At 36.5% G+C, this 121,896-nt stretch overlaps 4 protein-coding genes across 6 annotated transcripts; 2 read left to right on the top strand and 2 right to left on the bottom strand.

The window, feature by feature from the left end:
• Positions 1–608: 608 nt before the first annotated feature.
• On the top strand, positions 609–77,821 carry nolo (ADAMTS-like no long nerve cord). Of its 3 annotated transcripts, XM_090163003.1 has the most exons (21): positions 609–777; positions 1,001–1,125; positions 58,121–58,234; positions 69,622–69,771; positions 71,647–71,907; positions 72,104–72,248; positions 72,313–72,442; positions 72,519–72,720; positions 72,777–72,933; positions 73,006–73,105; positions 73,198–73,328; positions 73,394–73,549; positions 73,616–73,745; positions 73,812–74,022; positions 74,086–74,408; positions 75,047–75,264; positions 75,326–76,020; positions 76,088–76,240; positions 76,303–76,485; positions 76,557–76,704; positions 76,792–77,821. In XM_090163003.1, exons 2-21 carry the CDS (start codon positions 1,078–1,080, stop codon positions 76,905–76,907), a joined length of 3,771 nt encoding a protein of 1,256 aa, XP_090019129.1. In that variant the 5' UTR covers positions 609–777; positions 1,001–1,077; the 3' UTR covers positions 76,908–77,821. The 3 variants fall into 3 exon arrangements, with proteins under 3 accessions (XP_090019129.1, XP_090019131.1, XP_090019130.1); XM_090163005.1 differs by having other exon boundaries at positions 609–1,125; positions 71,647–71,877; XM_090163004.1 differs by having other exon boundaries at positions 609–1,125; positions 76,795–77,821.
• Positions 77,822–87,587: 9,766 nt separating this feature from the next.
• SsRbeta (signal sequence receptor beta) lies at positions 87,588–89,309 on the bottom strand. The gene is made up of 6 exons (XM_090162803.1): positions 89,196–89,309; positions 88,843–89,013; positions 88,584–88,682; positions 88,232–88,343; positions 88,085–88,162; positions 87,588–87,752 (listed from the first exon to the last, which is right to left on the bottom strand). The coding sequence occupies exons 2-6, from the start codon at positions 89,004–89,006 to the stop codon at positions 87,636–87,638; spliced, it is 570 nt and encodes a 189-aa protein (XP_090018929.1). The 5' UTR covers positions 89,007–89,013; positions 89,196–89,309; the 3' UTR covers positions 87,588–87,635.
• A 26,405-nt stretch (positions 89,310–115,714) lies between these two features.
• ND-18 (NADH:ubiquinone oxidoreductase subunit 18) lies at positions 115,715–116,976 on the top strand. The gene is made up of 5 exons (XM_090162582.1): positions 115,715–116,071; positions 116,189–116,339; positions 116,401–116,576; positions 116,646–116,719; positions 116,795–116,976. The coding sequence occupies exons 1-5, from the start codon at positions 116,004–116,006 to the stop codon at positions 116,896–116,898; spliced, it is 573 nt and encodes a 190-aa protein (XP_090018708.1). The 5' UTR covers positions 115,715–116,003; the 3' UTR covers positions 116,899–116,976.
• On the bottom strand, positions 116,966–118,448 carry LOC149922169 (PRKR-interacting protein 1 homolog). Its single transcript, XM_090162581.1, has 6 exons — positions 118,215–118,448; positions 118,078–118,156; positions 117,479–117,579; positions 117,328–117,413; positions 117,206–117,261; positions 116,966–117,144 (listed from the first exon to the last, which is right to left on the bottom strand). Exons 1-6 carry the CDS (start codon positions 118,359–118,361, stop codon positions 116,999–117,001), a joined length of 615 nt encoding a protein of 204 aa, XP_090018707.1. The 5' UTR covers positions 118,362–118,448; the 3' UTR covers positions 116,966–116,998.
• Between the last annotated feature and the right edge of the window lie 3,448 nt (positions 118,449–121,896).

Here is a 121,896-nt window from a genome sequence, read left to right as displayed (position 1 = left end):
CTTATAACACCCAGAATAGGGTCGCTAGAACTGTAGCTATAACAGAAATTTATGAAACGGAAGTGATCGTAAACAATGGGAGAGGGCCCGTGGAAAGCGATACAATTGTCCCGGACACAATTCGCGAAAAAAAATGTTTTCTTTCTGTTCCCCTTTTCCGTATTTTTATCCCTTTATACGGAATCGCGGGCCAATAGCTCCTTCGAGACACTCCGGGCCTGGACACCCCAAGAATCGATAGGGGACATAAATGGCAATATCCCCCCCTCCATCAACTCTGTTCCTTAGTTCTCGCGGGGTCCTTTGGCTCTCTTACTAGCGCAATAACTCGGCGCGGGCCAACATTACGACGATACATATCTCGGCGGATGGAAGGCGGCGGTTCCGGAATCTCCTCGGACGGCTAGAGCGTAAGCGGGCAATTCTTACCAATTGACTTTCTTAATACGGTTTATAGTAACGGCCAAGTGACGTCGTACGGTATATACAGCGGTCGCCTTCTCAGTTCGTCGGGACGCGGCGCGCATGCGTCAGTCTTCCCCCGCGTGTAGTTTTTTCGGCGCCCGAAGCCGGTGGCATGGCAGTACCGATTTCGCTATCACCACGTGCGGACGCGGGACAATTTATCCCGATCCCGTTAGGCGCGGACCCTCGACTCGAGGAAACATATGATTAGCGTTTTATCTATCGGCGCGTCGTCGTTGAATGAAGTTACTTTTTGTTTAGCTCGTTCGACAAAGACAATAGTATCGTGTCCTTTGATTGGCGTCCTGACAGGTAGATTACTAATATTCCCACCTTTAATCACACCCCCAGTTCGCGTTTCGACTTAGTATTCATATTAGTCATTCGAACTTTGAAGAACAATTTTCTTTATAAATTCTTCGAACTGTTTGTAGCGCCTTTTTCCAGTTAAATATTTAATTTAATAGTCAGATTTAACACGGAACATTGGAACTTGTTCGAGAAAAAAAAACAATAAAAAGTATTTTTTGTCTAGAGGAACTTTCGCGTTGAAAGATGTTTTTCCTTCGTTGGATTCCAGGTCGCCCGTTCGTCGCCTCCAACCACTGAACTATGAACCGCAAAGTCGAGCTACAAGCGCTTTTTATCTTGACTTTATCGGTAGGTTCTTTTTATTGTTTATAACACAATCGGGCGGGAAGCGTCTCTTTGGAAGCAACGATTGTACAGCCTAACACGTACAGAGTCAATAACCACCAAAGAAATGCTTATTTACGCGTTTTGGGGTATTTTTTTTTTGTAATTTTATTTTGTGGAAAATCTTTACATCAATTTTTAACTAAATATCTAAATTATAAAATGTTTTAAAAGCTCCAGTAAAAATTACTCTGTAAGAAATATTTACAAAAAGAACAAAAAATTTCATTCTAAATCGGTTTAGAGTTTGAAATTGTGTTGTAAGTCGGAAAACGACCATGGTCTTTTATCCGGAAAATTTTCCGTATTTTTCCGAAAAAAATAAAAAAAGTTTTAATTAGATGATTGGTCTAATATTGTTTGCAAATTTAAACAAAGCGGCATTTTCGTAAAACCAAACCTCTAGACTAGTTTAAACTGATTAACAACTTAACACTATTAATGTGTTGTAGTATGTTTACTGATATTAGACATTTTATATCGATAAAAAGTTAAAAACATTAAAATCTCTTAAAAAGTAATTTATGTTTCAATTTTTTATTTTTCCGATTTGCGGAAAATTTTCTGGAAATTTTTCCACATTTTATTTTTCCGGAAAATTAACAACACTAGTTTGAAATAAGTCAAATTGTCCAAGCTGTTATTATAAATACCAAAACTTAAAATAGGAATTATCGTTCTTAATTTAATATTTTATATAATTTTCTACTTATAAATGAAACATTATTATATTGCTTAAAATAGTTTTTTGATTTTAAGTAAAAAGGAACCACCTATGGACTGTATAACATTTCGTATCTACTATTCCCCATCACTCTCCCACTATTCGGCTGGGTTTCTACAGTCGCGAGCCAGATTTCCCGCACGGTACTGATGAGTTCCAAATAGGACAAAACGGGTCTACCGTTTTGATTTCTGGCTATTTTATTTAATTTAAGTTAGTTTTTCACTCGAAGATCTATTTGGTCCGAGTTTCCCGTCTTTTTGTTTGCTCGAAGACCTATCGGTACGAGCTATTGTAAGTTTTTAAATTTCTTCCAATTTGCTTAGGGTGTAGCTTTTTTATCCCTTTTAATTATGGACTAATCTGCTTATTCGCGTATTTTATCCTCCTTTGTTGATTTTAAGTTAATTATCATATTATATTCTTTGCGCGAATTCATTTTTCTTCTGCTTCGGGGGTTTTCCGAAATACTAATTAAAAATTTCTTAACTATTTTAAGCATTAGAGCAAATTAATTGTACGAGTGTAAATACAAAAATTAGAGTTTTACCGCTACTGGCATACTTTAAATTAAGGTTTTTACTTGATACTCAGTGTCATTTAAAACAATAAAATTAAAAAGGATATATTTAAGATGAATGATGACTTTTACACTCAGATCAAGCTCACGATTTTTTAGTAGACTCAGATCAAGCTCACGATTTTTTAGTAGACTCAGATCAAGCTCACGATTTTTTAGTAGACTCAGATCAAGCTCACGATTTTTTAGTAGACTCAGATCAAGCTCACGATTTTTTAGTAGACTCAGATCAAGCTCATGATTTTTTAGTAGACTCAGATCAAGCTCACGATTTTTTAGTAGACTCAGATCAAGCTCATGATTTTTTAGTAGACTCAGATCAGGCTCACGATTTTTTAGTAGACTCAGATCAAGCTCATGATTTTTTAGTAGACTCAGATCAGGCTCACGATTTTTTAGTAGACTCAGATCAAGCTCATGATTTTTTAGTAGACTCAGATCAAGCTCATGATTTTTTAGTAGACTCAGATCAAGCTCACGATTTTTTAGTAGACTCAGATCCAGCTCACGATTTTTTAGTAGACTCAGATCCAGCTCACGATTTTTTAGTAGACTCAGATCAGGCTCACGATTTAAGAATATATTGCAGGTAATGATCTAAGTCTCACGCTTTTTCACATAAATCGTAACAACTCGGTCTCAAACTAGCTTTTGGTATGAAATTTGAGCCTACTAGTTCCCTATCCCCTTTAGTATAGTTGCGTTTGATTTGGACGATTTTTCGGGTTCGTAAATAAAAGGTAAATCCGATAGTGTCAGATAAAAATTATATTTCTTTTAATGAAATAAACTATAGCTTTTCCCAAAATAATTGGAAACCAAAGATCTGAAATATTTCCTTAAGAAATCTTTATCGTTTAAAACAAAACGGGAATAACGCGCTATAAACAGTGCGCAACTGTATTTATAAAATAAAGAACAACGATTTTAGACTTTATTCCTGTAGAAAATAAAGGTTTTTCTTAGTGTATATTGAAATAACGCGTTATTTGAACTTAACGTAATTATCCTCGAAATATCGATTTTGGCGGTACCGTTAAAGCATTTTTTGGGATTAATGGTGCGAAATTCTCCGCAATGCAAACGTTTTTCGCGAAGTGAGTTATATATTAACCGCTTCTGGCACTTTCTTAAGTTGTTTATCCTGCTAGGAGCGTGTTAATGGGGTAACACGGCGGCGTATTTAATTTGTGTGGGCCGCGGCTTCCGCTACGTTTGTTTTGTTTCTAGTTGACAAGAATCCCCCCCCGACGCGTTTGATGACAATTTGGGCGGGTCCGTAACGTCTCCCTCTCTCTAATTCTTCCCGGTTCGTCGCCACTTTTTAACCTCTTTGACGAGCCTATAAACGCTTCATTATTTATTACCTTTCGAAAGGCGGCCTCGATCACGTTCGGAAGTAGCGAGCGTCGGGTAGCCCGTTAATCGCGTCGCCAAATTTGCCTGATCACTCTCCGATTATCCCCCGCGTCTAATGAAAACTGGACCTTTTCCTCTTCATAACTCCAGTTATAGCGATTACCGTAAACCTCCGCGTGTAATACGCCAAAGAGATATCTTTGAAAAAGGTACTCGCGCGGCCGGGAGAGCTGGCACGAATGTATTACGTCGTCAATAATTCACTTTTGCAGTTTTATAGCAACCTTGAAAGCGCGGTTTTCTATACGGAGCGTTTGTATCGCGGAAATATGTACATAGTTGATGCGGATTTAATTTATTTATGGAAAGGGATGAAAAACGAATTGTTGGCCTTTAATTTCATCATTAGAGGAAGCAGCTGCTCTCGGAAGATTTAGGTCAACATTATCTCGATTGACATAGCCTTTCCCCCTGCCATGTTTCTTACGTAACGGTGTATGGCCTATAATGTTTTCCTATTGATTGATGCGCTTACAACGATCGTGCCCGTAATGGAAAAGTCGATTCCCTTTACAAAATGATACATTTCGATGGTTTACTTACCATTTCTGACATCGGTACTTTATCGTACGCTCCAAATTTACGCGATTTTAAATTTTTTGATTAATTTAATTTAGAACGTTTCGATAACTAACATCTATATTTTCTCATATTTTAATATTTTGGCGCATGTTTTTAGTTTTATACCTTTTAGAAAATATATTAAATTGCAAATTACTAATTTTGTTTCAGTGTGTATTACGCCAGGGGCAGAGTGGCCTATCTAAGATAATTTTGATTAGTTGGAAAAATAAAGATTTAGACAACTTTTTTTTTAAATGATTTGTCCACTTTTGCTACGCCTACGACCCTGGACTGCCTAGAGTGGGGTCCGGGGCGCTGTTACAACTGTAATTCCGGAGCAGAAGATACCAGAAACTTGTGAGAAGGGTTTCACGTTTGTTCTCACCGAGGGCCCCAGAATACATGGGCCCCAGACTGCATGGATCCCTTTCACGTTTGTTCTCACCGGGGGCCCCAGACTACATGGGCCCCAGACTACATGGATGATGGATCCCAGACTACATGGGCCCCAGACTACATGGGCCCCAGACTACATGGATGATGGATCCCAGACTACATGGGCCCCAGACTACATGGGCCCCAGACTACATGGGCCCCAGACTACATGGGCCCCAGACTACATGGGCCCCAGACTACATGGGTCCCAGACTACATGGGTCCCAGGCTACATGGGTCCCAGGCTACATGGGTCCCAGGCTACATGGGTCCCAGGCTACATGGGTCCCAGGCTACATGGGTCCCAGGCTACATGGGCCCCAGGCTACATCGGTCCCAGTATTTTGCCCTAGCTTCCCTCGTGGGGCCTGGCGTCACAGCTGTTTTTACTATGTAACAATTGTGAATTCGTTAATCTATTGGTCAGAGGAGTAAAATAATGCAGAGTACCCTGTGACCTTCGTTGTGCTCTTTTAACTGAATTTATTTTTAAACGTTGTCACCCACGTATTGGTTTATGTTTCAACGAGGCCCCTGGCGGTGTCTTTGCGCGAAATTCCTCCCTCCCACTTCGGTTTTTATTCCGATCTCCTTCGGAGATTTTCGAATAATTTAGAAAAGTGCTTTGTATCTAAATATAGCTGTCCAGTAAGGCATTAATATAATCATAATCAAATGACATGCAAATTTTTGTCGAATTTAAATAAAATTTCTCTTCATTGTACTACTGAAAATGCGTGTAATTTTTAAAAAGCCACTGATAAGTCTACCTTTTTGGAGGCCTAAAATGCTTCTTTGACGCTTCCACTGTAGTTATCCCGATTGTAAAGTTAAACTATTAAGATAAGTTACGCGCAATTTTTTAAAGTATTTTTAAGTGAACAACGTTTTTCATGAAAGATTTTATTATGAAGAACTATTTTTTTATTAACGAACATTTTTTTATGAAATAACATTAGGGATGCACCGATATTGGTAAAGCCGATATATCGGCTAATCGTGGCCGATAATAAAATATTATTATCATAACAGTAATGAATATGATAAAATCATTACCGGTATTAGAAAAATAGACCGATATAACGGTGCACCCATAGTTTTTTCTATTAAAGAACGTGGTTTTCTCTTAAAGAATATTGTTTATTTTATTAAAGAATATTGCTTATTTTATTAAAGAATATTGTTTATTTTATTAAAGAATAGTTTATTTTATTAAAGAATATTGTTTATTTTATTAAAGAATATTATTTATTTTATTAAGGAATATTGTTTATTTTATTAAAGAATATTGTTTATTTTATTAAAGAATATTGCTTATTTTATTAAAGAATATTGTTTATTTTATTAAAGAATAGTTTATTTTATTAAAGAATATTGTTTATTTTATTAAAGAATATTATTTATTTTATTAAGGAATATTGTTTATTTTATTAAAGAATATTGTTTATTTTATTAAAGAATATTGTTTATTTTATTAAAGAATATTGTTTATTTTATTAAAGAATATTGTTTATTTTATTACAGAATATTGTTTATTTTATAGAATAATATTATTTATTTTATTAAGGAATATTGTTTATTTTATTAAAGAATATTATTTATTTTATTAAAGAATATTATTTATTTTATTAAGGAATATTATTTATTTTATTAAAGAATATTGTTTATTTTATTAAAGAATAGTTTATTTTATTAAAGAATATTGCTTATTTTATTAAAGAATATTGTTTATTTTATTAAAGAATAGTTTATTTTATTAAAGAATATTGTTTATTTTATTAAAGAATATTATTTATTTTATTAAGGAATATTGTTTATTTTATTAAAGAATATTGTTTATTTTATTAAAGAATATTGCTTATTTTATTAAAGAATATTGTTTATTTTATTAAAGAATAGTTTATTTTATTAAAGAATATTGTTTATTTTATTAAAGAATATTATTTATTTTATTAAGGAATATTGTTTATTTTATTAAAGAATATTGTTTATTTTATTAAAGAATATTGTTTATTTTATTAAAGAATATTGTTTATTTTATTAAAGAATATTGTTTATTTTATTACAGAATATTGTTTATTTTATAGAATAATATTATTTATTTTATTAAGGAATATTGTTTATTTTATTAAAGAATATTATTTATTTTATTAAAGAATATTATTTATTTTATTAAGGAATATTGTTTATTTTATTAAAGAATATTGTTTATTTTATTAAAGAATATTGTTTATTTTATTAAAGAATATTGTTTATTTTATAGAAGAATATTGTTTATTTTATAGAAGAATATTGTTTATTTTATAGAAGAATATTGTTTATTTTATAGAAGAATATTGTTTATTTTATAGAAGAATATTGTTTATTTTATAGAAGAATATTGTTTATTTTATAGAAGAATATTGTTTATTTTATAGAAGAATATTGTGTATTTTATTAAGAAACATTTTTCTGTAGAAGAACACTCTTTTTTATTAAATAAAAAAACAAATATTTTATTACATTTTAGTTTATTGTGAATCTCTCCCCTCGAACCAAAAATCGAACTACGCCACTGAACTAAACCGTAGGTTAATCAAACCATAATTTCAAAGAATTGGTCGCGTTTGACTCGACGAAAAATATGACGAAATTGCAACGCTATTTTCTTAATGACGAATTAAACGTGTCTATTGGTTTCCCTAGCGTTAGCAAAGTAGAAGGAATCTCGTGAAAAACAACCTTAACGTTAAGTAACCGGGTTCAAGAATGTCTAGGGGTATGATATAGGTAAATATACAACGAGAGTATGGGTGTCCAAACGGTTTTATATATTATAAACCAAAATAATAATAACAATACAAATAACAATAAAATACTTAAACACTTAATAATAATAACAATAAGCATGCAAAAACACGAAATACGCGGGGGGGGGATACGCAGGCTCTCTCTCTTTATAACAATAGTTTGAAGCCTGTGGCTTTCGCTCACCGATTGATGAAACGGTCTGGTGCCGTTCAACGTCGCTCGTTTGGGTCTCCCTAACCCTTTGGCTCTGTCCGCTCTTTAACTCGGCCCACTCTCTGGCTCGATCCGAACTCTGGCTCGATCCGACCTCTGGCTCTGTCCGATCTCTGGCTCTGTCCGATCTCTGGCTCTGTCCGGTCTCTGGCTCTGTCCGGTCTCTGGCTCTGTCCGGTCTCTGGCTCGTCTGTCACTCAGGGCGCTGAGGACTGTCTCTAAATCTCTCCAACTCCCTGGTTTTGTTCATCCCCATTTCAGTAGGCGTGGTTTAATTACGGAAACGGACATTTGGTGGATTCTTATTGGAGAGGTTAAAAGGTTAAGGGTAGCTTGGAGTAGGTGGCTTGGCTTAAAGATTATTGGCTGTAGAAGGTTTGCGTATAACAGTAGAAAGATGAAATCATCTGGTGTCTTTCCCAGGAAGAAGGTCGCACGACGGTACCACATGTCGCCACGTGTCTTTCGGGAAGGGTACACGTGGTTGTAGTTTTTATTTTTAAAGGTGGCCGTTTGAAGTAACACTTCTTTCAATAGTTTACTATAGATGCCCGACAATAGAGAGCGCGCATCTCTAAGTCATTTACGATACGACGCCGAGTATTTAACAATAGAGAGAGAGAGAGAGAGAGAGAGAGAGAGAGGGGTTATAGCGCACAATGGATGAGTCAAGATGTGCGCGCTTTCCCAGCACCGAACGCTGGTTAGGGGAGAGCCACATGTAGAGGGGAGACGATGCAATACACGGACAACAATAATACATTTTACGAGAAAATACTAATGATACCTTTTTACGACTTGGACACCCGTAAGAAATTGAAAAATATAAAAGGGACTTAAAAACTAAAAGGCTCGGGGAAAACATGATTTCCTCCTACATATGGGAACGCATATGGTAGGACTTAATTAAGGAAGTGAATGTGAGAAAAGGTAAAATCTAAATAGGAAATATTTTAAATGCAATAATTTTTAAATAACACTAATCTTCAAATAACACCATTAAAAATGAGCGTTACAAAATAACGGCGGTAAATGTTTTCCACTAAATTTCCCGTTGACGGAATTTTTCCGTCAGGTGTGAATCTAACTTCTAATCTCGCGATTTCTCTGCTATTTTATACGTTAATAATAATTGCGACAAATCAATAAGCCCTTGATATAGCTATTGATACAAAGCGATTTTTTTTATTTCGAACTATCGCAAATTTGTATTACGACCACCCAAGACATGCCGATTTGGGTACATTTGTTCGAATTTCATTCGTCCGAACGGTGGTACAAATGTCCGCATGATCATTTGTCCTAATGCCGGAAAACAGGATCGTATGTCCGAAAACGTATTTCATTTGCCCGAAATATTTATCACAACTTTTGTTGGTGATTTAGTCGTTCAATTTATGTTAACTTAACTGGCGAATTTCATTTGTTCGAATAATCGTTTGTCCGTTTTTTCGAACATTAAGAATTGGTTGTTTTTTTTTTAAATATTGTTAATATAAGAAAATAGTAACATTAATGTGAACCTAACCTAACCTAACCTAAGCTAAAATATCCACAACATTCAACACAATTCCCACTTACTATAATGGACGTAATAGGATAAAATGATTAGACATTATAATGCTTATATCCGTTTATTATTGATATATTTTACATTTCATTTTATTTTGAATTTAACAAAAAAAACATAATAAGAAATACTAATTCGGACAAGTGATGCTACCGATTCGGACGAATGAAAGAAACAAGTTGTCCAATTCGAACAAAAGAAACATTTGTTATTTCGGGGGTTCGGACGAATGAAATTCGAACATTTGTTCCACCGTTCGGACGATTGAAATTCGAACAAATGTACCTACCCCGACATGCCACTATAATATACTTATTCAAAAACTAACTCGTACCCCTGGCCAATTAAGATAAAATAATCCTCCCTTCATATTTTCTGGAAGGAAAAAATGCCTCTTTGTACCTTTGTACGACTACGAATCTTGTAAAAGTAGTGTAGAAAAAATGACACAAAATAAACAGGAGAAAAGGGCATTAAAATACAAACCGTGTATGTATAGAAATAAAAAAGCTCATTTCTGCGGGAGCGACGATTAACGTTGCTAGCCGGAACATTTCCCCTTTCAAGTCCCGCGCCAACATCTAGCTATATAGCATTAAGAAAAGTTAGACCGCTTTGGTTCCGCCAGAGCACAATCGGGGGAACATCTTCAGCCCAAATAAAACCGTTCTATTACGGACGGGAGTAAAGAGTACCCTTTTTTTTCTTATTCGTAGGTTCGTCGAGGGATGCTATAGCGCGGGGGGGGGGGGTAAGAACAGAGGGGGGGATGGTGAATCGCACGCGTGACTATTATGATTAGATGTAAAGGGGGGTGGGCATTCTCCCCTCCGGTCCGAGCTTTCCGCTCTTATCAATCCGTCACTGCGCGGGTAATGACATGAGAGGCGACATTTTCTCTTCACCTTTTTTTCTTCCAATTTCTTCTCTTTTCTCGCCTAAGCGCGAGAAACGGCGAGATTTAGCCCCCCCCCCCGCCCCCACCCTTTCAGCGAGAAGAGAGAGAATGAGCACAATGGGATTTGCCGCCAAAATGCGTCAAACAACAACAGCCTAAAAAAACCGGGAATATCTTCCCAATAAATATTGTGACGAGGCGTGGATAAGGTCGGCCCGACGCGAGAAGACGGCCAAAAATAACAGCGTGGGGAAACGAAGAGGGGGACGGAGTGTTTTCTCCATTGATAGTTTCGTCGTTATCTTCTAACTGCTTGGCTTTCTAACGGGACGACCACCTATCTTAATGGATAAATTGCCTAAACGCCCACGCTGTCGGCCCGATCGTATTGATACCTCGGCGTTCCGGATATGTACCGTTATTTAACCGACCGTGTATGGCCGACCCGTTTATTTTTTTTTGGTGCCGAATTAATTTTATTCCTTACAATGGTTGTGTTTCGACGATTGATGACTTGATCTAATTGACCTAACACGAGAAATACAAAAAGATATACGCCCTTGTCAACTATTGTTTTCAAGTTTGGAAAACTTTTAAATGAAATAGAGTTGTTCACCTATTGACTTTTAGTTCACTATGTTAAATTTCAGTGGGGTGGAAATTTAGTATAGTCAAAACTACGCCCAAGGGAGGGCTAACACGGATCCTGCTTAGGATACAAGTTGGATGGCCAGCTAGGAGCAACAAACTCAAGGAGAACGCGGCTAGCCTTTAAACACGCTAACGCGGTGTTGTGTACAAATTTCATTGGACGAACCTTTACCCTGCACGTTTTACGAATTTTCCCCTTCCGATGGCAGCAGGCAGTAAAGCGTCTAACCAATTAAAACTGTACACCAGAAAATGCGTTCTCCTTGTGTAGGGTGCTGTGTTTGTTGCTCCTAGCTGGCCACGAAGGATTCTGCTTAGCAGAGGCGTAGGAACCAGGGGGGGGGGGGGAAGGGGGGCAATGCCCCTCCCTAGAATTTTACTGGGAGGGGCAACTAATGTTATTGCCCCCTCCAACTTTTTGGTCAGTTGAATTCTTCGCAAGGCTCAAATTATCATTTAAAAGCATATTAAGCTTATAGAACCTCAACTGTGTTTAAATTTCAGTCTTTTCCCGCCAATGTATATAGTAGAAAAATGTACAAATGCATTCGGAGAAGCTACACTCCATTAAAAATTCAAAACCAGTCTCCAGACCCTTTTGGTTTCACTTTGCCCCCTCCAACTTCTAGAACGTTCCTACGCCCCTGCTGCTTAGGATAAAAGTTGGAGAAAGTTTGTGATGGATAAAAAATGGCGTAAAATGTTAGTGTGCTTAACAATTTTCCAGAATATTTGGATTCAAGTAACCAAATGTGTACGTAATATATTTTGAAATTAGTGTTAAGATAGTGCTAAGATAAATTTAAATATAGAAAACATAGAGTCAACCTTCAAACTTTATTTGGAATTTATTCAATGGGCAACCGTTTTGCCATGGCAACGAAAAATGTTTTTGACAGCAAACAATTTAAATTGAAAATAACATGGGATTCTGACCGATTCCTAGGCCCCCCTGTGAAAAATTTTAACAAATTTCAAAATTTCGAAAATGCCAAAAATAGAAAAAATAGATAAAAATTGACAAAAAAGAACATCAAAACTGATCAACTTTTGATCAATTTGAGGTCAAAATCCCATGTTATTTTCAATGGGAAAATTTAATATTTTGTGTTGTCAAAAACATTTTCGTTGCCATGGCAAAACGGTTGCCCATTGAATAAATTCCCTTTAGGATTTTTCATGATACATGAAGGTCTACCAATCCCCGAGTTTGGACAAAATCGGTGGGTTACACTTTGGGATGTCTCCTTGTTATTCGTTTAAAAATAAGAATAGAAATTCCTTTAGTAAGCTAAACCCTGGTAGCTGGCTTCTCCTTGAACACCCGTATGGAACCCTTCTACAGGCATACCGTCAGGGTAACATAAGAGTACCAATAAAGCATATTGATATTAGGCAATCTTCGTTCCTAAAGATAGCTTTTTTTGAAGAGTTTAAATACAATTTGTTGGAATATTATTTTATAGATATATTAGCTATTTCGGTGACATTTGACCCATTTAGTCAGACTGCGAAATATTTTTATACTATGGTCATAAAAAGTGGTCTAAAGAAAGGGAATGACCATTTGCTATTTCCTCCCAGCGGTATGGACGTGGACGCTGTCCGGCCCCATTGTTATCCTCCAAATCGCGTCTAAAACATCTTAATAGCTTACGCGCCGCTCTCTCTCTCTCTCTCCGTCGTCCGCGGTCGCTAAATCGGGTCCTTTGAGTCGTTGTCATGGCGACGGGATAATACGCGATGAAGAAAAATGGCGGGAATTTCCAATGCCTCTCTCGCGCGGTCTCTTTTCTAAACAAAAACACAGTGGGGGGGGGGGGGGGGCAGACAGATCGGCTAGATGACGCCTTTATAGTACTACCGTCAGACGATAGATGGCAGTCTGAAGGGGACGTAGGGTGAAAACATTAAAGTTTCTTCTTACACGGGGATCAGGATTGAATGTCGGTGGACATTTTTGTTGGCCATCACCGATGCTTGAGCGATCAATGTCCGAACAGAAACGTCCGGGCACATCTCCCGTAGAACAATTCACTTTGACATTCGATATTAAAGTCTTTTTTTTTTGCTTTTTCGGCCATTTTTAAAAGCGTTTTCTGATGTGGACAGACTCGCGAAGCAATGACTGCCTGAGATTGTAAAAAATAAAGGCTTTATATATTTTATACTGGAAGCGAAGTGGTCGTTTTCTCGCCTTCGCGAACCCAATTGGAAATTACTTTCTTCCACGTCGAAGCGCGTTTCTAAGTCTTCTCGCTTGACCACCCTAGACTGACCGGAGTTCGCGCGTTCGCGGCCTTGACCATTAAATATTGCCGTTCTAAGCGCTATTAACTTAACTCAAAATATTTTATTGGCCGTTGAGTTTCTTATACAGGGTGTACGAATTGTTTCGACGAAAACTACGAATTTCTAAAACGTTACAATTTAAGCCTGAAGTGAGACTTCATTTTCGGATAGTTTAAAAAGTAAAAGTTACTCGAAAAAAGGGCTTTTGTTTAATGAGCGGTCGATTTTTTCACTCTATGAAAATATACATACATTAATCTTTAATATATTTTTCTTCCTTTATTGCGCAAACAAAAGAGGGCTATAAGTCGCACGATGACTTGGTCCTCAAACCCCAATGTATTGTCATGAAACAGTAAATTAATAATTAATAAAGAATTGAATTGAATTGATAAAAAAATATATATTTTCACTAAACACAGGAAAAATTGTAACAAGTGGCTAAATCTTCTATTTTATTTCATTCAAAATAGTTTATGTAAAATTTCAATTTTGCAAAATTCTGCTGTTTAAACACGTTTGTGCACCTTTTAACCTAGGAGGATGGAAATACTGGAGGGGAAATATGGGATTCATAGGCCTGGCAATGTGGGGAATTCGGACATAAGATACTAGAGACACCTAGCGGACACCGTAGTCAAAATTTCGTCCGCGTGTTCGTTGGGACTTGGTTAGAAATACGTGCCGGTTTTAAAATCATGTTAAAGATTTATTTATTTTGTCTTCAAATTAAATAAACATCTCCGAAATAAGTTTCGTAGAATCCAGGTATAATATTCGTGTTTCAACTTGTACAAAAAATCCTTGTGAATAGAATGAAAAGTAGGCAAAATTTATAGAGACAAAAAATTCCGCCTATTTTTACGATGGCGCTAGGCTCGTATGTCCAAAATTGTATAGCTCTCGCGTTACGGAAGCTAAAACAGTGAGTCCGTGATGGGGGAATACAAATTTATGTTCCAGGTACGCAGTATTATATTCCTAGTTTTAACTAGTTCAAACGTATTATTTTTAAATCGAGATTTTATCTTTCTCAAACCTTCTCAAATTGCCCCTTCCTCTCATTTTAATATAATTTTTTTTCCCCAAAGAGAAAATTATTTTCCGTAGACCAATTGGAAATACCAATAGCGTGTAAAATTCTTCGAAGGCGGTTGCCGAATTTGAGAAGGTGTACCGCCAATTTCGCACCTATTTGAGTATTTGCGTGTTCGGAACGGGTTTATTTACTATTTAATTTTGACGAAAATTATCGTATTTTATACGAAGAGTTGTTTGTAAGAAAGAGTGAAATTAGGCGTCGAGAGAATGACTATAGGCGGCAGTCTGTTGTTCCGCCCGAGATTAAAATTCGGCGGAGCGTGTCGTAACGCGCTCTTCCAGATAGAGTTCGGAGAGGCGTCTCGCTATACTGGCCTCTCTATTAATAGGTCGCGTACGGGAGGGGGCTCTCAATCAATTTGGCAACTTCGGAATAGCCCGATGTATTTGAGGAGGTCTTTACCGCACGATCGGTCGCGGATACAACAACACGATATATTTTCTCTTTCTTCGGCCACTCTGCCACTACGCGTAGCGTAATGAGCGAATACGCCGGAGTGGGCAGAGGCGTACTTATGCATATGAGAAGCTTCGGCACGCGAAGACGTTGTTTAGATCCCATTCATTGCTCCCTCTCTCTCTCTGTCAGCCCCCTCCCCGAGGTTGCGGTAGGCCTAGTATTAAAACGATATTCTCGAGTTTACTTCCCCAAAAATGCCTTTATTTATATTGGACTCCACACCGCGTCCGCTGCCTGTACCGCTCGCTGTTTCGCCTTGGTCGCTCTTCGCACGCGAATTGACGTGCTCACGCGCGACCCGTTCCCTAAAAACAAGCGGGGCAACATCAAAACGCCCTGTTACACTTTGCCCTTATTTAAGACCCTATCAAATTCGTTGACACCTCAAAAAAATTATCGACTTTATTAGAAAGTTCACACACACGTCGCGTGTGTAACTTTCAGGTAATTTTTCATTGGGACCAAGGTCTATTGATATTTAAAACGCTTTTATTATGAAATCTGACTTTTATTTCGGCGAAGGAAAGACTAATTATTAGATAGGAACGTAAAATTAACTTTTTTAAACGGTTTTTTTCTGGTATTTAGCGCCAGCAACGTTACCTGGTTGTCAACCATTCTACCAACCCAAAGAGATTGTTGTCAGTAGCTAAAGTATAGTGTTTCGTCTATGATTAAAATGATTACGTAGATAATCTTGGAAAATATTCGTTATTTAATATCATAAATTAATGAGTTAATTTTAAAAATTAATAGTTTTTCGCGGTTTAAATCGATATTGGTTCATTTTTAAATCGCGTATTCTGTAAAAGCGTTATATTCTTTTCAGACGAGGCAAAACCAACGATTATTCTTCGTACATATTTAAATAATAAAGTTAACTGAACGAAGTTTAAAACTTGGTTTTAAAAAGCACTTTGTACATTTTCTATTACTACTTATTTGAATTTTATTTACAACTAATATTTTACTCAAAACCAAATTTGAAATGAGGAATTAACCATCTTAAAAGGAGTAGTGTAGCTTCATTGCAAATATTATACTACATTTAAAATGTTTTAAGTTGTTCAATTCCTAGAATTGAAGCTCATATAATAATAATCAGCTAGGCACTATCTTAGGCCCAAGTCATCTAGCGACTTATAATGCCTTTAAACAGGTGGCCGGGTTACAATGCGTAGGAGGGTGGTGCAGTGGTGTAGCTAGGGGTCACATGCCCCCCCGAAACGTATGGTCGTACGTACAAATAGTTTTATTTTTTTACTTTTTTTCAATGGCATGCCCCCCGAAACAAAATCATGGCTACGCCACTGGGGTGGTGGCAAGCCCTTCATGCCACGCGAGCCAACAGCTCCCTAGCTATTACCGTTAACCTCTACAAGTTTTTATGGAAAGGGGAAACCGAAGGACCCGAGGGAAGCCCCTTTATCAAGTGGGGAAAGAACATGCAAACTCTACGCATTAATAGTTCCGAGTTTTGCACCCAATGCCACAAGCTGGGATAGAACCCGGCTCCTCTTGCTGCGAGGTGAAAGCGCTTACCACTCCGCCACCCCTCCTTATCCGTAGCTTTATCTATAAATTGCAAAAAAAAATTTAATACATTTTAAGCCGAACTTTTTCTAAGTCCTTAAAATGATCTTAGAAATTATTTTTATAATAAATCGGTCACATGCCGCTAAAAATTTCAAATTGGCGCCATCTAGTATAAAGAAAAGCATTAAAATCAAACCTCTAATGGCTTCGCTCTAAACGTTTGTTTCCCTGTAAGCATTTTCAGAATCGATCTACTTTAAAAATAACGAAATAAAATAAAAATAAAATGTTAGATTTGATATTACCATATTTGGTCCGGATAGAACGGACTTAACAGACACACGGGCGTCGAAAGGTGGTTGATTTCAATAAGTACGCCCTCTAAGATAAAAGCAAATAAAAATATTATGGATATTCTTTTGGCAAACAAGGCGAGTTTTTTTCTCCTTCTCCCGTTCCGACGCGCGTGTTTCTAAACAAGGGGACCCACGTAGCCTCTTATTACAGAAAAAAAATAAGTATTTTTTTCTCTACCATTTTTTTTGTTTCGTCGTAGGGCTGGCACGCTATACGCTCTTAATGCGGGAGCGGAGACCTGGAGCGCGCGCTAAAACAACAGGTGAACATGCTTTCATGCTTTATTAATTGACCCAACGCGGCTCGACCAAACCTCCTTTTTCGAATCCTAATGTTAACAGCCTGATACGTGCCTCCCTTGCCAAAGTTACGCAGTCCGCCTCCCACGAAAAAGGTGGAAGGCAAAAATGGCTGCCCTTCTAGCAGGATATGTCGGCGAGGGAAACGTTGTACCGAATTTAGTAAATGAAGACCTTTCCAGTAATGATTAGAAGTCTCGGTAACACCCTCGCTGCTAATGGAGAAGCTCGTTCATTTATGGACGACGGATAAAATCGGCTGAATTATTAAAATTAATATCTTTGCTAATGAACCGAAAGCGACGCTATCATATCTCCAAGTTTAAACATGCCGAATCGAATTTCGCAATATTGGAATGTTTCGTGAAAGGATATGACTGATTTATTCATTCATATTCCGACATACCGACGTCGTCTCCAAATTCCTACACGCAGTAGATTTCGTAGTTTAATTTAATTAATTAATTCCGAAATTGTCTTCCCCTTGCCTGTAAAACGTTCAGCGTAAAGGCTCGTCCAATGAAATTTGTACACAACACTATGTTAGCGTGTTCAAAGGCTAGCTGCGTTCTCCTTGTGTTTGTTGCTCCTAGTTAGAAATGTTCTTCGGCAATCCTGTAAAATCTTACCGCCCTCTTATATAATCCTACCACGATCCTTCATTCGGTTGGAACAATTAGGTTTATTTCTAGTATAAATATAAGGAAACCCAAGTATCTGTCGCTCAGATTTCAATGTTTAGATATTTAATCATGATACTTTATTTTTTGAGTGCCAAATTAAAAATTACAGTTTATTATGATTATCGAAATGATGTGATATAGTAATAATTGATAAAAATGACAACGTTTAAAAGTACGCGGTAGTAACTTTAATTAAACGCAAAAGAATATTAAAAATTAAGGAATTCCAAAATTTAATTATTTCTTGACTAAGATCAAAATTTCTGTTTAAAATGGTTTTCCTATGTTTTTTAATGTTAAATGACTTCGTAATATCCAGATATATTAATTTTAAATTTAAATATTAATGGAATTTCTTGCTTCGCAATATTGTGTGTTGGGTTTTATTTTAAATGTAACGTTTAAAATACAGCCCAATACGCAATATGGTAACAAGGAGCGAATTAAATATATTTCCTACGAAAACCACGATACAATGTTTCCCGTCGAATTTGTTTAAAATATCATCCTTTGAATGATATAGATGGTTCCTTAATTTCGTAAGCTAAATTATACGAGAATCTTTTGTAATTTGTTCCAGCGTAGACTACGTGAAATCTATCGAACGAGGTTACGTCAATTGCCAAATAGTTTACTCTCTAGAGTGGATATATTTTTGCACACCTGACAGGCTAAGACGAAGGGATTACGGGACTTAATCCACTATCGTCTATCGGAATTTCAGTTCGGCGGCCGTTCTGTTTATCCCAATTCTCCCACCCGTATCTCGGGCCAATGCTTGTTTAACCATCTCTCATCCTGTTAAACCATCTTCTAACTGATGGTTCCGAGACTGCCGCGATATCTAATTTAAATTTGGGAAGAGATTCGTGGCTCCATATTAGACCTATTCGTATATATTTCTCTCCTAGTGCCGCGAATTATACGCAGATTGTCTCGTATATTGAGCCACATATCAGACTGCCTGCCCGTTTTGTTTCGCTCAAGAATAAATATATCCAATATAAAAAACGTATTAAGTTAACACTTAAATACGACTATAAATTCCACTTACAGCTAATTTACTTACTAGACTTAAAAATGTGGGTTTAAATTTAACTTAAAGCTGATTTAGGTAGCGGACTTATTTACTTTAATCGAAATTCATAAGCTTTTAATAAATATACTTTTGGTAAAACTATTTTCACCATAAAATCGTTTCAAATTCAATGTAGTTAAAATATTAAATCTAATCACCTAATACGGGTGACCAGACATCCAATTTTTGCTAAGATTTTCCGTTAATTTCACATTTTCCCTGTTTTTTTTTTCAAAAATATATATAAATAAATAAATACATTATTGTTTATATAAAATTAAATTTCATAAAATCTTCGTCATATTTTCCAAATATTTCAAATAAAATCTTACTATATTTATATAACCTGAATATTTCTATATTTCTGATCCCAAACATGAGAATATACAAGGATATATTTGTCTAATAACTGGTTTTATTATACGCGTTTATGATGCAGGAAATTCGGTAGTTGTTTAACTGACGGTGTGCAGTCTGCGTATAATACCATTTGGCTGTCCGAACTTATGAAAAGCCCGTCGAATTAGGCACCGGGAGCCCAATGTGACGTGGTCACGCCATTCCCCCGGGGGACTAATTATGTTTTATTACGCCTGTTGAACATGCAACTTCATACCTGTACCCTCCGCCTCGTTGTTTTGATACGCTGTCCCCCTCTTGACCACCCCACTACGTAACAAAATTCCAACCACGTTTTTTTGACGAACATTTTTTGCCACTCTGCGCGAGAAGTCGAAACTAATCTGACAATTTCAGCCGAGCTAGGCAAAGGTTAAAATGCTCCCTTTCCTACGCTATTGAATGAACTGTTAGGTAACGGTCTCGTTAAATGCGAGTCCTCCAAACGCGTGTGGTATAATATAACCCAATGAAGGGTGCCTATCAAATTACACCCGATAATTAATATTTAAATAACCTTCGCCACTAATACGAATTTATCATTTCCTTTTCTCGTTTAATTAGCTTTAAGAAATTTTCGCTAAGGTTCAATATGGGATAAATAAATTATTAGGCACGAATAAAGATCTTTTAGAGCATCGCCGCTTTTAAGGACCTAGGAGCAACAAACACTGCACCCCGTCAAAAGTCGTGCATTTTCTTGTGTACATTTTTCATTGGCTAAATGCTTTAGCGCCTGCTGCCGCTGGAAGGGGAAAATGCGGAAATTGTCTCCCCCCCCCCTCCCGTAAAACGTTCAGCGTAAAGGCTCGTCCAATGAAATTTGTGCACAACACTGCATTAGCGTGTTTAAAGGCTTGCTGCGTTCTCCTTGTGTTTGTTGCTCCTAGTCAAGGACATAGTGTTCGATATTGGAAGGATTTCTACCCAACTATAATCTCTTTGGAGTGTGGTTACTTCTGGGAATGTAATTTATGCTTTTGGCAAAACTTTTCTTGAAAGTAATTTATGCTTTTGAGGAAAACATTTCTTGAAAGTAATTTATGCTTTTGAGGAAAACATTTCTTGAAAGTAATTTATGCTGTTTGCAAAACGTTTCTTGAAAGTAATTTATGCTTTTGGGGAAACGTTTCTTGAAAGTAATTTATGCTTTTGGGGAAACTTTTCTTTGAAAGTAATTTATGCTTTTTGGGAAACTTTTCTTGAAAGTAATTTATGCTTTTGGGGAAACTTTCTTGAAAGTAATTTATGCTTTTGGGAAAACGTTTCTTGAAAGTAATTGATGCTTTTTGGGAAACTTTTCTTGAAAGTAATTTATGCTTTTGGGGAAACCTTTCTTGAAAGTAATTTATGCTTTTGGGAAAACGTTTCTTGAAAGTAATTTATGCTTTTGGAAAAACGTTTCTTGAAAGTAATTTTGTAATTTCAGTAAGTTTTACAACAAATATTGTATTTTAAATTCTCATACTTCATACCAGGATTCTCTACCCACCTTTGAAACTCAACATGTAAAGGTTTTCTAATGTAACGTTTTTACGCAATTGCTATGTACTTGGGTGTAAAAATTTCACGATTCTCTCGCTAGGAGCGTTGGCGGACGGTGCAATTTAGTTCGGGTCCATTGTCTAAAGTTAAAATTTGGTTAGTTATTTTCTGAAATATGATTTTTGAAATGAAAGTATTTCAATTAAGCAACCGCCTTCCTCGCTGTATTTTCAAGTTTGATAATTTTTTTGAAATTTTAGAATTTAAAATACAATATGGAAACTTTTTAATATAAAGACGCAACAAGCGACACCCTGTACATATACCGTGTTAAAAGAAGTTTTACTCGTAAGCTAGAGTTCAAATTATCCGTTATTTACTATTTTCAAACGTATCTGATTACACAGACCCTGACCTTAAAGCGCCGCTTTTTGACGTAATTAAAAGTATCGGATTCTATGACACCTTTTTTTTTGGAAGCAGCAATGTTAAACTTGGCGTGCCGTCCAAAGGGTATTTTCGAACCTTTTTTCGCGTAAAAGGAAACCTTTAATGGCTTTAATTTTTATAACGTTCGTTTAAAACGGTTAATCTTTTTGGTCAAGCAATTAAATTTTAGAGCGAAATTTTCACCCCTCTTTTTCCCTTTGCAATTTTTTTATTATTAATAGCCGTACAGATTCGATTCCCTGTTTCGAGATAACTCGTCCTTTTTCTCGTACTGAAAACTAATAACATTTAACGACTGGACCGTCTTCCTTTTTTTCCCAAATTTTATTACTAAGAAACGAAACAGTCAGCGGTTGTGTTAAAATTTAAATCGCCTAAATAAATGGGTTAATAATATCAAAAGTATTAACTGTTTAATATATCACTTAAGAAATTAAGTATCCATCTATAGGACGGGGAAATTAACACGTCACTTTGCAGGTTCGAAGTCATCTTCAATTGACGTGAGTTTCCTGCCTAATCGAGGAATTCATTGCGTGTATTAATCCGCTGTCAAATTTAGTGAAATCTATTTATTTATAAACGAAATATTTGTCGTTGTTGTAATCGTTTTAGAAGTCACTGTAAGCAGTGACGGCGATCCTGGAAAAACAGACGAGGGCAGAGCCCCCACAGAAATTAAATCGGGGAATCAGGAAAAAATTTATAATCTCACTGCCTTTATTTGGGTCCGAATTCAGTCTTTTTACAGAAGTTATTTTGAGATCGCAGATGTGAGTACCATTAAGATGATATAACCGTAAAATTGATTTCGATAGATTCGTCCAAACAGAAAATCGACCCGCCGTGTACCTTAAATACCTTCGTAAAGTATGTGGCCAAGAAAGGCTTAATTATCTAGCCATGTACACGGATATTTTTCTAAAGATATCGACTTAACTTTTATTATCAATGTATTCATTGACGGATGAGATATAAGAAAGAACACTTTAAAAAAAATATTTAAAGTAATAATAATTTAGAGCTGTACATTTTCTTGCTTAAGTTTTAAGTATATGAATTTTTGGATAAAAAAAATAATGGCCCGTGCCCCCACAAAAATGTTTTCCGATCGCCGCCGCTGACTGTAAGACTATTATTTTTGTATAATCAGTCAGATTTTTACCGGCGGCGGTGATCTGGGGATTATCCATCGGCGATGGCAGTGCGATCGACTTGCGCCGACGTTTTTGTCGGCGAAGGCGTGGAACCATAATTTAACGGCGGCGGCAGTGGCGTGGGGCAGCGTTTATATGAATTTTCGTAGAAAGTAAACTTTATTTTATTTGCACTACCAAAGTAATAATTGAAATATGATAAAGAACTACATTTTTGTTAAAGCTGTAAAGACTAAAGAGACTGATATCAACGGAAAATCTGGTAGCCCTGTTAAACAATATTGTTAACCATCGGCGGCGGGCCGTTCATAATCGTTCGACGTAATATTTATTTACTTCTGATAATAATACAATATTATATTAATATAATACATTATTATATTAATATAATACATTATTATATTAATTTAATACAATATTATATTAATGTAATTCAATATTATATTAATATAATTCAATATTATATTAATATAATGCAATATTATATTAATATAATGCAATATTATATTAATATAATGCAATATTATATTAATATAATGCAATATATTAATATAATGCAATATATTAATATAATGCAATATATTAATATAATGCAATATTCTATTAATATATAATAATATATTCTATTAGTATATAATAATATATTATATTGGTATATAATAATATATTCTATTAGTATATAATAATATATTATATTGGTATATAATAATATATTCTATTAGTATATAATAATATATTATATTAGTATATAATAATATGTTATATTACTATGTATTATTATATTATATTAGTATGTATTAATATATTATATTAATATGTATTAATATATTCTATTAGTATGTATTAATATATTATATTAGTATGTATTAATATATTCTATTAGTCTGTATTAATAATAATAATATATAATATAATATATTTTGATAATATAAAATACTATATTTTGATAATATAAAATACTATATTTTGATAATATAAAATACTATATTTTGATAATATAAAATACTATATTTTGATAATATACAATACTATATTTTAATGATATACAATACTATATTTTGATGATATACAATACTATATTTTGATGATATACAATACTATATTTTGATGATATACAATACTATATTTTGATGATATACAGTACTATATTTTGATGATATACAATACTATATTTTGATGATATAAAATACTATATTTTGATAATATAAAATACTATATTTCGATAATATAAAATACTATATTTCGATGATATACAATATATTTCGATGATATACAATACTATATTTTCATGATATACAATACTCTATTTTGATAATATACCAAACTATATTTGGATAATATACCATACTATATTTTGATAATACACCATACTATATTCTGATAATAGATAATACTATATTTGACGTGGAACAAAAAAGCAATAATTTGATTTGTAAATTTAAACCGACCGAGTGGTAGGTATTCGAAAAATGTTATTTAATAAAAGTTTTCATCCTCGAACTGTACCGAACTAGAATTCCTGACTTTTTCATTTTATTGTTAAATTCAATCTATAAGAAATTTGGTTGCGTACGCCCGAGTGGTATTCCATCAGATTGCCGAATTCCAACGTTTGATAGATTATCAAGTTTTTTTAAGGACTTTGGAGCTTTTTTCCAAAATACTTTTATTTTGTTATTTGACTGGGCGCGATTTGGCGTTCTCCATCCCCTGCAAGTTCCGATAACATCTAAGCGTGGTTTGGTGTTATAAGCTAACCCTCGAAACTGCGTAGATACTGTAGCTGGCCCCAACGACAATGTTCTTTTTGATACGGTTCAAGTATAGTTGAAACTAGAGAATTTGCGAAAATGCTACGAAATGAACTAGATTTTCTTCACCTCTATGTTATAGCTGTCACGAGCAGACGTGCAGTGAAAATCTTCTAATTTAGTTGAAGGCAGGCGTAATTGAGAAAGTTTCCTCGATGGTACATTTGAAAAATGCGTTAACAATAATTATATCGTTAAAGTTCAAAACCACCTCGAAGTTAATTTAGATAACACGGTATGGGAGTCGATTTTTTTGGGACGAAATTGAAAGTAAAATAGTTTTTCTGTGTGAGTATACGTGTAAATTAACAAATCGAGACATTAGTGGGGGAGGGAGGTGCAAGGGAATAGATTCATTTAGGGCGAAACCACGTTAAAAAAAATAGACATGCCTAATTCATTTCCAACGCTCTCCCCCATTCAATCCCCCCCTTTACACCAACCCCCGAAATACTAATCTTCCATTGGGTTGACTCATCATAACGTTTCTTTAGGGCCAAAGTATACTAACTTCAAAATGTTTGCATTTGGAAGGTTCGGACGAAACCAAGATCTAATAAATAATTTTTCGATCTTCACCAACAGACTAATCGAGGTAGTGTTCCTATAAAGCCACCTTTTTGAAGAAAAGTCCTTTAAAATTTTAAATTTTATCAATTCAATTGACATTCAAAAAATATGCAACTATTTTCAGTTATAAAAATCTGGAATTTAATAAAAGGGTTAGAACCACCGAGAGGGCCCGGGCTCCGGTAAAATAAACGTTCCGGGCCCAAGAGAGCCGTTACTACTGTATAAACTTATCGGGATAAGTAAACCTCGTTCCAACACGGGCCCCTAGGCTGCACGGGCCCCGGTAATTTGTACCCGCTTCCCCTTCTCTTCTCGGGCCGGGCTAATAATATTTGTATTAATTTAGTTTGTCTGATATCATCTAATATTCAATATTTATCACAAGTTTCTTAAAACCTAGAGTTAGGGTATTTTTTCCCTCAGGTGGCGATAGGTGCGGGAGGGGGGGGGTGTAATAGTTTGACCGAGGAGGATACAGTTCCGTGTCTTCTAGGTTTTCCATCAAAGCATCGTCCCGACCCGAACCCGCCCTGGCCTCAGGATGTCACTAAGACACTGCCTTTGAACGCCCCCCCCTAAAAAAAATACACTGGGATGAGTACAATATTTTTTTTTTTACTTTTTTTGTTACCATTGAGTCCGCAGAGAGGGGCCTTATGGCTCTATTTTTTCTTTTCCTCGAAAAAAACTTCCTTCTAGACCCAGAACCATAAATTTCAAAGGTCAGTTAAGTGAAATTACGGTGTTCTCCAAGGTTGTAGTTTCTTTACAAAAACCGATATTTCCCTGTAGACACCCCCGAAACAAGAACTTGGAGAACGGGCACCCCACCCACTGATGATTTTATCTGTTTACACCTTATATCGTATGTTCGAACAAGATGTAGATTTTGAGACGGTATTTTAGAGGAATATTACTGTAAACATTTATTTTTTGTTCAAATATAACGTATTTCATTTAATAACTCGCAGCGAAAATCCTTATTTCCGCGTCTAGATCAAACATTCCTCTAGTGCTTAAAATAAATTCGGTGATTTTTCATTGATAACTCAAAACTCAAAACTTGGTCACAACTCGGAGATACTCCTTCCACATTGAGTTTGCAAGTTCTCTAACAAGAGAGGTTTTCCACCGAGTTCTTTGGTTTACCTTTCCATAAAACTTGTTGAGATTAAAGTGTTGGTTGCACGAAATTTTAGCTATGGCTAATTAATGATTCATTAGAAAGAGCAAACATTTTATAGCAAGTACAGAAAATGTCATCGAAATCGTTTAAGCGGTCTTTGAATTATTATAAAAAGAAGTCGAAATGGTGGAAATCGAGTTTTTCGGCGAATTTCCAGACTTCTCGGCCCCCATGACGTCAGAAAATGCGAAGCGTATCATTGGCTAATTGTCTGTAATACATTTCTTTACATCTGGGATTAAAAGCGGGTTGATTTAACACCCAGGAAAAAGTCCTACGCAGTAGTAATTGAAATAGGCATACACAAGCCTACGTAGTAGAAAAACGATATGAAACCGAAGGTTCCTTGTAAATTCTTAAAACGTCTAATCGCGCGCGCCGCGTAGCACGCGCGTAAAAAATATATTTTTATTTCGATAAAAAGCCTAATATTATGATTAAAAACCTCTGGTTTGAAAACTTCTGCAAGTAAACAGAATCCCTCCACTTCAGTTCCTTCTATTTTACTAATAAAACTACAGCTTTGATTTGCCCCAAATTGCTCGTGCTGCGGAGGAGAGAAATTTGCCGAAAATTTCAGGATTTTGTGGAGCGAAAAAGGTCAGTTTCGGACTCATCGTTAATACACTAAGGCTTGGAAATTTGTTTCGACAATGATATTTTTGGAAAGAGAACGTCCTGGGCTTCAAAACAAGCCCGCATTCATTCGTTTTTATTACTATCGATTTTTCGTGCAACCAACACTTTAACCGTAATAGTTAGTATAGGGAGCTGATTGCTGGCGGCGTATGAAGGGCTTGCCACCACCCTCTTACTCCTTGTAACCCGGCCACCTGAATTAATGGCATTAAAAGTCGCTCGATGACTATACTGGCCCTAAGGTGGTTCCTTGAGTATTAGCATAGCTGATTATTATTAAACTCAAGACAGAATCCACCTTTATGTTTTGAAGTTTGCTTTAATACGTTATCACTAATTAAATTTTAACTTATAAATAATCAAAACTACTTTAAGTACTACACGAGAGTGTACTCTCTCCGTGAAAATGAGCATTCCAAGTGTTACTTGAGCCAAAACTGTAAAGGACAATAGCTTCGGTGATCCGCCCCTTAAACAATAGACGATTTTGACAATTGTATTAAAACAATTTGCTCTTAACTCTCCGAAGTAATTTATCACGTTGAATATTTTTAAGCACGTTTTGTTCTCCGTACTTGAAATGTACGCGTCCAAATTTCGTATTGCAGCTTTTGGTGTTTTAATACTCGTATCGACGGACGAATGAAAAAGATTTTGCGGTTGGATTGATACATTTTTTTATATTAAGTCGACGATTTTTTTTCTGGATAGTATAAGTCCTTTAAAGTCCCGGCAAAATTCGACTAAGATCTTGAAAGTCATTGCCGCTCCGCGGTCTCGAATTTTATCTCGAACGAAAGATGAATCTGCCGATAGGAGGGACGCTATATCTTAACCGTACGTAGGCGGATTTTCATTCCCTTATTTATAAAATCTTCTCTTGGCGCTCTTTGAAAATAGCGCTGTACTTTGAGATCGGATCAAAAGAGAGACATCATCGCCTTCCAGACACTCTTCGTGCTTTTTCGTCTACAACTGTTTCCGTCGTTATACAGGTCAAAACATTTTTCTTATAGATACCACTGTAGTGCGGCGTTTGGATGTGGCCTTTTATAACGCTAAGAAATAGGATTTCGGCCTTGGTTAAAGCTACGAAATAGGATTCCGGCCTCGGTTAAAGCTACGAAATATAATTCTGGCCTTTTATAATGCCAAGAAATAGTATTTTGCCTTTTATAACGCCAAGAAATAGTATTTTCCCTTTTATAACGCTAAGAAATAGGATGTAGCCTTTTATAACGCTAAGAAATAGGATGTGGCCTTTTATAACGCTAAGAAATAGGATGTGGCCTTTTATAACGCTAAGAAATAGGATGTGGCCTTTTATAACGCTAAGAAATAGGATGTGACCTTTTATAATGCTAAGAAATAGGATGTGGCTTTTATAACGCTAAGAAATAGGATGTGGCTTTTATAACGCTAAGAAATAGGATGCGGTCTTTTATAACGCTAAGAAATAGGATGTGGCCTTTTATAACGATAAGAAATAGGATGTGGCCTTTTATAACGCCAAGAAATAGGATGTGGCCTTGTTTAACGCAAAAAAATTGGATTCCGGCCCTTCGATCCCTCACGCATACGTGATTTTTACAAAAACTAGTAAAATATCGATTACTCAATACGCCGAACGAATACGTCGAATTTTGAAATGTAAATTTCGAAGTAATTTTTGTGCATTTTCTGTGCTTTTGTTTTTTTTGTAAGCTGTTTTGCGTTAACTTCCGTTTCCATTTGTGATGCATCATTGATATTTTCTTTGTATCGCTATGAGTTAAATAAAGAGTTATCATATATAAAAAAATAACGCTTAGAAATTGGATTTAGGCGTTGTTTAAAGCTACGTAATTGGATTTGGCCTTGTTTAACGCTAAAAAATAGGATTTCGGCCTTGGTTAAAGCTACGAAATAGGATTCCGGCCTCGGTTAAAGCTACGAAATATAATTCTGGCCTTTTATAATGCCAAGAAATAGTATTTTGCCTTGTTTAACGCTATTAAATAGGATTCCGGCCCTTTATAACGCTAAGAAATTGGATTCTGGCCTTGTTCAAAGCTACGAAATAGGATTTGGCCTTGTTTAACGCAAAAAAATAGGATTCTGGCCTTGGATAAAGTTAATAATTAGGATTAAAAAGCTAGAGCAAAAACACGAGAACCACCAATGGCTTAGAGAGTTAGGAGTAAAAACGCAAACAAGTAAAGAGACCAAGAAGTGGGGGAGAAAACTAAGCTTTAGGATTCCGGCCTTGGTTAAAGCTACGAAATAATATCTGGCCTTGTTTAACACTAACAAATAGGAATCCTGCCTTCAATATCTCTACTAAATAGGATTCCGGCATTGGTTAACACTAAGAAACTAACCAAATTCGAGCGATGAGATCTCGAGCAGATGTCCAAATGAAGCGATCCTGAAATCTACAGTGGTTGAGATTAGGCTATAAACTATCCGGAAATGAGAGCATTTGAGACTGGCCAACTCGAGCGATTTCGAAATGGATAATATATTGGTTGGGTCTAACAATAAGTTTGGTAAGAAAAATACAATTCGTACAGTACGTGGTAAAAAGTGTCCGACCCGGGGCGGTCCCAAGCCGTTGTCTCTAACGGATTCTCTAACAGCTCATTCCTTCCTGGTGCCAAGAGGGGTACTCGCGAATTCCAACACCCGAGGGGAGGAGGGGTGCTAAAAGTCGTGGTTTTTAAAAAGATTTTTCAGCAAGAGAGAGACAACTTTATAAATGGTTTTCTTCTCATCCTCCGAGAAATGGCGCACGGGGACGTCTTCCCCGCAGTGTCTGTCTCCCTTGTTCTACGCGAGGACTCGATCGCTGGCGTCTCTCGAGTAGAACGATGACCGGAGAGCTCGCTCCAGAACGAACGAGAGCGGATTTCACCCGTCTCCTTGACTTTTGACTCTTCCGGCTGATCGGAGTAATAGTTAGCTCGGGGAGATTGGTTGAGAGGAAAGAGATTGATGAATAGTTTCCTACGAGAGCGACACTGACGCCGGGATATGAAGAGACGTTTCTCGTTAATGGATAGGCTTTAACCTTTTCATCTTTACAGAATGTGGAACGTTACTCCTACCGTCGCTCGACCTTACAGATAAATTAGGCGATCTTTCAATTTGAATGCTTTTCTTCCTCTCGTTTAAAACAAAACGTCTCTAGCTTTTAGTAACTATGGGGACCGCTATTGAAGAAGGAGAAGTTGGCCTTTTTGAATAGCTGATTATGGTCCGAAACTCTACGAATATTAATCACGTTTTCTGCCACCAGATGGGGTTAAGTACTCGTACTGTATTGTATACATATCTCGGCCGCCAAATATTCAAATTAAAAAAATGATAGTTTTTACGTGTTTAGAAGTGTACTACCTAACTGTATTAAATAATTTAAAATATTATTTATTGGTCCCTATAAATATTGAGGACGATGGCTAAAATATGACTTTAATCATCTATTTTAAATAATTAAGGGTCTAAATAATTGGAAATGTGCTCTCAACAGATTTTAAGTCATTACGTATTTAACCAAATAAATCCACCCTCGTCAGTTTGCTATACTCATAAAATATTTATAGACAAATTGTTAAAAAATTATTAAAACAAGAAAGTTATCCAAAATTTGCTCTGAGCAAATTCCAGAATACATATCATAGTTTTATTCCGCCACTAAAGAACTAATCCGTCACTAAAGAACTATTCTATCCGATAAGGAACTATTCTATCCGATAAGGAACTATTCTATCCGATAAGGAACTATTCTATCCGATAAGGAACTATTCTATCCGATAAGGAACTATTCTATCCGATAAGGAACTATTCTATCCGATAAGGAACTATTCTATCCGTTAAGGAACTATTCTATCCGATAAAGAATTATTCTATCCGATAAAGAATTATTCTATCCGATAAAGAATTATTCTATCCGATAAAGAATTATTCTATCCGATAAAGAATTATTCTATCCGATAAAGAATTATTCTATCCGATAAGGAACTATTCTATCCGATAAGGAACTATTCTATCCGATAAGGAACTATTCTATCCGATAAGGAACTATTCTATCCGATAAGGAACAATTCTATCCGATAAGGAACTATTCTATCCGATAAGGAACTATTCTATCCGATAAGGAACTATTCTATCCGATAAGGAACTATTCTATCCGATAAGGAACTATTCTATCCGATAAGGAACTATTCTATCCGATAAGGAACTATTCTATCCGATAAGGAACTATTCTATCCGATAAGGAACTATTCTATCCGATAAGGAACTATTCTATCCGATAAGGAACTATTCTATCCGATAAGGAATTATTCTATCCGATAAGGAACTATTCTATCCGAAAAAGAACTATTCTATCCGATAAAGAACTATTCTATCCGATAAAGAACTATTCTATCCGATAAAGAACTATTCTATCCGATAAAGAACTATTCTATCCGATAAAGAACTATTCTATCCGATAAAGAACTATTCTATCCGATAAAGAATTATTCTATCCGATAAAGAACTATTCTATCCGATAAGGAACTATTCTATCCGATAAGGAACTATTCTATCCGATAAGGAACTATTCTATCCGATAAGGAACTATTCTATCCGATAAGGAACTATTCTATCCGATAAGGAACTATTCTATCCGATAAGGAACTATTCTATCCGATAAGGAACTATTCTATCCGATAAGGAACTATTCTATCCGATAAGGAACTATTCTATCCGATAAGGAATTATTCTATCCGATAAGGAACTATTCTATCCGAAAAAGAACTATTCTATCCGATAAAGAACTATTCTATCCGATAAAGAACTATTCTATCCGATAAAGAACTATTCTATCCGATAAAGAACTATTCTATCCGATAAAGAACTATTCTATCCGATAAAGAACTATTCTATCCGATAAAGAACTATTCTATCCGATAAAGAACTATTCTATCCGATAAAGAATTATTCTATCCGATAAAGAACTATTCTATCCGATAAGGAACTATTCTATCCGATAAGGAACTATTCTATCCGATAAGGAACTATTCTATCCGATAAGGAACTATTCTATCCGATAAGGAACTATTCTATCCGATAAGGAACTATTCTATCCGATAAGAAACTATTCTATCCGTTATGGAACTATTCTATCCGTTAAGGAACTATTCTGTCCGTTAAGGAACTATTCTGTCCGTTAAGGAACTATTCTGTCCGTTAAGGAACTATTCTGTCCGTTAAGGAACTATTCTATCCGTTAAGGAACTATTCTATCCGTTAAGGAACTATTCTATCCGTTAAGGAACTATTCTATCCGTTAAGGAACTATTCTATCCGATAAAGAATTATTCTATCCGATAAAGAATTATTCTATCCGATAAAGAATCATTCTATCCGATAAAGAATCATTCTATCCGATAAAGAATCATTCTATCCGATAAAGAATTATTCTATCCGATAAAGAATTATTCTATCCGATAAAGAATTATTCTATCCGATAAAGAATTATTCTATCCGATAAAGAATTATTCTATCCGATAAAGAATTATTCTATCCGATAAAGAATTATTCTATCCGATAAAGAACTATTCTATCCGATAAAGAATTATTCTATCCGATAAAGAACTATTCTATCCGATAAAGAACTATTCTATCCGATAAGGAACTATTCTATCCGTTATGGAACTATTCTATCCGTTATGGAACTATTCTGTCCGTTAAGGAACTATTCTGTCCGTTAAGGAACTATTCTGTCCGTTAAGGAACTATTCTGTCCGTTAAGGAACTATTCTGTCCGTTAAGGAACTATTCTATCCGTTAAGGAACTATTCTATCCGTTAAGGAACTATTCTATCCGATAAAGAATTATTCTATCCGATAAAGAATTATTCTATCCGATAAAGAATTATTCTATCCGATAAAGAATCATTCTATCCGATAAAGAATTATTCAATCCAATAAAGAATTATTCTATCCAATAAAGAATTATTCTATCCAATAAAGAAAACCGATCCTAAAATGGCATTAATCGTCACATTAAATAATGATGTCTGGACTATTTGCCCTTATTATGAAGTAGCTTTCGTCGAGTAGTGTTGTTTAGAAAGATACATTGTGTTACCGTCGGTTTTCAATTTCAAAGTGCAGCGGTTGCGTCAACATTTCGGGTTTCGGCATCATGTATACGGAGCTATTTACAGAGCGCGACCTATTTTATCTCTAAATTCAGAGTCGCTTTGGAGAAAGCGTTGTCCATATATGCGGGTATTTTTCATTGGTTCTCCTTGAAAATGTACTCAATCCAGCGCGATATTTGTCCTGTTTTCGAAGAAGGTAATATTTACCTATTACATGTACGTGTCTTTTAGGTTTAAATTTAATTAATAGCGTAAGTCAATAATGTTTTACTTAAGTGTGTTTCTTTTGGAATATTTTAAATCTTACCCTAGTCCTATTTTTTCGGGTAACAGTAGTAAATGTAAAGGGAAATATATAATTTTTCAGTATTATTCAGTCAGTTTAACAGACAGGTTAATCAACGTCTCGATAACGTGTAGAGGAAATTTGTAAGAGGAGACTACCCGAGGTGATAATCACCGATTTTGTTGAAACTAGGTGAGTACGTAGACCTTAGGGTAACAAGAAATTTCACCAAGGGAAAAGTTGCAATGGGCATTAGTTTTGCCATGGCAACCGAAAATGTTTTTGACAACACAGTATGTATATTTTCCCATTGAAAATGACATGGGAATCTGAGCACTTCTAAAAAATAATAATAAAAATTCTAATTAAAATTATTAATTTTGATCAAATTCAAACAACTAAGTTCTATTTTATTAATTTTGATAAAATTCATTTATTACCGTCGATTTGGCGATTAGTTGGTAAATACAACTTTTTATTTTTATATTTCGCTTTTCTCCATTTTTACCGATTCTGATCAATTTTGATCAAATTGACCAAAATTCATCAATATATCATAAAATTTCATTTGACAATTTTGATCTATTTTTTTGGTTTTGAAAATTTTCACAGGGGGGACCCTTAGAAGCGCTCAGATTCCCATGTTATTTTTAATGAGAAAATATACGTACTGTGTTGTCAAAAACATTTTCGGTTGCCATAGCAAAACTAATGCCCATTGCAACTTTTCCCTTGGTGAATATCATGTTACCATAAGGTTTACATACCCACCTAGTTTCAACAAAATCGGTGATAATCACCTCGGGTAGTCTCCTCGTTAGCTTAATAAATTAAAATTTATACTCCTACAATTTTTTAACGTTATTAAGTGTTTTGATATTATTCCTAGCATTTTTATTTCTTTTCAAATATTTTGGTGACGTCATTGTTAAAGAAAGCGAACATTAAAAAATATCTGAAAATTTAAAAAAAAAACCCCCAACCGTTATAGAACATTACGTCTATAAGTCCTAACGCGCCAGGACAATGCCGTTGCAACTTTATAACTAACGCGATAATGGGTACATCGCGATAGGCGTTCTCTCTTTCCAAAATCGCAACAAACGCGTATCGTTTTAACTTTCTCCGAAAACATCCGAGGGCGAAATTTGGGCCTCTGGTAGGTGGCGGTTAATAGAACTTCGCTCGTAAGGTATTTCAGCCGGGCATTCTCGAGCAGAGGAACACCTGTTTATCGGAATCGGTATGGCGTCGGACGCACTTTGACCTGACGAACTAAAAGTAGCGTTCCGGAGACGCCATGAAGAAATAAAAGTCTTTCACCGTCTGTTTTCATTCGGGACGTGATGTTACATAAATACCGTCTCTGGATTTCGCTTTCTCCGGACATGCACCGTTTCCAGCACCCACCCCCCTCTTCGTACAACACCGGAAATTGCGGGGGTGGGTTCTGACATTTTTTCGTGTTGTTCCTCTCCGGGTGTGGGTGCTCCGTGTAATAATAGGTCTACAGTCGCCCGGTTGTTTTTCTGATGTACTCTACTTACATTGAATTACGCATCCATTTTCTCGTTACGGGGAAAATAGAAAAGGAGATGAACTCGTACCCAAGACAGTCTCGTACCTGGGACCCTTAAGGGGCCGATGCCGGACCCTATGCGTAGGATGATATTTGAAATATTTGAGGGCTATGACGTTGATTTCTGGGTATAAGATGTCATAGCGTATAATATTTGTATCGTAATATTGTATTTTTATAACGGGTATGGGTAGATGGTGGTGACGCGCTGGGTTGACTCATTTCGTGAATAGCTACGGATGTCATTCAACTGACTCGAACAAATGATTAAGCGTTTAAATTCATCTTAGTCAAAAATCTTGCTCAGAATGTGTTCTGAAAGATTTTAAGTCTTTACGTATTTAACAAAATAAAACAAACCCCAAGTATTTAAAAATTGTCACAATGTATGGTTTGAGTCGGTTCGTCAAGTTAAAAATTTATTAAAACTAGAAAGTTCTTAATATATTAAGAACAGTTATTTTGGACCAGTAGCTTTGCTGATTCATGGACAGAATCCCGAAAAATTTAATTTCGACATGAAAATCCCTAAGTGAAAATTTTCGACGGGATAAAAATCCCGACTTGAAAAAATCACGACAAACAAAAATTTTATTTATAATTAAAATTGTTTACAATTAAACTTGGGGGTCAAAGTTTTGTACGATGTTTCGTAAATAGTCATCGGTTGATACATTTTCGTATGTGCAAACAACACTTTTGATACGTTGTGCTTTTGAGCGATATTTTTTCGGTCCTTGCTCAAGGCTGTGTGACACCCGCCCTAATCTGCTCCACTCTAAGTTCATTTCCGCTCTGCTCCATCTTCAGAAAATCAATGAAACGCCAAATTGTTGGATGACATGATTGCATAATTGGTTTGAGAGACATACTGTTTATTATTAACCGCTCACTACACTGCCGTTGAGATTTGACCGCTCGATTTGACCGCCGCGCCGTCGGAATTTATAGGCTATCCAGATTTTTTTATTCGGGATTGCAGTGTCGGGGTTTTTTTTCGCGATTTTTTTTATGTCGATATTCTGTCCAGTCATCGCTTTGCTTATAATTTTATAAATACTGACGTATCTGGTACTTTTATAATTACAGTTAATTTCACAGCCTGCTTTCAAAGAGTTTGGTAATAAAATGTGTTTTCAGTTCTTCAGATATTTTTCATTATGTGCCTTTAATTATGTCCGGGTGAAAGTAATGTTTCCAAAACTTGAAAACACACGGTCCCTTTCACCACGGCTTTAGTCTTTTTTGTAAAATCAATGTTTCGAGTGAATAACGTTATCACAATACTTCTTTAGAAAAATAAATATAATTTACTTCTGGTCACAATCTATAAGAAAATAAACACTAATTAATAAATATATCAGTTTTAATTATCGCTCAAAAGCAAACGAAAATAAAACAACCACTTTTAGAGCTCTTTTCGGTAGTTCTTTCATGTTAAACAACCGTGTAATTTGGAGATTTTTTTTACATTTATACTTTAAAGAAAAAAAGAATCTGGAGTGCGTTTTAACGTTTTTTTGGCCACCAGGTGTCAGGCGGCGACAGATCTCTGATGGATTAACCACTTTCAGAAAGTGTCCGATGTTTTTCCTACCAATTCCTCCTGTCCCGAAAATTTTAACCCCGCTAAGCTGATAATTCCGTGAAGTTCGGAGAAAAGGGTATAGTCTACGTCGTCTACCTTCGCCGAAAATAGTCGCTAACCCTTACTACGAGGCGTTTTAGTAGACTAAAAACCAAAATAAACCCTAGACATAACGGGAAAATTTTATACTCTAAAACCTTTAGGGTCTTCTCCGAGATGTAACGTTTATCTTATGACGTATTACCGTCTCTCGTGGTAACTCTTTCGCGGTAACAAAAGTTTTCATCTTTTCTATTTATTTTTCTATCAGCATCGTCTAATTTTTCATAAAAATTATTCAACTGCCCAACTTTGTACGTACTCCTTATAAATTGTTTTTGCAAAAAGTTATATTTTCGTTAATATATGGATACTTTGTCCCAAAACCAAGAATATGGTAATTCCGATTTTAAATAAAATTCATCGAAAATTAAGTTATTGCGTTTTGAAAATCATTCTAGGGATATTACGTATTTTTTTAAAAAACTTGGCAACTTCGAGTTGCTGTATTTTTACAATTAGGTAGCGACATATAAGGCATAAAGCTATAAATTCAAAATGTTAGATTAGTATATCTGTGTCAAATCGCGTTAAAGGAAAGGCTAAAAATACGCGATTTTCCAAATCGTTTTTCCCAGACAACGAATTATTCTTATGGAATTTACGGCGTATGTTATCTTATTTCTCGTCTGTCTTTGGAGAAATAAATTTAATAAACGCGTCTTTTTCTAAACTATTATTTACACACTTCCGTTTTAAAAAATGAGACGGCTTCTCAATTTTTATAACCATGATCGAAACATTAGACGGGTTAAACACTCCCTCGAAAACGTACCATCTACACTCCTACAAGTTCCCCCTACACGTTTTCGACGGATGGATTAACGTAGTTTCATTGTGTACCGTCTACACTCCTACAAGTTCCCCCTACACGTTTTCGAGGGATGGATTAACGTAGTTTCATTGTGTACCGTCTACACTCCTACAAGTTCCCCCTACACGTTTTCGAGGGATGGATTAACGTAGTTTCATTGTGTACCGTCTACACTCATACAAGTTCCCCCTACACATTTTCGAGGGATGGATTAACGTAGTTTCATTGTGTACCGTCTACACTCCTACAAGTTCCCCCTACACGTTTTCGACGGATGGATTAACGTAGTTTCATTGTGTACCGTCTACACTCCTACAAGTTCCCCCTACACATTTTCGAGGGATGGATTAACGTAGTTTCATTGTGTACCGTCTACACTCATACAAGTTCCCCCTACACGTTTTCGACGGATGGATTAACGTAGTTTCATTGTGTACCGTCTACACTCCTACAAGTTCCCCCTACACGTTTTCGAGGGATGGATTAACGTAGTTTCATTGTGTACCGTCTACACTCCTACAAGTTCCCCCTACACGTTTTCGAGGGATGGATTAACGTAGTTTCATTGTGTACCGTCTACACTCCTACAAGTTCCCCCTACACATTTTCGAGGGATGGATTAACGTAGTTTCATTGTGTACCGTCTACACTCCTACAAGTTCCCCCTACACGTTTTCGAGGGATGGATTAACGTAGTTTCATTGTGTACCGTCTACACTCATACAAGTTCCCCCTACACATTTTCGAGGGATGGATTAACGTAGTTTCATTGTGTACCGTCTACACTCCTACAAGTTCCCCCTACACATTTTCGAGGGATGGATTAACGTAGTTTCATTGTGTACCGTCTACACTCATACAAGTTCCCCCTACACGTTTTCGACGGATGGATTAACGTAGTTTCATTGTGTACCGTCTACACTCATACAAGTTCCCCCTACACATTTTCGAGGGATGGATTAACGTAGTTTCATTGTGTACCGTCTACACTCCTACAAGTTCCCCCTACACGTTTTCGACGGATGGATTAACGTAGTTTCATTGTGTACCGTCTACACTCCTACAAGTTCCCCCTACACGTTTTCGAGGGATGGATTAACGTAGTTTCATTGTGTACCGTCTACACTCATACAAGTTCCCCCTACACATTTTCGAGGGATGGATTAACGTAGTTTCATTGTGTACCGTCTACACTCCTACAAGTTCCCCCTACACGTTTTCGACGGATGGATTAACGTAGTTTCATTGTGTACCGTCTACACTCCTACAAGTTCCCCCTACACATTTTCGAGGGATGGATTAACGTAGTTTCATTGTGTACCGTCTACACTCATACAAGTTCCCCCTACACGTTTTCGACGGATGGATTAACGTAGTTTCATTGTGTACCGTCTACACTCATACAAGTTCCCCCTACACATTTTCGAGGGATGGATTAACGTAGTTTCATTGTGTACCGTCTACACTCCTACAAGTTCCCCCTACACGTTTTCGACGGATGGATTAACGTAGTTTCATTGTGTACCGTCTACACTCCTACAAGTTCCCCCTACACATTTTCGAGGGATGGATTAACGTAGTTTCATTGTGTACCGTCTACACTCATACAAGTTCCCCCTACACGTTTTCGACGGATGGATTAACGTAGTTTCATTGTGTACCGTCTACACTCATACAAGTTCCCCCTACACATTTTCGAGGGATGGATTAACGTAGTTTCATTGTGTACCGTCTACACTCCTACAAGTTCCCCCTACACGTTTTCGACGGATGGATTAACGTAGTTTCATTGTGTACCGTCTACACTCCTACAAGTTCCCCCTACACATTTTCGAGGGATGGATTAACGTAGTTTCATTGTGTACCGTCTACACTCATACAAGTTCCCCCTACACGTTTTCGACGGATGGATTAACGTAGTTTCATTGTGTACCGTCTACACTCATACAAGTTCCCCCTACACATTTTCGAGGGATGGATTAACGTAGTTTCATTGTGTACCGTCTACACTCCTACAAGTTCCCCCTACACGTTTTCGACGGATGGATTAACGTAGTTTCATTGTGTACCGTCTACACTCCTACAAGTTCCCCCTACACATTTTCGAGGGATGGATTAACGTAGTTTCATTGTGTACCGTCTACACTCATACAAGTTCCCCCTACATGTTTTCGACGGATGGATTAACGTAGTTTCATTGTGTACCGTCTACACTCATACAAGTTCCCCCTACACATTTTCGAGGGATGGATTAACGTAGTTTCATTGTGTACCGTCTACACTCCTACAAGTTCCCCCTACACGTTTTCGACGGATGGATTAACGTAGTTTCATTGTGTACCGTCTACACTCCTACAAGTTCCCCCTACACATTTTCGAGGGATGGATTAACGTAGTTTCATTGTGTACCGTCTACACTCATACAAGTTCCCCCTACACGTTTTCGACGGATGGATTAACGTAGTTTCATTGTGTACCGTCTACACTCATACAAGTTCCCCCTACACATTTTCGAGGGATGGATTAACGTAGTTTCATTGTGTACCGTCTACACTCCTACAAGTTCCCCCTACACGTTTTCGACGGATGGATTAACGTAGTTTCATTGTGTACCGTCTACACTCATACAAGTTCCCCCTACACATTTTCGAGGGATGGATTAACGTAGTTTCATTGTGTACCGTCTACACTCCTACAAGTTCCCCCTACACGTTTTCCAGGGATGGATTAACGTAGCTTTATTGTGTACCATCTACACTATTTAATCTGTCTATTAAATCCGCTATTGTAAAAAAACTGCAACGAAATCTTTCGAAACACTTTTTGCCAAGATTGCTCGTGCCAAATTATTATAAGAAAACTCTTTTGCTCAACCTTAAAATTTATACGATTTAATAGCCATCGAAACACTTTTAAAATCCAATTCGTAGAGTCTGTATCCAAAAGTTAAATTTGTAACGCCTAGACTGCTTCGAATTTGAGACGACACTCTCTTGTTCGTCCAGAAGAGTCGGCGCCACCGTAGAGACAATAGATTAATTGTACGAGCTCTCCCGCGCCCACCTCCTCCACCCCTCAACCCCTCCGCCACCCCCCCCCCTCCGCCCCATCGTCTGATTAAAACTCTTCTAACCGAACGCCTCTAGAACCACACCACTCCGCCGTCATCAAAATCGAGTCTTTTAATCGTTGAAAAGGCTTCCCTGATGGTGACGTCGTTGTCCACCCCCGGCCAACATTTACCCCTTTCAGCCACTACCCTTCCAATACCCTAGTCAATGAAGCTTTTTTATTTTTATTATTATATCTTCTTGAACGTTTAGGCATTTTCGCGTTTCTTATCCCTGTCTGATGATTTGAGAATTCGGCAGTTTTTGTCTCGCGGAAGTGGTCAGGCTGGCCCTATTAGCTTCAATTGACAGCGTGGCGGACACCATTTTTCATATTATTACGTGTTACCGTTCATGCCTATTCAGCTGAATATTACTTTTAATTAAATGCTTAACGCTATTCTAGTTATTATTTCTCGGCGCCTACCAGTCGCGATCGCTTCACTAAATACGGAAGAGGCTCAATTTCAAACCCTTTTTTTTTACTTGGCGACTAAACATTTACTGTGTTCCAAAGTGGTAAATTTCAGGTGTCAAATATTGTGGCAAAAAGTGGTAAATACCGACATGGCGAATAATACTTTAACTGGCTAATATGCCAAAGAGTGGAAAATAATAAATTCATAAAAAAATAAAAACATACCAAAAAATATATATTTGTGCTATTTTAGGTAAATATACTGGATTAGTTGCCAGGTTTTGGGCTAGAAACTCAATTATAGCCCAATCTTGTTATTTCTTTTGGCTATTTTTCAACGATTTTTCCTGAGTTTGAATTCGTCTGCTATATATCTTTAAGGTGTTTTTAATGCGAGTTTTAATGGTTCTTTTATGAAAAACTGTAACATTATCTCGCATGGTAAGTGATGTTACATATCTCAAAGATATTATTTACATCATTTAAATGCATTTACTGATTATTAGTCACTATTTGTCACTTTTGGCCATATTTACGACTTTTTGCCTCTGACATGGTCTTTATTATAAAAAAGTTCATTTAAGTAACACTGAACATTTACAAAAATTAGAGGAATGGTAAAAGGCTTGAAAAGGAAGTTGTAGGAATCAAAGTACCTCCGTATCTGGGCTACAAGCTAAACTAATTCGTGATTCTCAATCGACGACCCAGAACTACATTAATCGTTTCGTACTTGTAATTTATAAATAATAACTATTCTGGTTAGAAAATATACATCATTGAAACATATAGTACTGGTTTAAATCTAGGTATAATACTATCAGTTTTAGTTTTCTTAGACAGTATGACGTGTAGTTGCACAATCAATATATGTTTGGTCAATAATTGGAAAAATATAACAAAAGTTAAATAAAAGATAAACGAATGGAAATAACCAATAAAGATAACATTTAAATTTGTTATGATGAGAGTGTGTTCTGAGCGCTAACACTGAATCCCCCCAAATAACGCTACTGCCGCAACGGTTAATTTTTAACCTTGTGCAAATAATCATGTTTTAGATTCAATCAAATAATGGGTTTTTTAGGCCCGTCAAATACCAAATAGAATATTTAAATTGTCAAATAGTTTCGTCGAATATTTGTGGATGAGAAAACAGGGTAAGTTAACTGATCAAAGACCAAATACTATTTCGAATACAAAGTAATTTGACGTATTTGGTCCTGTTTTAGTTTACTGCTCTAGAAAATTCCAAAATAAACCATAACTAAATAATCTAGCTAATAAGAGACCTAACAGAGTCATTATATCGAAGTAGATTTTTTAAGAAAACATATTTCAAATTCCATGGCGTTCTTTTTTGATGGCCTGGAAATCAAGCGTTTATTGAAAATAATTTGAAATACCAAATATTTTCTAACCACCTTTTCGAATATTTGAATATAGCAAAATCGAGATCTATTCGATTTGCTATACGATCGAATTATTCGGTTAAATCCAATAAATTTAAAATAAAAAGATATTTAGGTTTAATGAAAAAATTAATAATTTGGTTTGTTTTTTAAAGAATGATTTTTTGTTTTCCGTGAACAGTTTAACGAAACAAAACCAAATGAATCTTGTAAACTGTCCATATCAATACGATTACTTAAACGCGATATAAGGCATTCTTCGGCGGATCGGCGGGCCGAGCACTCTAGTCGCAAATGTCCGAATAAATTTGGCGTAAAAGTGGGGCGCGGCCCGAGATAAAGAATTGTCGCGGACGGAAATGGCTATTTGGGAAATATCACTCCAAAGTCAAAAACTTTTCCCCAAAAGGAAACCCCAAAAATTAGTTGTTTCTGGGGCCCTCTTTCGTATATACATAATGGATTCTCTCGGAGTGATTCATCGTCTCAGGCCTAATAGGCTTAAGTGGCCTCGCCTCTTTGCCTAATGCAGTTTTCAAAACTTGAAAATAATCGTCTTTGCTAATTGCACGCGCTCTCTCTCGCTCCGAAATTTCGGATTCTGGGATAATTTTATCGCTTTTGAGTCTCGTTCTATCGCTTGGATTAACCGGAGTTACAGTCGCCAAATGACTCGTTGGAAAGATAATATATCGAGCTGTTGTAGATCTTCTGTTTTTGGATTATCTACCTTTTTGTCGCGTGATTTGTTCAATTAGGCCTACCGCGGACGAGCTACTATTTAATGTAAGATCTTTTCGGCCTCTATTTCAAGGTCATTCGAATGATGCTTAATTGACCTAACCACCGAGCAGTTTAAAACCAATTTCGGGACTAAATTAAAACGTTGGTGGCAGGCGCGTAGGAACGTTTTGGATTAAGGGGGGTACAGCTTGGATGCTAAATTTGGCGCACCCTCATCAGCATCCTTTTTGCGCCCCTTCTAAAACAATTTGGCGCCCTTTTCATACCACTTTTGCGCCCCTTTCCAATTTCAAGGGGGGGTACATTGTACCCCTGTACCCCCCGTTCCTACGCCACTGGTTGGTAGTGTTCAGGGTTGCCACACGTCAGGGAAATCAGGGAAAAGTCAGGGAATTTAAAAATGGGCCTAAAAGTCAGTTAATTATAAGAATTTGTAAAAGGTCAGGGAAATGTCAGGGAATTAGATTTTCTCTTGACACTTTTTGAAAGTAATTTTACTCTAGATCTTTGAAAAATTCTTTGATTATAATTTATTTCCTTGAAAGTTTGGCTAAATTTTCAACAATGCAATAACCTTTTTACTAAACTATAAGTCCATTTAATTTATTAACTTCTGATAAAAGTAAAATATAAAATAAATATTTTGACCTTAAAAAGTCCGGGAAAATACAGGGAATAGTCAGGGAATTCTAATCCGAAACTTTTGTGGGCTTGTGGCAACCCTGGTGTTGTAGCTTAATACGAGATTAATAGTTTTCGCTAAATATTTTCGTTCTACGAATTTTGATTCATAATCTTTGATTGAACCTGTTAGTCACTTAATTACGTTAATAAAATGGTCTAATGAATAGAGATGTTTAGCGTGTTAACTAGCTAATTTAAAGGAACGATTTGCGTCAAAGTTCTTATTTAAAACCAGCTAAAGGTTCTTTATTTCGTACTTCAGTGAACAGATATTCCCAAAGGGGAACAAATGAATGTACGGACCGTTTAATTTTAAGGAGAACGCGAAATTAAAGCTTTCTCGAGATTGAGTTAGGAATGAGCTCCGTATTACGAACCTAAGTTCCTTAAACGGGGATTTGTCCCAACTTTGAAGAGAGATAGGTTTTAAAGAGGCTCTCCTTGTATCATCAATTTCCGAACACGCCACTCAGGCGTTCCGTTCACCTCTCTCATTCCTGGTTGGGCACCTCTCTCTCGTTCGCTATGAGTTCACAATCCTCCGCGGGCCACCGATAATCGGCGCGGGCAGGTTTCGCGTCGCACGCAAATATGTCATCATCCAAGTTCACTCTCTTAAACTGAGCCGCGGGTGATGGTATACCATCACATTCGCCGCGTTAAAGAGTGCGCTACCGTTACGACTATAAAATACTCCTCGAACCTATCGCGCCCAGTTCGTTCAGCAAAAACAAGACAGCCCCGACGAAGTTCGTACTGCCCATTAAGAATGCCACGATGGGTTTAATAGTTCGCTCATTCTATTCGGGATGAAATATTTGGGCTATTTTTAGGGAATTGATTTTGCTTCGTTATACATGTAGCGCGTATGATCTACCAAGGTTAAAGTTTTAATTTTAATTTTAATTTTAATTGGTTTATATACCTTTATCCCGCGCAAAAACTTTGAATTTATCCGTGTCTCAAACACCGACAGATCCCGATTAGTATAATTAGTCTCGAAATTTTTAGTTACTTTAACATTTTAATTTAAAGAGTTTTGAACTTTATAATAATTATCAGCTAGGCTAATACCCAAGGCACCACCTTACAGGCCCAAGTCATCTAGCGACTTTTGAAGCCTTTAATTCAGGTGGCCGGGTTACAATGCGTAGGAAGGTGGTGGCAAGCCCTTCATGCCACGCGAGCCAACAGCACCATGCACTTACTATTACCGTTAACCTCTACAACTTTTTATGGAAAGGGGAAACCGAAGAACATTGGGAAACCCCCTTTAACTACTAGCAGGAATCCATACCTCTACTTGGAATGCTTATCCTACTGGCGTATCGCGTATGGATAGATCACTCTGACGGCTTTCGCCCCGCCTACGAGATAAAAAATCCCTTTGCGCGCACTCCCCTCTCACGTTGTTGTTTGTTAAGTCAACATAGTGACGTCACTAAAACCGTCAGCCACATGGAGATGAAAATCTGCCACGACAAGCATTCCAAGTAGAGGTATGGATTCCTGCTACTAGGGAGACAACTTGAAAACTCAACCCAGAAGTAGTTGTTCCGAGTTTTCACCCTGTACCACAAACTGGGATCTAAACCGGCTCCTCTTGCTGCTAACCACTCCGCCACCCAATCTCTGTAGAACCTCTTAACCTTAATTTATCAATCTTCTAATTGACATTTAGGCAATGCAAACAAACGACAACTACTACCACGGTTATCGCGATAGTAGAAACTACGTCGATCGTCCTTGCGCGGATATAAAAGTTCGAGCGCGTAAGAGCGAGGGCGCTTTCGGTCGGGATTCGAGCGATTCAATGACCTTTCAACCAAAACGTCTTCCCCCTTCAGTGTGTATTTTGTATAAATATACTTCCTCTCGCGACACCCCCGCTCTCCTTGTTTTATAGGTAAACACGCAAAATTCCTTGAGTAAACCGCGGCGTAAAAGCGCCTCTTGATTTCAATTTCTTTTCCATTGTGTCCGCGTGGATATAGAAAGATCTCTCGAGTTACTCGTACCTTAAAAGACGAACTCGCGGGCTCAAACGTCGACTTCCATCCCCTCGCGTTAATTGAAATTTCATTTGGCGAAGGTTTTCAAAAGAGACGTAGGTATTTCGAGTTTAAACGTTACTAGTTAAAACGGTGATGAGAGTGAGTTTGCGGCGAGAACATTATGAAAGTTTACGACTGGGAAAGAAAAACATTAAACTGGTGTTAACGACGAGAAAAAGCGATAAACATTGCAGTTGAGTGTGTGTAGGTGTGCAGTCGCAGTCGTGACTAACATTCATAACCTCCATTTGGTCCCCCCCCCCCCCTCTTCGCTTCTTTCTTCGAGTTTGTATTCGTTTTTTTGCCTCGGTACACGGTTGTTACTATCACGCGTTCATCATGGACACATGCTAGTGCCCGGGATGTTAACGACAGCGTACGTAGCGTAAACGTACCGGATCTCTCGAATATGTCCGCACTGTCCACTAATACGGTGGTTTTTGTTCTTAGATAGGACTTTAATATATAAGGACTCTGTTTTTTCGCACGCTTTGCTTTCGATCAAGTTTTTTTTGTTTCAATTCGCGGTGGTTTTTGTTGCCTAATCTGAAGGTTGTTCGAAATTTCGGGATTAATAGACGGATTTTACCTTAGTATCGTGGTTTCTTTTATTTCAAATGGCTCACCTACTTTTTAACAGATGGTGCTCTAACATTAATTTTAAAACAATGTCGGAGATAGTGTTCGGAATTGTTTATTCATTATCAACAAATTTTTCGATTTATTTAAAAAACGTTGGTAAAAAGAATATCATTTTAACTTATTTAATTATGTTTTTTACGCAACCAAGCATTTATTTGAATAAAAGTGGTATTTATTTAAAAAATTGTTTGTTTTATTTAAATAATAGGCTTATTCACTTTCGTATATTTAAACATTTTACAATTTTTATTCAACTATTGGTTATTTAAATAAATATTATTTAAATATAGCCGAGCTTATTTTATTCATGGATAAAAATTAATCGACTGCCGAGCACTAGTCGGAGATGTACTAGTAGCTTAAGACTGCTATGGCAGTAGGTGAGATTAGATCTTCCAATCGATTCTCAGATTGCGTTATCCGAAGCGATAACATAATCGTGATAATTCAGATATCAATTTCTCTGTATTTACTCTCGGATATTATCGGATCAGTTGAGAATGGTCGAAATGTAAACTGGATAGTTTAAACCTGAATCTGACTTCATCATAAACCAATCTTGTAGCTACATTCATTTGCTTCCAAAAGATACGATATTAACGAAGTCAGATAACTGAATCTGACGAGATTAATAATAGGGGATCAAGTCAGATCTGTTACTTGGGATAATGAATCGGTTACAATTTGAGATCAGATTGGTGGGCTTGGGGAGGGATATAAAAGATAAACCTGAACTGACTAACTGCTTATCTTCAGATATCTAAAAATTACGACTTGAATAACCTGAACAGTTGTCGGTTGGAAGCATTCGGTGAGATCGGCTTATTAGGATCATACGCTCTCCCATTACCAAACAAAACGTTTGGTTTTAAATCTCTCTTTGGATTTATTATTTTATTTCAAGAATATATCAATACTTTAGAAAAATTGCGTATAGATTTAATTGATTTTCAAGCGATACCCATTATACTAAAACATGTGGAAACAAATGGTTCGTAAGATGTCCTTGTCTTCGTCCTTCCTCTAGCCTCCTCTTACCAACGAAATTCTTTTTTACCATTCATAAAAAAATTGTACATTCTTTCAACCCTATTCGGAAAGGCAACCTTTACCCTTTCGAATATTCATCAGACGAAGACTTTACCCTCTTCCCGCATTTTGGCACGCGTCTCGAACAAAAAGGGGTTTAAAAAATATAAACTAAGAGAGCAAAAAAATAAATGTAAAGATTTTTGGGAGCCTGAGACGATTTACAACTGGACGGTGCCGCCAAGATTTGGCGTCAATCCAAAGTACTGTCCAAGGGTCAGTTTGCCTATACTTCTGCTATTATGAACTCTCCGTCTATATATATAAATGCTGTATAAAAAATACATATCAGGGCTCGCATCCCCAGTTTTCTAAAAGACAAAATCTAGGTCTGACCAAATAAAAAAAATCTATATTTTTCTTTTAAGAAGAGCGAAGACATCGTCTTGAAAATTTTAGCAAGAGTAAAGTTTTCTCCCGTTCCTTCTCTATATAAATAATATCTGAGATGGGGACAATTTAAGACTTTGGGTGATGAAGAATGGTGATGCGTCGACGATAAAAAACCGCGTTGTGGAAATGCCCCCGTCGGAACCCTTTCCCGCCCAGCTCCCTTCCTCTTAGAATCGAGAACTTGTATATAAATGTGGTCAATTGGTTCGATGGCCAAAAAACGAACGTACGTCCAACCTTATCTGCGCGGAAGGTCCCCGCTAGATGGTAGTAAAAACTCAAAAAAAAACCAAAAGTACTTTGTTTATTCTATAGCGCGGGGGGTATCTTTCTAACGTACATTGGATGACTCAAATTTTCCCCAAGTTTCTCTTCATTTTTTTATTATTTTTCCCAATCGCGTTAGTTTTTTTCAATATATTTCCTTTATTCCTATCTTTAAGGCCAGGCGAGCCTTGAATATCCTTTTTAAAGAAAAAAACAACTTCATTTTGGACTGTTTTTCACTCAGTTTTTCATTACTGTTTCCCCCATCCTATGGACTCTCTTTTTACGCGTTTTTATATCTATTTTTCGTCGAAGAGGTTTTGAACGACGAAAAATATTTTTCTAAAATAAATATCGTCTACAAGCTGATATACAGATATATGTCCAGGTCACGTAAGGATGAGTATTTTTTGTGGTTTTGGCGTTTGTTAGGGTTCCTATAAATCAAATCGCTTGTTGTTTCGATGAACCGGTATTTGTTTTTGGTCGAACTCTGTTGAAATACGGATGGGATTACTTTTACATATTATTAGAAGTTACTGCTTCCACAGACCTGTCGTCATTTCAAATATCTGAAGGTAATCCAATCAGGTTTATCATTTATAATCCCCCCCCCCCAACAATCTGATTATTCTGATTTCAAAACTTTATCTGATTCATTATCATAATTAACCAATCTGAACTATAATTAATGTCGTCAGATTCAGTTCTCAGCAATTAAAAAAAAACTTCCAACTGAATTTAAACTGTGGATAAATAAAATCGGTAACTGCGAGATATCTGAAATCCGCTCACTTTCGGTTTGTCGATTTAAAATGAAATCAGATTAGTTTCGGGTTTGCAATTAGACCTATATCAATTAATAATATCCGTTCATAAATACAGATAATTTGATATCTTAATTATCACGATTGCTTTCTCAGTTCAAATAACGCCACTGTAATAAGACACGATAGATTAAAAAAATAAACGATATTTTTAATTTTTAAAGGTACTTTTAAGGAAAAAACCATAAATTTCTAAGGTGAACAAGCTCTTACCTGCATTCAAGTAAAAAAGTTAATACCATTATGTAATACATAGTTTTGTCTACGGTTAGTTGTTGATTTCGTTACAAACAGTAAATTTTTATGTCGTAAATTATAATTCAGCATCCATTCTTCGTAAAACTTCATTCGCTACAAAGATATCGATAAAAATGGTTAGATCGGTTTCTCTTAGATCCTACATTTTCAATTCAACGCGTTCTTGGAGGTAAAAAAATGTATTTTTTCCGTTAGAAAAAATCCAGGACGCGTTGGGGTCAGAAGGCGAGGGGTTGCGAAATGTCCACCGACTCCATCCGTATGTGTACCGGAAAAGGGTCAGCGCTGTTTCCATTCTAAGTTCGGTTTGGAGGTCTCCTCTGATCCCTCCGAGCACCATCGTTCCCCTCGTGTAGTTCCATTCTCCGGGTAAGCAATTCTTCAAAGTAAAAGGCCTCCCCAGTGCCATCTATTTTAGCGGTTTTTCCCTATCTCCTCCCAGTCATTTCTTCCCCCGATTGCCCAAAAACTGCGAACGCGTGGTCAATGCGAGGAAGGGACGCTGATGTCTGACCGCTCACGGAAAAGAGGGAGAGAGAGAGAGAGAGAGAGAGAGAGAGAGAGGAGAGAGGAGAGAGAGAGAGAGAGAGAGAGAGAGGAGAGAGGAGAGAGAGAGAGAGAGAGAGAGAGAAGAAGGAATGATGAAAACGGTCCGGAGGAGGCTGTTTTTTAGCTTTCGTTTTGGAGGGCGACGGATGAGTCGCGTTCCCAAACCTGGCCGAGGAATCACTCTCCTTCGACAAGAAAGGGCCTCCTATAACTCAAACCATTCCTTAAAGGATAGCGACGCCCGCTGTTCCACGGAGGGTCCAGTCTGTACCGGCGAAACGAAAATGAGAGAGTTACTAGTCTCCGAGACTCCGAACGTGTTCCGCGCACTGACAAATGGCGTCCGCGAGAAGGTATACGAGGTTGGGTTAGACTAGGAGTAACCCGGGGCGGCTTAAACCACCCTTCGACAGCCCTTTTACATAGATGTCGCTGATGTTCGTCCCACTTTCGCGCCGGGTACCGATAAATCAGACCCCGGCGTCTCCCCACCGCCTCGCGAGATTCTTCCCTGTATAGCTTCAGCCTCGCGGAGGAGCGAGAACACCCATTTGATATCTTCAAAGCGTCTCTTCCCGGCCTTTCCCCCAGCCCTTCACCCCAGCCTCTCGCGTGTCTCCACTGTCTCTGCTACATCGTCCTCGCTGCTAGTCCACTCCCGGCGAAGCATTAGTCCTAGTCGCGATTCGTCACTGGCGAGATCCCCTTTAGTTCTCGTTCCCGGAGATAGAGCCTAGATCGAGCTCAAAAGTGTCTCAGGGCTCCGTTACTTACTTTTTACTGGTAATTTAATCGTCTTAATTAAACCGTGGACAGTGTCGTTGCCATTGACCGTTTCGAACGCGGGGTTAATGGTCGTTTGGTCTTGATGAAACCGAGATGGTCCCTATGACCCACTGGTTAAGATGGCGTCTATACGTTTCTAACAGACGGTTAACCTCGATTCGTACACGTTGGATCGAAAGCATTGCCTCTTTCCCTAACCTCTGATGTGACGGACAAACAAATACTAGGCAGTGGTGGATTATTTTCCTTTGAGCCAAGTATAAAGACTTTTATGTAAAACAATATTCCTAATAGGTGTTTCTATAAAATACGGGAGGTCATGTGACAATGTTTTGTCTACGTCACTTAGCTGTAGCTCTTGAAGGTAGAGAGCACGCGCTGCAGTCGCGAGACCCTTCGGAATCTGGAATCCGCGTGCAAAGCTCGCGTGCAAGTAAAGCGCTTAAATAACTTGAGCTCGTGACGCGGATAAAAACATTTTATACTTCTTATTTTTTATTGTCTTATTTTTTAGAAACACCTATTTTTTGTAATGCGATTTTCGAAGGCCCTAGGCGCCTAGTGGGTAACCCGCCACTGGTACAGGAGAGCTACGGAACCACTAAAGAGGAAAACCGGAACGCATCCCACTTGGACGAAATTGATCACGGAACATCGAATAAGATTTAAATTGTGCATTTGAGCGAGTTCCTTCTCAAGTCCGTAACGATGGTGGTTTTGGCGACGAACCCAATTTGTCTACTCGCGTAGTTCGAAGCGTTTATAATGAATTCTCGGACTGATATTGCGAATTAACGCGACTACTTATTCAGACGGAATAGAGGCAGAGCGAAACAAAAGCCAATCCCCCCTCTCTCTCGCCGTAATTAAATGAATCGGTGCCCTTGTTTAGGGCCCCCACCCCTCCCGTATTAGTTATTAGCGATGAGTGAGCGAGATTCGACTGTTGTCGATTTCAACCCCCCACTCTCTGTCTTCTCCTTTGGCTCGGGTGCTCTGCCTTCGACGTCGTGAAGTCTGCGGCCCGTAAAACCCTCGAGATTGTTCACCTCTCGCGACTTTTCAGTCTCGATTATTACATCCATTGGTTGCGCGTAGCCCCAGCCTCATTTCGACGCTCGCTTCTTGTTTGTTTTTTTTTAAGCCCGGCCAAGTTGCTTTCCCTTTGTGTTGTTTAGCCAAATGATTTCATTATGACTCTTTTTATATTTTTGTTACCCAACACAATGCCAAACTGAAGATTTAATAGAATCGCGATTATTGTTTAAAATAATCTAAGACCGTTGCTTGTAAATTAGTAAGCCTTTGCGTGTCGCGGACTTCGTAAGTTCCCAGAATTAGTAGGCTAAAGAGGTCCCCAGAATTCGTAGGCTAACGCGGTTGCCAGAATTCGTAGGCTAACGCGGTTGCCAGAATTCGTAGGCTAACGCGGTTCCCAGAATTCGTAGGCTAACGTGGTTCCCAGAATTCGTAGGCTAACGCGGTTCCCAGAATTAGTAGGCTAACGCGGTTCCCAGAATTAGTAGGCTAACGCGGTTCCCAGAATTAGTAGGTTAACACGGTTCCCAGAATTAGTAGGTTAACGCGGTTCCCAAAATTTGGAAGGTTAACGCGGTTCCCAGTATTAGTAGGTTAACGCGGTTCCCAGTATTAGTAGGCTAACGAGGTTCCCAGTATTAGTAGGCTAACGAGGTTCCCAGTATTAGTAGGCTAACGCGGTTCCCAGAATTAGTAGGCTAACGCGGTTCCCAGAATTAGTAGGCTAACGCGGTTCCCAGAATTCGTACGTTAACGAAGTTCCCACAATTTCGCGTGAAATCTCCCCGAGGGTACCGAGTTATCAAATCCTTCGACTTTCGCGGTCTAGTGTTTTTAAAATATAGAAAAGCGTATATAAATATTTCTAAAGGATTTCAATCACGGTTCTTTGAAAAGTTCGTAAGGACGTTTATTCCACATATTTTCCCAACGTAATCGAGCCTGTTGTCGACTAAAGTTTAGGATTTTTTGTTGTTTGTTTTTTCATAGATAGACGCGAAAGCTTTTGGGGGAACTATAGCCCGGGGCCAAACAAATCAATAATACGCGATTGTCCGCGTATAAGGATGTTATCGGGCAGGAAAATAAAAAAAGGTTTTGCGCTGACTCAACCAGATATAGATGGCAGTACCGTATGTAAGTCCCGAAATGGTACCTAATGAACAGCCCAAGGAGGTCTCTATTATGCCACGGAACGGAACCCACCGAAAAGATTGTAGGTGCCCCCAGCTACATTTTTTGTATTTATTGTTTTCACGTAAGCCCGGGTTCTGTCCTTGGAGAGGCTACTCTTTGCGAGGATCGCCACTTGAACCTTAAACGCCATAATTCGATAAATAGAAACTAAAAGAACGAACAACATCCGAGATAAACTTTTTGTCTCACGATTTTTCCTTCGTTATTTCGTTTACGTGGTGGTACTTCTAAATGTTGTTAAACGTTAACCAGCTCGTTAAGATTATTGTATATTGTTTAGCCCGAGGTTTACCCGTTAAGCGTATTTGAACTATATCCATAATAGCTACGTTTTTAATCGTTCTCATTAAGTACAATTTAACTTAAAAGAACCTAAATTGAAAGTTTGTTTCAATTGCAATTTACGTTAGCCAAAATTTAATAATTGAGCCAATTCTGTTATTTCGTTTGTCCTGTTAGTTATTACCTCTCCGAGGGGACTTTGTACCCTAGGAGGGGTTATACAACCACCGCGTCTGTCTGTATGTCTGTGGGTCTGTCTGTCAGGCCTGCGAACGCGTTCGCATTTTCTGGGCAAAGGGTAATCACTGCGTACACAGTTTCTTAGAATCGGGGAAAAGGTTTTTCCAAAAGCGCCCTCTTTTTGTCATTGGGTGTAGTATAATCTTTTAATCGGCCGGGATTCGAACCCGAAACCCTCTTGCACGGCAGGTGAGCGTTCTACCGCAGAACCACGGATACAGTTACGCTTCACTGAAAATTAAAAACTCTTCCGAGAAGAGGTATATTTTGGCTTGCCAACTTGTTGTTTTTAAATTTAACTTTCAATTTCAAAATTTCTATACTTAAGGGGGAAGAATACAATATGACAATTACATATTTGAATTATATTTTTATTATTAGGCTGAACCTTCCTCTAGTGCTTTAAATAATTTTGATAATTCTAATATTAATATTCAACGAGATATAAGGTCCTAACTAAAGGGTAGTTTGGGCGCTTGCCCAGCTTGTTTAGCTCTGGGGGTCCGAAATGAAACGTAATAACTTAATTACTTTTAAATTTAAAATTGTCAAAATTATTTTAGTCACTTAACAAGAGGCTGTTCTACACTTAAATATTAATTTTATAAGTTAAAATACAAAATTAAAAGCGTTCAGCTTGAAATAGCGCGAAAGTAGACAAATGCTACTGTAGTCTGTTTCGAAGTTGAATTACGAGTTAACGTAACTATTTAATCGTTTTCGAAGCATTTTAGAATATTTTTTAAGAAAATGATCGAAAGGAACATTATTATCATTCGCATTTTTAATTACACCTTGTTTATTTCCAAATCACGCAGTTTTAAAATTCAAAATTTTAACACCACTTCACATTAAAATTTTATAGAAAAAAAAACAGAAGATTATTTATTCTAATGGTGTAAAAACTCGCAATGAATTCTGTTCTCGAAAATTTAAAACACGCAAACGGGCCTGGAAAGCTATCCTTCCAAAATCTCAAATGACAAAAATCTCCATCCGTTAAAAATGGCAATGCGCATGTGGAGAAGGGGCGAATATCGAAATATCAAACTATCGATTGTGTAGGTTAAATTTTAAGTAGTGGCAGTATTTTATTATTTACCTATTTAGTCAAACCATAAATTAAATGCTTAAGCGGACGTAAAATACCTGTTTATTTTTGGTGCCCAAGTCTTAAATTGGCTCCATCGACCGCATGTCGAAGCATTTCATTAAAATCACTTACGTCTGCATTACAGACCGCTACGATTTTGAATGTGACCTTGTCTTTCATCGTCCCTGATGTGACCAATACTATCGATAGTTTGATATTTCGATACCAGCCTCTTCTGCACACGCGCATTGTCATTTTTGATGGTTCATGATTTTTTGTCATCTTTGATTTTTACAGAATAGCCTCCCTTACGTAAAGCGCTTCTATACAGAAGTCTGAAATAAACTTCTCCCTGAACACCGGAGTATTGCGTGTAGAACACTTTTACAGGGGCCCGTAGCTTACTTGGTCTAATAACATTTTTATATTTATTCGCGATAAATGAGTGAAAATACATTTTCGTATTAAATGAAATCAGCCAATCCACCATACTTTGTTAGTTCATCAACAACGATAAACCTTTTGAAAAAAATATATATATAGCCAAGAAGAAGCAAACGAGCCTATTATTCGAGACGTCTAAAAGCGAGCAGAAAGGTGACTAATGCTGGACAACGTCGATGGAGACTGAAGCAAAAATCATTTCTGAATGGCAATAATAATTGCAATAAACGACTGATATAAACGGGAATAACTACCAAAGAAAATAAAAAACCAGAAAAGATCGTCTTGTTTCATCCGCGATTCACTGTTACCAGAAGTCTATAACATATATCTTACGAGAGAAGTAACCATCTGGATCATTAAAATATCACTCCAATGTAAATCGTTAAACCCGGTCACTTGTTTAAAGGCATAATAAGTCGCTAGATGACTTGGGCCTAAAGTGGTGCCTTGTATATTAGCCTAGCTGATTATTATTGTTTAGTGTTGTTAATTTTCCGGAAAAATAAAATGCGGAAAAATTTCCAGACAATTTTCCAAATTTCGGAAAATAAACAATTGAAACATTACTTTTTAAGGGTTTTTAAGGTTTTTTAACTTTTTATTGATATAAAATGTCTAATATCAGTAAAAATACTCTAAAACATTAATAGTGTTACATTGTTAATCAGTTTAAACTAGTCTAGAAGTTTAGTTTTACTTTTAGATTCGAAAAAATTAGGTAAAAATGCCGCTTTATTTAAATTTGCAAACAATATATTAGGCTTTTATTATTAAAAGTTTTACTTGCGCAATAATTTCGTTGTTCTTATTTATTTTATTTTTAACAATATATTAGACTAATCATGGAATGAAAACGTTTTTTATTTTTTTCCGGAAAAATACGGAAATTTTCCGAAAAAAAGCTTTGCTCATTTTCCGGAAAATTTTCCGACTTACAACACTTATTATTATTATTATTATTATTATTATTATTATTATTATTATTATTATTATTATTATTATTATTATTATTATTATTAAACCATATTTTTTCAATGAAGTAGGTTTAGAAATTTATTTTTGAAAGTAGATAACATTCGCAGTAATGGACACTTCTCTGGAAAGTATTATATACTTTTGCAATTACGTCAAATTCGTCTATAACCTTTACAGGAGGTTGTTCCTCGATCGCTTTAATAAATAGTCGTAGACTGCCAGTCCGTATAAAAAAATGCAGCCGGAGGCGGAAAATAGCAAAACTTTTGTCCAGTGAGGGTCGGCCGTATCCTCTGGTTTTTGAAGAATCGTCCACAAAGGGGACGTTGGCTCGTGTGTGGGTGACTTTTGGGCCGGAGAAAAATCTCTTCACGGTCCATTTAAGCTGGAATATTAATAAAAAAAGAAGTCGAAAAGGAGATTTTTTGCGGCGGTGACTTTTCCCGTAATTTTGTTCGTTTTTCGGTGACCGTTGAGTCATGTCTATTTTGTTCTTCGTTATCTTTACCATTACACCCTTTCTCCCTGATGACAGTTCGCCATCCTAGGGGGCGCTCGCGAACTTTCGGAACTGTATATTATTAGAGATAGTAGTAATCTATTTGCCACTGTCGCATCGTTGTTTAGGGTAATTTCGTCAAGTTGGCGATTTTCGACAATTTTATTAGTTTAACGCGTGAGCTCCGAAAACAGGGCTGGACAAATCGCGAAGTATGATTGGTCGGATCTGCTATCACGAGGTATGCCAAAGCCAGTATGATCCATTGATGGTAAAATCTATCAAAATTCACTAAACCTCGCCTGAATATATCATTTTCTGGTGTAATATTTTAGTTTAATTTACGTTAGCAGTAAAATATCTGAGGAGGTTTTTCAATAAAGTTGTATTTTGGCAAAACAATTAATATTTCTTTGTATTTTGAAAATTAATAAGTTTATATTTAAATAATACCTCTGTTTTCTTTATTTATAAAGTTAATTTCATTTCATCTAAAACTATTATTTTTCAAGAAGATGGCTTTCAAATATCTGCCTCATTTTACTCCAATTACGTTATTGCGAATAAAGAATTCGATAAAGTCGATACAAAATACTTTTCGTCTGTACTAGTAGCGAACGTGTACTTTCTTTACACTGAAACTATTCGCCTGCTACACTAATAAAACTGCTCCAAACACAACTTTCAAACAGACGACCTTATCTCTTGCTTTTTGAGAAAGTGTGGCCAATAGTTTACGTTGTAAAGTAATTTTCATCACGAATTCTCAAGCGAATAATTTTTTTTAAAGCAAGTAGTGCCTCCAAAGAGACCCCTTAGATGCTTTTCCGTATTACAACAAAAATTTCTCGTAAATTATCGCCTCCGATCGTAGCAGGTGTTTGGGTTTGAATTTTCGCCGCCATCTTAGGGGCTGCCGCGATTTGCGAACTATCCTAACTTTTAAAATCGCGCAATTTAGGCTTAAGTCTCTTATAACTGGAACGCGCCGCGCGTGCCAAACAATTTTTTCGCGTCTTCAGCAGCGGGCGCTTTTACGTTGTTTTTCTGTGTCGCCGACTTCTCACCAGGTGTCGCGGCGGACGCGCGCTTTTCGATTTCCCGAAATTTCTTTATTTTATTAAAAATTAACCACTTAATATTTTTTGATGCGGTTTTCGCCATAAATTTGAGTTTTTAATGGGCTATAGGGCTATATAACTCGTTAAAGCTTGACCGTTCCCCTTTAATATACTGCAATCACTGTTGATAAACATTATGTACGTGTGTACCTTTTTAAGTTTAAATTTATTTTGGCTCAATCGAAAAGATGATTATAAATTACGATTTGACGCTAAGCCTTGGCTATAAGACGGTGAACGTGTTAAATTCGAGAGACTAGTACTTGAATAAACCCCGCTGCAAATTTGCGGGAGTTATTCAATCCCCGTTCGTAAGCTTCCGAAATCTTAACCAATCGGACCTAATACACTAGGTTGTAGGAGCGACATCTAACGTACCATCCGGGTACTACAATAGCGCCGCGACTCGCTTTAAGGTAAAAAGTGTATTGTTTTAATCTCAGTAGATTAGTATCCACCTACTGTCGGCTAAAATTCAAACGCAAAGCCTCTACTTATACGAGAATAATAAGTGGTTTTAAAACCAAACTTGTTCAGTGGGAGTTTTCAAATGGTGGGTGTTCAACTACTTTTCTACGCCTTTAAACACCTTTGATGAAGTTGTTCTAATAATGGCAAACTTCGAAGCGATATTTTAAAGTAAGGAAATATTTGGGCTTCGAAATTTATCCCGTGGCGGGGGCCGGGATTGCTTTTATTGGAAGGAAGGCCATTAAAATTCAATTACAGACGCTGAAGTCCCTTGTTCTATTACTAGTACGCAAATCTTTACGATCAAACGACCGGAGATTCCTCGCGGTCTCGTAAAAGCTTTCCCATTACCATCACAAAAATACTTGTTTTCTTACCGACGCCGAAAGAGAGTGTTTTTAAACGAATTTCGGTTTGCCAGAGGTGTTTTACGCGTTGGGGGTTTCGCCTTTACGACGGACGGAATGTGATAGGCGATAGTCGAAACTGATGTAATGGAATTGTTCTTTTTTACAGGCGTTTTGTACGTTAGCGGCGCAGGATGAGCCGTCCGCTCCCAACGCTACTTCATCTTTGCGAAGGCAGCAGTTAAGCGGGGACAATGATTTGGCGGCGATCAGGCCTCACAACGTAAGATACACTTTTTATTCCACCATTTTAGCTATTGGTTTATGCAAATTAGTTCTAACTAAGTCATATATTTTCACGTCCGATATTCAAATAATTAAGCGATTTTGGGGGACAAATTCTAATTTTATTCTGTAATTTCTCTGATCCTAGAATCACAGGGGCTTTTGGGGGGCCAAAGTCCTATCCGAAGAGGGGGTTACCAAAATTAAAAAGTCAAACTATTCCAACTATCAAAGCTCTCCGGAACTGCCGCGTTTCGTTAATTTCCCTCAAAATTTAATCCCGGATTTCATATAAAAAGCATTTTATATTGAAATTTTCATAAAATTTTAAAAATAAGGTTTTGAAAAAATCTTTTAACTGACCAGTAGGTGACGAAATTTTTTTATTCGTACGTTATAGTGCATAATCAAACACGCAATTAAGAATGGCCGGTAGGCCATTCTTATTTAAGGGGTCAGCGCGATTTCCTATGGCTAAAATTAATACAGCCAAGCGCAGGAGAATCAATAGTCGGGTCGCTAAATTTTTTTATTTTAAGCGATTTTCATGCCCAAGATTCAGTATTGTGGATGCCTAGCGGCATTATTCTTACTATCAACAATTATTGTCTGCCAGTACTACAATTAATATTAATGTAACAGCGTTGGTGTACAGTACAGAAATACTCATACGGATTTGTTGCTACTGTCAACTTCAGCGAGAAACGTATTAGAATCCCGTTATTTAACGAAAGTTAGTCGACTGTAGATAAGAACCTTCGTACTGTTATGAGTTAGTGTACCATTTTTGACATGGAAGGCCAACTGATCAGCTCGTAGCCAGTTTCCCGGAAAAATACAAAAATCAAATTTTGTCCGTCTTCGAGTTAACGTTGATTTTCGCTCTTTACTCAAGAAATAATTAACCATTTCGTATGGGAACTTTATTTAAATCTCATTATTTATACGTAATTAAGTATTTTTTAAGTAACAATTATCATTTTCGTTATTCATTTAATTGCAATTTAATAGTAGTTAACATTTAACCGTTAAGCCTTTGCTTCGTAGGGAAAATTAGCCTGTAGAAACTGATCATATATTCTAGGTTAAAACTAACGTATTTAGTAGTACCAGAAATAATTTTGTGGAAAGTGAAATTTAGTTTGAAGTTAATTTTGTTATATCTTTTAAATTTTTTTTACCCAGCTAATTTTTTCAGAGTTAAAAAAAATAATCATTGAATTTTGAATTGTGAAAATAATTTTGAGAATTTTAATTACAGTAATGAAGTATGGTAAATATTTGAATAATTTTTCATAACAATAATCGTTTTGGGCATTCAAACTTAATCCTCTATGTAAAGGCGTCTTAATTATTCAAAAGCTTAAAGATAAATTATTGTTATTTGAGGATCAGTAGTGTACGAGCCATACCGTTGTAAGGTAGTGCAGCCAGAACAGGACTGGAGCCCCCCATTCAAGTACTGTTGATAAATGTGCTTACTTACACTAAGCGCGTTAGAATTTTTTTTTAGATTTTTAATATAATATATATTCATATTAATTGCCTTTGTGGCTATTTTCATTTACAATGTCTGTGTACCCCATTCTATTATAATATAAATTACACATGGTTGGTTTTTTATTTGAAAGCTCGGCAGAGTTGGAAAACTCTTGATACATGATTGAGATAAAAGTAAACGATTAGAAGCTCTTCACAAATCATGCTATGCTACCCATAAACACTATCTCATCAAAGGTCTGTTTTTGATTGAAAGCTTTACTAAAGTTAGCATATTTCACTTGCTTACTAGAACCAGTTATACACCTATTATCTTGTTATCTAAGTCTTAATGGCAAATTAAACCTCAATTTGACATAACCAATTATCATCTTTATTTCCCAATGTTAAGTAAAATATTTAAAATAATATTCAATATATTAAATTACATTCAATAATATTAAAATGTCTGTACAAAATATTTTTAAAAATAAAACCTATTTATTTTCTAACTTATGGATTTTATTTTCAATTATAAATTTTAGTCAAAATTTGCCCTGTGATGCAGAGCAAAGGGACAGCTATTAAATAAAAAATGCTTTTATCAAAGCAGTTGGAAGGTTGATTTAAGGGGTAGTTCGGATCTATGAAGGCACAGATATTTGATATGTTTTAGATTAAAGAGTTATTTTTTGGAATTATTTTAAAAAGCAAAATTTATTTCTAAAATAATTTCCATAAATTTTCCCTCACCTTTTATATATTTTAAAACCATTTCCTTAAATTTGAGCCTTGAAACTGTAACAGTAAACTGAGAAAATTTTAAATTGTAAAGGATTACGTGTAAAATTACAGCATTTAAATTGCTGAAACTCATTATAGAAACTAAACGGTTTGGGTCCACTTGCGCAGTTTTCATTTGCGCAGTTTCCATTTGCGCACTTCCCACTTCCGCAGTTTTTGTTTGCGCACGTTCCCAATTGCGCGTTTCCCATTTGCGGAATTGCTATTTGCGCAGCTCCCCATTTGCGCAGTTTGTCATTTGCGCAATTTACCATTTGCGCGGTTTCCCCGTTTGAGCAGTTTCCCGTTTGCGCGATTTTCCTGTTGCGCAGATTTGTTATTTGAACGGTTTTCCCATTTGCGGGGGTTTTTATGACTTAAATATTCACTATTAATCCTTTTTCCTAGAAAAAGGGTTATTTCTGGCAGGTAAATTTTAACATTACCTTGTTTACCATCCAGCTGCGCTGCTAGTGTTTGTTTAATGTCCGGTTGGGCTGTAAATACCAAAAAAAAAATTAGGTTTTTCTTAGTTAAAATAGCATTCGTTGAATTAGTCTCTTGGGAAAATATATATAGTCCAACAGCGACTCGAAGCTTCTCGGCCTTTAGGCTAAGATCATAGTGTAGTAACTGTTTACTGACAGTTCCAGCTTTAAGGACGATTTTGATGATGGCCATACCTCTTAAACAATTGTAGGCGGCACAATAAAAACGATACAATAAAATATGATAAAAAATAAAACGATGTTTAAAATCTAAAATAAACAGGAATTAAAAAATGTTTCAATTTCAGATAAAAATGCTGCTAATACCTTAGCACCACTTTTAAAATGGCTTCTGTCGTAGGACAATATACGTCCTCTGTAGTAGAACACCTATATGAAAACGGTGCCTACGCGCCTGCGGCACACCCGGCTCGCCTAACCGTTGCGCGCTACCCTTGATATAACTACCTCTATATAAAAACTATTTCGTTGAAATGGCCTCCAATATAGGACAGTAAGCGTCCTGTATTTCGTAGGAATGGCCTCTGTCATAGGACAGTTACGTCCTATGTGAGAGGCCAATACCAAGATATGAAAACGGTGCCTACGCGCCTGCGGCGCGCCCGGCTAACCTAACCGTTAAAAAATATTCTTTCTGACCCCTAGGAAACATGAAGTGCAATTAAAAAGGTGCATTTTTGGTGGAAGGCACTAAATTTAAATAGCAACCAATATACTGTCTTCAGTGTTACAGATACTACATTTTCTTTTAGCTTAATGGCTGAGAAGCTACGGTTGGTTTGTCGACCGAAGATTTATTCCCAACAAAATAATTCAACAACCGATATGTCAACTTCAAACAACTTTAAATTATTGGTATGGACAGCGCGACCGGTAATTAAAAATACACCAGCAGCACAGTTGGATGGTAAACAAGGTTACGTTAAAAATAAACTACCTGAAAAAATCTTATTTCAAGGAAAATTGCTTAATATAGAATATTCAGGTCGTGAGAAGCCGCGGAATAGAAAAACCTGCGCAAGTGGAAAACAGCCCCATTGGGAAACCGCGCAAATGGAAAATCTGCGCAAGTGGAAAACCACGCAAATGACAAACCTGCGCAAATGAAAAACCGCGCAAATGGAAAATATCTGCGCAAGTGGAAAACTGCGCTTACGGAAAAAGCGCAAATGAAAAACGCGCTAATGGAAAACTGCGCAAATGGAAAACCGCGAAATTGCATTTGCGGAAATGGGAACTGCGCTAATGGGAACTGCGCAATTGGCCCATTACCAACTAAACTAGTAAAGAAGTCATCAATAAAAGAGATTTGCAATCAATTTAATCAAGAAAGTTATTAAAGTTAACATGCCGTACATTGTAAACCCAAAGTTACGACTGAATGACTTATTTCAATTTGACTAAGTCTTGCTTGAAAGTCCCTTTAACAATTCAAACAGGCTACTGCAGTGTAACTGCACACATTTCATCAGGCCTTTCTAGAAAGAAATGTGGTCATTTTAATGTAACTCTATTGTCAATTTTATTTACTACTACTTGACTTGGATCTTCAGTTTTTCATGATGTATGCCAAATTTAAATACTGTTGCATAGTTCTACTTTAAACCAGAAGTTTAAAATAATAAGGGCAGACTTGGATAGATAGAATTTAGTACATGTCTTTTTTATAAATTCATTATGAGAATTAGCTTACATAGAAAGTTGCAAACTCCTTTAACCGTTTAATTTCTTATGTATTTAAACCAAAATTTTATTTAACATATAAAACAGCATATTAATTAAGGTTATAATATTTTGTCGTTTAGTTGGAAACACAAAACTGCAGAATCCAATTACGACAGCATAACAGACGTCTATACAGGGCTTCCACATTTGATATCTAAAATTTTCCTCTTGCGATAATTTCATTTTCGCGTTTTCGACCTAGTAATTCCCATTTTTTATCCCTCGCTCTTAATACTAATTTATATAGATATTAAGATTAATTCTTAAAATTATTGAAAATTCAAGGTTTTATTTATTACAAAATTACTTAAATTTTAATAATTTTGCAAAAACATATCCTCAAAAGTTGCTTTGGATATTTAGATTGTGACTTGCATTACTTTTATAATGACTCTTTATTAAATTTCAATCGCTTTTACCGTTTTTCCTTTTAAATTGCATTATTCCCTTTCAGCGTTTTTAAAGGTTGAAAAATTCTGGAAAAAGGAAAAATTCCCCGAATATGGAAGCACTGCGTCTATAGCATTGAAAATCAATGCCAGAAATAAGCGTTTCAAAAATATGGTGCCTAATCAAGCAAAATAACTCAGCTCGTAGTATGTCTTCTCTTTCGAATTTTTTATCCCACAGCCTTATTTTATATCCATGGCGGCAGATTTTAAAATTCATTTTAAATATTTCCATTAGAATATACATAATTCTGAACTAAACACGCGTACTCCTTTACAATTAAAAATTTTCTCAGTTTACTGTTACAGTTTCAAGGCTCAAATTTAAGGAAATGGTTTTAAAATATATAAAAGGTGAGGGAAAATTTATGGAAATTATTTTAGAAATATATTTTGCTTTTTAAAATAATTCCAAAAAATAACTCTTTAATCTAAAACATTTCAAATATCTGTGCCTTCATAGATCCGAACTACCCCTTAAATCAACCTTCCAACTGCTTTGATAAAAGCATTTTTTATTTAATATACAATTGGTTCTATCAAAAAAGGCTGTTATTTAACAAAGATTACATTTGATAAGTATTTTCGCACATTTTATTATAGTTTAGATTACATATGAGTATTTTCGCACATTTTTATTAAATTATAGTTTAGATTATGAGTATTTTCGCACATTTTATTAAATTATAGTTTAGATTATGAGTATTTTCGCACATTTTATTAAATTATAGTTTAGATTATGAGTATTTTCGCACATTTTATTAAATTATAGTTTAGATTTTGAGTATTTTCGCGCATTTTATTATGACTTAGATTACATATGAGTATATTTTCGCACATTTTATTATAGTTTAGATTATATAGGAGTATTTTCGCACATTCTATTATCGTTTAGATTATGAGTATTTTCGCACATTTTATTGTAGGTAGAATCTAAATTATAATAAAATGTGCGAAAATACTCATCATACGTAATCTAAACTTTAGATTACATATGATGAGTATTTTCGCACATTTTATTTTAGTTTAGATTACATATGATGAGTATTTTCGCACATTTTATTTTAGTTTAGATTACATATGATGAGTATTTTCGCACATTTTATTATAGTTTAGATTACATATGATGAGTATTTTCGCACATTTTATTATAGTTTAGATTATGAGTATTTTCGCACATTTTATTATAGTTTAGATTATGAGTATTTTCACACATTTTATTCTAGTTTAGATTATGAGTATTTTCACACATTTTATTCTAGTTTAGATTCTGAGTATTTTCACACATTTTATTCTAGTTTAGATTATGAGTATTTTCGCACATTTTATTCTAGTTTAGATTATGAGTATTTTCACACATTTTATTATAGTTTAGATTATATATGATGACTATTTTCGCACATTTCATTATGACTTAGATTACATTTTAGATTTTATTATAGTTAGAATCTAAACTATAATAAAATGTGCGAAAATACTCATCATAATGTAATCTAAACTTTAGATTACGCATGATGAGTATTTTCGCACATTTTTTTTATAGTTTAGACTTTCTATAGTTTCCATTTCCGGTGATAAAAATTAGTTTCTGCACCCTTTGATAACGATATAGATAAAGTGGAATTTCGGTCATTAATTAGTCAGAAAATTAGTGGCGAGTTTTTTGAAAGAACGCTTATAGCCACGAGCGAATCGGTCGGCAGCAATAAATAAATTAATACTTAATTAGGATAGAAATAGCGACGTATTCATAGAGAAGGGGGGTAAATACAATTATCTTTTTGGCAGAGTCCAATTCCGAGATAAATCGATGAATAAATATGACAATTTTTGGGCGGAGGATTAAACGCGAGGATCAACTCTTTTTCGAATTGAAGTATACCCAAAACAAAGATGGATGTACGAGGAAGGGTTGGTTGGGCTTGAAGAAGATAAAAAGGCTTAAGAGCTAATTGAGAACGATCCGGATTAATTACGGGAGGCGCTGCCAGGGGGCGCCACTGGCAAAGAGGGTGTAAAGGGGGAATACAGGCAATTCGAAAGAAGCTATTTTGGCGAATCGATTAAAAATTCTTCGGCAGCTGAATCGCTTTTCTAACCCCGAATAAAAAGATTAGCCCCTCCGATATCGGCCTTGATGAATATAATAAATGTGACCTTTTTTGCACCAAAAACTCTCAGCCTTACTTACAATTAAGTTTCTGGAAACTATACGTGCCTTACTTCATATTCTGTTATTCAATTAGTTGGATTACAATAACTGAGAGAAGTGTGTTTTCTTTATAAAGTGTAAAGCAACCTTTTTGTCGATATCGGCGTGAATATTGGTCTGACCCAGGAATTAAGGTATATGGGAATTCAAACATTTTTCGCTTGTTTAGGATTTCAAAGTAGGGTAAGAAGAGTAACTCTCTGACGTCATTTTTCTCGGATTCTGCGCGAATTATACGATTCGGGGTAAAAACGTTTCGCAAAATGGTTTTCTGTGACCATTTTTGGAAATTAATTCTGGATAAGCGGGCCGTTTACTCTCTTTTCTCTCGCTTTTGATTGGGAGTAGGCCAAAAGTGTAGCCCCAGTACTCTGACAGGGTTCGTACAGAACCTGTAAAATGGAGGTATAATGTCAGGGATTTAAATAAATTTGTAGAAAGTCAGGGATAGGTCGGGGATTTTAGTTAGTCAACCGAACCCAGCATTAACAAAGAACTTTTGACCTAAAATAATAAAAAAAATGTCCAAAAATATAACCAAAAAGGTCAGGGATATTGGTACAAATTGGTCAGGGATAACCTGGAAAAGTCAGGGACTTTATATCAGAAATTTTCGTACGAACCCTGTCTGATCTCGACGAATAGTTCACGGTTTAGCGTTCTGTCCTCCAGAACAAGCGAATAGTTAAATTTAGCGTAAAAATAGTTCACCTTTTGTTCTAGAACCAGTGAAAAGAATCCACCTCATTTATAACTCATCCTCGCAAACTTTGTAGCGCAAGTTCGTCGGCTTTCGATTTTTCGTGGCACTATATCGCCATCTAGGTTTGCGTTTTGTGATTAAATAAGACGTATGTTGAGATGATAGCAGAGGATAATGCTATTATAAGCTTCGTGCGTAGTTTAAACTTTGGTCAGAAGAATCACCGCCTACCGACTGAGTTTTAAATCGAATGTGTGAAAGCTGTCTGCTCATTCAATATTATCTCGATATTCAAGCTGAATGTTTCAGTTAGATATTTCTTCACACATTTAGTAACAGGTATTAAAGTAGATGGCGCTATCTTTTCTAAGCTCAAAGCCTATATATACATCTACTCTTCTTAGGTACCTGAATTCATTCTTGGCCTAATAATTAACTCAAGAAGTATCTTCAAATTAAACAAGTCGCATTTTCTTAAACTCAGTTTGATCATTATTAAAACAAAGGCTCTTTTTCCGAGAAAAGATAATCAATTATTTTAGTTATTCAGCAATGAATCTTTCGAAGAAAGTGTAACGATTTAAAAAAGATTATTTTAAATATCTATTTCTATATTTGAGATTTCAAGTAATAGAAATACAAGAACTAATTTTAACTTTTTCGTGACTTTTTGTTACTAAAATTTTCACCTAAATAGCCACATAATTATAAAATTACACCTATATTAAGACCTCAAAAGCTATTTTAGTCCTTCCAATTCAAATTTGAGTTTAGCGACTATATTGATAAATAGTTGATTTTCACCTCTTATTATGCGAGAAATGCTAATTTTCAATTCAAACAGTTAAATTCGAGTTGAAATTTAAATGCCTGTTTAATTAACTTTAAAATATAAAATTGATTTCCTAATTAAAATATGATTTTTACTGGAGGGGCTAACAAGAATTACGAGCTTATGAAACCAAACAAAATAGTGAGGAAAATAAATTTCATCCTGGGATGTAGTCGAGCTACTAACTTCCGTTAATGTGGTTGATATATTATTTACTAGACGTTTACAACGCAATTCCTTTCAAACTTCAAGAAAGTTTTATCGCCTGCATTGGAAGTTAGTCTCTACATTTTCTTTCTACAAAACTGAATACAGACTTTTTAATCTGTAATCATAGAAGTAATAACTCTAGTACAGACAGGGCTAGAGACTTATAACTCTCGATTAATTCTGATTATAGTACAAATTATATTTTTTCAAGGTCCAATAAGAATATTTAAATTTAAATTAATATATTTAAATAAAGACTTATGGTGATATATACAAACACAAAGAGAACGCAGGTAGCCTTTAAACACGCTAACGCAGTGTTGCGTACAAATTTCATTGGACGAGCCTTTACGCTGAACTTTTTACGGGCGGGGGGAGACAATTTCCGCATTTTCTCCTTCCGACGGCAGCAGGCGCTAAAGCGTCTAACCAATGAAAAATGTACGCGAGAAAATGCACCACTTTTGACGGGTTGCGTTCTCCTTGTGTGGGGTGCTGTGTTTGTTGCTCCTAGATGACAGGTATATATTGTATATATACATGTATATATTTATACATGTTTTGACTATATTACATTTTATTATAGAAAAAGCTATTTCATTCAAAGCCTAGGAAACCAACGCTTTGATTTCTTTAGTACCAAATTGGAACAATTTTTAATATTTTTAAAACTCCAGGTGGCAAATAGTATGGAAAATAAGGGTTATTTCCGTTTACTTGACAATGGTGCAAAAGTCGTAATATATTTTTACTTAAAAATACTAAAAAGTATGTATCAGATTATAGACTATTACTTTCAATTGGCAATTATGTATCAGATTATAGACTTATATTACTTTCAATTGGCAATTATGTATCAGATTATAGACTTATATTACTTTTAATTGGTAGTTATGAATCAGATTATAGACTTATATTACTTTCAATTGTTACTTTTTGGTACGGCGAGTGAAACACTCCCGGTGCCATGTGGGAATAAGCTGATCCCATTCCATTTTAATAACACTACCGCCATCTCTGGATTCGTTGCTGAACCACAATTAAGCATAAGTTTGTTTCTAGAATCCGCCAGCGTTACTAATTAATAGTTCAGACATAGATCTAGGTGTGGCGCCACGTTTGCGGCTGTCACGCGCTAGTCTCCGTGACAGAGTGGGATCGGCAAATTGGAACGTGGTATCGAGCGTGCGTCGCGCGCCTTATTAAATAGAACCGATAATGCCCTCTAATGTTGTGTTAGTGCATAAATAGTCTAAAATTTTCAATCGAACTATTTGTATTTTGCTCTTCACTGCAATGTTACTTTATAAGTCACTAGTTGCCACTGGGCTGGACTTTCATACATAAAAAGAGTTCCTTTTGATATCGCTGTAGCTTTAATCGAGTATTGTTTTAATTGAATGCCAAATTGTGATATTTTAAATAGGGATTAACTGACAATATCCATTGAATATAAGGAGAGGCGGGGTTTCGTCTTGAGAAAATAAAATGGCCCCCGGCTAGCGTTTACTCCCCCTAATTGAAAAGTCAGGTGAACCAACATCACCTGTATTTGACACATCAATTATACCGCACGCTCGCCGCCCGAGGGCTCTAGGCCCGGGATTTCCCAGCGCCTTTGAAGATATACCACGCTCAGAGATCCGTCTCACCTTTCATAACAAACCACTGATAGAACAATTTCTACTTTTGTGCATTTCGGGGCCCTTCCCCGCCGAATACGAGCGATCTTCGCCGCCTTCTTAAGAGTCAAATCTACCCCAGGCACTTCCTTTTTCTCTTCCAAAAAATTATTTTCAATTAAATTATTCCAACCGTGAAGCTTTTTACCAGAAATTTATAATCTTCGCGGAAGAAATGTGAAAAATATACCAAAAGCGCGTATATCTTTCAGTTTAAGTTTTTTTACTTAATTAACATGGGTCGCGTCAAGTTATCGAGATCTAAATCTTACCGTAAGATTTTGTTCTTGCAAGACAATTTCTTAGTTAAAATAATTTAAAAAAGTGTCAAGTTGTCTATCAATATTCTTCGATAAGCTGGATTTGTAAAATAAGTAATAGAAATTTAAGCCTTTTTGGAAATAATAGTTCGAAACGTTGCTTTAATTTTAAAAAAACGACAAAAACAATTACCAATATATTTACCATTTACAAGTCGTTGGAATTCTTCGGCGGAAACCTCAAAATTATAATTTATTCCCGTAATATCATCTTTTAGAGCCACTCCAAATAATTCATTGGCATTCGACGCCATCTTGAATCTTGTTAAAAACTACCTCGAAAGCGATCTTGGGAATCTCGCAAGATTTGTGAGATCAGAAGTTCTTGTTTCCGGTTTTGAAAATCGTCAAGTTAGCAAGATCGCAAGAAATCTTGCATTTCTTGCAAGAAATCTTAATAACTTGACATACCCTTGATTTGTTTTTTTTTTTTGTAGTATATGTTCCCTGTATTTAATGATGTTTGTAAACGGTGTTTCAGATGGAAGGCAACGACGGCTGGGCTGAATGGAGCGAATGGAGCGTCTGCTCTCGAAGTTGCGACGGCGGAGTGACCACTCAACTCCGGAAATGCGACCGGAAAACGGGATGCAAAGGACCCTCGGTCAAATATCGCATTTGCAATATGCAGGTAACGTTTTCCGAATGCGCCGTGCGCGCTTGGAAAATTCGCTTCACTTCTCAATAACAATAACAGGGCATGAGGAAATAAATAAGCCCCTTCAACAGTTTCGTCAGGAAGAGGCTCGTGTATTAGTCTCGACTCTCGGTATTTCGTTTAAACAATGCCAAAATATCATACCTCAAAATTTTTAATTTGTAAGAAATTGAACTTTCTAATTGGTTCCGCGCGTTTTCCCTAGAATGAAACTTGAGACTTAATTAATGAGAGATTTTGTTCAAAGAAGGTATTTTTTATTATTATTATTTCTAAAACTGATCTCTAAAATTTCGTCTCGCCAAATTTCAATATACACTTGAAAAACGAACAATAAATAAAAAAAATGCCGTTTTTATATTTTGCGCGAATAAAAAACAAAATCATTTGAGGTACGACTAAAAACCAATGTTTCCACTCGAAATCGAAAGGGGTTTTTTCTAGAATAACTCCATCGCCGCGCTCATACACGGTTAAATAGGTTAAGAAGTGAATTTGGAAATCGACTTTGTCCCGTCGATTGCCGATACACGCTTTTAAGCACGAACGCCGCCGCCACTTGCCACCCAAGCCACCCCAACAATTCGCCATACTCAAGGGGCAAAGACCCCGCCGACTCTCTCTGAAAGGTCGGTTGTTCCCCCCACCAATAATATTGTATGAATTTACCTTCTTGAAATATATTTCCAAGCACTAGAATGTCCCCGTAAAAGGGTTATTCTTGGAGGTCAACTCAACGGTTACGAGTTGGTGTCCTGGGAAAATTCTTGACTGGCACCCGTTTTGGGTTACATATGAATTAAAATATAAATATAAAACATCTTCGAAAAAAAGGTTATCATACTTTTTCAATAGTTTTAGTCGATAATTCAAACTGTCTGGCATTTTCGGTGTGGAGGAACAGAGCTACTAGGCAAATCTTTTTCGTCCAGCTAAAAAGAGTAGTTATTATTTTGCATTATATGTACCGAAAATGGCGGACTATCGTTTTCCCGCCAAATGTGGAGGTCAGGGTAGGTAAAAGGGACCGTATTACTAAACTATATTTATGAAAAGACGCGTTAATTAAAATTTAGTTTGCTTACCTAAGAGTTGGTCTTTTTATAACCACTTGGAATGATCGGCTCGCTGATGCGGTCAGTTGACTCAGTTTACAAACTGGGATCCATAGTTTTAAGCCTTGGTTTGAATCATCGAAAAACGGTAATTAATTAATTCGTCAATGCATCAGGTAAAATAAAATTGGAAGGCAGATATTCTAAACCCAACCTCTCATACTTTGTATCCGCCATCATTTCGCCGAAATTTATTTTACCGAAGAAAAGTTTCTAATACCAAAGAACTAGCGAAGGACAGAATTGACTAATTTGACTAAGGATGAAAATTGCCCCCCCCCCCTTTGAAAACTTTCTGCGGGCGCCCCTGCAAGGTAGAACTGATTGGTTTTGGTAAACGTTTTAGGGTAAAAAGAGTACACTTTTAGTCCGAGAACAGGCGAAAGAAACCACCTTCTGTAGCGATAGTTCGTTTGAATTTTCGTTATACTCTTTTACACTGAGGATCGCCAACTATATTTTTGTGTTATTTAATTAAAAAGCCGACGAAGTATACGTAGTCGGTACCAGTTGCCATAATCTTAAATCAAAACATAAAACGTAAACAATTAATCAATGACTATTTTCGATACTTAGCCACAAGGCCAACAAACTACCAGGTTCCGCGTTGGGGTAAAGTTTAGATCTTCATTCCAAGTGGCTTATTATCCTCATTTATATTTTAAGTTGATTGTTTTCTAGCTCTAGAATAAATCGATGGTTCGGTTTGCATGAATTGTGTATTCTTTGGCAGCCGTGTCCGGACGTGGTAGACTTCCGAGCGACGCAGTGCACGGCTTACAACAACATTCCCTACCGAGGCACGTTTTACGAGTGGACGCCGTTCTACGATCCGGAGGACCCGTGCAGCCTGACGTGCCAGTCCACAACCTACAAGTTCGTGGCCAAGCTGGCTCCCAAGGTGCAAGACGGAACTCGGTGCCGAGAAGGCGCCCTCGATATGTGCGTGGCGGGCAACTGTTTGGTAGGTGCCGCCCATGTCGCTTTCAATAAGGTGCTAATGCGTTCTCCCGTCGAGCTGTGTGGGAGATAATTGACGCGCAAGAAGAATCCCTTTGTAGCGACCCGATCGTTTAAGTACTTAGCAAATCCATTCTTCTTTCGCGGAACCTATCTTCCTCCCCGTTGAGAGACAAAGAGCCCCTTGTAATTTTCCGATTGATTTTCGTCTCTTAAAACCGTTCGAGCAGTCGGTGGGATGCGATCTACAACTAGATTCCACGAAGAGGATAGACGACTGTGGCATCTGCGGAGGCGACGGTTCCTCTTGTAGAGTTCCCGTCTACAGCTGGGGAGAGTCTCAATTTTCGCCCTGTTCGGTCACGTGCGGCGGAGGTACGTTTCAATCGTCGCGTCACCCCTAGCGCAAGTCCTAACGCGCGTCATTCTCTACTTTTAGGTTACCAGATGTCCAGACCCGTCTGTATGGACAAAGATTTGGACGAGGAAGTGGACGAGAGGTTGTGCGACCACTCTTTGCGTCCTCAGGCCCGAGTTAGGGAGTGTAACACGTTCAAATGTCCGGCTCAGTTAGTCATCTTCCTTCACCCTCTTTTTGAGTATTTGGTCCGTTGGAAGATATTCCTGACGATTCTCGCGTTTCAGATGGGTCACCGAAGCTTGGGGTCCTTGCACTCAATCTTGCGGCGGAGGTCGCCAAATGAGATTGGTTTACTGCACGCAGGGTGGAAATAATGGAACTAAAGTTAGGGTCAGCGACCACCACTGTCCGAGACAAAAACCTGCCAAAGAACGACCTTGCGGAACCAAAGAATGCCCCATCTGGTTCGAAGGACCGTGGTCGCCTGTGAGTTAAAGTTATTCAATTATTCCCCTAAAGGTTCTAAGTAAATACGATTTCAGTGCTCTAAATCGTGCGATACTGGGTATCAAACCAGGACGGTTGTGTGTCGGGACAGTAAAGGCTTAACTAGCGAAGAATGTAACCCTACGACGATGCCCCTGACGAAACAACCTTGTTCCTTGTCGACGCCCTGCACCGAAGAACTTCAATCCGCTGGTACGATCCGATGAGTGGACGATCCGCCAACGCGTTGCGTCTCAACTAATTACTCGAATTGTACCTTTTCAGACATGGTTAAAAATCCTCAGGAAGACGCGCCTCCGATGTACGCCCCTCAGCCTTCGTCTCAGCGACTGGTGGCCCCCAAAAGCACCTCGAACGAACCCGAGTAGGCCTACGTAATTAGTATATTTCAATAGACGAATCTATCAGAATATCAGGTTATTTAAATCACGTTGTCCTTTGATCTACCTCGAACAGATTTAGGACTGGAGAGTGGGGGCAATGCAGTGTTACTTGCGGTGAAGGGGTGCGGAAACGGAAAGTTCAATGTGAAATTCTGCTACAATTCTCTCAGATACGAGCCCCGATGCCGGACAAAGAATGCGCCGGTAGGTGTCTTTACCATTAGCTTAAAAACCACCATTTGCTTTAAATAGTAATTCCCCATTAACAGGACCGAGGCCTGCCGATATCGAACGTTGCAAACGGCCCTGTTCATTGGGACAAAACAAAGATACCAGCAGTAACGAGATTCCAAACGTTGGTATTGAGGTTACCTATTCGTGGAACGATAACGAATTTACCCCGTGTTCTAAGTTGTGTTTAGGAGGTAGTTTATCGACTACCATTTAATATATATTATATTATTTACTTATTCGACTTTTTCTCGTTGTAGGACATCGCGAATCAATCGTCAAGTGCGTCCGCGATCACGATCAAGCCAAAGTCAGCCCGTATTTGTGCGATTTGTCCAGAAGACCGGACGCCATCACCGAAACTTGTAACGACAAACCGTGTCCGCCCAGGTAATTACGAACGCTGATTTTTTCAGCTGGAAAGTTTTTGGTCGTACTATAAACGTATTGGCTTAGGTGGAACATCTCCGATTTTTCACCATGCTCAAAATCTTGCGGCGGTGGAATTCAAACTCGGGAAATTCAGTGTATTCACGAAATGACGCGTGGAGCTCAGAACACGCTCGTCGTTCAGAACAAGCACTGTCCTCAACCTCCACCTAGAACGAAACAAATGTGCAATCAAATTGGGTGTCCGTCTCGATGGAATCCCGAGCCTTGGAGTAAGGTGTGTTCCCAAATCGTCGCTATCGTTATAATTAACGGGAACTGACGACTCATTTTCTTTCAGTGTTCCAAGAGCTGCGGCGGAGGGGTCAAAATGCGAAAGATCCATTGTCAGAAAATCGAATCGTACGGAACTATTTCTATCCAGCCAAGTTACCGATGTCCCAAGAGGCGCCCGAAAACCACTAAACCGTGCAACAAGAAATCGTGCGGAAACCCGTACTCCAAAGCAAACCCCGATATCTATGTCTCAACCAATTCTTACATCCAAGAGAAACCTCAGACGAAAGTGTCCCTGAAAATAGGTGGTGAGGCCATAGTCTTCAAGGGGACCAACGTTAAGATACGATGTCCCAGCAAGAGAGGAAATAAAACCAGAATTATATGGTGCGATTCACCGATTATCTTTCTAAGGACTTTATTACTTCGCCGCGAAAAAAGGACACTTTTTGATATTTGCTTACTCAACTTACACTACACTAAAAACAAAAATGATATAATTACGGAAGTTTTTTGCAGAAGTTCATTAACTTTTAATATTTGGGGCGTTTATAATTATCTCTATCTTTCGCGTGCCCATTGTTTACTGAGTTCCATTTTTGTTGAACTTCTAACTAAGTCAATAAGTCCAATTCGTGCTTATTATTATTACATGCTCATGAGGGGCGCGTGCTGTGAGCTAGCCTGAGGCGTAGGAAAATAACAGTTAATAGAATTATTGGAGCGAGATTTTAAGCTATACACTCTTTTATATCCTTATTTGTGAGAGCTGCCATTTTATTACAGGTCTGATTTCAAATAGTGCATGCAAGGCCGCTTCACGCGGTCAAGTGCACGCGACGTCTCGAGCTGATGAGCACGTGCAGGCGCCCTTGCCTGTACTATTTTAAATTAGGCCTGTAATGAAATGGCTGACTTCGTAAAAGAGTGTATACAATTTGACATCCTTTTCGAAAATCCCTTTACTCTCTTTGCACTACGCTAATTCCTATTCGCCTATTGAACGAACCCGTAATTGTACTTAGGTTCAAAAACCACATACCGTTGGACTCCTCCAAGAAGTACAGAATAACTCGGAAGGGTACTTTGAGGATACGCAAAATCTCCTTCGTAAACGACGGCATATACAGTTGCGTTGTGGGGAAGTCCAAAGCTAGTATTCGCATTAGCGTCAAGCCTCTGCCCCTCGGATACGGTTTTTCGGACGAAGACAAAACCGTTGAACGACCCAAAGGAATCATAGGTTGGCATTATAACAATCGACACGTTACCCATCTAAAATAACGTTTCGTATATTTTCTCAGTTTCGAACAATCCAGTTTTTCAAACGCTGGAAGAGCCGGATTTCAGCCACGAATATCACAGAGTTGGCACTGATTTGAAAAGTAAGCCCCGGGATCCGAATAGGAGTCACTACACGTTTACGAAAGATCACAAGTTCAATGGCAAACATCAGAACGCGCTCGACCCTCCGGATCAGACCAGCGACGAGAAATACGGACATCGAGCGGTTTTCAACAAGAACGACTTCAAATTGTCCGACGGCCAGGCCTTACCGACTTCCCCGATTCTCGATATCAGCACGGAAGCGGAAGCCACGAAGCTGGACAATCCTAGGACGATGGATTCGTGGGAATACAATAACGGCGGCACCTTATTTTCGGACCAGGACAGCGGAGAGTTAAACGCTGGGTCCCCGCACGCCGGGGAAGGCGGAGGCGGTGGGATCACGGAAAACGACGAACCAGCCAGGTCGGGGGCATCTAGTCGATACGCGCTACCGCGTCTCAAAGAACTTATCAAGAACATAAAACACACGTTGGGCGGACAACAAGATCCCACTGAAGAATTCGACGACACCCCAATGAGAGGTTTACCAACGGAGCTCGGTACCAATACCGTCATTTTGGGTAAAGGCAAGCCGGCCAATTTAGAATTTAACTGGATGACCACCGAATGGTCCGAGTGTTCCAAGTTCTGCGGAGGCGGTGGTTTCCAGGTAACTATCAATACGATTAGTCGTAGGTCACGCTAGGTTTTCTACGTATATTTTTCATAATTTATAGGATAGATCAGTTCAGTGTTTAGTTATACTTCAAAACGTGTCGAAACCAGTCAACAGGATACTCTGCGAGGACGCGGGGTTATCAGCCCCTCTCACGGTGCAAAAATGCGGGTTCGGTCCCTGTCCTTCGTGGAATAGCGGTCCTTGGGGTTTGGTACGTTCCTAATTTACTTTTACTATTCGCCGTACGGTTGGCCTAATGACGAATTTTTTCAGTGTCCTTTGTTCAATTGCAACTCGTGGCAGACGTCTTATCAAGAACGGAGCGTGTTCTGTCAGCTTCCCAACAAGACCATCGTCAATGATAAGTTCTGCGATGCCAGCTCACGGCCCCCGAGGGAACGAGAATGCTACAACGAGCAGTGTATTGGCGTGTGGATAGTGGGCGACTGGTCGGAGGTATGTCCAATAGTAAATCTAACGCGTTATTTACCGAGTATCCTCATATTCCGCGTCTTCGTTTATTCCAGTGTACGGTAAGTTGCGGTTCCAGCGGCTTTCAGACGCGAATCTTGCAGTGCGTGTGGTACGGAACCAAAAAACCGGCGGGCAATTCTTGCCGGGATCAGCCTCGTCCGCCCGTCTCCAAGCCTTGCGCGGGTCCACCGTGTCATCAAGGTACGTGCCATAGCTACCGTTTGTACTAACCAACATCCTACTTTCGATTGAATCTGACCTGAAATCTATCGTCGTCCCTTCCCCCAGTAGATGTGTGCGAAGACAGGTCCAAATTTTGCAACGCCCAGAATGGACTTAAGATGAACATGTGTCGGGTGCCCAATTACAGGCAGCATTGTTGCGAGACTTGTAAAGGAACTTAATACACGGTGTCGAGACTTATAAACAAAACCAACAAACAAACGTTCGCGTTATCGCGAGCGCGAGTCAAATGAAACAAATCTGTTAATCGGAACATTCCATCGGGTGACTCGCGCTTGGAATAGAACAAAAACAAACTGAAAAATGCAAGACAATCCGCAAATGATTCGTCCGAATGCCCTTATTTTGGAGAGGAAAGAAAACTAAAGCCGATTTACCCGTTCACACTAAAAAAACCCTTCAGACATTTGTACGGTATCGAATAGCGTACCAGTCACGACTATATAAGTTTCGTTGGTCTTAAAACGACGAAAAGTTTTACTTTAGTTTCAGTTTAATCCAAATACTCGCGCGAGTTTTGACATGTTATGAAAGTTGGAAACACACACTGCCACGTTAAGGAGTTTCCGAATTTGAGTGCTTCTTCCTTTCAAATGACTACCCGGATTTCATTTAGGCATTTCCAACCCCCCGTAGCCCGTTCCACCCCGAACCGGTATAAAAACCAAAACGTCATTGCAATCTTAATTTATTTCGACTGGGTCTCGAAGCCATATTCTTATATACGTTGGTCGATCAAAATAACGCGTTTTTATATTTTTAATTGAAAGAATTGTATTACGAAACATTCCATCGCATTTTGTAGGAGCCGCCACTGTATTATCTCCGCCAATAATCATTTATATCATAAGTGACGTTTTTATACGTAAATTTTAATTCCATTAATCATAGAAATCACTTACTTTTTTATTTTCTGTAAACGAGTCAGCCCTCCCACTTCCATTTACTTGTTGAAATGTGTACGACCAGTAATCAGTATTGCCAATTTTTACGACATATCAGAGCGTACGCCTTTTATTCGGAATCTTTATCCTAGTTGATTTTGTCGATGGATTTAGCCACTTCTCACCCAAAAACTATTTCTCTTACCTATCCCAATTCACCCACAATTATTCGTCCCAATTTCAATTCACTAACAAATATTTCTCCCAATCTCAATTCACTCAAAACTATTTATCCCAGGAGCATTTTCACCCAAAATTATTTATCTTAAGAGCATTTCAGCCAAAATTATTTCACCCAATCTCAATTCACACAAGAGCATTTCACCCAATATTATTTATCTTAAGAGCATTTCAGCCAAAATTATTTATCCCAAAATTTATTCATTCAAATTAATTTAAAAATAATTTATTGTGTGTCTTATCAAAAGAAAAAGGTTATTAGGTTTTAAAACTAAAACTATTTCAATAATTAGCACCAAAATGTAATTTGAACTTCAACCAAAATTGAGTCTGTTAAAACCCGGCCAATAATGTCTGACAGTATCAATAAGAATTGGGGAAATAATTTTTGGAGATGTGTAGTACCTTAAAGTGTTTGCGGTTACCTGGCAATTGGTTGAATTAGGAATTGGTTAATGGTGGCGAAACCCGTCAATGATCAAACTCTTTTTGTTGCGAAATTTTGGGGATCAATTGGGATAAATTATGTAAAAGGCTTCCTAATCAAATGGATATGATAAGAGCGTGCTAAATCGAGTTTACCTTTAAATTACTTCGGTGATAAATGTTAACAATAATTTCAGGTATAAAAGGGTGACGTGGCTACCATTTTGGGGGGTGTGTGTATATTTTGGTCCCGTTAGATCTTTTCTTTTCCATAGAACGTCGATTCCGATGTAATAATCTGTCGTAACTTCAAATTGAGTTATTTGCTTTTGACAATAGCCGTATCCTCAATTGTACCTAATCAACACTACAATGGTACAATGGTTGGATTTAGGCGTCCTCCAATTCTACCAACATAGCTTAGGCCTCAGATGCCAATCCTGGAATAGTTCCACGCTTGACTAGGAAGCCAATCCTGGAATAGTTCCACGCTTGACTAGGAAGCCAATCCTGGAATAGTTCCACGCTTGACTAGGAAGCCAATCCTGGAATAGTTCCACGCTTGACTAGGAAGCCAATCCTGGAATAGTTCCACGCTTGACTAGGAAGCCAATCCTGGAATAGTTCCACGCTTGACTAGGAAGCCAATCCTGGAATAGTTCCACGCTTGACTAGGAAGCCAATCCTGGAATAGTTCCACGCTTGACTAGGAAGCCAATCCTGGAATAGTTCCACGCTTGACTAGGAAGCCAATCCTGAAATAATTCCACTCTTGACTAGGAAGCCAATTCTGGAATAGTTCCACGCTTGACTAGGAAGCCAATCCTGGAATAGTTCCACGCTTGACTAGGAAGCCAATCCTGGAATAATTCCACGCTTGACTAGGAAGCCAATTCTGGAATAGTTCCACGCTTGACTAGGAAGCCAATCCTGGAATAGTTCCACGCTTGACTAGGAAGCCAATCCTGGAATAGTTCCACGCTTGACTAGGAAGCCAATCCTGGAATAGTTCCACGCTTGACTAGGAAGCCAATTCTGGAATAGTTCCACGCTTGACTAGGAATCCAATCCTGGAATAGTTCCACGCTTGACTAGGAAGCCAATCCTGGAATAGTTCCACGCTTGACTAGGAAGCCAATCCTGGAATAGTTAAACGCTTGACTAGGAAGCCAATCCTGGAATAGTTCCACGCTTGACTAGGAAGCCAATCCTGGAATAGTTCCACACTTGACTAGGAAGCCAATCCTGGAATAGTTCCACACTTGACTAGGAAGCCAATCCTGGAATAGTTCCACGCTTGACTATAGGAGTGCGCCAAATACTAAGAATACACGGTACAAAGTGCAAAACGTCTTCGTTAATTACATATTAAATCATGAGAAGTTATTTCGAGATGGAAATCGGCGTTCTAGCTTGGATTAGTAATGGTAGTGCCTATGATTAATCCAAGACTCTAGTGTGAAAAGGCATGATGATTTCTATGGTCGTATCATCTTTCCATTTGGCGGTCACGAGTCACGTACGTGTTCCGCCCGCCTGTTCCGTTTCCAAGCGCCTCCTCCTTTTTGTACACTTTTTAAACGTTAATTTCGGTAGAATCTAGCATTCCTTATCTACCGAAGGAAACAAACTAAGCAATAATTCTGGACTTCTGGATCTGGGTAATGTACATGACTGTATTGATAGATAATGTTTTTCCTTTTTAAGAAAATGGCTCCGTAGAGACGCTGTTACGTAACATGGTAATAAAATAATGAACACATTCACGGGTTTTTCAAAATTTGTATACCTACGGTGACCTCGGTGACTGTGAAAGAGTGAAATTTGCAGATAGTGTAATTGAAAAAGAGAGCCAACCACTAGGCTCTTTACTCTTTAGTCTATAAAAGTTATTGCCGTAAGGAAAAAAACGTTCACACTTTAGTCGTATTTACAGAGATGAAACCAAATAATCTCTATATTAAGACTTTCTCGATACCGTTTTCTACTGAATTTATCGGGATAAAATCTCACTACTATAAACTAATTAGGGAATTGATTCTCTTTCTACATTATCGTTTCCTTTGAACTGAGCCTCTTGTCACGATGCTTGGCGAATTTTTACTGTCTTATCTATTGTAGAAATCTTTCGTGTTCAATGTTTTTAGCAGTAAAAAAATAAGACTCTAATTGGTAGGCTGAAGATGAATGTTCCTACCGAAACATTTTCATTTGTGTTGTCAAAATAATTATACTACCGTACGACACTTTGTTGTGATAAAAATAAAGTGTTTATGTGAATTGTGAAAAATAAAAATTATCTTAAAAGGACAACCAAAAATCATTCTTTTTTCGATGACGACTCAACATTAGGACTGTGCGAGTACTCGAACATCATCGAGTACTCGGTATTTTTTTAGGTCGGGTCCTCGAACTCGACCTCGAATAAGTAATTGGAGAATACTCGTCGAGTACCAAAAAATTGCATACTCGGGTATCCGATTACTCGAATAAGCTGCTCTCTAAACTCGTCCAGTATTTTTTTTATCTATCCTCGTTGCTTCAAAGTTCGAAGAGCGGTTTTTACTTTTTGGGGGCAATAAACGGTACCTACAAAGTTGTGAAAACTGTGGTTCATTAAAATTAAAGAAATATTTTTCAGCATTGAAAGTTACTTTACACTCCATTTAAATTTAATTTCATAATTACTTGAATAAAACCAGCTCCTAATCAAGTACGCGATAAACCGACTGAGCCGACTCTTTAAAAATATTACTCGAATAAGAGAAAGTTTCTCCTTAATCAAGTACTCAATTACTCGACTCGAACACTCGATGAAAAAAAATTTGATACTCGATAACCGACTCGATTGCCTAAAACCACTATAATCGCACAGCCCTACTCAACATTTGATTTCGTTTCATAGTCAACGTTCGCAGCGATAATGTGTTGGTATTCGAGGATGTCCAAACCATTTTCACACTTGTTTCTTTGCTTATAAAACTAAGATGGGTTAGATAAACACCCCAGTGCACGGATTTCGATTTTCGAAGATTTCCGACAAGTTTTAAGGGCTCTGGACAAAAATGAAAATAAATTAACCAGAAGTTAATATCTTATAACCTCCAACGCGTTCCTTATGGAAGACCCCATCAATTTCCTTTATTCCCTTCACAATCAGCGATTATCAGCGCCGCAAGTGTGAAAAACCAGGGAGTAGTAGGGGAGTAGAAATGTGGGGGAACTCGACGTTCTGGCCCATGGTCAGAGAAACGTGCGCTCTAGGCTTGGAAAAATACGGGCCAGTATGACTATTTTATCGCCATCTATTGGGGAAAAAAATGTTTTGAAACAGAGCGGTTCTATACAACGCTCAATATACCACCGTTTACCACGTGGTTTGTTCACGTGCAAAGGCCTAATGCCAAGATGATACATAATATAATAACTAACCTAACATTTTACCTACAGTAATATAAGGAATTATTAGTATTTACCACTATTTGCTTCTACTTACAACGCTTTAACTTCATTACAATTTTTATAATGAAAAAATATAATTTTGGCCGGAGGACTTTGTTATTTCAACGCGCACTTGAGTTGACCCGGGGTCAATTTAACAAAATACTCCTGATTTGCGATAGATGGCGCTGAAAACGGTATTCTGTCCCATATTATTCCAAGAGGGGGTAGAAATTCCACTCTACTTTCGGGGTCTCTCTGCCCACGCTGTGGAACAAAAAAATTCGTTCTAAACCACTCCCCTACTACATTCTGAAAAGCGCTCTTGTTTCAGCCGGGGTCCCGTGCCAACTGGTGACAGTGGGGCGGTCGCGCGACGATGGTAAACGTCCCGACGGCTTAACCAGGGAGTAGTACTCCCTGGAAAAACCATGTGAGGCAGCGGACAATATTTTAACCCTCGGAGGGCGACAGAAATACCAGAGGTTATATTCCCTTTAAAGTGATTCTTGTAAAATTATCCAATCTTGGTGAAATAAGATGTGATGAATCTGATGGTTTGCTATCTTCTTTTAGTTAATAAGAACCACCTATGTAATGCAAAAACTGCTAAGACTCGCGATAATTAGGTTTGTCCATAATAAAAACGGGCAAAAAAACCTAAACAAATATAAAGTCATTACAAAACATAACAATTACTCGTTCCAATAGGTCTTCAGGAATGAAATATAGACGCGAAACTCGGACCAAATAAATCTTTCAGTCAAAAACAAATTCAAATTGACTTAAAATAGCTAGAATTTCCAAAAATGTATTCCAGAAATCAGAAATTGACTGAGATTATCATGTTGATTTCTGGTTTTATAGACTGATTTCGAGATTTTGGAACTGATTTTCACACAGATTTCGGGATTTTCATATTTCTAAAATAATTCTCGAGTGTACGGGAGCTTTACAAACGTCGAGCCCCTCAGTTCGAATTAAAGTTTTTGAAGCGATTTTGATGTATTTGGTAGTTGATCATCTTCAGGGTTTGTTTTATCCAACGCAAAACTTGAAAAAAAGCTCAAATCACCAAAAAAAACCCTTCAAAATATATTATAGGTAGTAACATATGTAACATAATTACTAATAAAGTCCTTTATTCCATTCAAAAATCTTCACAAATGGTTTGTTTCACCACGAACCAGTAAAAAGGTGGACTAGGTTAGATTTTAACCTTTTTATTCATCCTAGCAAAAGTGACGTAATTACCAAAAGTGTGTCAATCGGACCTATTTCTTAATGAATGTTACGAGCGAAATACAAGTTGGGGGGAGGGGGCAAGGGAAAGTATACCTTGGGGAGGGAAGGAAGTGAAAACCAACAAATAATACCTCGTAGTGAGGAACGGAGGAACTAAGTAGCACTGGTCAAAGTTAGTATATTTTTTGATTTTTCGTCGTTCTGTGGAGATGATATCGCCATCTACCTACGATATAATGTAATAGACTAAAAAAAGATCCAGAAAGGCGACAATAAATAGTCTTTTATGTGGTCGATCTCCAGTCGAGCATTCATTAAACCTTTAGCATACGAAAGTACAGGGATTGTCACACTTTTGGTAATTATGTCACTTTTGATCCTAGTAATTTTGGGAGTCACATTATTGGCTACTAACATTATTTAAGCCAATGGAAAACATCTAAATTGAAAAGGAATTTTTTGTGTCGGAATTTTAGTCAGGCCAATGTAGCTTTATTGAAATTCATAAATTCTGCGTCCGGGAGGCAGAGTTTGTTGATGGCCGTGTGAGGACGACCACCAATCCTCCAACGGGTGGTCGGAATACTTCCGCCACGGGTGTCCTCCCGTTGGCGTGGCCGTTACACATATCTCGCACTGATTAATCAGGTGGTGTCTTCGCCGGGCTCGCGGTCTTCTCAGACTCAATCAGCCCTTCTTTGAAAAATAAAAAATAAAAAAAACCACGCTTGGTTTGTGCAGTTAAATAAAGAGTAGTTTGGAAAAAGAAAAGGTTGGGGAAAATGACCAATACGGTTCGGTTCAGAGATCACTTTCCGAAAATGGAACAAGTCGTCGAAGGGGGTTATTCCACCAGCGTTATTAAACCCCATACCAAACCTAGAAGAGGTAGGCCTATAGGCTCAAAAAAATCTGCAAAGTCTCCAATCTTGTAGATGCCCCAGAAAAGCTCAACCTGAATTTCAACTATTTTTTCCAATAAACCTGCTTCTTTTATTTGACAATGCAAATTTATTTTAGAACGTGAGTCTCCGAGAACTTCATAAGTTTGCAAATTAATTACATTAACAGAACTTGACACTATATTGTAGTTCATTTTAGCTCCTAAGCCTTGGTTGTTCAAACAGGTTTGTTTACTAAAATAATGGCCGTTGGTTTATCATACGTAGAGCTAATTGTGCGACGGCATAATCGGCATGGCGGCATTTGAGATTCGATGACGTCAAATATTACGTACGGTACGGATGACGCAATATCTGCGAAACAAACCGTTGGTGAAGAAATAAAGCTAGTGACATACTTATGAATAATTATGCTAGCAGAAGCGCGTAATTTCTGCAGGCTATCCTTATAAGGCGCTATCTATCGGTAAGAAAGCTCGTGCTATCGTCTCGAGAGCCATTGTCTCCTGCTTAAAAATTATACTAAAAGTCACCAGCAGATGGTGTCTAAAGACTACGGCCTGCGGAACGGTCAAGCACTTAGTACTAAAATGCAAAGAGAGCTTGAAAATAAGCGGTCGTCATTGGGTCGAAGACCAGTTTATTAATTGCTCGGACCAGTTTTTTTATTCCAAAACTAGGGGTTCACTGTTCCTTAGAACCAGTTTATTAATTCCATCTAATTATGAAAATTCAGCTTGGACCAGTTTAATAATTCGGGTTTCCTACTAATTTCGATTCATTCAAAGTTGCCCAAATTGCCCTACTCTCTATCTGGTTCTTGTACATTCACTAGAGGGAACTAGAAAGAATTCTACCATCCTTGGTAGTAGTGTTAGGTGGAGCGCATAGTGCGAAAGTGGGAAACTAAGGGAGTGGGTCCGTGGGAGGCTGGGAGCCCCTGGGAGTGTGAGTGAGTGTGGGACAGTGGGAGAGGCAGGGGGCGTCGAATAACGAGGAGTAAAATTTAGTCGGAAATTAGGAATCTCGGACTCGGTGCTTCTCGGGATCTCTGTTTTTTGTTTCAAAACTTTCCACCAAACGTATTTAGCATTGCCACTCTAGCTTTAATGCACGACATTTACTTTCAACTTGGGCATCTTTCCATAAAGCTCCAGAAAAGAGACTGATTAATGTACCAGGCTAAAGACCAAGTTAATAGCGCTGTATTTGAAATAAGAAACCTTAAGAAGGTTAAAGGTATAACAAATGAGCTTTTACAAGAACCCGACTTTTTTAGGGGATTGCCCATAAAAATGGATTTATTTAATGCAAAAGACTTTATACAAGAATGCTCAGAACTTTGCGAAGGTGTTGTTTCATGTTTCGAAAATGATACAACTGAGAAAATTGTAGGTGAGCAAATCTTTGATACCAGACTTTGGCCAAAAAGATAATGTAACCCAAAATATTTCGATAATTTCTGTAAATATGAAATTCAGCAAGTGGGAAATTTTTTCCATGAAATTCTTAGTGAAGAAGAACAAATGAGTTTAAAAACTGAGTGGATGTCCTTTAGACGAATGGTAGCCACTCAGTTTAGAAGGAAAGTAAAAGACAGTCCTAAAGACGTGTACTCTGACTACTCTCTAACTTTAGGAAAGTATCCCACTCAATATCCAGCTTTATCAAAAATATTGGAAATAATATCTTCAGTTACATCTTCCGCTGAAGCTGAAAGGGGCTTCAGTAAATTCATATAATAAAGAGTAAACACAGGACTTTAATTAGTTCTAAAATGTTTAAAACTCACTAAGAATTTGCCTAGAAAAAGTCTCCTTAAAGATTTTAATCCAAATTTAGCTCTATCGTTTTGGCTAACTAATAGCCAAAGAATATTTAAATCGTGCTAGGAGCAACAAACACAACACCCCACACAAGGAGAACGCAACCCGTCAAAAGTCGTGGATTTTCTTGTGTACGTTTTTCATTGGCTAGACGCTTTAGCACCTGCTGCCGTCGGAAGGGGAAAATTCGGAAATTGTCTCCTCCCCCCACCCGTAAAACGTTCAGCGTAAAGGCTCGTGACGCTCGTCCAATGAAATTCGTACACAACCCTTCCTTAGCGTGTTTAAAGGCTAGCTGCGTTCTAATTGTGTTTGTTGCTCCTAGTTTTCAGTAAGTTAACAGCATGTTATGTATTAAGTACCTGATTGTACTACTGTGATATTTTTGTGGAAAAAATTATTTACTAATACTTACGACGTTATAGTTTAAGCCTGAGAGGGCCATCTGTTACTGTGTAAACAAATTTTTCTAATATTGGAACAAATACATTTGGCTAGTATAAAAATAAAAGAGCAAGGGGCCACTGGTCCCAAGGACCACTTTAATAATTGTAAATGTAGGGCAAGGTGAATGTAGGGGTCCGAAAATCACAAGGACCAGTTTAAAAAAAAAACCTTATTTCCAAGACTGGTCACGTGCTTTCCTCGGTGTCTGCTAGGTGTCAATTCCGTATTTTATGTTAGGCTTAGACGCCCCAAAATTTATCTAGACCTTTATATACATTTCTTATATGGTAGTAATCCACGTGCGCCCTCCTTAAAAAGCTTGTCCCACCAAAACGCGAAAAATCGACAGATGGCGCTGTAAACATTCCCAAAGTTTGGTGGACGCGGAAAACTGGGAGTGAAATATCCAGTAAGCGTTAGCTTTTATTATTAATCCAAGGTGTCATCCCCTGGACTACACTACCACATTAAAAGGGCTTTCAGACTATACAACTTTTCAAACAAACTTGTCCAACTCAATCATATTTCTTTAGGCTAAGAATTCCAGGGTTTGAGAACTCGGTTTGCAAAGTGGTGTTTTTGGAACGATGTTTGTGAAATAGCAGATATAAATCATTTTTACAGGTTAAACCTAATTTCTAAACTTAGTACAGAAAAACATTATAGCAGACAACAATATAAAATACGAATAATCCCATTGGATGAAGCCAAATCTTTAATAATTTTGTGAACAATAAGCACTTCATTAAAACATCTTCAAGGATATCGCCCAGAAATAATATATCCCAGAACCGGGACCTGCAATTTACTGTTTATAATAAAGGAAACTTTTCATATGTAAACAGAACCTTGTGTTTTCGCTTAAGGTAAAGCAATTAAATTAAAAAAAAAATCCACCTGGTTAAACGGAAACATTACAATTGAATAGTTTCCAGTATAAACAGTAACTTGCAGGTCCTTGTTCTCCGAAACTATTACTTCTTGGCGATTTCATTGAAGTTGAAGGGCCTATTGCCATGCTATTGCAACCCCCAAAAATTCCATATAATTGCATTATTTGGAGAAAAAAAGTGTGATATCATTTTGGTACATCACATATGAGCAACAAATTTGGCATCAATAAAATTACATAGTCTGAACCATAACTTTGAAGTTATGACCTTTTAAATAAGGATTCCACAGTGGGTAATTTTTACATTATTATGTGGGATAAAATACAGACTATATATTTTGAACCATGATGTAGCCATTTATTAGGCAGGTGGCGCACACTGAAAAACTGCACTGAACTTACTAAGGTAAGTTTTATTTCTATGGTCTAGATGGATATATATTGCTCAAACTGTATGCTATATACTCCTGGTTCTATTTTTAATTCATGTGTTTGCGCTAACTTTAAATAACTTTTTAAACAAGTTTCATTAAAAAAATATATTACAAAAACACTTTTATTCATTCACACCATAAAAAATAAACAATCAGTGTTTTTTCGCTTGTTTAACAATGGCTTCGTATTTAGATTTACTGCTAAACCATAATAAAAAGGGAATCCCAAGAGATGGTAATGTCATAACAGCAAAAGCAGCCCAGTCCAACTATAAAAGGAAATCAACATGAAAAATCAACATCTGTGTAAAAATCTCAGTTAATAGTTTGTAACAACTCAATCAGTGTGCAAGACTTATATAGGAAGTCTGACAATGGTTTTGAGAGTAGTTAATTTAGCACAATGTCTGATCAAATGAGTTATTGGAAAACCTCATTAGAAATTCAATAGTGCAACTCGTTCAAGAGTCATGTACAAGCATCTCCAAAAAGAGGTGCCCACATGAAGTAAGGGCTGTGACGGTCATTTGCCCAGACTCATAACAGGGTATGGACAACCTTGCTTAAATTAATTTAGATTTAGGTAAAATGATAATCATACCATATGGGGTGAAAATTTTCTGTCAAAATCTCTTAAGGCCGCCACACCACCTTCTCCTGGTTCGGATGTGTATCCAATCTGAAAAATTTTAAGACTAGTGTAAATAAGATCCAACTAGAGAAAAAGTTTCTAAACTATAACAGATACCTGAACTTCTTGAGAATCTTCAGATGGTAAATAAGTTACTTCGGCTGCTGAAAAATTATAGTAGCCAGGAGTTTTTGGTCTCACAATTACGGTGTGGCTAACATTTGTACCACTATTTGATGTTAAATTAAGGAAAAAAAGCATGATTTACACTAAAATTGTCTCAAACCAATCAGTGTGCAAAATCTATTGAAAAGATCTGACAATGGTTTTGGTTGAACTTATTCTAGCACAATGTCTGACCTAAGATATCAATTGTTGATTCTAGAAATTCATATGTGCAAAATACAGTTAAATTAAAAACTTTATGTAATTTTTAATCAAACATAATGGGTCAACTTTGAAAGGATACGGTCCTAGCCTGTCCAATTTAAATTTCAGTAAACCACTGCTGACTTCGAAAGCTTCATCCGGAAAGCTTGAATCAACGAGTAGGATATTCAACGCAGCGCTAATAGAACATATACCAGACTTCATTAATAAAAAATTAAGTAATTCCTTTTTTAAGCTTAAAACTATAGAAACAATTAGAACATAAGATCCGATACCCAAAAAATAAGACCTAAAAGACAAATGACTTGGATCAGAACTGGAAGAAATAGCTCGTTCACCTTCCTCCAACATTAAAGATGCTATAATCCACAATAATATCTTTGCCTTCGACTAAGAATCTGTTCATTATGTGTTTATGAACAAGAAGGCGGGCTTGGCTATCCTCATCAGCCATTGATGATATGCAAAAGAGTGAAATCAAAAATACTCCTATGGCCCGCATGGTCGACCTATTATCAAATTGGTATAAGGTTAGAAGGCATATGCCAACGATGCCACAACGTGGCACAGCAAAGGCTTAACCGAATATCAATTCACTATTTATTTGTACTAAATATTTTGGCTTTTAGTTTAAATATATGGATAAAAAGACTGAAAGTTAATAAGTTATTGAAATTAAAATTTATCATACCGAAATTTTTCCAAACAAATATTATCAAACGTTTCAGATATAATACTTCGCTAAAGCGGCTAAACCACGTCAGAGTCAGACCGCCCGGCACAAAGTTAAGTTGTTAACGGTGAATGAGTCCAGCCGCCAGATCACAAAAATGAAATTCCCCTTTTCCGATTATGATTTTCTTTTTTCCAAAACACTAAAAATCAAGCGTATGTAAACATTTCTTTTATTAACCCTGGGAGAAGTGGTATTCATTATATAACACCATCTATGATATCAATATCGAATTAATATTAATAATTAATTAATATTAATTAATTCACCGTGAAAATTGATGGTTTTTTTTCAGTTTTAAGTTTACTTTTTTAATGAAGTCTTAAAATACAATATAGTAAGCCAACTAGATTGGCTATTTAGTTATTTTACTATCAGTTATTATTATTATTATTTTATTATTTAAAATCATCCGTATCTCAAATTTCCCTAAATTTCATGAATTTTCCGTTTTTGGAGAAAATTTTCCTAGAAAAATTAATCTACCTCGATCTGGCAGTCTGGCATCATTGTTAATGGGGGGAGGGAGAGAAAATAACAAATTAAAGAGAGAATTGGTGCGGCCATAGAAATGGGGTAACAAACTAGAACGCTTAATAGAATCAAAGATAATATAACTACGTATCCTAGATTCGAAATCAAGCTCCTTGCACGTAAACGCAGGCTCTCAGTAAGAGCCTCTTACTGAGTTCCCGGCGGAAGTCGGAAAAAACTGCCTTCATGGAGCTGGCAGGGCTACCGACATCTAGTTAAAACGTTAAGTTTTAGTGAAAATTGCGCCGTGGTTTTTGACTTGCGGTTTTCAAGATACCAGATATTTTTGCGTTATATTGTTTTAAAACAATAATGGATCATGCCTGTAGCTCTAAAAAAAAATTATAAACGAAAGAAAACTAAAGGTGAGTAATATAATTTTGGGTTATCTATTGAAATTCCTTATTTCTCACCCTGCTATGGAGCCCGATTTTTTCGACTTCCGGTGCGAACTCAGTAAAAGCAGAGATCCCATAGACATAATAAAGAAATAGACACCTTACGCGGAGTTTGATTTGCCAAAAATATACGGGAGCGATAGCTAGCAGACAACCGGTATTTGTTCCGTATTCCTGTGGTACCACGTTTAAGCGACGCCTGTCGATTAGGCAAGAAAATAAAAAATCATCACGTGACACGTCACACATGTTCGTGTTTGTAATCTTTTAGGTACTCTGACGTGATTCGCGAATATTTTGGCTGTGAGAATTTAAAATAAGGTAAATGTTTATTATAATTTTTAAATAAGTCAATTAATTCTTTCAAAACCCAAAAAAAAAGAAGCAGATGATCTTAAAATTAAAAACAAAAAATTCTAATTGCGAAATGATATTTTGTCAAAGGCTTAAGTAACTCCTGTATTACTATCCGAGTATCCCGCTTGTTGTGGTTATGGCTTATGGGAATATTCTGAGATTCTAAATTGAAAACAAAAGTAAATGGAATTTTGATGAAATGGATGATTCTACCTTGGATTAATAATGATTCTACTAAAGGTATGTAGCTATTGTCCTTGAAATAAAATAAGTTTTGACAATTTAAGTCTGATGGCTTGACCCTTCATTTCTAGATTTTTGTCCCTCGCTAATTTGTGGAGTCAGAGCTTGCAATATAGATTAATAACTTTCTTAATGATGATGTTCGATTCCAACTTCAGCATCAAACATGTTCGTGGTGATCTGGTAAGAGGTCCATGCCAATAATATTTCGTAATACAGTTCTAGTTCTTAGACTACATTTCTTTTATAGAGAGAGGAATATCTCTTCATAACAACTAAACAAAATTGGCTAAAAACCAAGGAGATCTTACTCAAATTATAATAACATAATTAAACCTACATGAAATGATCCTTGTTCAAAATTTAAAGGTGAGAAGTTAGCATCACCGGTTTTTTCTATTTCACTTTCAACTGGATGTAATTTCTTTAAATTAAATAAAAAAATTATTTTGACTATTTTTACTTGTTTTAATTCTATGGAAACCAAACCAGAGTTGGAATGGCTTTTGGTGTGACCCACCTTTTGCCATTTACAATTTGTATATCCTGTTCTAAAAAGTGATCATTACAAATTAAATCATGATTTGAATGTGTCGCGATTTACAGCAATTGTCCATTGAGAAAGTATTGTAGGTTTAGATAAGGGAAACCTATAGTTATAAAAAGATTAAATAAGAATGAATATTCATCGAAATAATATGATAGTTTAATCCTACTTATAAAGCGCCACTAAACTTAAGTGGCGCTTTAGACTAGGCGCCCACTGGCTCTCTGTTTCGTATCCGTCCTGGCTTCCACAAGGCATTGTCTCCGTTACGAAGCAAAGGCTTGTGAAAGCCAGGACAGAGATGTTACGAGGAGCAGTGAGCGCTTGGCCTAGGCCATGTAGTGCCTAACGCATAGGAATATTTATCCGGTTTAAAATCAGACGCAAAAACTTTAGGGGTGAATTTGATAAACGGGTAGTACTTTTATGTTAGCTAACATGTTTCATAATTCGTTTGTTATAGAAAAAGTGTTTTCTACTAAAAATCTTGTTTTTATTTGGTAAAAAAAGGTTAATTTTAGTGTTTTTACGCATTGCAATAACAAGTAAAACAATACCGGAAAAGGTTTCATTCCATAAGTAGGATTAAATTATCATATTATTTCGATGAATATTCATTCTTATTTAAAATCTTTTTATAACGACACCTACAATACTTTCTCAATGGACAATTGCTGTAAATCGCGACACATTCAAATCATGATTTAATTTGTAATGATCACTTTTTAGAACAGGATATACAAATTGTAAATGGCAAAAGGTTGGCAAAAGGTGGGTCACACCAAAAGCCATTCCAACTCTGGTTTGGTTTCCATAGAATTAAAAAAAGTAAAAATAGACAAAATAATTTTTTTATTTAATTTAAAGAAATTACATCCAGTTGAAAGTGAAATAGAAAAAACCGGTGATGCTAACTTCTCACCTTTAAATTTTGACCAAGGATCATTTCGTGTAGGTTTAATTATGTTATTATAATTTGAGTAAGATTTCGTTGGTTTTTAGCCAATTTTGTTTAGTTGTTATGAAGAGATATTCCTCTCCCTATAAAAGAAATGTAGTCTAAGAACTAGAACTGTATTACGAAATATTGTTGGCATGGACATGTTTGATGCTGAAGTTGGAATCGAACATCATCATTAAGAAAGTTATTAATTTATATTGCAAGCTCAGACTCCACAAATTAGCGAAGGTCAAAAATCTAGAAATGAAGGGTCAAGCCATCAGACTTAAATTGTAAAAGGTAATTTTATTTCAAGGACAATAGCTACATACCTTTAGTAGAATCTTGGAGTCATTATTAATCCAAGGTAGAACCTTCCATTTCATCAAAATTCCATTTACTTTTGTTTACAATTTACTATTTAGAATCTCAGAATGTTCCCATAACAAGCCATAACCACAACAAGCTGGAGAGTAGTACAGGAGTTACTTAAGCCTTTGACAAAATATCATTTCGCAATTAGAATTTTTTGTTTTTAATTATAAGGTCAGCTTCTGCTTTTTTTTGGGTTTTGAAAGAATTAATTGACTTATTTAAAAATTATAATAAAAATTTACCTTATTTTAAATTATCACAGCCAAAATATTCGCGAATCACGTCAGAGTACCAAAAAGATTACAAACACGAACATGTGTGACGTGTCACGTGATGATTTTTTATTTTCTCGCCTAATCGACAGGTGTCGCTTAAACGTGGTACCACAGGAATACGGAACAAATACCGGTTGTCTGCTAGCTATCGCTCCCGTATTAACCCTCCGTAGAATCTTGGGTCTATTTCTTTATTATGTCTATGAGAGATCCTGGCAGTTATAGAGATGCGAAACTCCGCCGAAAGACTGACAAAAAAATGCAAGCATCAGCGCTGCCCTTCGGCCGGAAGGAAGCGCCCGTTTCAAGCCGAGAGACGCAAAAATTGTAAACAACGGTAACAATCCAAGGATCTCTGCGATTACTCCCCACGTACAGGCGTCGCTGCGATCGGCAAAAATTTGAAAAAAACTGGTTTGCTTAGGGTATAGGGAGTTTCGCATCTCTATAACTACCAGGATCTCTGGTAAAAGCCTCACGAGAAAACGGGCGATCGAGAAACGCCGATATTTCGAATCTAGGGTACGTAGTTATATCTTCTCTACTCTAAGGTTATATTATCTTTGCTTTCAGGCGACGTTATTTCGAGCGAAATTGACGCAAAATTTTAAACGGAGAATGGACGCTTCAATAAAAGATACTCGGTTTCTACTCCCCTCTCCAAATTCTTCTGGGAAGGAGCTATTTCCGGTCGGTCGGTTAAACGGTTAAGGCGGATGCACACATAGCCTTCGCGCGCGAAATTTTGCTGGCAAATCGCGACGCTGGAAGTCATGGCGCATGGGCGCGTGCGCGAAAATTCGCAGGCGAAATCGCTTGCGAACCGTATGTGTGTTTGGGCCTTTAGAATGGCTAGCCACAAAGTCATATTTAAGTCAATTGGAGACGCGTTTTTGCCCTCATGAGAATTTTGCGTCAGATAAGAAACGCGTCGGCTCACGTGTATAAGGAACATACTAATGTTTATTTTCTATAATATATTTTAAGGTAACATATATAATGTTTTTAAAACTAAGTATAAGAAGATAATATTATTATTATTATCATCCTCTTATGGTATAAATAATTAAAATTATATGTAATATTTTTATAATACCGGGCAATTTTAAAGCTTCTCATGGAGGCAGAGTTAATTCATTTCGTATAAAATTATCTTTTGGAAAAAGATGAAAACTCATTCCTTTAGAACTAAACATATTACTTTTGCAGTACGGTATGCAACAAGGGTTTCCTTTTAACCAGGTAACTTTTTTGGCATGTTAAGGCTTAGCAAAAAACCGATGTTACGTTCGAGAAAGTTTCCAGCTTTCTAATATTTCACCAAGCACTATATAAATAATAACTTATGAGTCCTGGCTGTCGGAAATATTACTTCTTGGCAATTTCTGGGAAGATGTTTTATTTAAGCGCCTATTAGGTTTAGAAAACTAAAACGCGTCTCAAAGTTACAGTGATTTATTAGACAAAGTAAATTAATGTAAAAATATTATTTCTAATAGGCTATTGTAATTGTTTAATAAACATCATAATGGGTCGAAACATTTTAGTTAAAGGTTGTGTTAAAGGGGCTCCAAAGTTCGGTGGCAAAAAAGAAAAGAAAATTGAGCATGGTTTTCTTCCCCCCCCCCCCGCCCCTCACTCGCAATTTACTCACTTTACAAACATAATTTCCAATCGCTAAGAACGCACTAGAAAACGCGTTTCATTCAAATCACAGAAAGCTAGTTTTTTTTAATACAAAATGAAGAATGGTTAATTAAATATTTTAGGAGTAATTACTCAAACAAAACATATCTTTTCACAGGTTACTGTTAGAAATAGTTGTTTTACCCGCAATGATTATGAGGGAAACCGGTGCACAGTAATTGTTTATCGCGAATATCTACGTTAGTTTGGTATTTACGGCTATAAACCCAAGTACGAACATTAGGGCCCAGCTATTTCCTACAAAAAATGTTCCATGAACATTTTACATACGAGCAATCGTTGTGTTGTATTCGCGGTTTTAACGTTGTACCCGAAACGCGTCTTACAATTTGGAGCCTTCGTTGACTTAAAGGGGCTCCAAAGTTCGGTGGAAAAATGTGTGTTAAGTCAGTAAATGGACTCTGCCCGCCTCTGCCGGCCGAGTGAGGGGTTGGGGGAAGGGAAAGCATGCTCAATTTTCTTTTTTTTTTGCCATCGAACTTTGGAGCCCCTTTAAAACGCGCCCGCCGCTCTTCATGTAACCGCGTTTAAAATTTACCACCCAGCTAACTCTTGTTATTTATGCAATAAATCTCTTGAAAATGAAGCTAATGTGAAGGTTGTGTGAGATAAAATTATGGGAAAGTCGGAATAATGGGTCACTTCAATTTAAGTTCATATTTACTGCTATAAGGATTAAATTCACAAGATCAGTATCAATGCTTTGAAAAGAAAACTCGACACCCATGAGACTGTTCGACATGTAGAACGCGAGTGAATCAAACGTATAATATATTATATTTAATACTTTAAATTAGTATATACATTGTTTAGCAAGAATATACTGGGTTAATACCTAATATAATCCTTTAGCAAAGACAGTTTCTCTAAACAAAAGTACATCTAATTTTAACAGAAGCCAACTGAAAACTTACTATAAACTAAGTATTATAAATAGTTAGGCCTATGCGACCAAGGTAAAATTCCCAAACAAACAGAGAAGAAAAATTTAACTTTTGGATATGAGCTAGCTAGGTAACATATAACTGCATAACATTAGCTTACAAGAATTAGATAGTAAAGGCTAAACCTTACTAGCCCTAAATACCGTAAACTATTTTTTTAATAATAAAGATAAGTTACAACAATTATTCAAAAGATAATCTATCATCTCGTAAAATAACAAAGAAAGAAATGCTGTATTTACCTTTCGAAAAATATGAATCCGAAAACCACATCTTGCTTTGTACTTACAGCTAAAACCGTTAAAGAAAGTGGAAAAGACCATTAATGAATCAACAACACCTGTAAATGGTTATTGGCATCAGTGCCTACATTATTCACATAGTAGACCTGATCACTGTTCAGAGATTACTTTCCGAAAATGGAACAAGTCGTCGAAGTGGATTATTCCACCAGCGTTATTAAAACCCATACCAAGCCTAGAAGAGTTAGGTCTAGGCTCAAAAGAATCTGCAAAGACTCCAACCTTGTAGATGCCCCAGAAAAGCTCAACCTGAATTCCAACTAGTTTTTCCAATAAACCTGCTTTAATTTGACAATGTAAATTTATTTTAGAACGTGAGTCTCCGAAAATTTCATTAATTGCATTAACAGCACTTGACAGTATATTGTAGTTCATTTTAGCTCCTAAGCCTTGTTCAAACCGGTTTGTTTACTAAAATAATGCCCGTCGGATTATCAGAAGTAGAGCTAATTGAGCGACGCGACGGCATAATCAGCATTTGAGATTCGATGACGTCAAATATTACGTAGGGTACGGATGACGTAATATCTGTGAAACAAACCGTTAGCAGAAGTATATAAATGAAACAAGAAGTGTACTACTTAGCTTAATTATTAGCCTTCCCCGTGCATTCCATGAAATTTTGGAAGCAGACGTTAGGCAGACGACGGTAAAAATAGAGGTCACCAATGAGAATAGAGGTTAGAAAAAGTAGTGTTCCGAGGTCAGTAAACATGTATAATGGCGTCACCCGGTTTTTAAATTTTTTTAAAAATAATTTTAAAATTCGTGTTACTTAATTTCAATAACGATTTATATTTTAAAGGTTTTTATTGTCACGGTGTTTTATTTTGAATTGAATTTAACCCGCTATTTAATTCGAACTAATCTCTAAGCCTTGGTGGTACCGTGGTAGTTTATAACCGGTTGAAAACTTGAAACTAGTTGTTAGTTATCATGAAAATTACGTCATAATTAATTCTGCCATTAAGACTCGACGATTTAAAATGCCACGTAAAAACAATCCAACACAACTTGTCAACTTCGGTTACTTCCAAAAAACCAATCTAACTTATTTATTAAAGGGATCCATCACCCACAACAGGGGGAGGCAGAGGGGTAACATAAAATCCAGACTTGCAGTGTGCTTCAAAACCGGTTTTTTTGTGACCCCTATGCCTTCCCCTGTTGTGAGTGAGGGATAAACCACGATGAAGATCATCGACATCAGTTGTAAAAAATTCATCTTCATAATTTACTAACGTAAGTCTACAGGAAATGCTGGGCCTAATTTGGGTTGGCCAACCATATTTCCCTAATAATATACATACAAATATTACTATTATTTTAATATCTTAAAATAACAAGTTGGCAAGCCAAAATATACCTCTCCTCGGTAGAATTGTCCCTAGTGGTATTAATTTCTCGAGATAACCCTTAAAGATATATCTCCGCAATTTAGAGTTATTTGTTAAAAATATTAACCCATTTCTATCCCGCCCGGTATAAAATTTTAATTATAATTAAAATAATTGAGACGAAACGACCAATTTTAATTTATTCAGAATATCATAAGTTAAGTAGTTACAACAGTAAGTTAGACGTACTATAACAATGCACAATTGAATTAAACCCTTTTACAGAACAAGTTTATCAGTTAAATATAATACGAAGCAAATTTTAATGAAAGAAATATCTACAGAGGCTTTTTGGAATTACTCGCTTACGAAATACTTGCCGCATCTTTAACGCTCATTTTATTTCAACACTCGCCCTTGATGAAGATACCGTATATATCTGGTAGTGGACGACTCGTTCACTTCCTGTTGACGTTGTGACGCATACCACATGAAAAAGACCAATGCCGTCCAATTTCCAATATCATATAATGACTCGCACACCCAAGAAATCATTGACTGCGTTAGAAATCGTAGATATCCAAATATCCACACCAAATGTATTTACAAGAAGCAAAAACCTTACCATCAACAAAGCACAGAGAGCCACTTGACTAACCGCCACCTCTTAAAGCAATTAACGTTAAATTATCTCCTTTGAATTAACAGAACTATATATAGGTCGTTAAGAAAGTGGACCACCCACAGGGTCTACCCTTTAACCCTCTAATCTCGGCTGACTGCGCTAAAACAAGATTTAACCTTTAAAAAATACCAGATTAGGCCTTCATAAATTCATTAATAAAAAAAGACTTTATTACCTATTATGCTTACGATGCCTGTCTTAATTTCAGTGAATCTAAGCAGCTATCGGTGGTTCTGTGGTAGAGCGCTCGACTGCCAAGCCGAATGGTCTGGGTTCGAAACTTGGGTGGCGCATTTGTTTTTAATCAATAGAGAAACGCTAAATTAGAATTTCTTCGATGCAATAATTTCAATTTCAATTCTATTTCAATTAAACCAAAATTTCGTAATCTATTAAATACGCTTCCGATAAAGCTGAAGGTCTAATTTTCAATAAGGCGTAACAAGTGTCGGTGGTTCTGTGGTAGAACGTCCGCCTGTCAATCAGGAGGTCTCGGGTTCAAATCCCGCCCGATGCGATCGCAAATTGATACTAAGACGAATACCGTGTACAACTGGTGGAAACCCTGCCATTGGACGTTGAGAGGTAGCATTACACTCAGCACTCGGTCCGTCCCAAAGTCATTAAGAAGAAGTTGGAGAGAAAACGGCCATATAAACACAACAGACTCAACATGCACATCCATCAGAACACAAACACAACAAATTCAACACTCACAACCTACGCATAAACATTACAAAAACCGTAATACACCAAACCGTCACGACGGTGAGCGAAAAAACACCATCCAAACCAAACCGCAAATGCATCCGTTAACGCTCACCGTCACACGGTGGTTTTGCCAACCCTTTGAGAAACTGCGTACGCAGTGATTACACTTTGCACCGAAAATGCGAACGCGTTCGCAGTCCTGACAGACAGACACACCCACAGACCCACCCACAGACCCACCCACAGACCCACAGACAGACACGGTCGTTGTATAACCCCTCCTAGGGGACTTTGTCCCCTCGGAGAGGTAAAAACCGTTACATAGTTTTACATACCTTTTTCCAAGTTCTAACATATCTCCAAAGCCTACAATAGGTGGTTTTTTTTGCCTGTCCCAGGACAAAAAGTGTAAACTTTTTACCCTAAAACATTTTATTCTCCTGTTCTCGGGGTAAGATTTACCCTGTCCCGAATTTTGTTCGCTTGTTCCAGAGCTCTAAGGTTACACTTTTTACTCCTCCTCGAAAGGAGGTGTAGAGGGAGTAATCTAGCTTATATAGAAAATTCGTCTGCTTAAATTTCGTTTCACGAAAACATAACGGGTTTTGAATATCTTCACATGTAGCAAGCTTTTAATAACGAATATCTAATAACGACCCAGCAGAGTACAGGCCCATCGCCTTACTCTCTCAAGTTCTAAAGCTGGATGAACACATTGAAGCCTCGAGCATCACAACCCACCTTACTGTCCACAACCTGCTTAAGTCCTATCAGCACGGCTTCAGGAGTGGTTTCAGTACAGAAACTCAGCTGCTCTGCTGCGTTGAAGACTGGTCGGATGGCCTGGACAAAGCCGGCCGGGTAGACATCATCTTCTTGGACTTCAAGAAGGCGTTTGATTCCGTTCCTCACGAGCTGCTGAAATCCAAACTTCACTCCTACGGGATCAGAGGTCGAAACCTGGCTTGGCTCTCCGCCTACCTTGACCGACGCCGCTTCCGCGTCGTCATCCCTGGCACTACGTCAGACTGGAGGCCTGCTCTCTCGGGGGTCCCCCAGGGCTCGGTGCTTGGCCCGTTGTTGTTCGTTATCTACATCAACGACATTGGCGACGGCATCACCTCTACGATTTACATCTTCGCAGATGACGTGGCCCTTTCCCGGTCCATCTTCTCTGCGCGCGACTCTGATATCCTGCAGGGAGACCTCGATCGAATCAGCACGTGAAGTGACCAGTGGAAACTCCCCCTAAATACTGCTAAATGTACTGTGTTAACCCTACACAAGCATGGCCAGCCTGATCCGAAGCCGTCCTACAACCTGCGGGCTGTCGAGTCACAGAAGTATCTGGGAGTCACTATCACGAGCACCCTAGAGTGGCAATCCCATATTGCCCTGACGACTAGCAAGGCGGCTCGGGCCCTCGGATTTGTCCGACGGCATCTTGCCCACTCGAGGGGTCGGACATTTGGTAAAATCCCGTACAAAATTTGGAAAAAAACCAACAAATCCAAAATCCAAGAATTTTGCTCCCATAGACTTTGTATGACAAATCCACAATAAAAAATCCTGGATTTTTAAAAAATCCAAAATCCCGTACACAAAACAGGCAAATGTCCGACCCCTCGTGCCCACTGCTCGTTCGAACTAAAGAACTAAAGAACTAATTGTTAAATGCTATTTAAAAGTTGCTTGATGACTTAGACCTAAGTTGGTGTCTTGGGTATTAGCATGGATTAAATAACCTTACATGTAATTTAATCCATGGTATTAGCCTAGCTGATTATTATTATTAATAAATAAATAAGAAACATGAGGGTAAATTGGGACAATAGCCCCGCCAACCCCGCCACCCCCTTTGTTCCCCTTTCTCGACCCCCCTTAAAGTACTTTTTAAGGAGATTCCAATGGTGCGAAAATTATTCCCCGCCAAGCATTATTTAAAACGTTAATTAAAAATTTCCCAAAGACTATACCTTGGCGGCTGACGGCGCCGCGCACTCGTGTTGGATGAGGTAGGACTGATGACGTGGATGATTCTTTAAATTCCTAGATTAATACTTTTTGGATAACGTAGGACTGATGACGGAAAAGAATAAGGCTGAAATGCAAAACAGTACTAACTTTTAAGGGTTGGGAATTTTTCCAGTATTTCAACGCATTTTGGGCTTTTTTAATCATACTATGTCATATTATATGTCTTCTGTGTGATGTTGACTTATACAACGTCGAATGTATTCTAAGTATTGGCGCCTGACGGCGCCGCGCACTCACTTCGCTCGAGCACTGGGGGCGCGCGGCGCCTCCCCAACCCCATACTAAAAAAAGCTATGGGCCATCTATAACGCAACCTAGAGGATAGCACCAAGCCTGACGCATCAAGGAACGCCAACCCGATATTAATCCAACTAACCTAATAATATAAATAGCCTAACCTATTTTCCCCGCCAAAACCCCTAAAATGCGTTGAAATACGGCGAAAATACCTAAAATAAAAAAGTAATCTAGTAATGTTTTGCATGTCCACATTTTTCATTTTCGTCATCAGCCCCACGTTATCCAAAACCCATTAAAATCTAGGAATTTAAAGAATCGTCCTAGGGAAAATTTACTGCAAAAGGCCAATGTTTAAAAATTCATATCTTTGTAATTATTCATTTCCGGAAAAATAAAATTAAAATAATCAACATCTTGCCCTTTGCAGCTATTCTACACTTTACCCAAAATTTCTGGCAAGTAACAATTCTATATTTATCATATATTTCTAAATAATAAATTGCGGGTAAAACTTTTTGCATTATTGTAATCCTTGACAAATAATAAACAAAAAACAAAAGTACCTATTGTTAAAAATAGCCAAAACATTTTGAATTACTGTAATCCTTGACAAATAATACATCAAAAAATAAACAAAAACCAAACGCACGTATAGAGTAATGGCAGTGCTACGTCACACAACGTCACCCATGCTTTTTCCTATACACGAATGAGTTTACGGGGGGGCTTGAAATTTTTCTGCCATTTTATAGTTTTGAGTCACTTCCGCTTCGTACTTCCGGAATAGAAAGCTGCTCAGTCCAGGTATATTTTTGGTCTGTGGTAAATTCTTGGCGCCTTAACACTACGTGCTTGTTCTTTTAATATCCTAACAAAAATTGATGTAAAAATCGCTTTTTTTTAAATGTCGAGGGTATGTTTTGTTGCGCGTTGTCGTCAAAGATCCAGTTTTAATCACAATGGCAAAAAAGTAAGTGTTTCGATTAAAATAAATAAAATTTTCGTATGGAAAGACTTTTCTAACTTAAGCCTTGGTTTTTTTAGGTTACCTTTCATTCTTTACCTAAAGACGAGATACTGAAGACTAAATAGCTAAGAAATATTCACAGAGATTTGCAATACTGTAGAATAACTAAATTCGCGCCCACAATGGCGGCCATGGCCATAGTTACGGAGTGCTACTACTCTTTTCTTTGTTAAAAATAGCCCTAGAATCTTCCGAACTTTCGGAACTACGCGAAGACCCGGAATCGGGCATGGTTAGCGGAAATAGAATCCGTTTTGTGAAATGTTCCTTTTTTGTTTCGGCAACTTTCGGGCACCGTCATTTTAAACCTTAGACCCCACGTCTACTACAGCAGCATATTTCGCTAATATTGTGGTTCAACTGGCGCCATTACAACTCCCAACAAATAAAGAAAGGCTGATTTTCGAAAGGGCAAAAACGGCGCGACGGCGAGCTCTCTTCGCCGCGGTGTGAATTCTACGCCCCGAACCGTTCGGTTCGTACATCTTTAAAATTAGTATATCTTTCAAATTAATTATTTGCGGCTAATAATTTTTGCACCATTAACTTCCACTTAATAAGTACGTTGGTATGGTGGAACTAAAAAGTGGGAAACATGTGGCGGGGCTATTGTTCCAAATAGCCAAAATGAGTCCTATATTGATGATCTCACCACCGGTCGCCATCTTAGAAAACAAAACAAATATATAACCTTTAACCTCTAACTACCCCCTTCTTACTCCAACCATAGACAGTATATATCCCTAAGGGGACGAGAAATCGCCTACCTTCCACTGCATTAACGTCGCTGTTTCTCTCACTGACGCTCTGTTATTGAAAGAGGGGCGGAAACAAGTAAGCTTCTAAGCGCTTCAAACGACCTTGAAAGTTCCCGTTTTTAAAGTACGGCCGTCTTTATTCGGTTGGGGCCCTAGCATCGACACGAACTCTTGCAGCTGGCCGCAAAGCGACTGTGGTGGGGGTCTAAAAATCAGAGCGTATGCTCGTCCCCTTAGGGATATATACTGTCTATGCTCCAACTCGTTTTTACACACAATCCTAAGGATTTGTGTGTATTAGTCTCACGTACAGTGTAGCCGTTGCCGATGCCGCCGATGACGCCGTGTCACCATAGACAGTATATATCCCTAAGGGGACGAGAATACGCTCTGATTTTTAGACCCCCACCACAGTCGCTTTGCGGCCAGCTGCAAGAGTTCGTGTCGATGCTAGGGCCCCAACCGAATAAAGACGGCCGTACTTTAAAAACGGGAACTTTCAAGGTCATTTGAAGCGCTTAGAAGCTTACGCGTCCCCCCCCCCTCTTTCAATAACAGAGCGTCAGTGAGAGAAACAGCGACGTTAATGCAGTGGAAGGTAGGCGATTTCTCGTCCCCTTAGGGATATATACTGTCTATGATGATATCTCGTTCGAATGTACAGACATCGCCATTGATAGCCTTTCATAAAGTTTTAAATCGGAACCCAAAAAGTTGGGCATTTGCCGAATTTACTATTTTCGGTGATTTCCTTTATGTGGTAGATATTTTCTTTAAAATTAAATCCGATAACGTTAAAAAAAATATAATTGGATAGGTTAGGATTGAGCGGACCTACATCTTCGGTTATATCAGTAAATAATACATTTAAGTACGGGACCCCAATTTTCGTGGTTTTATATTTCCGCCTGAAAGTCGACATAACGTTCCTTAATTTAAGTCTGATTTTCATGAAAGTTATATTTTTGAATAGCTGTGGTTTACATATAACCTAGAATTGCAAATACGTTCCTTAAATTTAATTCCAAGTAAGGTTTTTTGGGCAGCGTATACGGACCCCCGCAATTTCCAACATCGTAAATCCGCGTGTTTATAGAGGTCTACGCGCCCGTTTCCCTCTGGCGTTTTTCAAGGCCGTTCAGAGTGGGCCGCGCTTTCAACGTATGACCAGAAGTAATAATTACGTATGACACTGATCAACCTAGTCTTGGGCGTATGACCAGAAGTAATAAGTGTGACGCTCAACGTAACAAATAAGTGTGATCAGAAGAAACTAATAAGTGTGATCAGAAGTAACTAATAAGTGTGATCAGGAGTAACTAATAAGTGTGATCAGAAGTAACTAATAAGTGTGATCAGGAGTAATTAATAAGTGTGATCAGAAGTAACCAATAAGTGTGATCAGAAGTAACTAATAAGTGTGAACAGAAGTAACAAATAAGTGTGATCAAAAGTAACTAATGAGTGTGGTCAGTAGAAGGAAAGTGAGGTCGACACTCCGAACCCGGGTTCGGGTTTGGGTTCGGGATCGAAATCCGGGATTTAAGGGATGAAATGGGGGTAAAATCATCGAAAAGTCAATGTATTTAGGGTATTTCTCGCGACGATTTGTTTTCCCGTATATCAACATATTGTGTCCAGGCCAACTTGTTCATTTATCTACGCTTATCTCGAAAGATACTTGAACGTATATCTTATCATGTTTTATCGTACGGAATAAGTTGAAATGATGTAAAAATTGATAACCTAGGCGACGCGTGCGCAGATTACCCCGGGGGACGCGGTTAATTTGAATTGAAGTGTTTTGACGTCATGGAATATTCGTTGTTAAAGTAGAATGGAAATATTTTTAAACTTCATTTTAATATCATTGTAGTATGCTTGACACTTGAACCAATCTCACGAGTATTTCTTAAAACGAATATCTCGATCGCGTTTTATCGTACGAAATAAGTAGAAATTATGTAAGTTGTATGATTGATAACCTAGGCAGGAAGATAGCGCGCGCGTGCGCGGATTACCTGGGAGGCGTGGATTACCTGGGAGGCGCGGATTGCCCGGGCGCGCGGTTAATTTGAATTTAAAACATGGATTCCCTCTCCGAAATAATTCATGTACCCAAAATTGGACCGCAAGTTTTTTTTCTTTTAGGGGAATCTCTATGGGAGTTTAACATTACAATAAAGCTAATAGGTCCAGTTTGGGGTACTTTTGGTCCGAAATAGGGTACATAGGGCCGAAAATGGTGACTTTGGTCGTTTTAAGGGTACTTTTGTTCTATTTTGGTCCATTTTTGGGTACATCAGAAAAGCAGTTGGAAAAACGAAGAGCCTTATTTTTTTTTTCCCACCCATCTCCAAACTCCAAAAATGTATTGCTTTAATTTATTTATCGCTTCCCACTGGTTTAAGGGGTTTTCCCCCGAGTTCTTCGGTTTCCCCTTCCATAAAAACTTGTCTAGGTTAACGGTAATAGTTAGTGTAGGGAGCTGTTGGCTCGATCTCGTGGCATGCAGGGCTTGCCACCACCCTCCTACGCATTGTAACCCGGCCACCTGAATTAAGGGCTTCAAAAGTCGCATGATGACTTAGGCCTAAGGTGGTGCCTTGGGTATTAGCCTAGCTGATTATTATTATTATTATAGGTATAAAATAAGATAAAAACCACTTACCTATATTTTAATTACGGTAAATTAAAAATACTTAATTAGTGTACTAAGTTACGTTTAAAAGAACCTTTTGTAACAATTCCAATATGTAAATATAGGTATAAGGATTGAAAAAATACTTAAAGTGGTTTTACTGATAAACTCTAAAGGAATTTAACTTTAAAGGGTATCTTAGATTATTGTTTTTAATTTTATTCAAGTTGAAAACGTATTAAGAGTCCTTCAAAGTACTATAAAAGGATTTTATTTACGAACTTAATTCATATTTTCTTCAAACTTTCAATTCGCTTTTATTACTATTTAAATACGGTAAAATATAATTCTTATACACAAATATAGTCAGAAAGATACTATAAAACACTAAAATTAAAATTAAATTAAATTTGTGTGGATAAGATTTGTAAATATCATTTTGAAACTAATAACTTTCACGCTTTATTTAAGTCAAGCCAATAAAAACAATTACCTATATTTTAAATACGGTAAAATATAAATACATTTCCGATATGTAAATAGGTAGAATAACACTATGAAAAGTTCCTTTTTCTTCTTTTAATACGACAACACACAACTCTGATACGCAAATATATAAAGAAAATATAAAAAAAATTTACTCTACGTTCGATACGTTAAAATACATTTCCGATACACAAATATAGATAAAGAAATACTATAAAATGTAAAAAGGTAGAAAAATACTACACATTAACCATTATGAATTTAAGCTTACAACATCCTTCACGTATAGAGCATAACATATATGTTCAGAGTTAACTTGTTTCCTCGTTATCTTTATCGCATGTGTTTTAAATAGCGTATGGAATAAGTTAAGAATGTACTGAAATGGTGTATGTTTAAACCTCGTAGAATAAAGAGTAAAACATATGTTCAGAGTCGGCTTGATTACTAAAGCGAATAACACAGAGACGTTTCCGGTGTAGTCACGTAGGAAGAAAAATACTACAACACTCTCTATACTCTACATTCAACACGTTAAAATATACTTCCGAAATGCCAATATAGGTAGTAAAATACTACAAAATCTCTATACTTTACCTTCAATACGTTAAATTGCATTCCAATATGTAAATATAGGAGGAAAAATACTACAAAAGCCTCTTTTCTTGGCGTTCAATATGTTAAAATAGATTTCTGAAATGCAAATGTAGGTAGTAAATACTACAAAATCTCTATACTCTACCTTCAATACGTTAAATTACATTCCAATATGTAAATATAGGTAGTAAATACTACAAAAGCCTCTTTTCTTGGCGTTCAATATGTTAAAATAGATTTCTGAAATGCAAATATAGGTAGTAATTACTACAATTTAAAAAACGTTGGTAAAAAGAATATCATTTTAACTTATTTAATTGTGTTTTTTACCCAACGAAGCATTTATTTGAATAAAAGTGGTATTTATTTAAATAACCAATAGTTAAATAAAAATTGTTAAATGTTTAAATAATCGAAAGTGAACAAGCCTATTTTTTAAATAAAACAAACAGACTTTAGAGTTGATAAGATTTGTAAATATCATTTGAAACTAATAATTTTCACGCTTTATTTAAGTCAAGCAATTACATTTTTAAAAATGAAAGAAGTTAAACAATATAAAAATTTGTAAATATTGTAAATATTTTTAGGTAATAAAGAAATTAAGAAATGTTTTAATTAAAATATCTTTCATTTTCTACTACATTTTTAAAAATGAAAGAAGTTTAACAATATAATTATTCTAATATAATTTCAAAATCAGGTATTATTTAAAGTACAAATGCATAATTTAGTGAAGCAATTCTTATTTAAATACTTTTATTTAATTAATTTGTGTATCTGAAATGTATTTATTGAAAAATAAGTGGGTTTTACTATTTATCACGGTTTTATATATATATATATATATATATATATATATATATATATATATATATATATATATATATATATATATATATATATTGGAATTGTTACAAAAGGTTCTTTTAAACGTAACTTAGTACATTAATTTATTTTGGAAGTTCAAAACGTATTAAGAGCCCTTCAGAGTACTATAAAAGGATTTCATTTACAAACTAAATTAATATTTTCTTCAAACTTTCAATTCGTTATAATTCGAATTTAAATGAAAACATCATGGATTATAGGTGCGTAATCTACTATTAGACCGAACGGATTAAAAAATACTTAAAGTAAGTGGTTTTACTGATAAACTAAAGGAATTTAACTTTAAAGGGTATCTTAGATTATTGTTTTTAATATTATTCAAATTCAAAACGTATAAAGAGTCCTTCAAAGTAATTTAAAAGAATTTTATTTACGAACTAAATCCATATTTTAGAAGTTAGTTTGTATGAAATACTTACTAATACCTGAAAAATGGACTTTAGAGGTGATAAGATTTGTAAATATCATTTGAAACTAATAATTTTCACGCTTTATTTAAGTCAAGCAATTACATTTTTAAAAATGAAAGAAGTTAAACAATATAAAAATTTGTAAATATTGTAAATATTTTTAGGTAATAAAGAAATTAAGAAATGTTTTAATTAAAATATCTTTCATTTTCTACTACATTTTTAAAAATGAAAGAAGTTTAACAATATAATTATTCTAATATAATTTCAAAATCAGGTATTATTTAAAGTACAAATGCATAATTTAGTGAAGCAATTCTTATTTAAATACTTTTATTTAATTAATTTGTGTATCTGAAATGTATTAATTGAAAAATAAGTGGGTTTTACTATTTATCACGGTTTTTTATATATATACATATATATTGGAATTGTTACAAAAGGTTCTTTTAAACGTAACTTAGTACATTAATTTATTTTGGAAGTTCAATTTATAATTTATATTTTATTTTATTTAATAAATTTAAACTATAATACTAAACTTTTTCAAAAAAAACTTTTACAAACAAATTTAAAATACACATTTTTAAAATTTAACTACACCAGCTCCAAGTCAGCTAGCGACTTTTTTTTTAAGTAACTACTAACTACAATTAAAATCAAAGGATCTGCTATATTTTTCATGCTTTGAAAACAATTCATTAAAATCTCGAGTTTTTAAATATATGTAAAACACGAAGGAGCAGATCTTTTATCACAAATTTTCATAAATTATATTTAATTTAGTTTATAATAATATAGGGAACTCAAAAATTAAAAAACGAAAAATCAAAAAAATTACTTACTTCAACCTTTCTCCCAGTTATTAGTTTCGTTTTAAACTTGGTTTACGTTTTAGTTTTACTTTGCTATTCTAGAAAATTCCAAAATTCCTTTAGAGTTTATCAGTAAAACCACTTACTTTAAGTATTTTTTTTTTAATTAGTTCGGTCTAATAGTAGATTACGCACCTATAATCCATGATGTTTTCATTTAAATTCAAATTATAACGAATTGAAAGTTTGAAGAAAATATTAATTTAGTTTGTAAATGAAATCCTTTTATAGTACTCTGAAGGGCTCTTAATACGTTTTGAACTTCCAAAATAAATTAATGTACTAAGTTACGTTTAAAAGAACCTTTTGTAACAATTCCAATATATATATATATATAAAAAACCGTGATAAATAGTAAAACCCACTTATTTTTCAATTAATACATTTCAGATACACAAATTAATTAAATAAAAGTATTTAAATAAGAATTGCTTCACTAAATTATGCATTTGTACTTTAAATAATACCTGATTTTGAAATTATATTAGAATAATTATATTGTTAAACTTCTTTCATTTTTAAAAATGTAGTAGAAAATGAAAGATATTTTAATTAAAACATTTCTTAATTTCTTTATTACCTAAAAATATTTACAATATTTACAAATTTTTATATTGTTTAACTTCTTTCATTTTTAAAAATGTAATTGCTTGACTTAAATAAAGCGTGAAAATTATTAGTTTCAAATGATATTTACAAATCTTATCACCTCTAAAGTCCATTTTTCAGGTATTAGTAAGTATTTCATACAAACTAACTTCTAAAATATGGATTTAGTTCGTAAATAAAATTCTTTTAAATTACTTTGAAGGACTCTTTATACGTTTTGAATTTGAATAATATTAAAAACAATAATCTAAGATACCCTTTAAAGTTAAATTCCTTTAGTTTATCAGTAAAACCACTTACTTTAAGTATTTTTTAATCCGTTCGGTCTAATAGTAGATTACGCACCTATAATCCATGATGTTTTCATTTAAATTCGAATTATAACGAATTGAAAGTTTGAAGAAAATATTAATTTAGTTTGTAAATGAAATCCTTTTATAGTACTCTGAAGGGCTCTTAATACGTTTTGAACTTCCAAAATAAATTAATGTACTAAGTTACGTTTAAAAGAACCTTTTGTAACAATTCCAATATATATATATATATATATATATATATATATATATATATATATATATATATATATATATATAAAACCGTGATAAATAGTAAAACCCACTTATTTTTCAATAAATACATTTCAGATACACAAATTAATTAAATAAAAGTATTTAAATAAGAATTGCTTCACTAAATTATGCATTTGTACTTTAAATAATACCTGATTTTGAAATTATATTAGAATAATTATATTGTTAAACTTCTTTCATTTTTAAAAATGTAGTAGAAAATGAAAGATATTTTAATTAAAACATTTCTTAATTTCTTTATTACCTAAAAATATTTACAATATTTACAAATTTTTATATTGTTTAACTTCTTTCATTTTTAAAAATGTAATTGCTTGACTTAAATAAAGCGTGAAAATTATTAGTTTCAAATGATATTTACAAATCTTATCAACTCTAAAGTCTGTTTGTTTTATTTAAAAAATAGGCTTGTTCACTTTCGATTATTTAAACATTTAACAATTTTTATTTAACTATTGGTTATTTAAATAAATACCACTTTTATTCAAATAAATGCTTCGTTGGGTAAAAAACACAATTAAATAAGTTAAAATGATATTCTTTTTACCAACGTTTTTTAAATTGTAGTAATTACTACCTATATTTGCATTTCAGAAATCTATTTTAACATATTGAACGCCAAGAAAAGAGGCTTTTGTAGTATTTACTACCTATATTTACATATTGGAATGTAATTTAACGTATTGAAGGTAGAGTATAGAGATTTTGTAGTATTTACTACCTACATTTGCATTTCAGAAATCTATTTTAACATATTGAACGCCAAGAAAAGAGGCTTTTGTAGTATTTTTCCTCCTATATTTACATATTGGAATGCAATTTAACGTATTGAAGGTAAAGTATAGAGATTTTGTAGTATTTTACTACCTATATTGGCATTTCGGAAGTATATTTTAACGTGTTGAATGTAGAGTATAGAGAGTGTTGTAGTATTTTTCTTCCTACGTGACTACACCGGAAACGTCTCTGTGTTATTCGCTTTAGTAATCAAGCCGACTCTGAACATATGTTTTACTCTTTATTCTACGAGGTTTAAACATACACCATTTCAGTACATTCTTAACTTATTCCATACGCTATTTAAAACACATGCGATAAAGATAACGAGGAAACAAGTTAACTCTGAACATATATGTTATGCTCTATACGTGAAGGATGTTGTAAGCTTAAATTCATAATGGTTAATGTGTAGTATTTTTCTACCTTTTTACATTTTATAGTATTTCTTTATCTATATTTGTGTATCGGAAATGTATTTTAACGTATCGAACGTAGAGTAAATTTTTTTTATATTTTCTTTATATATTTGCGTATCAGAGTTGTGTGTTGTCGTATTAAAAGAAGAAAAAGGAACTTTTCATAGTGTTATTCTACCTATTTACATATCGGAAATGTATTTATATTTTACCGTATTTAAAATATAGGTAATTGTTTTTATTGGCTTGACTTAAATAAAGCGTGAAAGTTATTAGTTTCAAAATGATATTTACAAATCTTATCCACACAAATTTAATTTAATTTTAATTTTAGTGTTTTATAGTATCTTTCTGACTATATTTGTGTATAAGAATTATATTTTACCGTATTTAAATAGTAATAAAAGCGAATTGAAAGTTTGAAGAAAATATGAATTAAGTTCGTAAATAAAATCCTTTTATAGTACTTTGAAGGACTCTTAATACGTTTTCAACTTGAATAAAATTAAAAACAATAATCTAAGATACCCTTTAAAGTTAAATTCCTTTAGAGTTTATCAGTAAAACCACTTTAAGTATTTTTTCAATCCTTATACCTATATTTACATATTGGAATTGTTACAAAAGGTTCTTTTAAACGTAACTTAGTACACTAATTAAGTATTTTTAATTTACCGTAATTAAAATATAGGTAAGTGGTTTTTATCTTATTTTATACCTATAATAATAATAATAATCAGCTAGGCTAATACCCAAGGCACCACCTTAGGCCTAAGTCATCATGCGACTTTTGAAGCCCTTAATTCAGGTGGCCGGGTTACAATGCGTAGGAGGGTGGTGGCAAGCCCTGCATGCCACGAGATCGAGCCAACAGCTCCCTACACTAACTATTACCGTTAACCTAGACAAGTTTTTATGGAAGGGGAAACCGAAGAACTCGGGGGAAAACCCCTTAAACCAGTGGGAAGCGATAAATAAATTAAAGCAATACATTTTTGGAGTTTGGAGATGGGTGGGAAAAAAAAAATAAGGCTCTTCGTTTTTCCAACTGCTTTTCTGATGTACCCAAAAATGGACCAAAATAGAACAAAAGTACCCTTAAAACGACCAAAGTCACCATTTTCGGCCCTATGTACCCTATTTCGGACCAAAAGTACCCCAAACTGGACCTATTAGCTTTATTGTAATGTTAAACTCCCATAGAGATTCCCCTAAAAGAAAAAAAACTTGCGGTCCAATTTTGGGTACATGAATTATTTCGGAGAGGGAATCCATGTTTTAAATTCAAATTAACCGCGCGCCCGGGCAATCCGCGCCTCCCAGGTAATCCACGCCTCCCAGGTAATCCGCGCACGCGCGCGCTATCTTCCTGCCTAGGTTATCAATCATACAACTTACATAATTTCTACTTATTTCGTACGATAAAACGCGATCGAGATATTCGTTTTAAGAAATACTCGTGAGATTGGTTCAAGTGTCAAGCATACTACAATGATATTAAAATGAAGTTTAAAAATATTTCCATTCTACTTTAACAACGAATATTCCATGACGTCCAAACACTTCAATTCAAATTAACCGCGTCCCCCGGGGTAATCTGCGCACGCGTCGCCTAGGTTATCAATTTTTACATCATTTCAACTTATTCCGTACGATAAAACATGATAAGATATACGTTCAAGTATCTTTCGAGATAAGCGTAGATAAATGAACAAGTTGGCCTGGACACAATATGTTGATATACGGGAAAACATATCGTCGCGAGAAATACCCTAAATACATTGACTTTTCGATGATTTTACCCCCATTTCATCCCTTAAATCCCGGATTTCGATCCCGAACCCAAACCCGAACCCGGGTTCGGAGTGTCGACCTCACTTTCCTTCTACTGTGGTCAGAAGTAACTAATAAGTGTGATCAGAAGTAACTAATAAGTGTGATCAGAAGTAACTAATAAGTGTGATCAGAAGTAACAAATAAGTATGAAACTGATCAAACTTGTCTTTGTCGTATAACCAGAAGAAATAAGTGTGACACTCTACGGTTGACTAGTAGTAACAAATAAGTGTAATCAGAAGTTAAAAATAAGAGTGACACTGATCGAAGGAATCTAGAACGATACTTTCAAAGTATAACTATAAGTGTATATATGTGTGACCGTGGATATATTTTGGTGGATATATTTACTTTAACCATAAGTAACATAATAAACATTCGTATGACACTACCTATTTACCTAATGCGTTTTTATAATAATGGTCTGTTTCGCCATTGTAAATTATTATGTGACTAAAGACTGATAACTCTCGGCGAATTCCTCTTAGTCTTTGGAAATCGCCGAGTGATACAGCGAAGACCCATTAAAAATTGAAAGGCTTTCAAAAATGTAAATAACGCTTACTATGTGTGAAAATATTTATGCATTATTATATAAGGAGATAAAAATAAATATTATAAACATTAAACATTAGCTAGTTATTTTCGAATTTAAAACATGCTGGTATGAATAACCATCTGAAACTATACTAATACTACTACTATAACTAACAAAGTTACTTTGTCAACTTATATACAGGGTGATTCAATGGTCAGTACAGAAATTTCTGGTGGTTGTAGGGGATGAGCTGAGAAGTATGCAGGTTTTTGTCGCGTTTCTCTGCGACGAATTTAATGTCACCGGAGAGAATGACGTCCCCTATCTCCCGCTATAGTAACGGAACCAAGGAGGATTATTATGCGGCAGCATTCTAGTTACCTATGAGATTTCTATGGCATCGCTGGTCATTATAGTGGACTCAAAATATCGTTTAATAGATCCATTTTGCGTTTTCTCCGCTTTTGGAAACCAGACGTACGGGGTTTTTCACAAACTCATTTTAAACTAGGTTGTCTCAAACGAGGTCTCAAATTAATTTAATCCTACACTATTTTACAATATTTATATAATTCAACTATGATCGCGAGTTCTAAATTGCTGCTTTATCGTACGAAAACAGACCCCAATGGAAAATGAAGATATATGAAAATGGTAAAGGATTTTTGAAATAGGCTCTACAAACCTAAAAACAGACTTAACAAAAAAGATAAAGTGAGTCACGCTTTTTTCTTTGAAATAATACACTACATGTTTACATCTCCGCCACTGACGGTCATTTCAAAATAGTCGTCAAAATATAGCGAAGAGAACTATATACAAGCCTTAAATCTAGTCACAAGATAGCTTGTTGTTTGTTTATTTTTATCTCTGTCGCACCTGTGCGATTTCGTGTTTCGTCTAGCCACGCGCGTAACTCCCCCTCAGCGGGAGGAGAAGTGACGGCTGCGTAAAGCTTGGTTTCCACCAACGCGCGTAAGAGCGCGTCATAATGTTAATTTTTGTCGTGCGTAAGAACATTTGCACGTTTCAAAGCTGAGTGTCGCTTTTTGACGCGCGCTGGTGGAAATCAAGCTTTAAGCTTGGTTTCCACCAACGCGCGTAAGAGCGCGTCATAATGTTATTTTTTTGTCGCGCGTAAGAGCATTTGCACGTTTCAAAACTGAGTGTTGCTTTTTGACGCGCGCTGGTGGAAACCAAGCTTTAGGCTGCAGGCACCCGTTGCGTTTTTGCTTACGCGCTTACCCCCTGGTATTATACAATGGGTATTAAGATTAAGATTAAGATTTGTTTATTGGCCCGTAAAAATATATACAACCCTTTTGAAACAGGGTGGCTCACCTTTATTTAAGGGAGCACAGCCACGCGATAGTTTAATACAAGCAATTAATAATACACAAAAATACAACATAGTTGAGTGAAATAAAAAGGAGAAAAAAGGAGAAAAAAAAAACACCAAGATTGAAAGTTTTAATATGACTATTTAGATACTTAAGACTAGAGTTAATTTTAGAAGTGGTTATTGGGGAAGTTATTTAGAAGTCTCCAAGCATTCTTCGCGTTTTTCCAAGTCACTAGAATATGTTTAACTATTCCCAGGTCCGTACATCCTCCTCCTTCAAAGCCCAACAAGGTCTCCATATTAGTCGCAAAATTATCCTCACGCCAGACACAAATATCTTGATCAACAGCAAGCGCCGGGCATTCAATGAGTATGTGATTGATATCCTCTACCACAGCACCACATAAGCGACAGCTAGGTGACAGTCCCTGAAGCTCGAACTGACGAGCTCCAGTTAACAGAGCCCCTGACCGGGCATCAAATAGAAGACCACTGGCCCAAGAGCCATCATAAAAATACTCCATTTTAGGGGCGACCTTAGCGCTATATAACTTTAGACTTTGTTTACATTTAATGTCTTGTCGCCACTGCAAAGTGCTGGCTTCTTTCACTTCTCTTGCTACCACATTCGCCCATTGAGCCTCATTTGACGCAGTGCCACGTTTAGTACCTTTCCCATATTTTCTATCTAATTGGTCCAGTCGTTGAAAGAGCCGTGATCGAAAAGTTGTTTTTCTTGGCCCCGCTTAAATGGAGTAAATATAAACCCATAAAATATGTGCATTAGTTGATAGTCACAAGTTTGATATTTTTCAGCAATTTCTCTAGTAATTCGGCTACGGCAAATTTACCAATATGAAAAAATAGGTCCCCCCTTTTTTAATAAATCTGGGGCCCCCTCTAGTTTTCCACGTAGGCACGTGCCTACTCGTGCCTATTGCTGGCGGCGCCACTGAGTAACTATGTTACATATGCTGTTACTTAATAATGACTTGTTAGTCACATAATACTTTCATTCCCCTTTAGAAAAATTTAAACAAAAAGGAATCCGTCAATCAAATGCAAATTTCTTTTTAAAAATGGTGGAGCCTTTCTTCGAATCCAGATTTAGTTAAATTTATCTATCGTCTGCCAAACCTCCCTTGGAGACAGGTAGAGCAAAGGTCTTCGACCAAATTCCAACATCAATTTTCCGACAAAATTCAAATTTACCGCCAATTTTCAAGAGGAGCTGGGTAACACTCGGGTTTGTCGAGAAAAATACACTGCCCTGAAGCTGTGCAGTGAAGCGTAAATCGCCTCCTCCTGAACTTTGAACTGTCTTAAGTAAATTTTAAAATGACTGCTTCTATTGCTAAGTTTTCATCAAATCTGTGGAGAAATATCTTTTTTTCTCACCAATTTAGGTAATATTTGTTTGACTATCTTTTAAACAATTGAAGTTTTTGGCTATAAAAGTATAACATTTGGTTAAGCCTAGTTGAGCTGTAACCTTGATTCCTAAATAAATTATATCACTACAGACAGTATGCCTCATTATCATCAACTATGAAGGCTAATGATACAGTAAAACCCCTAAATTCTTTGAAAAAGAATATGGAAGAAGCATTAAAAGAATCTGAGCAGCTCAAGAAAGAATTAATTCATCAAGAAGCCATCACTGTCACTGATCCTGTAAAATAGAGTACTGGCTTTAGAAAAATAGTGTTCCATATATAATTATTTATAATCACAGATGGATGTTAGCTCTATCTCAGGTGTGCCTGAAGAACATATAAAAACACGAAGAGTTAGAATTTTCATGCCCGCAAGAAATGCTATGCAGTCTGGTACTAATAACATTCATAAATGGAAAATGGAATTTGAAGGAAGACAAAGATGGGAAAACCCTCTAATGGGATGGTCTTCAAGGTAATCCACACTAATTAACTTTTAATATTTAGGATAAATAATAGTATTTAAACTTGTATCTATTTTCAGTGGTGACCCTTTATCTAACATGAATATACAATTTACTAATAAAGAAGACGCTGTCGCATTTTGTGAAAAAAATGGTTAGTTTATTGACTGTACAATAAATACAATGATTTTTTATACAAGTTTTCTATTGTAAAATATTTTCACTTTAGGCTGGCCATATTTTGTGGAAGAACCACCAGTCCGACTGCCAAAGAAGAAAAGTTATGGAGCCAATTTTTCATGGAATAAAAGAACTCGCGTCTCCACTAAATAATTTAAATACCCTAGAAAATACTTTTATTATTAGAAATGTATATATAAAAGAATAAAGAACATGAAGTTACTCAAATAATTACTTGCCATGATTCAATCCTTTAGTCTTCTTCTGCCGTTTTACTTTCTTCAATATTCGAATTTTCTTTCTTTTCCTTTTGTTCTTCTTCGTCACTGTGACTTTTATTTTCATTATCATCTTCTTCATCCTCATCCTCCTCATCATCATCGTCATTAAGTTTCTCTTCTAAATAATATCAATATAATTCAAGCTAGCATTGCCTTCTAATGACTCAATTGTTACACACCAGTCGGTTTATTTTTGTTCATCCTCGCTTTTTTTGCACCCTTCTTTTTCTTTAACCTAATAAGAAACCAATAAAATTATAATCAAAGAAAGTGGTTTTAGAAAGACAAAAGCATCCACCACCTTTTGGCTCTTTTCTTTGCTGTTTTTTCTTCAGCTAGCCTCTTATTTTCTTCAATTCTGCTATGATAATCATCATTTTTCCTCTCCTATATCATAAAAGAAGCAATGACTAATATAGTTCAATTCAGATTGTAATCTGATATTCACGTACAACTGCAGCTTTTTCATCTATATATTTCTGCCTCGAGTATTCTTTCCTGCGTAAATGACGATACACGTGAAATTCACCACTGCCAGCTCCAGCGCTGGAACCTAAAATTTTGTTTAAAATTATTTCAGCACATTCTAAATCAATGATTGGCTTTTCTATACATCTGCCACAATATATTTGGAGATACCCACTGACAAAATGAATGTGTTTGAATAATATTATCTCTGGTTCTATATACTCTGTGTTTTGACAATAAAAATTTTAATTCGAGAATGTCCAATAAATCATTTAAAGAAAATATTATATGAAATGCAATATTTATTTTAATAGGTACGATTTAATTTATTCTAAATGTCAATTAGACATGCAATTGTCTGGGTTCTCCTTGGCCGGAGTACATGGATAGTGTTTCTGAAGAAGGGGAACATTTTCTTTAATTGATTTTCCTTATTGTAATTGAAAAAGGAATTGAGGCAATTACATTTTCCAAACACAAATGTTTTCGTTACTGAGTACCTGGTTTTATCAAATTGCATATTTTTCCATTTCAAAATTCATTGAGGTAGAAGTACACAACTTCAGCATGATATTTATCTAACCCATGACATTTCGCACAAACTCAGGGGGCTCGTGCGTTTTCTTCTCACGAGTAGATGGAGGTATTATAATTGGTTTATCCTATGATGAAACATTTAATTATTATATAACTATGAAAGAGACTTTACAGGAACATTACCGGTTCTTGCATAAGTCGTTCAAGTTTAATTCTCTGCAAGTCTGTGACTGATTTTGGAATAACAAGCGATGCTTGGTGCTTGGGCTTTTTTGTTGTACCTTTCTCATCTTTCCCATTTTTATTCGAATTACCTTCACTAATATTCATTTTTAAGATAAAAAGAAAATAAACAAGTTAAAGAAGCTCAGCCTTTTAAAAAATGCTTATATAAAATCTAACAAACGAGCGGATTTGAAAATTATACAAATTGAATGCTTATAAGTTAGCAGACGCTATTTTAACTGGGTTGCCAGCTTGCTATGCCCTTTTTCGTCCAAATTATTTATTTTGCATAGAAAGTGTATGGTAGCCCTGTTATTCAGTCGCTAGAATCCGCTAGAATCCATAGAAATCGGATAAAAAACTAGAACGCTTAATCGAATGGCCGGCAGCCCACCGATTAGATTTTTGGCTATAACGACCGTAACACCATCTACGCCACGCCAGGGTGTGAATGGTGCGAAGACCTAGTTGTCATGTGCACCAAAATAAAGTTTATTATTTTTGAAAAAAAAAAATTATCTAGTGATCAGGTCTACTTTGTCATAGAGGAATAGCCCTGGAGTGGTATTGATAGTTCTGATTTGGCTAAGCACTGACGTTCCTCTTCAGAAATCGCGTAAAGGGGGATGTAGAAACGGGGGTATGTCGAGGTAGACTTTTGCCTATTCCTCCATGGTTTGTTACATTCCAACACAGGCAGCGCAATCATGGCGCGATCTACCGGTTAGGGTTTGAATTCTTTAAAAAGTCTACCTCAACTTTCCCCCCTTTCCCCCCCGCCTCGAACTGGCATTACGCTGTCGGATTTAGCGCCTTCTTTCCTTTCCCCTCCTCTACTATTTCTCCATGACTTTGTGAATAACGTAGGCACTGATGCAAATAAACATTTACAGGTGTTCTTGATTCATTAGTGGTCTTTTCCACTTTCTTTAACGGTTTTAGCTGTAATTAAGTACAAAGCGAGAGAAGCACTACCAAAGGCTGTACTCGCTGTAATCGCAGTACATAATTTGAGGAAGTGATTAACCCCTCGATCCTCCCAGGCCTTATATCAATTAGCGAGATTCAATAATATCAAAAGGCATAGAAGAAAAAGAGTCTGCCTCAGCGCTGCCCCCGTGTGCCGTGAAAACTTCCAACTACTCCCTCAGTTCTTTTCCCCATTGGGGGGGGGGGGGGCGCTAGATTACTAGAAATTTGACGGGCGTAGCACTTTGAAAATGCGTTATTCGGCTGAGAAAAATAGTGCTGCTGAAATTATACTAATTGCATAGTTGCAACTTACCGAACACGTTTTTACCAAGGCTTAGTTGCAATTTACAAAATAATCAAACACGTGTATTATTTAATATTATAAGTACTGAAAATTTTAAAAAAACAATTGAAATGGAAACTAGGGAAATTGGCTGGGAAATCATATTGAAAGATTATGAGAAGGATGATTTCTTTACAACTGATGAAACTGGATTAAGAAAACAGGAAATAAATTGCATGAGAGATAACGGATGCCTAAAAGAAATATTAGAAAATATGAGTTCTCAGTATAACTTAAGGCACTGAACACCAATTTAACGAACATCTTTAAGCTTTGCAAAAGCATTGTACTGCGTTGACTTATTGGTCAACTTCACCCTACTTTTCTTTCCCGGCATTTTAAAATTTATTTCACGTAAAAGTATAATAAACAAGACGTACGACGGTCAGCATACACACAATCCTCCTAATGTGTTAAGTTTGTTTGAGCTATTCACAGCAACCTGCAGCGCCGTTATCACAACCAAAATATATCCACGGTCACACATATATACAAATTTACACTTATTTGTTACTTCTAGTCATACTTTGAAAGCATCGAAGATTCCTTCGAACAGTGTAACTCTTATTTTTTACTTCTGATAACACTTATTTGTTACTACTAGTCAGCCGTTGAGTGTCACACTTATTTCTTAGGGTTATACGACAAAGACTAGTTCGATTAGTTTCATACTTATTTGTTACTTCTTATCACACTTATTTGTTACTTCGGATCACACTTATTTGTTACTTCTGATCACACTTATTTGTTACGTTGAGTGTCACACTTATTACTTCTGGTCATACGCCGAAGACTAGGTAGATCAGTGTCATACTTAATTGTTACTTCTGGTGATACGTTGAAAGCGCGGCCCACTCTGAACGGCCTTGAAAAACGCCAGAGGGAAACGGGCGCGTAGACCTCTATAAACACGCGGATTTACAATGTTGGAAATTGCGGGGGTCCGTATACGCTGCCCAAAAAACCTTACTTAGAATTAAATTTAAGGAATGTTTTTACAATTCTAGGTTATATGTAAACCACAGCTATTCAAAAATATAACTTTCATGAAAATCGGACTTAAATATGTAGATTTTTAGGCGGAAATATAAAAACACGAAAATTGGGGTCCCGTAAATTACCCTGAAAACTATACTTAAATTTAATATTTACTGATATGACCGAAGTTGTAGGTCCGCTGAATCCTAACCTATCCAATAATTTTTTTTTAACGTTATCGGACTTAATTTTAAACAAAATACCTACCACATAAAGGAAATCACCGAAAATAGTAAATTGGGCAAATTCCCAACTTTTTGGGCTCCGATTTGAAAACTTTATGAAAGGCTATCAATGGTAATATATGTACTTTTGAACGAGACATCATTGACTCTTCTAGTTATAACCGTTGAAGAGGTATGCGTGACACGGCGCCACCGGCGGCATCGGCTACACTGTACATGAGACTAATACACACAAATCCTTAGGATTGTGTGTAAAAACGATTATAACGTAATAAGCCTATGTTTGGAAACTCGTTGACTAAAGAAGACGAAGTTTCGTGAATTCGGCCGAATTACTAATAGGGTCGCTAGTGTCGCGATACTATTTTTCCCCCAAAAAAAGATTTTAATTCTAACAATATGATTGGCTCGCTAGTATAGGGCGTAAGAGGGAGGTTGGTGAAGTTGGAAGTTTTCAGGAAACCTGTGGTGGAACATGGACTAATTAACAACAGGGACGGTCCAGCCCGGGGAAAAAGTAAAAAGAACAAGCATCGACGCACTCTAGCGGTACTCGCGGGCATAACAGGAAATGCTTGTATAGGCTGGTGATTCAAAATAGGCGGGGGGAGTAAAATAGGGCAAGAAGCTTCCTTGGAATGCTTGGAATTTAAAATTTTAACCACGAGATTACCATGCGGTGCTAATATTTTAGTCTTTTAAATGAATCGTCGTAAAAATTTAGAATGTCGAGCTTTTTCAATCGTACAAATAGTAAAATATTCTGCTTACCGTCTGAAAGCAATTCCCAAATTTGTTACGGTAATTATTATTATTCATAAATATAAATGATTGTACCAAGGCTTAATAGTTGTTTACCTTTTTTTTGATGATGAATAATTTGAAAATTCAAATCACAACCGCTAAAACCGTTAAAAATCTGTTTCCTGTTTATGACGTTTGAATCACCAGGTTAAAAAATATTTGCCTGGCAACGCTGCTGAACGAGTTAACACTTTTATTTGGGGTCTTTATAGGGAAATGTTATAGATCTGGGCCGTCCCTGTTGTTAATTAGTCCATGGGTGGAAGCTAGGGAAGAGCTCAAGAGGCAGACTCTTTTT

The sequence above is a fragment of the Leiobunum rupestre genome, chromosome 11, assembly GCF_980474605.1.
Source record: "Leiobunum rupestre chromosome 11, qqLeiRupe1.1.hap1, whole genome shotgun sequence".
Lineage (NCBI taxonomy): Eukaryota > Metazoa > Arthropoda > Arachnida > Opiliones > Sclerosomatidae > Leiobunum > Leiobunum rupestre.
This window is presented reverse-complemented; position numbering and strand designations above follow the sequence as displayed.

Coding starts and splice junctions, on each gene's coding strand:
- nolo (XM_090163003.1), top strand. CDS start 1,078: ATGAACCGCAAAGTCGAGCTACAAGCGCTTTTTATCTTGACTTTATCG. Junction 1,126..58,120: donor TTTTTATCTTGACTTTATCG/GTAGGTTCTTTT, acceptor TCTTTTTTACAG/GCGTTTTGTACGTTAGCGGC. Junction 73,550..73,615: donor TTCTAAGTTGTGTTTAGGAG/GTAGTTTATCGA, acceptor TTCTCGTTGTAG/GACATCGCGAATCAATCGTC.
- SsRbeta (XM_090162803.1), bottom strand. CDS start 89,006: ATGCGGGCCATAGGAGTATTTTTGATTTCACTCTTTTGCATATCATCA. Junction 88,683..88,842: donor ATCTTTAATGTTGGAGGAAG/GTGAACGAGCTA, acceptor ATGTTCTATTAG/CGCTGCGTTGAATATCCTAC. Junction 88,344..88,583: donor AAATTGGACAGGCTAGGACC/GTATCCTTTCAA, acceptor AACATCAAATAG/TGGTACAAATGTTAGCCACA.
- ND-18 (XM_090162582.1), top strand. CDS start 116,004: ATGACTGCTTCTATTGCTAAGTTTTCATCAAATCTGTGGAGAAATATC. Junction 116,072..116,188: donor TTTTTTTCTCACCAATTTAG/GTAATATTTGTT, acceptor ATATCACTACAG/ACAGTATGCCTCATTATCAT. Junction 116,577..116,645: donor CTAATGGGATGGTCTTCAAG/GTAATCCACACT, acceptor ATCTATTTTCAG/TGGTGACCCTTTATCTAACA.
- LOC149922169 (XM_090162581.1), bottom strand. CDS start 118,361: ATGAATATTAGTGAAGGTAATTCGAATAAAAATGGGAAAGATGAGAAA. Junction 118,157..118,214: donor AACGACTTATGCAAGAACCG/GTAATGTTCCTG, acceptor GTTTCATCATAG/GATAAACCAATTATAATACC. Junction 117,580..118,077: donor GTTTGTGCGAAATGTCATGG/GTTAGATAAATA, acceptor ACAAAATTTTAG/GTTCCAGCGCTGGAGCTGGC.